This window comes from Mytilus californianus, unplaced genomic scaffold (assembly GCF_021869535.1).
Source record: "Mytilus californianus isolate M0D057914Y unplaced genomic scaffold, xbMytCali1.0.p SCAF_7, whole genome shotgun sequence".
NCBI lineage: Eukaryota > Metazoa > Mollusca > Bivalvia > Mytilida > Mytilidae > Mytilus > Mytilus californianus.
Window position 1 is genome coordinate 98,276,649 of NW_026262723.1, and position 144,179 is coordinate 98,420,827.

The 144,179-nt window shown below is 32.7% G+C and overlaps 1 protein-coding gene and 1 long non-coding RNA gene across 7 annotated transcripts; one reads left to right on the forward strand and one right to left on the reverse strand.

Moving 5' to 3' along the window:
- Window positions 1–12,924: 12,924 nt before the first annotated feature.
- Window positions 12,925–84,567, forward strand: LOC127710079 (transmembrane channel-like protein 7). Of its 6 annotated transcripts, none has more exons than XM_052215818.1 (19): window positions 12,925–13,057; window positions 40,607–40,883; window positions 51,130–51,199; window positions 52,090–52,171; window positions 54,450–54,718; window positions 60,661–60,809; window positions 61,794–61,944; window positions 64,132–64,293; window positions 64,518–64,684; window positions 68,299–68,407; window positions 69,318–69,415; window positions 69,686–69,793; window positions 70,234–70,309; window positions 70,794–70,924; window positions 72,793–72,948; window positions 77,401–77,479; window positions 78,804–78,926; window positions 81,805–81,828; window positions 84,137–84,567. In XM_052215818.1, coding segments are annotated over exons 1-19 (2,517 nt in total). In that variant the 5' UTR covers window positions 12,925–13,056; the 3' UTR covers window positions 84,422–84,567. The 6 variants fall into 6 exon arrangements, with proteins under 6 accessions (XP_052071778.1, XP_052071781.1, XP_052071782.1 ...); XM_052215821.1 differs by lacking the exon at window positions 12,925–13,057 and adding an exon at window positions 20,149–20,229; XM_052215822.1 differs by lacking the exons at window positions 12,925–13,057; window positions 40,607–40,883; window positions 84,137–84,567 and adding exons at window positions 46,322–46,949; window positions 83,016–83,041.
- A 14,725-nt stretch (window positions 84,568–99,292) lies between these two features.
- On the reverse strand, window positions 99,293–108,813 carry LOC127709203 (uncharacterized). Its single transcript, XR_007985546.1, has 3 exons — window positions 108,777–108,813; window positions 102,053–102,128; window positions 99,293–99,610 (listed from the first exon to the last, which is right to left on the reverse strand). It is a non-coding gene; the product is annotated as an uncharacterized LOC127709203 (long non-coding RNA).
- Window positions 108,814–144,179: the final 35,366 nt, after the last annotated feature.

A 144,179-nucleotide genomic window follows, 5' to 3' on the forward strand; every position in this document is an offset into this window, starting at 1 on the left:
TAACAAAGTAATGCTAGACTGTAAAAGAATGGGAACATTTAACCATCAGTATATTATCACGTACAAGTATGAGCAATTGCAGCGTCAATTAAGGATACATTAATTTTAATGAAAAAAGGAGGTAAAACATCAATATTGTTTACTTTTTGGCAAGAATTTCCACCAGATCGATTAGAACATTGGTGCAATGATGGTTCCCGTTCAAAATTGAGTTAACAGACCCTTTCCATCGAACTTAATGAATAAAGGCAACAGTAGTATACCGCTGTTCAAAGTCATAAATCGATTGAGAGAAAACAAATCAGGGTTACAAACCAAAACCGAGGAAACACATCAACCATAAGAGGAAAACAACGGAACAACAGAAACAACCGCCAACATACATAGAAACGAACTATTTGATATCAACTGCCATATTCCTGACTTGTTACAGGACATTTTAAGAAACAATGGTGGGTTGAACCTGGTTTTATGGCTACCCAAACCTTTGAACCGTGTTTATATAAATAAGATATTTAAAATGACCAGCTATGATTAGAAAATTAGTCTCACCATTTCGAGGTAGTTCAGGTAATGGTTCTCAGAATAATCCTACATTTACAAGAAATCCAAAATGGTCACAACAACTTATTGTAGTAAAAGGGTATACATGTGTCATTTTTAAAAACCCATGCACACACACAATGCAATGAGATTCGTACATGTAGGTGAGGTATAAAAAAGTCAAATAAGTGTACAAGAAAGTAGAACAGTTAAACACTTGATGATCACATTTATCAGAAATACAATTTCTAAAAGCAATGCAATGATGATTAAATGAAAATAAGGCAATAATACCCTTTTCTTATGCTATTGATCTGAAAACCAAAAGTATTTACAAAAACCAATTTAATAAAAATCGTATATAAGATATAAGAAATTAAAAAAAAGACAGGATCAACGTAATATATGTACAAAAATTAAAACTTATTTTCATGTACACACATTATTTCAAATAGTTAACATTCGGTCTGATTACGTTTGCATCATTCTACTTTTATCTTCAAAAACCTTAAGCACATAGCAGTTGTGTAATGTAATTACAAGTACATATCTCGGTGTCAGTTTGCCAGATCAAATACAAAATGAGTTACATCAATGTCAACTTACAGCTTCTATAGCTGTACACGTAATTACAACCTTACGTAATGCTTTAGTTCTATAATTGTTTATGTTATTTTATGATTATGCTAATAATTGACAAAAAATACAAAGAATGTTTTTAGAGTATGTTTGTCGTTCTGTACTAACAATTTACAGCAGTGTCAAAATCTCTTCTTTTATTCACCAGTAGAAACTGTGTATTTGTTTTGTCATAAACATGTTGAGTGTCAAAATCTCTTCTTTTATTCACAAGTAGAAACTGCATATTTGTTTTGTCATAAACATGTTGTACGTTTTAATGAAAATATAAAATAACAAAAAACTTTAAATCGCTCAATAACAATTTTGAATTTAATTATTATCTGTGATATTCAATTCTGTCTGTATTTTTGTTTGAATTTTGGTGTCTAATTTAATTGTTAATTTTCTAACAAAACCGTTAAAAGGAAATCGAATTTCAACAAACTGATAATCATTTATTAAATTAACTGTGAATCAAAAGAAAGGAACAAATAAGATAATGAGAGCAATACAAATTCAAACTAAATAGGGGGATTGTGCGTACGTTAAATAGGTTTTGATAGCCAGCCCAGCACATGCTGTGCATTTTCCCATTTATTCAGGCTATTTGGACCATGTGTTGTACTTTTTTGTTTGTCTTTATTTGTACATCTGTTTTATCGAAGTAGTCAGGTGTAAACAATTGATGTGGTATGGTGTGCTGTCCAATATTCTTGGTCATTCCTCAAACTCTTTTCATGTATTATGTAATCTATAGATGAAAAACACTCAACATTAAATAATATTGCGTTCGTTCCCTCTTATCATTTGGTCAATCGCGTGTTGAATCACTAGCTTAAACACATATATTTGTCGAGTGATAAGAAATTTAGTATCAACTTGCAGAATTCATTAATTCAAATACAGTAAATCTAGGAATTCGTTTCTAAAATTTACAAATAACTCTTTAGTTGTGTTAGCACGAACACATAATGCATCGAAACATTTGTCTTTCAGACAGTTTTGTAATTAAGGTTTGGCACGTTGAACAATCAAACATTTCCGAGGTAACATACACATTGCTTTACTGCACTTTCTGTAAACGTGAAAGCGATATCACCCTAAATATCAATTATTCTTTGGAAAATAGAAACTATATTTGACTCTATTTATCAATTTTATGGGTTTGCCGTCTGACTTATTGAATGCGTCAGTATTTTGTTGGTAGAACTGTTACCTTGTTATCAATTTAGATAAAAAGTTAGTGTGGTTCCAGAGTATGAACCCTTTTAAAAAAGTTAATTATTTGTATATATTATGCTTGGTTACCCCATGTCACAAACACCTATTCCAATCACTACAACTTCAGCTTTTATCTCGGATACTGCTATTGCAGAATTTTCCGAACTGTTGACATTTAAAAAAGAGTCATGAAGTAACGCCCCTTTCTAACAGGGAATAAGGTATTGACAATGCACTTGGAAAGCCAACATTTACTCAAATGAAACTTACTAAAGAGTAGATCCTGAACATTTGTTTTATGTTTCTTTGAACTTGGTCTTTCTTCGCTCTACTGAATACATAGACTGCATAATTGATTATAAATGTTCATAAGAAACAGCGCTGAATTGCTGGTCTGTCAAATTAATAGATTACCTTAGCTGTATTTGGCAAAATCTTTCGGAATTTTGGTTCCTCAATGCTCTTCAACTCCTCACGTACATCTTCAATTTATTTTTCTACTGGCCTTGCTGTTTTTTGGAACACGCCGATTCTCCTTAAATATAAACAAGCTTGACAAGAGATATAATTAGAAAGAATATCAACATCATCGATTGATATGCATCAAAGACACATTTCAATTTAATTCACTTGGCAAAAAGTTGTGCAAAACACTTTTCATTAACTAAAACAAATCAAACAGTAAAATGAATGTACTTCATAGTATACAGCATATTCAGACTTCATTCTTGCTTTTAAGGGAATTGGGACCAACAATGTCTCTCATCATCTTTATGTTATACCTATGAAAGTCGGGCAAGTCAGTAATGGCTTTAATGAACATATATGATTTCTAAAGAAAATTTTGAATTTATCATTTCCTTGAATTTTGGTTCCAATGAAGTCGTCAAAAGATTTTGCACGATATAAAAATCAGTTAAAATAAAACATCCAAAAATTTATTTCAACTCTCTTCTTTCATTTCCACCCTATAAAAACTTAGAAATGAATAAGAGAAAGAAAACAAATAAAGAAAAGTACATAATACTGAAAGGGAACTATATTCGTGAAAAACGAAAATCGGGGTCATTAATTGTGGTCTTGGGCCAACTTACTGATTGAGACTTATTACCTGAATTTGTACTTGACAATAGCAACAGGGCAGTTACTACAAGTGTTAAAGGAACAGCTAACCTTAGCGAGAAAAAGACCTTAGCTCACGGTATAAAGTGTGCTATGCGACGTGTCTCGGTATTTTGTACATCCAACATTCATGTATTTATTTTTCATGTTTCTGTTATGGTTTCGGTTGAATAATGTGTTATGTCTTATCGTTTGTTGTCCAAATAATAATAAAATTGCCATTCAATACCATCATTGTCATATTCCCGAATATGACTGTTCTACCGAGAGTGAATTTGCATTGCTATAGTCGCGACGTGTCTCGGTATTTTCTACATCTAACGTTCATGTATTTATTTTTGATGTTTCTGTTATGGTTACAGTTGAATATTGTGTTATGTCTTATCGTTTGTAGTCCAAATAATTATAAAACTGCCTTTCAATACCATCATTGTCATGAAAATTGTTTGGACGAGCATTGTGAAAATAATTGTATAAAGTTCGAGATTGCATGTTAGTTACGTAAGCGCGTCACTGTTTTTGATATCCTGTGGTGTCTGTCGTTGATGGAATATATTCGTTGTTGTTCTGCGGAATGCATGTTGTGTCTATTATATTATTTGTTTGTGTGTTTCTCTGTGATGAATGTTCTTACGTGTGTTTGTGCTGTATTTCTGTCGCGTAGTGTTGTCATTTTAGCGATATTTTTTAACATTGTCATAAAGCGGAAGGTTTGACTAGCCATTTAACCAGTTTCAACCCACCATTTTTTTCTTAAAATGTCCTGTACCAAGTCAGGAATATGGCAGTTGTTATCAAATAATTCGTTTCTATGTATGTTGGCGTTTGTTTTTATTGCACTTCAGTGCATATTTTAATAAATCACTTTATCGATGTAAAGTCGATATTTGTAGTTTATTAACTGCACTGAGTCTGAGAAATTGTGAATAAATCTAAAACAGACAATCAATCTACAAAGACAGAAAGCTCACAGTTTTTTCTGAAAACAAAACTCAGTACTAAATCTGTTGACATGAGAATCACGCAGTCCTATATAATCTAAAATGGGTGGTTGTCACCAGTCAAGAGAAGATTTCCACGCCATGTTCATGGAAGCACAATCTTGTGTAAGGCCTAAAGTGGTTTCATGCAGAAATCAAATAGAGAAAAAAATCTTTTTTTTTAAACATAAAGTATGTTGTCTAAAAAAATCAGCTAAAGTGTATGTCCAACTATTAAATTTTGTTCCTCCAAATCAATAATAATGTTCAGTATTATGATAGACAATATTTACTTTTATTCTTGGTAATATAATTGACTAAATATATAATTAAACTTTAGTCTTTAACTTGCAAATGGCTAACTATAGATAAGAACCGTTTTGGTACAATTATTTCCGAACATTCATGAATAAATCGACAAAGATTAACACACGACATACAAAATTCAATTGACAGTTGACACAAGCTTAAAATAAAGTGTTTTGACACTGAATTGATGAAGTAGAATTTATGGAAATTTTAGATTCTCTTTTACATACACAAGTATTCATCCCATATGTTACAGTTAAATATCGTTCGAGTCTAGACAATTTGGGAATAAATCCAACAGAGGTGATCAAAAATCTACAATCAACAAATTCCCGAAAGGACCAAAGACAATAACAAATAAATAAATATAACTACTTGCGATCTCCTACTTACTTTAGACTTGTGCATTTGAAGAAGCTGGCTGGGTTTAACTAGTTTATTGGTTTTCACGTTTTTAAATCTCCATCAGCGGCAAAAAGACAGGTGCAAATGAAACAATATATCTAAGAATTATCGTAGTTACTGCAAAAGAATAACAAAAAAAACGAACTCAAAGGCAAATTCAAATAGGGAAAGTCCATGAAAACTCACAAAATCAAACGCTATCAATCAACGGAACAAGTGAAAAACAACTGCCAAATTCCTGACTTGGTACAAGCATGTTCCAAATAAAATGGTGGGTTAAACCTGCTTTTAAAGCTAGCTAAACCTCCCACTTGTATGACAGTTGTTTATAGTTCCGTTATATTGACAAAATTTGGTAAGCAACCCTAACAGACATAATAGGTTGATGTGACAGTTATTGGGACCAAGTTGCCAAAACTGTGTAATCTGACAGATAGCTCGTCAAACTCAATCTACTGAATTGGATGTTATATTATACTTTGGTTTTCCTGCTACTGTTTTCCTCTGATGTAATTAGGTCTTTCCACCTTTCTGTGGAAAGACCTATTGATTTTGTTCAGATTATTATTTTTTTTTTCTTCCGCCTAATTTTTTTCTTGCGCTATATTGATGTTTCAAAAGATGTCGCTTAAATATTTTGTATATGATATTGTACAGTTTATACGCTTTTGAAGCTGACCCTGTTTGACCGAACACTTTTCTTTGTAAGAGTTACCTCCCCAAACACTGTTTTTCTTGTTATGAAATCTCCTTCGCAACCGTAAGAGAAAACAACAAATTTATTTTTCCAAAATGCTCGTTATATCCTCAGAATGTTACGTTTAATTTTGACCGAAGAGTTACGAAGACTCCATATGAGAGTTATTCCCCTTATGTATTTAAAATAAGTGACATGTATTTAAAACTTGTAGACCATAAGTGATAGAGGCCTGGGGTGTTTTGATTTAAGGTCCTTGGTCCCTTAAAAGAAAAAAATAGGTCAAGGTCAAAGGTCAAGGTCGTGTTCTTAATTTTGATTTTGGTTTGCTATTACTTATTATCAAAAGCCGTATAAGATATCAACAAAATATTTTTACTAAATTGGTATATGCGACATGTCGTTACACATAAATTTTGGTTGAACGGGTACGTTGACATAAAATGGGAATTTTCTCCACTCTCATATCTAAAACTAGCTGTATGGTGATATAACTCATTAACCATATATAATAGAGACGTCTTTTGATTTGAGGTCCTTACTTTATGACCATGAAAATTAGGTCAAGGTCGAAGGTAAATTTGACGTTGTAGATATTGACCTTTGCTTTAACTTTATATTTGTAAGTGGTAGAGCCATGGGACTTCTTGTATTAGGTTGCAAGTCATATGACCTTGAAAAAGCCAACCAGAAGTGACCTTGTGTGAACTGGATGTAGCTATTTTTTGTACATATTTGATGTAAAAGTATATAGAACCATATATTTTTGGAATCAGTGTCAAGTAAACTATCATATTAAACCGGAAGTGACATTTGTCGATCCGTAAGTAACAAATTATCTCCCTTTTTCAGACAAAAGTGTATAGAATCCATATATTTTTGGAATCAGCGCACAGTCAGCTATCATCTGACACTGGAAATGACATTTTGAACTTGATTTTTATATTGTCATATTAAAATACATGTTTTTTTTTGGTGGAAAAACCTTCAACTGTTTTCTGAACAATTGGTTTTTAATATTGTTATTACAATTCTTCTCGAAAAAAAAGACCACAGGCAAGTTATGTGATCTACTCTGAAAAAAAAAGTTAAATCACAAAAATACTGAACTCCGAGGAAAATTCAATCGGAAAGTCCCTAATCACATGGCAAAATCAAATGACAAAACACATCAAACGAATGGACAACAACTGTCATATTCCTGACTTGGTACAGGCATTTTCAAATGTAGAAAATAGTGGATTAAACCTGGTTTTATAGCGCTAAACATGTCACTTGTACATGTCCAATTGACCTCAAATTTTGCAGTCAGCAGGGTATACAGTGGAGATCACTTCTAACCTCTCATTAGAACTGTCAGAATAATCTGTCATAGAACTGTTCTTAACTGTCCTAGAACAGTTCTACCTAGAACAGTTCTACCCTAGAACTGTTCTAAGTAAAACTGTCAGAATCAGTTCTAGGTAGAATTGATCAAATCAGTTCTAGGTAGAACTGTCAGGATCAGTTCTAGGGTAGAACTGTCTAAAACTGTTCTAGGTAGAACTGTCCAAATCAGTTCTAGTCGTAGAACTGTCAGCAGAACTGCCTAAATCAGTTTTAACCGTAGAACAGTTCTAAATGACGTCACTGCAGTTAGAGAAATGTTAAAACAGTGCTGTGATGAGAATTTTTTAATATATATTATATTCTTTTGATTTATTTATATTTAAGACAAAGAGTTCTTAAAACTGTTCTATAGTTAGAACTGACTAAATCAATTCTAGCCGTAGAACTGACCAAATCAATTCTAATCGTAGAACTGTTCTAGTCGTAGAACTGTTCTAGCCGTAGAACTGTACTAGTCGTAGAACTGACTAAATATTTGGTCAGTTCTAGGTAGAACTGTCTAAAACTGTTCTAGTGTAGAACTGTCAGGATCAGATCTAGGTAGAACTGACCAAATCAGTTCTAGGTTAGAACTGTTCTAGCTAGAACTGTCTAAAAGGTGTCAGGATGACAGTTCTACATACTGTCCTAGAACAGTTCTCCTGACAGATTCTGACAGATTTGATGAGAGAAAACAAATTTCAATGCCGTAAAAATCGCTTTCGAGCTCCGTAAATACCAGTGAACTCCTACAATAAAATGTCTGCTCCTAGATAAAAATACAAATCTGTGTTACAAACTGCTGATGAAAAATGTACATTGTATGAAAATAATCGATAAACGTGTTTTAAAAGTACACAGGATCAATCAAATCAAAAGCATGCACTGCTCGTGAACTCCGATCAAAACATCAATAACCTACAGTGACAAAAGTACGGAAGCCGATAAGGGCCATTCAAAAAAAAAAATGTCGTAATTACGACATAGCATGTCGTAATTTCGACATAACATGTCGTTATAACGACATCGCTATGTCGTAATTTCGACATAACATGTCGTTATTACGACATCACTATGTCGTAATAACGACATCACTATGTCGTAATAACGACATCGCTATATATATATAAGAATATGTATTATGATTGCCAAGAGACTTAATGACACAGAAATTAACAACTATAGGTCATCATAATGCCCTCAATAATGAGAAAAGCCCCCGCATAGTCAGCTATAAAAGAGGGTCGAAAGATACCAGAGGGAGAGTCCCCGACATGACAGCTGTTTAATAATTTAATTCATACGAGTGAAAATAACGGTTTTAATCATGTACAAACAAAGACCGAAAAACGAATATGTAACACAGCAACAAATGACAACCACTGAATTACAGACTCCTGACCGCTATGTGATAATAACGGCAACCTTATAGTTTAACTTTTCACTTTTTGATGCGATAGGCATTTCAAAATGGTTGTCAGTAAAGGCAAAGTTTGTAGCGGAAACAAATTCATCTTTTTTTTTTTTTTGAATAATGAACACTATATGCAATCAAGCTTAATTAAAGTTATTCACTTGCACCTCAGACTTGCACATACTAGAACTTTATTTATAATCAAGTCAAATGAGACCCCGTTGAAAAGTGGAGCAATTCAAGCTCCTTGGAGCCTCTAATTATGTTTGGCATGTACAGATTTGTGTAAATTATGAAGTCCTGCATTTCCATTGCAGGTTCTGAATAAGATGAATTTTAAGCTTTTCCCAATAAAGACTATGTTAAACTTTGGACTCATAGTGCTCAGACCCACGGATCTCTGTACCTTCATTTGTACACACTTGAATCTTAATGTACAGTAACTACTGAGGCTTGATGCAAATTATTACTGCATTGCTATTGTTGGTTCTTAATGAGATTCTTCAAGCGTCCTCCCCATTGAAGCCCTATTAAAACTTAGTACCCCAAGTTCTTTTAACCACTGTTCCCCAGGGCAACTATTCCTACAAACTTAAGGGGAGGGTTAGGATCCCGCTAACATGTTTAACCCCGCCACATTCTTTATGTATGTGTATGTCCCAAGTCTTTAATTTACATATTTGTTTTTCGTTTATTTTTTAATACTGCAAGTTGAACTGTAGATGTATTTTAGCTATGTATGTCGTTGTGTTGCTGTCTTAATACTTATTTTTTATTCATATTAAATGTACAACAAAGGATCTTTCACAATAAGTACGATGTATAGCCATACCATAAAGAAATAGAAAACTTTATTGAAAAACTATTGAACACCTTGAGAAAACGGAGTTATATTACTAATAAATTAAAGTATAAGCGTAACGAACTTCCGTTCATATAACTCATCATAATAATCAAACGGAAATAATTTATGGATTTACAGTGCACATATTACTGCCATTCAAGCTACATAACATGAATTTAGAATAAAGAGATTCAAACATTTGTAGTTTAATAAAATTGAGAATGGAAATCGGGAATGTGTCAAAGAGACAACAACCCGACCAAAGAGCAAAAAACAGACGAAGGTCACCAATGGGTCTTCAACACAGCGAGAAAATCCCGCACCCGTGGGCGGGCTTCTACTGGCCCCTAAACAAAAATGTGTACTAGTTCAGTGAAAATGGACGGCATACTAAACTCCAAAACATATAAATGAACTAAAATTAAAAAAAACATACAAGACTTACAAAGGCCATAGGCTCCTGAATTGGGACAGGCGCAAAAATGCGGCGGGGTTAAACATGTTTTGTGAGATCTCAACCCCCCCCCCCCCCCCCCGTATACCTCTAGCCAATGTAGATTAAACAAACACATAGCAATACTCACAGTAAAACTCAGTTTAAAAGAAGTCCGAGTCCGATGTCAGAATAGGTAACAAAAGAAACTAAGGAAAATGACAATGATACAAAAATTAACGGACTACTAGCAGTTACTGATATGCAAGCTCCAGACCTCAATAAAACTGATTGAAAGATTATGTCTTCATCATATGAAAAGATAAAATGATAATATTAAGACTAGTTTTAAACTAAGGAAGCACAGTTGTAGTAACTCTAGTATTACGCAAAGAATATTTTAACAATCAATTTTAACAATCAATCGGTCATCTCATGAGTTTTATACGCGAGCGGTAGCCCCCCCCCCCCCCCTCCCCTCTTTCCCCAAGAAGCTGAACGACTATAGAAAAAATCTTTGTGAGAAAAAAGAATGATGTATAAAATTATTTGTAAGAACATGTTACAATGCTACACTGGTGCTGCGCCACTGAGTTAATAGCAAATTTGGTTAAAATGAATCTTGTACGGGCTGTGATTTTTAACTTGCATAGTAAATTTTGGTATTTGTAGACTCACTAGAGACTTGATCTACATGAGTAAGATACTATTCTGTTTTGGAGTTTACCAATTCTCTTCATTGATTGGTTAGGTCTCACCTTGCAGAAAAATATCGAGCTTGATAACCAAGTCGTATTCATCGCCTTTGTATTTTTTGTTATCATAAATACCTTGCTTCAAAAAAGTCCTTCTTGTATCTGTTGTATTGAAAATTGTTGGACCTTCCACAGTCTCCGTGATCTAATGGTCTAGTGAAAATTATATTGAGCTTTGATTGTTTGTTGCACTCCATTTATTTGGATTGTATTGTCTAAAGCACACATAACTTTCATAATTCCATGTTGGTATCTACCATTTCAAAACTAACATATTTTAATTGTTGTCCTTTGATCTTTTATTTATCAAAGTCTTAATAAAAATTAGTAGGAATCCCCTCTATATAAAATACTAGCATGCCAAAATTGCAATTGAAATGATAAACTTTAGAGTTATCGGCCATTCACCAGCATTTGTCCAATACAGAGTCGACACCTTGATAGACAAGAATCACAAGTTAGCCTATTGTGGCATACATCAACTTGTGATACCGAATTTAACAGTTTTAATTCGTTCGACACTTTTTTTTACTGAAAATGCTTCGTTCGGTACGCTCGATATTAAAGTTTTAGAAGCAAAACACATAGAAAAAATGTTTGGTGCATCAAAAACAAAGCAAAGCTCTTGTGAAGAGTAGTCTCATTGGCAAGGAGATGTGCTACATGTATGATTGAGACAACTATCAACCAAATAATAAATCACAATGTTGGCTGTCGACAATGAGCAAAAACCCATGTCGTACAGTAAGTTATTAAAATGTTGAGAGGGGATAATCTACTTATACGGGACATTCAAATGATTGTGACATTCAGAAGTAGCTGTTTATTTATATATTCTGCGAAGCCAAAATGTACGCATCTGTGACAATAATTTCCATTTATTTCTGGTGTCAAATTAAAGTAACTTTTCTATTGATTTATTTCATTCAATTAATCATTCAGGACCTGTCTTCTTTCATTTCAGTCATTTTATTCTGAACAGGTGTGTTCTACTTACACGTTTTTTATATTACGTACATTTGTAATTAATAATCCGTTTGTTTTTGTCTATTATCTAATTTCTTTAGCATTCAATTTCTTATTTCAATATTTTTATGACATTTTGTAATTTGTTCGTTTCAAGTTACTAGTAGTTATGTACATGTAATATTACACGTATTAGGGAATTCAAATAAGATCTTAAGTGAAGTTATTTAAGTATTATCGTGTTTCTTTTAAATGTATGATTGATATTATCTTATTGGCAATAATTGTTGACATAAATATAATATTTGGAATTCTAATTCGTTTTATATTAATAAAGACTGTGTACTTTTCCCGAGAACATTAGTTGGCAAGAGTTCCATATAGCACCCCACTGCATATTAAATAAACTCAATAACATATTAGTTTATTCCATGAATTCTCATCTGGAACTTTTTCGTCCAAAGTATTTGATTTCAAGTAATATGTTTTGCTGTAGTAGAAAGATAAAGTATTTATTTTGATTATCATTCAAGTCATTGTCTTTCACTACTCAAGACAAAATTGATGCCAAGTCAGCTTTTATTATAATTTTGTTAAAATGGTACATATTCAACATATTTGCTACAATTCATTGTAATTACAGGGAAACAAATGAAAACACATCTCTGAAACCTAGTTATATTGTCTTAATTTAGGCCGCGTTAAAAAGCAGGATTTGTATGAAATTCACCGATGTACGTTCACAATATTAGTTCTGGATGCCAGTTTGTCTAGTCAGAATTATCTGACAAAACCCTATTTGCAGCTTTTTTCAGGACGGCTAATTATATAAGCAGATCGAAAGAAAGAATTTAAATTAAACAGGCGGATGAAATTGCAGTGAGAATAGATATGCGCAATCACGTAAGGGTATGTGAATTCTACAGAAAAATCGAATAGTATGTTTTGCTATCAAAGAATATTCAAATTTCTTTTCTATTTAGAGAAGTAAATACATTCAAAGTCTATTGAAATCGTGATAGACATATAACGGTATTGTACGTCATCAATTGAATGTCCAGCACAATTCATTACCTTATAATATTAAACCTCACTTGTAATCCGATACATAAACAATTTGATTTTTTATAATGAGGAGTATTTGTGAATGTGTTGGTAATTTTAAATAGCCTGATGTTTAAATGTCTGTATGGCTTTCTCTTATGGCAACAACAGAAAACTTCTAAAATTATCCACGGTCTAATAGCCACTGACCTATTAAGACTTAAGTAATATCCAACTAAAGGTTTTCTTGGCATAAAAGGTTTTAATTCTATGTTATTGGATGTACTTATATTTTATCGAAATAAGAAGACAGAAAGTGTATAAATAATCAAAAAGTGAGTTTTATTTTTATATTTTAACAACTTTTCTACCTAAAATTTCAATAAACTATGACATATCTTTTTTTTCTATTTTAATTCTTATTAATGTGGTTCTTGTTATTGTAGATGTCGATTAAATTTTAATACATGCATTATTGCGCATAATATACATTTGTTGAACATGTTACTGATATCCTTTGATTATTACATGTATAAGTGGAAAAATTTGAACGAAATTCACATAAATATTTAAAGGAAATTAACATAAGTAGGCAAAAACGTTCAAATCTTGATATTTTAACAAATGTCAAGTGGATTCTGTCGTGTGGTATATTTAGACATTTCAAGGACAGATTTAACAAGTTTCGTTTGTATTTAGTCTTATGGAATCTTGTCAATTTTTTCAACTTCTTTTCGACTGAAAGCAAAACATTTACTTACACAAAGTACTACGGAAAAGCATATAGATATTGCTGCTCCGGAAAATTTTGCCTTCCAATCACATGGAAAAAACGCAGTTCTATAAATTGCCGTAAAGAAGTAGGTTCGATAAGGTCCGACTACAATGTATCGATTCAGTACTGCATATTTACATTCCGGCGTTCCTTTATAAGACGCCATGAATAGCATGAATTTTAGTTTTCCACCAAATTCAATGAATATATGCCGATTTGACCAATTATTGTTCTGTTTTGTTTTGTTTTGTTTTGTTTGGGGAAGGGGGACCGGAAACATAAAGAGCATACGTCGACAACAATGACATGTAACCTATAATAGCATGATTTTTGCCACTATACAAACCATATTTAGTTTGTCGGACTATACGATTGTGTTCCTATGCCTTATTTTGGTTGGAATTCAGAAAAGTTTGTCAACTTGTGTAATTTTTTTATCTGTTTAATCATAAATATCAAAGTTTAACATGTAGAGATCGACAAAAATTGTTATATTTCATTTTCAAATTTTAACTGTTCGTCGATACATTTTTTTTTTAACTTTCCAGTTCACAAAATAGAATTATTTAAAAAATAAATAAACTCTTTATCTATTCTTCTACAAGCTTTAATTAAAATTGGATTTATACGCAACAATCATTTCACATTCTTAAAGCCCACCGAAGTTACTTTTAAATTTTCCTTTCAAACCGTCTTTTTATTGTCATGCACATAATGGTTTTGCATTTATATGCAAAATTTTGTACGCTTTCATGTGTTGACTTGCAGTAAGTTTTTTTTTTACACAGTTTCAATAACTTTGTTTAATGCTCTGTGCAGTTTAACTTATTCATCGGTTGTCGATTTTGCAATGAAATAACAGGAATTATACGTCATTAAATATAAAATTTTCCTTTTTTGTTACCTTGACGAAGATACATTAGTACTATAACTTTATCTCATCATAGATGAGGAATATTGTAAGGGAATATCTACTGCACGTTTATCAAAAGATAATCAGGTTCTGCTTACCCTTCCGGAGCACCTGAGATCACCCCCAGTGTTGGTGGTGTTCGTGTTGATCAGTCTTTAGTTTTCTATGTTGTGTTTTGTGCGGTTGTTTGTCATTTGATCTTTTTTCTTTTTTAGCCATGGCGTTGTCAGTTTATGTGTTACTTGTGTTTAAGCTTTTGATTTTGTCATTCAATAAGGGACTTTCCGTTTTGAATTTTCCTTGGAGTTCGATATTTTCGTAATTTTACTTTTTCGTCTCTCTTTTGTAACGTTATAACCAAGGCACACCAAAAGAACATCTCTCAGCCGGAATTTATTTCTTTTTTTCTGATCGATTTAGGTTTTAAAATTTTGTACAGACAAATTCAATTGCTGCAGATCGTCTGTTGACCTATAGGCGTATTTGGAGTAGGTGTGTGTTGTCGTTGGGTTGCTGTTTCACTGACAAATACGCCATATTTCGTTTACTACATATACATCTGATGCAGTAAATGCTCAAATTTCGGATTAAAGACAACAAATGATGCCTCACTTTAATTTTGAAAATAAGATGTCATCATGACTTCAAAAGAACAGTTACTGTAAGATAGTTTAAAATATTTTAACGCTTCAAGTAGTATATATCTACAGTACAATAACATTTTGTACAAATAAAACCGACCTTACAAATATATCACAATAATATCAAGTAAGTGTAGGAAATTAGATTTATTATACCGACATTTTATTGATAATATTTAAATGTTTTGATAAAAATAAGATTTAATAGTATGTTCATGGGGGTTCACTCACATGAATCGAAATTCGTGCATATATTCTATATGAAATACAGAAAATATAAAGTTTTTCTTGCATTGATTTTAATATGAACCGTCTAATGGCATATTTAAAACTGTCTATTCATACTTGATGAAAGCTGATCTTTACTGTTTTTATAATTAAGTGGACAACTTAAACCTCGAATTAGTCAATGCCAAATATGAATCCAAGAGAGGGAAATTATTTGTGACTAAATATTTACTTAACGTCCTGTGGCAATTAAGAGATATGAGTCAAGTATTTTTTCATGGGTCGAGTTTTATATTCAATATCAATATGGATTGTAAAAAAAAAACCATCTTGTACGTGGTAAATTAGGGGTCGACCATTTGATATTCTGGAGGGAGGGGGCGGGGGGGGGGGGGGGGCAGGGGGATTTGTTTTGGATGGGATTTTATTTTTATTTTTGTGGACTATAAGGAAAGATTATTTATTTTTCCTTTTCAGTAAAACATATTGATTATTTATTTTCACAATTATATATTTAAATCAGTCGGGTCCAGGATCAATCCAGTATATTTTATTATAATCCTTTCCATTTTCTATGTACATATATCTAGAGTTATCTTGAATTGTTTTACTCAATGTATGATAATAATTGTTTGTTATGGAATACTTTTTTCAGCATTTATTTTTGTACTTTTAAAGAAATTCATACTTGCTTGTAATTTAAATAGTGTGTGTATTCTGGAAAAGAATCACAGAGCTGAGCCCGTGTTCCTTATTATATAAATGCCTTTGAGGTGTTTCGGTTAAGGTCGTATGGACCTAAGCCTATCCTCATCAGGTATCCCTTTTTTACGTATGGGGATACGACACCTGTTTATACATTCGTTTTCTCTTTCTTTCTTTTTTTTAACAGATATACTGGATTGGTCCTGGACTCGACTGATTTGTAATAATATAATTCGATGAGATGAAACGCATTATGTACCATTTAATCCAAATTAATTATTATCCTCTGGAAGAGAATCTTCTGAATTCAAAACTGCATATATTTCATACGTACAAAAACAATATAGGTTAAAATGGGAAAAGGTATTAAAGTGAGGTAAATGTTTGTGAGACAATATACCTCAAGTAAAATGAAACCCATTTTCAGACATTTCAAAAACATTAATATTTATATATGGTGTAGTATATATATTATTAAAAGATTTAAGAAGTTTTTCCCGAAAAAATATGAAAAAAGACGAATTTTGGTAGAATCTGGTGCCAACTCATACTTTAAAACATGCATTTATAAAATGGTTTAAAAGTTTAAAAGACCAGCCGAGTTATTTATTTTCAATACATTGTAGGTCAGGTTATTTATTTTCAAACTACCATAGAACAAACTATTCATTTTTGTTATTATTAAGGCTGAGTTATTTATTTTCAAAATCCTCCTGCCCCTATCACCCCCCCCCCCCCCCCCCCCCCCAGAATATCAAATGGTCGTCCCCTTATACTATTTTATAAATAATATTAATGATCATATCAGAAACCTGCACTACAAAAGTCAAAAAGTCTGAAAAGACCAGTTTTTGTCTGAATTTGCAAGAATTTTTACTCGACATTCTTAATTTGTCTGAATAATTTTTAAAAATTCTTGACATAGTATGAATTTGTCTAATAAGGTTCTTGATTTTTCTTGACAAGTGTCTTGACAGTATGAACATTGTCTTAAAATTTCTCGACACTTCCTGTATCATCTGATAAGAGTCTGGATTAGTCTCGACCAATTCTTGACTGTCTTAAATTTGTCTCGATCTGTCTTGACATATTCTTGACATTCTTAATAATATCTGAATATGTCTCGACATATTCTTGACATTCTAAATAATGTCTGAATATGTCTCGACACATTCTTGACAGTCTTAAATATGTCTTGACACTATCTCAACAGTATAAATTTCGCCTGAAATGTGAACAGACTTATTCTGCACTGTTTATGACATTCTATTGCTGTTATATACTCCTTTTTATTATGGCTAAACTAAACTTTGAAGAATCAAGGATTAATTTGGTATAGTAAGATACCCTTTTGGTGCAACTAAGTTGGAATACCCTGAATAATCCCCCATGACAATGATGTAGTTTAATTTTGATTTATTTTTATTAAACATTTAAGTAATTGTTTTCACTTGGAATATAAGTCGAAGGTATTGACAAACAGCATTTAGATTTTTGCCGTTCGCAAAACTGCCAGTCAAATTTGCTTTACTAAAATAGGTGTCTTGTATCTCTTTTGGACCCCACAATTCATCTTTTGGGTTTGTGTGGCTAAAAAAAGAGGGGGGGGGGGGCTTTCGTTTAGATCAAAGAATTTGTTCCCATCTTGATTCAAAAACCTTATTCATTTTTTAGAACAACCCAAAAACATTTTTATTCAAATTTGAGTGTTGAATTTAATATTTTTTTTACCAAAAATAAATATTTGTGATAACTCCTTCCTGAAAAGAAAAAAATGTTTAGATCTATATTATGCATGTCTGTTTGAGAACCATTTCATAAGACCGATGATTTCTATAGAAATCATTGATGGGACCCATTATAAATACATTTTTTTTATTATTCCTGGAGTAGATAATAATTTTCTTTTAATCTTTGGGAACTATTCAATTTGTTTTTATGTTAAAATAATTAACTTCATAATTTTGATGAAGAAAATCCATTTCAATTCAATTGTTTTTATCAAAATGATGATTTTCATTTTCATCTATCAACAAACTTTTTAAATTGTAGTGGCATGGTCGGTCAATTGATAAGTTGTATGGCTGATTACAGGTAAAGCAATAACTTCTATTTGACAGTTGCGTGTACTCTGGGGTGTGGAATACCTTAATTTTATGGGGAACATCCTGTCCATGTGTAATACTTAATATATTCCAACAGATGACATTACACAATTTTTTCTTCTGTTAAATGAATGATTTGTATATCATCATAATTTGCTATTTATATAAACCACATTTTGGTATAATAATTATTTACCATATCAACATTGAATATTATGAATGTAGAATGAAATATGTCTACAGTATGATTGGTTTGAATCATTTAATTTATAAGATTTAGGAATCAAAATTTGTAATTATTTAAAAACCCACATTGAAATTGTTTTATGTCAACACACCCACATTTGAATTATTTTATACTTTAGATTTCATAGCCATATTTGCATTTGTAAAAATATTTATATACCCAAATTTTCAATTATTTTACATGCCCAACTTTTATTTTTGTTGTAGAGAAGTGTAACTTGAAACAACAGTATATCATATAAAGAGAAATAAAGATTAAAGTTATATCATGAATATTGGTCATGATTTGTAAAACTCGGAACTGTCAAGTAAATTTAAGACACGATTCAAAATGTTCAGAATATGTCAAGCCATACTGAGAAAAAATAAGAATGTCGAGAATATGTCGAGAAATTTCAAGACAGTATTCAAATGTCTAGAATTTGTCAAGAAATTTTAAGACCATATTCAGGATGTCGAGAATATGTCGAGTAAATTTCATACAAATTTAATATAAATGAGAATTTGTCAAGAAAAATTAAGACACAAGTCATACTTTTGGAGAATGTCGAGTAAAAGTTCATGCAAATTAAGACAAAAACTGGTCTTTTCAGACTTTAAGATTTTTGAAGTGCTGGTTACATTAAATCTAATTGTTTCTTCTAAATAAAATAATGCCCATAAACTCTCGTCATAGAAAATTAAAGGTGACTGGCGACTTTGTTCAGGCACTGTGGGTTGAACCATCCCACTAACTAATATAGTTCACCAATTAGGAGGCAACCAACCTTTCACAAAAGACGAAAAACATGTTTCGTAAACATACTAGGGTTGAGATCTCATAAAACATGTTGAATCTCGCCGCATTTTTGCGCATGTCCCAAGTTAGGAACCTCTAGCCTTTGTTAGTCTTGTGTGTCTTTTTATTTTTGGTTCATTCCTCTGAACAAGTATACATTATCATTTAGGGGTCAGCTGAAGCCCGCCTCCGGGTGCAGAATTTTCTCTCTGCGTTGAAGACCCATTGGTGGCCTTTGGCTGTTTTCTGATCTTTTGTCGGGTTGTTGTCTCTTTGACACATACCCCGTTCCATTTTCTATTCTAGTCGCCAACAAAAGACATGTGTCTAAACCATATGTTAAAGCCCTGGATCGCCAGAGTTATTTACATGTTTAACGCTCTGACGTGTTTAATTACATTTGCGGCATTTATCAGACAAGTCTTGCTTATTACTTTGTGGCTGCATTTGAGTCTTTTACTTTTTATGGATGGGTCAATTAAAGTTAACAATATTATCAGTCGATAGCAAATTAGAAATAAGTGAACTTATAGAAAGACAAAGGCTTATTGTTTAGGGTACAAATTTGCATAAAAAATGTTACCTACATGGACCATATCATTATCATATACGTACCTGATAAACGTACAAGAGCTATTTGATGAGTTTGTCCACAAAAATGTATTTGTTTTGTTTTTATTTTCATTGCAGTTTTATGCAATTTCCAGGTTGGCAGTTAAAAACTAATTAAAAATATTAGATTGATCCAATCTTTGTTTTGAAGCCTCGTGTATTTTTTTTTTTTTTTTTCCTTTCACTTTCATATTATAAAGAAACTATAATTTATTAAATTAATATAGCAACAAAATCATTGACATGTTACACCAGATGACTTTTTACACTATTATTGAACCCTATTAATAATTAACGCTTTATTTACTGGAATAGATTATCATAAAAAAAGTACTAAAATCACTGATGGCTGTGTATTGATATTCATTCAAATAACTTCACGATTTTTACTATGAGAATCATTGAAGGTTGACAGTATTTTGATTCTTTTGTTAATCATAGTTATAGAAATTTCACTCATCAAAAAGTAGTCGTAGTGGAAGTTTAACGGAAATATTTGTCCATGTAAGTTATATTTTTCTTAAAGTTGTATTTCTGTTTCATTATTAGCATGAAATCGTATAGCATCAAACTAATTATGAGAAGCGAAACTACTTTTAAGGGAGTGGGCTGTTATTCCATCGAACAAGAAATTTTCCACGAAACTAAGTTTAAAGTTATTTACATTCATACAAACGAACCGGATTCAGAATGGGGTAATATACTATTGTTATTACTGTTAAAGAGTGAAATATTTTGGGATGTAACCATCTGTTAGCTCGAAAACACAGTTACCGCCGTCCCCCCAGTAACATGTTTTGAGTAATTCCTCTCTTTTGTGTTCTATTTGAACTTTGTGTACATATTCATTATGTCTCTGTTTAGTGTTTTTCATTATATTTGAGTTTTGTGCACACATTCACTCTGTCCCTGTTACGTACTTTCCATAATATTTGAGTTTTGTGCACACATTCACTCTCTCCCTGTTCCTTACTTTCCATAATATTTGAGTTTTGTGCACACATTCATTCTGCCCCTGTTCCGTACTTTCCATAATATTTGAGTTTTGTGCACACATTCATTTTGTCCCTGTTCCGTACTTTCCATAATATTTGAGTTTTGTGCACACATTCATTCTGCCCCTGTTCCGTACTTTCCATAATATTTGAGTTTTGTGCACACAATCATTCTGCCCCCCTGTTCCATACTTTCCATAATATTTGAGTTTTGTGCACACATTCACTCTGCCCCTGTTCCATACTTTCCATAATATTTGAGTTTTGTGCACACATTAACTCTGCCCCTGTTCCTTACTTTCCATAATATTTGAGTTTTGTGCATACATTCATTATGTCTCTGTTCCTTACTTTCCATAATATTTGAGTTTTGTGCACACATTCACTCTGCCCCTGTTCCGTACTTTCCATAATATTTGAGTTTTGTGCACACATTCATTCTGCCCCTGTTCCGTACTTTCCATAATATTTTAGTTTTGTGCACACATTCACTCTGCCCCTGTTCCTTACTTTCCATAATATTTGAGTTTTGTGCACACATTCATTATGTCCCTGTTGTTTTGTGCACACATTCATTCTGCCCCTGTTCCGTACTTTCCATAATATTTGAGTTTTGTGTCCACATTCATTCTGTCCCTGTTCCGTACTTTCCATAATATTTGAGTTTTGTGCCCACATTCATTTTGTCCCTGTTCCGTACTTTCCATAATATTTGAATTTTGTGCCCACATCCATTCTGCCCCTGTTCCGTACTTTCCATAATATTTGAGTTTTGTGCCCACATTCATTCTGCCCCTGTTCCGTACTTTCCATAATATTTGAGTTTTGTGCCCACATTCATTCTGCCCCTGTTCCGTACTTTCCATAATATTTGAGTTTTGTGCCCACATTCATTTTGTCCCTGTTCCGTACTTTCCATAATATTTGAGTTTTGTGCCCACATTCATTCTGCCCCTGTTCTGTACTTTCCATAATATTTGTGTTTTGTGCACACATTCATTCTGCCCCTGTTCCGTACTTTCCATAATATTTGAGTTTTGTGCACACATTCACTCTGCCCATGTTCCATACTTTCCATAATATTTGAGTTTTGTGCATACATTCATTATGTCTCTGTTCCTTACTTTCCATAATATTTGAGTTTTGTGCACACATTCACTCTGCCCCTGTTCCGTACTTTCCATAATATTTGAGTTTTGTGCACACATTCACTCTGCCCCTGTTCCGTACTTTCCATAATATTTGAGTTTTGTGCACACATTCATTCTGTCCCTGTTCCTTACTTTCCATAATATTTGAGTTTTGTGCACACATTCATTCTGTCCCTGTTCCTTACTTTCCATAATATTTGAGTTTTGTGCACACATTCATTCTGCCCCTGTTCCGTACTTTCCATAATATTTGAGTTTTGTGCACTCTGCCCCTGTTCCGTACTTTCCATAATATTTGAGTTTTGTGCCCACATTCATTCTGCCCCTGTTCCGTACGTTCCATAATATTTGAGTTTTGTGCACACATTCATTCTGCCCCTGTTCCGTACTTTCCATAATATTGGAGTTTTGTGCCCACATTCATTCTGCCCCTGTTCCGTACTTTCCATAATATTTGAGTTTTGTGCCCACATTCATTCTGCCCCTGTTCCATACTTTCCATAATATTTGAGTTTTGTGCACACATTCACTCTGCCCCTGTTCCTTACTTTCCATAATATTTGAGTTTTGTGCATACATTCATTCTGCCCCTGTTCCGTACTTTCCATAATATTTGAGTTTTGTGCACACATTCACTCTGCCCCTGTTCCGTACTTTCCATAATATTTGAGTTTTGTGCATACATTCATTCTGTCCCTGTTCCGTACTTTCCATAATATTTGAGATTTGTGCACATATTCACTCTGCCCCTGTTCCGTACTTTCCATAATATTTGAGTTTTGTGCACACATTCACTCTGCCCCTGTTCCGTACTTTCCATAATATTTGAGTTTTGTGCACACATTCACTCTGCCCCTGTTCCGTACTTTCCATAATATTTGAGTTTTGTGCACACATTCACTCTGCCCCTGTTCCGTACTTTCCATAATATTTGAGTTTTGTGCACACATTCACTCTGCCCCTGTTCCGTACTTTCCATAATATTTGAGTTTTGTGCACACATTCATTCTGTCCCTGTTCCGTACTTTCCATAATATTTGAGTTTTGTGCATACATTCATTCTGCCCCTGTTCCGTACTTTCCATAATATTTGAGTTTTGTGCACACATTCACTCTGCCCCTGTTCCGTACTTTCCATAATATTTGAGTTTTGTGCACACATTCACTCTGCCCCTGTTCCGTACTTTCCATAATATTTGAGTTTTGTGCACACATCCATTCTGTCCCTGTTCCGTACTTTCCATAATATTTGAGTTTTGTGCATACATTCATTCTGCCCCTGTTCCGTACTTTCCATAATATTTGAGTTATGTGCACACATTCATTCTGCCCCTGTTCCGTACTTTCCATAATATTTGAGTTTTGTGTCCACATTCATTCTGTCCCTGTTCCGTACTTTCCATAATATTTGAGTTTTGTGCCCACATTCATTTTGTCCCTGTTCCGTACTTTCCATAATATTTGAATTTTGTGCCCACATCCATTCTGCCCCTGTTCCGTACTTTCCATAATATTTGAGTTTTGTGCCCACATTCATTCTGCCCCTGTTCCGTACTTTCCATAATATTTGAGTTTTGTGCCCACATTCATTCTGCCCCTGTTCCGTACTTTCCATAATATTTGAGTTTTGTGCCCACATTCATTTTGTCCCTGTTCCGTACTTTCCATAATATTTGAGTTTTGTGCCCACATTCATTCTGCCCCTGTTCTGTACTTTCCATAATATTTGTGTTTTGTGCACACATTCATTCTGCCCCTGTTCCGTACTTTCCATAATATTTGAGTTTTGTGCACACATTCACTCTGCCCATGTTCCATACTTTCCATAATATTTGAGTTTTGTGCATACATTCATTATGTCTCTGTTCCTTACTTTCCATAATATTTGAGTTTTGTGCACACATTCACTCTGCCCCTGTTCCGTACTTTCCATAATATTTGAGTTTTGTGCACACATTCACTCTGCCCCTGTTCCGTACTTTCCATAATATTTGAGTTTTGTGCACACATCCATTCTGTCCCTGTTCCGTACTTTCCATAATATTTGAGTTTTGTGCATACATTCATTCTGCCCCTGTTCCGTACTTTCCATAATATTTGAGTTATGTGCACACATTCATTCTGCCCCTGTTCCGTACTTTCCATAATATTTGAGTTTTGTGTCCACATTCATTCTGTCCCTGTTCCGTACTTTCCATAATATTTGAGTTTTGTGCCCACATTCATTTTGTCCCTGTTCCGTACTTTCCATAATATTTGAATTTTGTGCCCACATCCATTCTGCCCCTGTTCCGTACTTTCCATAATATTTGAGTTTTGTGCCCACATTCATTCTGCCCCTGTTCCGTACTTTCCATAATATTTGAGTTTTGTGCCCACATTCATTCTGCCCCTGTTCCGTACTTTCCATAATATTTGAGTTTTGTGCCCACATTCATTTTGTCCCTGTTCCGTACTTTCCATAATATTTGAGTTTTGTGCCCACATTCATTCTGCCCCTGTTCTGTACTTTCCATAATATTTGTGTTTTGTGCACACATTCATTCTGCCCCTGTTCCGTACTTTCCATAATATTTGAGTTTTGTGCACACATTCACTCTGCCCATGTTCCATACTTTCCATAATATTTGAGTTTTGTGCATACATTCATTATGTCTCTGTTCCTTACTTTCCATAATATTTGAGTTTTGTGCACACATTCACTCTGCCCCTGTTCCGTACTTTCCATAATATTTGAGTTTTGTGCACACATTCACTCTGCCCCTGTTCCGTACTTTCCATAATATTTGAGTTTTGTGCACACATTCATTCTGTCCCTGTTCCTTACTTTCCATAATATTTGAGTTTTGTGCACACATTCATTCTGTCCCTGTTCCTTACTTTCCATAATATTTGAGTTTTGTGCACACATTCATTCTGCCCCTGTTCCGTACTTTCCATAATATTTGAGTTTTGTGCACTCTGCCCCTGTTCCGTACTTTCCATAATATTTGAGTTTTGTGCCCACATTCATTCTGCCCCTGTTCCGTACGTTCCATAATATTTGAGTTTTGTGCACACATTCATTCTGCCCCTGTTCCGTACTTTCCATAATATTGGAGTTTTGTGCCCACATTCATTCTGCCCCTGTTCCGTACTTTCCATAATATTTGAGTTTTGTGCCCACATTCATTCTGCCCCTGTTCCATACTTTCCATAATATTTGAGTTTTGTGCACACATTCACTCTGCCCCTGTTCCTTACTTTCCATAATATTTGAGTTTTGTGCATACATTCATTCTGCCCCTGTTCCGTACTTTCCATAATATTTGAGTTTTGTGCACACATTCACTCTGCCCCTGTTCCGTACTTTCCATAATATTTGAGTTTTGTGCATACATTCATTCTGTCCCTGTTCCGTACTTTCCATAATATTTGAGATTTGTGCACATATTCACTCTGCCCCTGTTCCGTACTTTCCATAATATTTGAGTTTTGTGCACACATTCACTCTGCCCCTGTTCCGTACTTTCCATAATATTTGAGTTTTGTGCACACATTCACTCTGCCCCTGTTCCGTACTTTCCATAATATTTGAGTTTTGTGCACACATTCACTCTGCCCCTGTTCCGTACTTTCCATAATATTTGAGTTTTGTGCACACATTCACTCTGCCCCTGTTCCGTACTTTCCATAATATTTGAGTTTTGTGCACACATTCATTCTGTCCCTGTTCCGTACTTTCCATAATATTTGAGTTTTGTGCATACATTCATTCTGCCCCTGTTCCGTACTTTCCATAATATTTGAGTTTTGTGCACACATTCACTCTGCCCCTGTTCCGTACTTTCCATAATATTTGAGTTTTGTGCACACATTCACTCTGCCCCTGTTCCGTACTTTCCATAATATTTGAGTTTTGTGCACACATCCATTCTGTCCCTGTTCCGTACTTTCCATAATATTTGAGTTTTGTGCATACATTCATTCTGCCCCTGTTCCGTACTTTCCATAATATTTGAGTTATGTGCACACATTCACTCTGCCCCTGTTCCGTACTTTCCATAATATTTGAGTTATGTGCACACATTCATTCTGTCCCTGTTCCGTACTTTCCATAATATTTGAGTTATGTGCACACATTCATTCTGCCCCTGTTCCGTACTTTCCATAATATTTGAGTTATGTGCACACATTCATTCTGTCCCTGTTCCGTACTTTCCATAATATTTGAGTTATGTGCACACATTCATTCTGCCCCTGTTCCGTACTTTCCATAATATTTGAGTTTTGTGCACACATTCGTTCTGCCCCTGTTCCGTACTTTCCATAATATTTGAGTTATGTGCATACATTCATTCTTTCTGTGTTCCGTGTTTTCCATTATATTTGTATTTTGTGCGGATATGTTTTCCATTATTTAAAATTGCAATAGTCGATATCAGAGTGACAATAGTCGATATCAGAGTGACAATAGTCGATATCAGAGTGCCAATAGTCGATATCAGAGTGCCAATAGTCGATATCAGAGTGCCAATAGTCGATATCAGAGTGCCAATAGTCGATATCAGAGTGCCAATAGGCACAATTTTATTATTAACAGATAAAATAATATGAGCTTGCTTCCAGAAACTACAAGAGATCTTTGATATTATCTGGTACTGAAATTTGTTTTTGTTGTCTGAAATACTGATATTATGTATTGCTTTAAAACCAGGATACAGGTTTATATGCCTTCTATGCATGAAGTCCTTCTTTATAGTCATAAATATCTCGATTACGATCATTGTACTCAGATTCAGAAATCAACCAATCAAAATAATGTAGTTTGTGTTTTGATCACAGAAACATCGTTAGTTTGCTGATGCATCTTAGTGTTTGTTTAGAAAAAATGTTGTCTTAATTTTCACTGCATTGTCTCGTAGTGAAGATATTAGTATGCAACTCATATTGGAAAAGTGTGGTTAAAAGAAATGTTACTGTTTGATGGGTCAATTTCAAGTACTAGAAAACAAAGACTAACACTGGAAAGTCTAGTTCTTTTTAAATTGCCTATACATTGGTTTAAGAAATTATTTTTTTGCCGAAAATGGATTTTTATAAATTGGTTTCAGAAAGTATTTATATGCAGAAAATATGATTTTATACACGTTAAAGATAACGTTTGGAAAGACTTCCATTTGAAACCGTCTCTGTTGGCGGAATAAATTTAGTCATATAATTATGAAGGAGGGTTGAAAGTCTTGTCTATAGTTTTAAGTCACATTTTTAAGTTTCACATCTTTCTATATGATTTAGAAAATTAACACATGAGATATCTAGAACCTTACCATGCTTTAAAATTACAAGAGTTAAGATGAGGCTTTTCTTTTAAAACATGTATAAAATGTTTCTAAGTGGACCCAGAATAGTTAACTATATTGATTATCAAAGAACATTTTTCTATTTCTGATCCAAACCCATATAAATATATTTATAAAATGTCAATTGGGAAAAAAAAAATTTTTTAAGAATCTTTTCATATCTGTCACGTAACTATTCTTTCGGATTGAAAATACATTAAACGGTAAAGATTTTATTGTAAAATTGACAAAGTCAATACGCTTTGTTTATTTAAGATTTATATACATCAATACTAGAAGAATGAATGAGCCCTAAAGGATATAAAACTAATGGACAAAGTCATAAAACCATTTCTGGAAAGATGATATTTAGAAACACAGAAGTATCAATATACTGTTTATCATTATATATACGTTGATAATCGATGAATAGTTTACTTAAATTTCATTAATAATTCATTTCCACGGAAACTTAGAAACGTACAATTTCTCAACGAAATAAGAACAACTTGTACGTTCAGTTTGGGCTACTGAATATTTGACTATGTCTAGGCGCTTTTATAAAACAACTACATCAATTTTACCATGGATAGCACTTCTCAACGGTAAGTTTAGAAGTAGCATCATTTTTTCAAAGATTCTGAATTAATACAGTATTAAAAGTATATTTTATGTTAAGCTGTATGTTTCTCATCGCTGGTAAATGTGCAAGCACAAATATATCAAGATGGTAGCTTTGATCTCAAATTTTCATAGACAGTGGCTGTTATGACACTTTGGAATCAAGTTAACTATATCATAGTTTGTCAAATCATTAGAAATATTTTTAAAATATTCCGGTCTTTGATTTTTCTTTCTATGTGTGATATAATGCGAAAACTTAATTATGTGACCTTTTGGTCATATCTTATAAAAACAATTGTATGTTGCCAAATTTGATGTTTCAATCTCCACGTGTTTTATCATGTGCGGTATTTTTGCAATATGTTTAGTTATTTAAAAGAACAGTTGAAATCCATACGGGTACTTAGTGTTTTCCAGTTTTGTACATTTGTTCATTTATTCGTATACTACCGACCTTATTAGCAGGAAACTCTCCAGTCGTTTGTTAAAAAGATCGAAAAATGTTAAGTCCTATTATTTAATTGAAACCATTTAAAATTACAGTTATGTTTTACTACAATGAGTAAGAGAGTCTACGAATTACCATTTTAATCAGATTAATGTTATATGTAACCTCGCTGATTTTGCTATCCCTTGTATAAAGGGTCAGTGACCACTAAAGTCTACAGTTAAGTAACTGTTAATCACATTGGTCTTGCAAAAAAAAAAAATCTCTCAGTCACACAAACTATGATTCTTACTTAAACCTTCTCCTGGAATCTTATTAAATAGTTTATTGATTTGCAATAGATTTGTGAAAACATTCAAAACTACAAAAAGAACATTGTTGCAAGCACAAGAAACAAGGAGTGGACACCATCAATGAGAAATAAATATATGGCATAACCGAGAAAATAACATCACAGTCAAACCAAATCGTCACTGTTAAAAGAATCTTCATATGAACGAACCCAGCATTAAGCTTTTTCACAGGAAGAAAACAGTGACATAAACAGTTATTTTAAATTAAGGAATATACCTCCTTCATTCAAATCATTGATTCCTTCCCCGGCTTTGGATATAGTTTTTGTCATTTTTAGTTTATAAGCTCTCAATTTTTTTTTTTTTTTTAATGTTTTGGATTTTCAAATATTTTGGACTTGAACATCACTGACGAGAATTGCGCATTTGCTGCAGTAAAATTGGTACCGTTAATGTTATTTTCAGCTGGAATTTTTTCCCAGGAAAAAATGTAAAAATCTTTGATTGAGAAAGATCACCAGATATTGCAAATAGCATAATAATTCCTCATTTTACGATATACTTCTAATAATTGAGTTACATCTACAAGAAGGAACAATTCACAATTTATTCAAATCAATCGATTTTCAGATTTTTAAACTTTCCTTGATCTCATGACAATACTTAGCTTATGAACATAATTAAGGAAAATGGGGGTCTAAACTATCAAAGCGAAAGAATTTGTTAATGCTTTGCCAAAATGAAGTATATATCAAGCTATTAAGAAAATATGATAAAACTACGGATAACGGATATACTTTTCAAGCTACTGATTTTGCAAAATTGTCAGATTTTGTAAAGATTATAATTGGAAAACAACTGTTTTGTGAATAGAAAAAAACCCTGTAATTTAAAATAGGATACAAGAAGATTGCTCTTTAAATTTGCTTTTGAAAGAAAAACAAACTTTTGGTCACCTTACTCGTTTTCTTGCAACATTTCGTACAGAACAAAATAGGTAAATATACTGCACATTCCTTTCAACTATCTGTGTTTTCTCCTTCAATATGTCTTAGCTTAAAATGGAAACAAACAATAAATATTCTGTTTTTGTAAAATCAGTCGTAGTAATAAGATAAAACATATATTTTGTTTTTTATATAAATGAAAGTCTTACAAATGAATTGCATTCCTTTCTCACTATTAGCACATTTCATTAAAAATCTAAACCAATAATTTTCTGCTGTTTTACAATCCAAGATTGCGGAAGAACCCCGATCTACAGTCTACAAAATACTACACAAAAAACCTAAAATAAAACCGGGGGTGTATTCGAAGCTTTGATAGGGCAAGTAGACCCTGTTTCACTTGTTGCACCCGTCGTGTTGTTCATGGAAAGTAACAATTCTGTGATAAGTCGCATTCTGTGATGTCACTCACAATCTAGGAAATATGACGGAATAGTGGCACGAAAATTAGAACATATCCTTGGTCATCTGTGACACAAATATTCCTTTACAGTCCACCAAATCATTAGCGGGCTCGTAAGTTTTTCCAATGGGTGACTTCAACTTTTCCATCGGGAACCCTTGATTCAATACTTTGCTCGTTAGTATCAACCCTTTTACAAGGAAATTACGATAGGAAATGCAATCTCTTGAATATAGTATCAACTCAGAGGTATATATTTCCCATTTTTCTTAATTATAAATATTTTATTTGCGCAAAAAGATACAGACGATCAGACATAAGTATTGAAAACTTATGAAGTCTTCTCGCCATTCACTGTCTCTTTGACACATTCCCCATTTCCATTCTCAATTTTACTTTAAGATATAATAATTACAATCATAATACAAAGCATGTGCAGTTGTACATTTTTGGTACCAAATGTAGCTTTAGATATATATAGAAAAAGAGGCGGCAGTTAAACACAATGTGAGAAAAAACAAAAGAAATAATTTTGTTTCTGTGGACACGGTAATTGTTTGCTTATATTTTGTTTTTATAATACTACGAGGAATCATTTTGATTTTTTTTTAATTTGAAGATTTCTTCAAAGATTTCACTGATTTCAAAATATGTTAGATTTTGGCTACCTTCAATAAACAACGCGAGATTCGTTGTCACTTGAAAATGTTAATCAGTAGCTCGCTCCTTATATCGGTGTATTTATTGCATTCAATGAAGAAATGAAATGTATCCTCACTATGAGGAGCACCACATACACAAGTCAGACTATCACGGTATTATAACTTGATTAATTTGGATTGGTCGTTATTAAGGAATGGATTAATTCATTGTTATTGCTCAGTAGATACACATTTGTACTTTGTATAGTTGGGGGAATTTGATCAGACAAATATTGTGGGACAATTGCATAAGCCTTCATATAGAAATAATTGAAATTCTATTCTGTATCTTCTACTTTGTAAAGGTTCCCAGTCAGTCTTTAAATTTAGATATTTAGTATTTAGTAATGAAAGGGAATCATTCATATAATTCTCACAGTTTTTAGTTGAAGTTTTTCTAATTTGTTTGAAAAGCAAATATCACATTTGTCCCACACTTCACAAGAATAATCAGATATAGGACGAATATAGACCAGGTACATTAATTTTTCTTACTTCTGTCTCTTCATTTTCAGTTTTTAATTTTCTTAAAACTCGATAATGTTTGGTAATATTTTTAGAAATATTTTTTCGTACCACTTTGTGTCCAGAGAAAGAGCTTACACCTTAGTGTTTATGACGCGATGTGTTAGATATTGGTCTTCCACTAAAGAAAAACTTTAACTATGTGTTATCTCAGTATTTGAGCAAATCATTATTTCCGTTTTAACTGGGTCAAAGCACATGATATGTTTTTAGACCTTTATTTTCTTTGGTTACATCTTCTGACATCAGACTCGGACTTCTCTTGAACTGAATTTTAATGTGCGTATTGTTATGCGTTTACTTTTCTACATTGGCTAGAGGTATAGGGGGAGGGTTGAGATCTCATAAACATGTTTAACCCCGCCGCATTTTTGCGCCTGTCCCAAGTCAGGAGCCTCTAGCCTTTGTTAGTCTTGTATTATTTTTAATTTTAGTTTCTTGTGTACAATTTGGAGTTTAGTATGGCGTTCATTTTCACTGAACTAGTATATATATTTGTTTAGGGGCCAGCTGAAGGACGCCTCCGGGTGCGGGAATTTCTCGCTGCATTGAAGACCTGTTGGTGACCTTCTGCTGTTGTCTGTTCTATGGTCGGGTTGTTGTCTCTTTGACACATTCCCCATTTCCATTCTCAATTTTATCTAATACTAAGTTTATTTTAATCATGATTAATTACCAACTCTAAGTCTTCTCTGCTACATGTGGAATAGATAAGCGATGTTTCATCACTAAAAAGTCTAGTCAATGGAAGAAAATTCAAGTTCGCAAATGTCATTTATATACTAGTATGTAGGCGCTGCTGGAAAGTTGACAACTCAAAGCTGAAATCGTCTCTTTTGTCGTGAAGTTAACTTGAGTTCTCAACCAACCTGCATTATGCAGATGTAAGTCAATATATGAGTAAAAATATGGCCGCAACCTGAGTCATGATATTGTGCATTGCTTAAAGTCAATTTTATTTGTACAGAATTTTAATGATGTAAAAACAAAATTAGATACATTGTAATATTGTTATGAACTATAAATGAGTGAATTGATTTTATTCCAAATATATACCAGACGCATTGATTAAACCAAATTATAGAATCATAACCTTTTTCAATAAGTCTTTCAGCAAAAAAAATAAAAAAATAAGGCGACGTCAGCAAATATACATACTTAAAATCGAAAGAATTGCAAAATTATTAAAGCATGCAAATATGAGATGACTCGATCGGAATCTCATTCATTGAATTGCAGTATGTTGGATGTAATCACCCCAAAATTTTTATTTAGTCTGATGTTTTTTATCAACAAAAATTAAATTGAGTTTTTGGTGGAATGCTGGTAAACCAGATAATCTATTGAATTTATTATTAAGTCAAGTGAACCAACACCTTCTTGCGGTACAAAATGGTAGAGTGATCAGTTTTATTAAATTTATAGTCTAAATCTCAAGATTCAATATTAACTAACGTCAGTAAATTTCAAATCGCTATTATTTCAAAAGAGTCGTTATGTAATTCAAAGAATATTTTATCTAGGCTTAGCTCAAAAATCATTTTAATTAGCCAGCTAATAATCAATCTTTTACCATAAAACATGGATTATGTTATTGTTGTCTGCACCATACAATAATTTCATTTTGTTTAGTTTATAACAATTTTATTTGCTCAAAGATACAAAAAGGATCGGACACAAGTTTAACCAACTTATGAAGTCTTCTCCTTTACATAATATTACAATAACAATTATACAGAGCATGCACAGTTCAGTAGATATATATTAAAAGTAATAGTAAAATGAGGCATTTGCACAGTCTGAGAAGAAAAAGGAAAAAAAAGCCTAACACAATTAACAAGGAAAAGGATAGAGAATTCATTTTGACCATATTATGACATTTAAGAATAGTGTTTCGTCTAGAATTTTTTCATTTGGTTATAAGCAATCAAGACCCATTTAATCATCCTTAAATTTATCTGCAAATCTTGTATTCATATCCTCCAGGAGAACAATATGTCAATTGTTAAGCTTTGAAAAGTTAATAGCAGTTTATAGCAGAATAAAACGTGCGGAGGACGAAATCTTTCTGCCTATTTCTTTCTGCAAATCTACAAAGTTTATCGGAGGAACATAATACATGTAAAGATAAAAAAAAACATATACATTACTGTTCAATATAGTAATGATAATTGTTTGTTTAGTGTCCAGTACCAAATATCTTGTATATCTGCATCTCACCTACGGGCCCCTCAAAGTACTGTGCATGCACAATGTTTCTTTAAAGTTTAGAGAGCGTGACACTCCCCATAAACCAGACATGGCTTTGAGACGTTCCTATTCCGGCCGGGTGTTGCTGCGTATTCATACATACCGCCTTGTCAAATGGAAACTCCTTGTAGTATTGGGTAAAGAAGTTCCAAAATTACTATATTTTCATATTCCAGTCAACCTTTGGGGTGTTCCACGTAATAAACTGGATATCTTTATTGTATCCCCACACTTGAATAAAAAGAAATTCAAGGGGAATTTATTGGGGAATATTTTTAAATTTTCATAACTTAATACAAATATGTATCTCAAAAATGCTTTGTTCCTAATAATTGATATTGGCCATGTGACTTTAGCTCCTTTATACGGGGAATGAGTATTCATATTCAAGTTAAAACAAAATTAAGAAGATCTCCCTTTTATATCTTCGAAGATATTGACTTATATTGTCGAGTCTTAGGATTACATGTGTCATGTGTCGAGTCTTAGGATCACATGTGTCATGTGTCGAGTCTTAGGATTACATGTGTCATATGAATAGTTTAAAGTTTAGATATGTATATCAATCAGCTGTAATAATTGTATTGCTAAAGCAGAATAGGAAAGCTTACGAAAGATTTCTTATGTTTAGATAGTCTATAATTGTCATTAATTTGAAAGCCTGCTATCTACTTATTTTATCAAATGAAGATAAAATCTAAGTTTTCGATAAGCCATATTTTATTGGAGGTCTTAATATTTCACGGCTAATAAATTAATAATTTATTGGTATTGTAAAGAAACAATATTTCATAAAATGATATGTTCTATAAATATTTTAAAAACGAGCAGAAACAATACAATGTATGCCTATAATATAATTGGTTTTATAACTCGAAGACGGATCAAATACGTTAATATGTCTTTGTCAATACTTGAACATAAACCTTGATTCAAGAATCCCTCTTGACATGCACTATTCAAATATCCAAAATCTATTGTATATATAAAATCCATTTAAGTTTACGTCACATACCATATACAAAACAACTAATGTCAGTCTATATTTATATTGGTTTTTTTTTATCATTTTCTCGGTGTCTATCTTTGTGATTTCCGCTTTCTTTAATTGGCTTTCCATGTGCTTTTGCTTGTTTCTCCCTATCTATATCATATAAGCTTTCTTAGCATTCCATGCTTACTTCAATGTAGGTTGTGAAATCTAAGACATTGAATAGCATCCTTACCCTGAGAGGATTTCAATGTAGTTTGTGACATCTCAGAAACTACTGTAGGAGAGTATTAAGACGGTGAATCGGGAAGGATCTTGACTTATACAAACAATTGTTATTTGATATGCTTCTTTTTTAAAATTAGGAAGCCTACTTTTAAGCAGCATATTTTGACCAACACCTTTGTCATATTTCGATGAATTAGTAATTTCGCAATTGAAATCTGATAAGGCGAACTTATGGAAAAAAGATCATTAAGATTCGGAATACAACTGTATGAAAAAATAAATGTCTCAATCTTAAATATAATTTTTGATATAACACTTTTTTATCTTCAAGAAAATTTCAAGTTACTAGTAGTACATCGATTTTCGTCAAATGAATTCTTAAAGCACTTCACAAGTGATATATTATAAAAAATATAAACAAACCATGAAAAAGACCTTGACGTTTCAACCAAATTGTCGCCATCGTTAAGAAACTCGCGTTTTCAATTCGTTTGATGTGTTTGAGCTTTTGATTTTGCCATTTGAAAAGGGACTTTCCGTTTTAAATTTTCCTTATTTTACTTTTCACATTTAGTGTGGACCATCAGCTTTTGGATTAAGATTGCAGAGAAGTCAAATTGTATTTTCTTCAATTCAAGTGTATTTGTAGAAGCATTGATTTATTCCTTTGAAAAGAAGATTTCTTAGGAATTGATAACCAAATTGTACATTCATAAATAAATCTTAAAAAATAACTAACAAGTTTAATTATTGATCATTCTTTTTTAAGTTATATGCCAGTTCAGGACTTAAATTGAATACCAAAGTTGAACAGTCGTTTGCTTTTTGAAAACATCTTTCCCCAAAGAATCGTTCCGGATTTTTACATAACTGTTTACAGAAAACGAACATGGTATCGTCATGACTCTAGGAGTTCCAATTCTACCCTTAGACAAAAGAATTTACATATCAGATCCTTTTATCTATTTACACGTACAATATACTTTATTTACACTTCCTTCCTTTGCGGGTGGAAATCGATGGTCATACGAAATACTTTTATCTGTAAATCAATATAGTAGTTAACGAGTCACCTGTACTGTCCAGGATCTACATATCTAACAAGACAATAAAAGTGAATAAAAAAAATGGCAGGATTTAAATTCACATCATGGCTTCTAGATCAAGTTCAGGGTAGGATATTTCTTCTGAATATGTCTTTGATCATTTTTCCTTTTTATTTAAAACTATTGTGTACTCAGCAAGAAGGGTGATACCCTCTGTCAGTCTGAAGATGTTTGTATGTTTAATCTATTCTTTTAATGACAATCACTAAACTGGATTTTATAGACATACTGTTTGCTTAGACAGAGAAATCCCTTGTTTAAATATACATAGTAAAATATAAGAATCTTAGTTTGATAATCCACGAATTTGGTTACTTTAAACGCCGTAAATTTTTATGGACAAATTTTGACCCGACGTAAAACACATTTACCTAATTGTTTATCATATTTGGGAACAACTTGGATAATCATTTGTATTGCATTTTACACACATCCGAGATAATACAATCGTGAAACTCATTTTAAGATAACTAATGTTCATTTACATTTGACCTCAACTCGGTCGGTCCAGGGGCGGATCCAGGGGGCGTAAAGGGCGTACAGCCTCCATTTTGATAACCCCCAAAAAATAAGAAAATATCATGTTTTTCACTATATATATAAATTTTTAATATAAAATCGTCCAAAATGATTTCGACTCGCTACGCTCGGCGCTATATTTTCAATTATTGGGAATAACGCCCCCTTTAAAAGATTCTTGATCCCCCTGCGGTAATCTTAATCACATTTGAGATGACACATGTTCCTTACACCTATCATCAACTCGATCATGTTACTCATACCTAAGATAACACATGTTCCTAACACTTGACATCAACTCGGTCATGTTACTCACACATAAGATAACACATGTTCCTAACACTTGACATCAACTCGGTCATGTTACTCATACCTAAGATAACACATGTTCCTAACATTTCATCAACTCGGTCATGTTACTCAACACCCAAGAAAACACATGTACCTAACACTTGATATCAACTCGGTCATGTTACTCACACCTAAGATAACACATGTTCCTAACACTTGACATCAACTCGGTCATGTTACTCACACCTAAGATAACACATGTTCCTAACACTTGACATCAACTCGGTCATGTTACTCATACCTAAGATAACACATGTTCCTAACACTTGACATCAACTCGGTCATGTTACTCACACCTAAGAAAACACATTTACCTAACACTTGACATCAACACGGTCATGTTACTCAACACTTAGAAAACACATGTTCCTTACACTTATCATCAACTCGGTCATGTTACTCACACCTAAGATAAATTATGTTCCTTACACTTGACATCAACTCGATCATGTTACTCATACCTAAGATAACACATGTTCCTAACACTTGACATCAACTCGATCGGTCACACTCACATCTGAGATAAACTTGATCATGGTATTCGCCAAAGATGAACCAAGTCATGATTGCCACATCTATAAGACAATTCTGTGAGATCACAAACGCATGTTACTTCCAGTTGAGATGATCAAGAAATTTATTCACACCAGAGTTGACTCTGGTCGTATTATTTATTTATGAGATTACCCATCATTTGAAATATTACTTCCACATAATGTAACCCAGATTAATTCTTACGTCAAAGGTCAACCCGGTCATATTACACCTAAGATCACCCTGATTTTGTATGTTTGTCAGTTATTCCAAATATACTGAAAAACAATAAACAAACAACTGAAGTTTATTACAAGGTCATCAGTGAAATAGTGAAACGAACCCACACCATGACAAAAGTCGAAGAAGGTTGTATAAATTCGAGTGTTAACAGTCACATAACGCTTCTTTCGACACAGGGCTCCCGGCTTCGTGGATCTTCGGTGGTATTATTTAGTTTGCATGCTTTATCATGTGACCTTTATTCGAATGTTAGTAACAAACAATAAATGAAGATAAACGAAAAGAACCTGAATTCAACAGTTAAAGCAATTATCTTATGCTTTCGTACATAGTTTTTTTGCCCTTGTTTTTTCCTCACTCCACCCTCAATGCAACAGGGAACCATCACTACTGAATGTAGAAAATGAGTATTCTTGCAATATCATCTAGAACTTGTTCTTGTTCATAAAATAAATATGATATGATTTCCGCGCACACAACACGTGTTTCTGGAAGAATCATCTTTAAATAGGCTCATGACCAAAAGTACAACTTTTCATATATATCAAGGTTTTTAATATTTACATTTTGGGAGACTGTTGTGAAAATTCATTAAAATGTTATAATCCTAATTAAATGAACATTATTTCTTTCCTGGGTTTTATAATAATTTATGAAAGTAACTGTTGTGTGAAATTGATCATAATTTACATGTATGAATTATGGATATGCCTGTCGTGAATGTAGCACATGAATGATCTTGCAGTTAAAATCGGATACATTATAAAAAGATAATATACGCTATACTCTGTTACACGATGAACTATTCAAAGTCATTATCATATATGGAGAAATCATGTCGAATAAAATCAACATGTAGAAGGGACTTAAACCTTTAAAATCATGGTTTTGATTGATTGATTAATTGATGTTACTGTAAGCAGTATCAACGAAAAAGGATGTAGCGTAACAGGAAAGTTGAAATTACGGATCAGAGAGATACTTGTACAACATTGTATCTGCGAATACTTTTTTTATTGAATACGTGTATAGACGGAAGAAGAGGTATTGAACAAAAGACATATGTCTATACAATGTGTCAAGTTCTGAATTGGCCAAGCATATACATTGATTGATTGCTTGATTGAAGATTGCTTAAAGTACAGTGGGAAATATGTCATGCATATTCAGAACGATCCCGAGCTCAGGAAAGTTATGAATTAGTTGCATACAGAGACTATCGAAGATCTGTCCTGAATACAAATTTACTTGCATTACAAAACTATTTACTTGCATTACAAAACTATTTTGTGTATAACAAAAGATCCCCACTGATGACGTCATGTGTATATACATTTGTATAAAGTATAATACAGCATTAAAATAAAATCTCTTTTATTCACTGAAACGTATAGTTCTTCCTCCGTTTGCAGTTCAGTCCACCATCTGGTGTATTTTCGAATAGTTGGGCCTAGTCAGAGTCTGAAGAATATAAACAAATATGTGCCCCTTAGCTATCCTGGCTCTTTCATTCAAAATATGTTTCGTGGCTTATGTATTCAATTGTTACTTAATAATATATGCAGAATGCATATGGAAATTTGTCATACTGGATTAGTATTGTGTTCAGTACGCATACCGCTCGGCAATGGATAATATATAGTATGCATACCACTCAGCAACAGATAATACATAGTACGCATACCGCTCAGTAACGGATAATACCAAGACTCCTACAATGTTACATTTAGCTATAGGCCAAAAACGTGTTTTCTAAAGGGGAATCTTACCTAACAGCCAGTGATCAATTCTAATAAGCCTCATAGTTTACTTTAATTAAAACTTTAAGTAGAAAGAACGGCATAAATCCCGAGCCCTTTGCTTGTTTTTAAATTTTGCCAAATTGTTTGCTTAACGTCAATTTTAAAAACGAACATCACTTTTAAAAACTAAAAGCATACGACTGACAATTGCTTGGATTAAACTGTCAAATGTTCTTTAAGAGAATTACCTCTCACCCTTATAGACGTGTTTACCTTTGAAGTTGATCGATAGTGCTGTTACTGTATATTTTTGTATAAATTATTTATTTAACATTTACATCTCCTTGTTCGTACATTACCATTTATAGTGTGGTATATTCAATATAAATGAAACTACTCTGAATCTTCTGTGTCAGTTTATAACTGGTAGCACAATATATATTGAATGTCTTTAATAAAACAAGTCCTCCTCCATTCATTTCCTGTCCTCCTTTTATGATGAGGGATGAGAAAGTATGACTTTATATTTGATTCTTGGAACAAGCAGCACGCGACTGTTTTGTTATAATTCAAAACAAGTCCATGATAAGGTTTCATCAGTTTTGGTAGTTACGTCATTATAATAAACATACATTCGAAAATTTACGTGGAAATGTATTAAAGCAATAGTCAAAGTATAATAATAGAGCAAAACAAGGAATTGGAAAAATCTTTCAAAACAAAGAAAATACGTACGTCTACATTAAAAAAAACATATTGGGGCTACTTAGTTATATCTCTTTGTTGCTTTCACAAAAAGAATAACAACACACCTTATGTTATTCATAATTAATATAAACACATATCTGTAGAAGAAAAAAACTTACATCTATGGGATAATGATTATATATTTTTGCCTTCGGGTTTATATGATCCGTTCATCCTATTCTGATTCCTCAAAATTCAAGAGTCTATCCTAAATTGAGGTAAATTATATGGCTTTCCAAATACCGTTTCGATTCCTAACATCACTGAAGAGACATTTATTGTATAAATCCGGAAATGGTGTACAAAAACCTTTGCACCTTTTGTTTGCGGTATACCATCTTTTCCGCAAGTTTATTGTTTTCTGTTTAGTATTAAATTTATAATTAAGATCCATTTATTACATCGGTGATCCGTTTATTTGGCATCGCCAATAACAGTCAGCAGGGTTTAAGAACATTTGTTGCTCGACCTGTTAGTCAAATGCGTTTTGTTAAAATACACTTTTTCACTTTTTTGGTCTTTTGGAAAATGTTGTTTGTGCTGTATTTAGACCCCTCTAACAAGAAATTTGTTTTGCATGCACACGTATAAAAATTGCGGTTTTTATCCAACGCAATCATAGGTTTGAACGTTGTTTTCAATTTAGACTTGTTTGTATGTATATATATGTACATTCTATTTTGTATCTCTTTATGTTTTCAGTGGAATCCAGAAACAGAAACAAGGACCAAGTCTCGGCAATTGTCGGTATGTTACCAAGCAAACAACATTTACATTCAAATCTTGGTTTGTCTAAATCAAGAAAAACAATAGCAAAGCGACGACAAAAAAACAGGGTCCATCCAGAGGAAAATCTTGACGAAGAACTTGGTGAATTCGGAATAAATCAGAAATACATCGAAAATGAAGAGGAACAATGGAAAGCATTAGTTACAATAAAATCTTTGCCATGTTCAATGGCAACAAAGAGAACAATAAAGTAAGTTATGTGAAGAGTTTTGTCTCGGTGTACCTGTATGATGTATCGTAAATAGGCAGGCTTATTGTAAATTATATTTTCAAAGTTTTGAATGTTAAATACTGTATTATACATTTATATGGAACCTCAATGTCTATACTAGCATGACTGCTTTCAGATGTTAAATACTTGATTATACATTTAAATGGAACCACAATGTCTATACTTGCACGACTGCTTTTGGATGTTATATACTTGATTATACATTTATATAGAACCACAATGTCTATACTTGCATGACTGCTTACTTGATTATACATTTATATAGAACCACAATGTCTATACTTGCATGACTGCTTTCAGATGTTAAAAAGTAAAAAGTATCTTTAACAAACTACAGCGGCTTCTATCAGGAAAACATGATTGATTGATTGTGTCTTGCTTGCTTTAAGTACAATATCATATAGTTCATACATGTCAGGACGAGAACAAGTAAACAATGAAAACAGTAGGAATCGACCGGGAAGAAGGGGGGATTCGGAATGCCACTCGAAAATGAGGTTACACTAGATAGGGACAGAAATTTATGATGAAATGACAATATATTGCTTTTCTTACGGGAAACTAAGGAAAGGGGAAAAACTGATGTCAATGTTGAAAAATTAACATTCCTACACCTAAATAAATTAAGTGTTCTTTATTTTATTATTTTCTTTTGTTTCATTTATTTTTTATATTCTTTTTGTCATAGAAAATTGTTAGAGGTATGGTTTAACTACCTTGCATTGTTTTATGTGGGAAAAAATTTCGGCAAAAGAGACTTGTATATTCTCTAAAATCTATGTACTCGATATAAGTAGTACACGAGTATCCACGATGATATACCACACAGAGTAGCAGAAAAGGAAAAAAGAAATATCTTACCTTGACAAAAACATAGTTTAGTTTAGTAATTCTGTAAAGTTTCATATAAAAATGGTCCTCTAAATCTGGTCGCGAAAATGTCTCTTGTAGTAGTAATAGTCCCTTATTTTCAGTTGTGCAATTTATTAATATCAAACTAATTTGTTGTGTAAAGAAACGAATAAAGCTATTTGATTTGTGTTCCTTTTGGTGGATAAAAATAAACGTCAAGTGATTGGTATTCCGATAGGTACATACTATGCCCCTCTAATTGCAGATGTGTTCATTATCGCAGCTCGTGGCTAACATCAATATAGACCCAACGAAACGCTACAATGTAGGTGATATTTTTCATAATATTACCTGCCGAAATTTAAACGACATATTCTTCCGTTGTAGTCCAGTTTTACATAGAATACCTATGAAATTTACCAACCTGATTTATAATTTCTCAAGGAAGTCTTCATATCAAAATGTATGATAAATGGGACAACTACAAGTGTTTTATACTTATTTAGCTGTGTTTCTGTTGTTTGTTATTCTAATGTAAATGAATTATGTCTCTTCTGTACGGATATATATTGTGCGTATTGCTAGTACACTGATTGAGAGGTTTTTGTTGAGGGGTCATGTACTCGCAAAACGATAATGTCGGAGTATTCCTTTTTCTTTTTGAAGTGAATGGGAGGGGCTTGGTATATCGTTTTTTTTTTCTATTTATAATAGCAAATATTTAGTACTTTCTGTTGAATCCATTCACAGTTCAGACTTAGGGATACTATATATAGCTTGACAGATGGTATGGACGATCATAAACGAAGGCCTGTTAACATCTAGATTGCTTTCTTGTTTATATATATGAATTTATGGTTGCTGTTAAATTGACGCTCACCGTTCGTGTGTTCAGATAAAGTCCGTTTGAAATTTGCAATTTGCATTTTGTTTTTACGACATTATTTGAACTAGTAGTTCTATAGAAGGAATACATTTTGAAAAGCAATAAGCTAAAAGCAAGTCTTGAAAAAAGGGAATCCGCAACTAATATTTGAAAAAAAGATGAATACGTTATCTTATTTTCCAATCAACTGCCTTCATACAAAATCGGCTTTATCATTTAATATATTTATTGATCAGTCAACGTAACCGGATAGATTATAATCAATTGCCTTATGCCTTTATTCTTAATAATTAATTGAAAACGTCGGCATTGTCTTTTACATAATAAGCCTAGATAATATAGTTAATGGATACACAATAACAGGATAATAGATCATCCGAACAGTGTGATCAAATATGGCTTTTGAGTACAGCAGACTCAAGACCTGTCCTGAGTTTTTGTTCGTATGGCTATGAGTGGTGTATAAATTCTGGCTTGAAACCTTACATCCAAGACATGTACTTGTAGAGTGTCTAGCTATTCGTAGGTAAAAACCTGACAAATGGGTCTTGTGTTGACTTCTTAACGGCAATATTTCCTAGTAACCCTTGTGTTTTCCATTGACAATAGATACTGTCATTGTCCGCTTCTTGACCTCCTGTTCTTTCTGTGCATTCTCCACTGGATTTACCTCAACAATTCAATCTTTATTATCCATACCACTTACTCGTGTAGTCAACAGTGTATACAGCTATTATCAGTGACATGTCAAAACAATTTGTTCATTGTTTTCCTCATAATTAATCTATTTTTCAATGACACATACATGATTGAGTGTTTTGAAGTAGTGACTATTGTAATAACGGCACACCAGGCTCTTTCTAACTTATCAGACGAACTTTGAAATACCATCCCCATCCCATGTATGTGCATAGAAGGAGAAGTGAAGCATAGCAACCCAATTACACAAATAACCAAGAAAGTATGGCGATTTGTAGTACTGGTATTATGATTTAAAGAAAAATGAGGGCTAAATGAGATAATTGCCTTACAACACCAGTTAACAAAAAAATAAACAAACAAAACAATACTTTTGGAGATCTTGAAGAAACTGAAGTCAATAATATCTGGGACTAATAGTATTGGTTCCAGATAATATTCATATTGAACTATCATTTTTATCTGCCAAATTTCGCATTCATGTTAGGCACCTTAATTAGGCGTTGCCAGTTTATTTTCGACTTATGAGTTTAAATGTCCCTTTGGTATCTTTCGCCTCCGTTTTAGATCTTCTAGTTTTCCTTTATTGACGATTCTATTGCATATCCGTTTACTTGTTCGTCGTTAGCTATTATAGTTTGTTCAGTATATCTCTTTTATCAATCAATTGTTAGATGCATGAAAGCTTACATTGTACTCCGCATTTGAAATGTGTCTATACATTTATGGAAACCAGCTGTTGAAATATCGTACTCCAAATTGAGCCAATTCTCTGAGACACGTGTCATGCACACTGACATCGCTTTAGCATATTTATTTTAATTGCGTTTGAGGGGCGTACTTGTCAACATGTCGATTTTGAAGTAATTTTACGCGTAAAAATACACGAAATAGGTTTGTGATGGAGGAAGAATAGAAAGTTAAGAATTCAGTATACAATCTGAAGTTATTTTTTTTACACAATCTGCATTGCCCAGCGTAGCATTTTTAAAGTAGTAAATCCATTTTTATATTTATTCCTTTGACTCGGGGTTAGATTAATTGTTAAATTCGTCAATGGACAGTACACATTGCATGTATTGACGAAACTTCATTAACAAATCTGGCACGTAAACATTAAACTATCATTTGGGTTAGGCAACGACCATTAGTAATTTCGAATTTTAAACCATCCTGCCCACCTCACCCCTCCCCGAGGTCTCACGAACACTCACACACACACAAACAGTCGATGCCTAATGCAGAATTTCGGATCTGCGTGTTCTTGCTATCATACAAATTTTAAGAAAGCATGGGGCCACAGAGTCATATTTTCTGATATCTTGTACAGTAAAATCCCTATCAGTAACCGGCTTGGGGATTTGAACATTTATGGTCATTCCACTTTGCATATTATTAGCTCTAAATAAATAAGATCAGAAAATAGAAAAGAAACATTGTACCTTTTTTTCTTGCTAATTAACAAAGGAGGTAATTTATAGTTCAACTTGTTACATATCCCTATAAAATCAGTATTGAGTATTTAAATTTATCAAAGATTTTTTATATTATAATAAATGATTGAATTTTAATGAAAAGTCTTACCTGTTAAATTCAGTAAAAATGTTCTGATCAAGATGGTGGAATACTCCGGCCCATGTTACCTTATATAAAACCCGTTTCGAGCATTTCTTACATGTCAAAACTTATTTCTAATAAATACATTTCAAAAATTGGAGTCATTCAATTTAAGAAGTATCTTTCAAACAATTTCTTCTTATTACGGGCTTGGTGGGGATTGGGGACGGGGCGTCATTAAATCATGAAGTTCCTTCATATGGAAGAAATATTCTGTAATATTGTTTCCTCTGGAACAAATATTACAGTATTTTTTCCTTACGGAAAATCGATTATAGAATGTTTGTTCCAACAGGAACAGATTTTATTGAGTTGTTTATAATAAAGTTGCCAGTAGAACTTCTGTTAGGCGGAACAAATATAAGTTTAAGTTGGGAACGGCCTAATTGCCTCTATGTTTAGAATTCTTTATACAGATGAGATCTATGATTGGTAAATCAGTACTAATTTAATTTATTCGGCGTTTTACTTCAATTTTTTCACAACTTGAAAATCCACATTGTATATGTCGCTGAATGGCAAGCAAGCATCAAGTTATCAATTAATAGTATGTTGTCGGTGTATATAATCATAATTAAAAAAAATATAAAAGACTCCATTTGATTGATTGCTAGATATGGAGCTTACGTCCAGCGGCATATACATATTCAGAAAATTACATGTTAATGACATATGACAACCTTGCTTTGTATAAGGCTGACACAGCGAGTCGGACATTTAAAGGGTTTACTTTTTTCAAAAGGTAATAATAGTCCAAATGAAGACTAAGAAGACAGGACACATAAATTCTGACTTCAAGTCGATACCATTGAAGTTGTTCTGTTGATTTGAAACAAAGTGGTTTATAACACAATTTGAAGAGTAATTCTTCTCACCAATTTTATTTAAAAATTAAACTTTTGAAAATGTCTGTGACCAACCATTCATTCGTCCTTCTTTGTAGAACACGAACTTTTGGAATTGTCTGTGAACAACCATTCATCCGTCTTTCTTTGTAAGATATGAAACATCTTATTGTTATACCTACTTGCTGTTCTTTGTTTTCTGACAAAACGTTTGGTTAGTTTAAAAATATTTTATTGTTCAGAAACTAAACAAACGAATGAATGAGACATAAGTTTTACAACTTTGTAAAGTCTTCTCCAGTTTGGTTGATAAATCTTTCATGCGTTTTTATATACAAGCTTTAATTGTAAATTATCAATCATTCGTTTCTGTGTCGGAAGTATTATTGACATTAAGAAGAGGATACTATGGCATTTATTTTTTTAATGCGCATACTCTTAAATATTAACTACGGTATCAAATGACCCAGAAGATTTAAAATGTACACGAAATATTGTGCATTTTATATTTATTTTAAATCTGCAAGGGGGAATACGTGATTTGGCAAAAAGTAGAATTAAAGAACTGTTAGTTTGTTTTATAAATACGTGATTTTGGTATATAGTGCGATCAAATTAAATGTTACTGTTTGTTTTTATAGTAAATAGTGGTTTTAAATCAGCAAATTAAATTAAACTTCATTGTTGCAAATCGACAGACCATTCAATCGTATGGACTAATTGTCTTTATTTATAACGCATTCATTTGATTATAAAACGGTGAACTATTCAGGGTGACAGGTAGAATTGCCGATTAAACAGTCTGTGCGTGGAGTTTTAATATTTCACTTGTCTTGATATAAACAAAATGTGGTCACCAAAAGGTGCTACAAGGAATCGTGTATCACCAATTCAGAATGGACATACCCGTTATGATAGCGATGTTAAATCGGCAAAATCTTCAAGTGGTATACAAATTGACATTGAGAAAAATGGCAAAATTCCGTCATCTTCGTCGAATGAATTAACAAAACTTATACGACGAAGAAAATACGACAAATTACACGTATCTAAAGCTGGACATTTGATGTTGAATAGATCAGAAATACATGGAATTAGGATACCGCCTCTTTCAATACGATTAAAGTAAGTTGACACGAAGGATTTACATAAAATGTTTCTAAAAGTCAACATAAACACGATTGTTACATGTATTTTAAGGTTATAACAACTGTAATATAATGACGATAACAATAATAATGATAATTTAAGTTTTTATTATGAATACTTTCCAATTCTCATAATCCCATGCATGCTAAACTTTATCTGTGTATACCGAAATAAAGGGACCTATTTCTGTCGTTTGATTGCAATTTATTATTGTTCTACCTTAAAATGCTTTGAATTGATCTAAATTTTTGATTGCTCTATACAGAGACATATGTCTCTGCTCTATATGATGACAACATTCAGAACGTGTTTTGTTCCAAGCCTAAATATCATTAGACATTTCCAAAATCTATGAATACAGTGTTCGTAAAAAAGTTTTTTTTGTCATTATCTGCCATTTGTATTATATTTTATTTAGAAAGAAAAAGTTTAAAGAGTCCATTTTGGTTAACTGTTCGCCAATGAACACGCATGTATTATTTTCTATTAAAGAATTAAGATTTCAACAGTCTCAGACAAAGGCGACTGTAAACGGTTCTGGTTTATTTAGTGTGGTCGTTTTTATATGATTCTTTGTATTTATTTGCCTTCCTGACGTTAAATTTCAAACTACAAGAACAACGATTTTTCATGAAATACGTGGAAAGCTTGACTGGAACAACAGCAATCTCACAAAAAATCCGAGGTGTACTCAAGTTACATTGAACGCAGAAATATATTGTTGACGACATATATAATGACTAGCTCAGTTCAAAGCGAATTAATCTACCGGATACATTTTGTAAGATCTTGTACGTAACGGTTAACTGTTTCAATATTTTTTGTCGTCTTTTTTTCTATCTATTTTCATCCGTTTATATCAGATACCAACACGTTTCAATATGTTTAATCTGGATTACACCTTTCAACTATGACATAATTGACAAAATAGTGTTTTATAATACAGATAACAGCGGTTTTTATACTTAAATCCCAACTTGCATAATTTCTATACAGTATAAGCACATTACATTTACAATTTACACATAACTGGTTTATTGTATTATGCACTGATGATTCAAAAATGTATCCGATTACTTTTCCTGGAAAGGTATTTTTATGATGAAATTATTTAGCTAGTAACCAGTTTATGAAAAATATTAAAACATTTTAAGAAAAAAAAAAGCTTTTGTATAAGCCTTTTAGTAAAATCGCAAACATTAACTTTAACCGGCGAAATATCAAACTTAAATAGTTCATTTCGTATTACCATTTCCGACGATAAGTTGCTTTTCCAAGAGGGCGAGAGTTTTAACATAACAATTGAAGGGTGTTGGATGAGAAGGTTTGGAGAAAAAGAAAAAAAAAACGGGGTGATGAATCCAAGGGGACAATCCAAAAACCACAAATCCAATACAAAAGTAAAACACCACGACCGAAGATAAAAACGATGAAAAAGCAAACAACAATCCACAAAGCACTACACAGAAAACTTGATCAATACGAGTCCCGATAACAACCCGTGGTGAACTCAGGTAGTCCGAAAGGGTAAACCGGTCCTACTCCAATAGTTATATTGTCGTGTTACTCGTTGCAAGTAAAAGCCGATGTTGTAGTGTGGTGTGGGATAACAGTAGCAAAACAATAGTTAGAATAATTTTTGATAGAATCAGTTCAGTATGAAGCTGCAAGGATAATAACTGGTCTGCGAAAAGGCACACGTCAAAACAATAAATAGGATTCTAACAAAACAAGCGCAAAAACAGAAACTTTGCATTACATATTAAACCTAGCATTAACTTTGATGTTAATTATGCCCTTAGGCATTCCAGATTTTTTAATTTTGCACTTAAACAAAAAAAGTTTCTTCCCAATTACACTGAACTTGTGGAATAGTTTAGACCAAGATTCCAGCACATTCCAAACATTTCATTGCAGCTAAATGATGATGTGCCAATTCATATGCTCAGTTTTTGGTTGCATCTATTGACATCAATATAATGCACTGACAGCTTCGTAATTAAGCTATTAATCTCAAAGATCACCTGTCTCAGTCAAACTTATCTGACAGGTCCAAGTGTTAGTGGCGATGCAATGGAGGATGATTTCCACGAAAATTATGTTTGTCCCTTCTTCATGAGACAACGGATACAGCTTTTCCGTCACCTCAGTAAATTTCAAGCTATTTTAGATATCCATACATTTGATTGGTTCACTTGCTTTAAAAGATAATGAAAATGTAGAAATTTCAGTAGTAGATAAAATCTATATAATACGGTACAAGAAGATTCTCATAGATTTGATTAATTTCATGTTTAATATAAGCAGCGTAAAGCAAATTTGCAAGTCCACTTCATTTGAACTTTGGTGGATAGTTGTCTCATAGGCAATCATACCACATCTCCTTATTTTTATATTTATAAGGACAGAAATCATTCAACCATTTCCATCTTGTTTGTCCTTTTTTGAAATATTTATGTAGTTGTGTATAAGTCATTACTAAACATAAATTTTCCTCCCTTTATCTGTCATGCTATCTCAAATGTGTTCTTCTTTCATCCTTGTCCTGTGAATAGAGATAAAAAAAATCACCTAAACAAGACGGCATAGTAATCTTTCATTCCACCGGGGCAAAGAAGTGTTTATTTATTTCATATATTTTATGGTAAATTGAGACTTTAATTTTACTTTAATGATACGTGTATATTATGGATTCAAAAGAGTGTAAGAATCGAGCTTGAGTGGAAAATTAATAATCATCTGTATAATTGCTACGAAAACGTTTTGTATTTAGCTCTTATTTACCTGAACAAAAGTGTTGGTTAGAAATTCGAGATGCCTTTCAAACGATTCCATCGATTTTGGACCGCCAAGTTTCTTTAAATTTCCGTTTAAGACAAACAGTATATTTATTCCATTATCGTTTTTCTCGTCAACTTCTTCAATTTTTCTATAAAGGTCTGTCGATAAATGCAGTTATTGATAGTGCTGTGAATTTCAGGCAATTTTTACTGTTTCTATGACGTATTAAAAAATCTAAATAGATATACAAAACGCAATATTTTATTTACCTATATTATATTTATCTTTATGTAACCCAATCTTTAAGTGTTCTAGGTTCTAACTGTTGCTCTGTTTCCTGTTTTAAGCAACATAATTGTATCGTGGCTAATGCCAAAACATGGCAGTACTAGTAACACAAACTTTAAATGTCTTATAATTCACAAAACCGAAAAATTGCCGAAAATTGTGAATGATTTTTTGTCATTTTGGTTGCCATTGAAAGCAGAACCACTAGCTGAAATGGTATTAATCACTGTTAAGCGGGATTCTCTATGCAAGTAATGTAGGACTGAAAATTACAAACTGTCAAAATAGGCAATCGTTATACCATTACATCTAAATCACTCAAAAGAAATTAAGATTATTCAAACCCTGTAAATATAAAGTTCGACCATCCTAATTAGGAGAAACAGTATCTGTATTAAAAATTTGAAGGCATCAATAAGTGATCGGTCGAAATCTTCACATACAACATTACTCTTTGTTTCATCTCAATCATTATGGAACTGACAGGGAACACCGCTCAATCATACTATTTAAAATCAACCACACACATGCACTTTCGCACATGAGTTCAGTCCATCAATTGTGGAATTGACGCCCTTAATTTTGTGGCGTTATCCAACTAAAATGAATGTACAGCAATGTTGTATTAGAATGGAGTTTTATACACGGAAAGAAATTATCAATGATCAAACAACACGATACTCAAGAAAGTCCCCATCCACAAACATATAAACGAGACCAATAAAATAGAGATAGTAAAAATTGTAGGACCTAAGATAATACTCCTTTCGGTCAATGCCTGACAGAATTATCTGGCTATTTAAAAATTCAAACCACAACGTTTGGACCAACTTATGAATGCAGGGCCATGGTCGTAATAAAAACTGCATCATGCTTGATGCGTGCTGCAGACGACAGCTAAAACCTTTTCATATAGAAGCAAAGTCAAGTGATTTCGATTGTCCTTAAAGTCTGTGCATTTCACAAACATTTATACCAGCAACGTGCTTGTCTCACTTCCTTCCCGAGATTGTTTTCCCTTTCATATTAAATTACGATTCTGTATCTTTTTTAAATGAAAACTAACATTTTAATATCTATTTTATAGAAACAAACTGTTTGAGAAGCCTGTAAAACCAGTGAAAGGGTGTGATGCATGGAAATATCACCAGAAACAGGTAGGGAAAAAGATTGATGGCAAACAGATACAAGATGTTATGAAAAAAATTACCAAATAAACATTGACATCAAAATATTGAAAATAGTCATGTCAGTATTCACATATGATGATCACTATCGTGGAAACAGTTCAGTGTTTTTGCCCTTTTTGTTTCGTGTGTTTTCTAAATTTTTAGCGCAGTACTTATATCTCGAATTTACATATCGTACAAAATGAAAACTGTATATAATGTTGTTTATCTTATTCAAGTGTTTATAATGATAAAAAAAACCATTATGATATGGTTTTAATTGTATTATCACAGCACGTGAGAAATACGGTAAATTATGTGTTATTTATAATGGTATTTTAGGTTATCAACACACGTTCTCCTTATAAACTGTTCATCTATGTCACTATTTAACTATAGAATACACAATCACCTGCAATTAGTATGGTATATAGCTTTAGTCATTGTCTTTCTGTGAGTAAATATTATTAATAATTATTGAAAAGATATTTCTTTGCAAGATGCATAATTTTCCTAAATGAAAAATTCATATGGATAGAAAATAACAGATAAAAGGTAATACAATTCCAAGATAGTTCCAAAATTGAAAAATTCATATGAGGTGGTTATTACTGTGGTTACATTAAATACTCTTTCTTGTTACGTCATAAATCAATTAAAAGTCGTCAATTTGAATTTTTGAGATTTGATTTCGGTCTTTAAGTTTTGTTTCCGAAAATATTTTACATGGTATGCATTTGCTTCATTTTTTTCTGTATTTATAATTACCAGGACTGGACTTTTATTTATTTATTATTTAAAAGACACGGAATAACCTTTCTAATGGAAAACTCGAAATTTATTTTATGCTTTTTGTCTATCATTTAATTTGTTTTCAGAACTGGAGAAAATTTAAAATAAGTTTAAAGGAAACTGGGTATAAACTAGAACTATGGAGATCGTGGTTCAAGAGAATAGAAGGTAATATAGCTACAATCCAGTTAGACCTTCTTCGTTTATCAACAAACGCGACTTTAGAGTTGATGATACTTGTTACGAGTTACACGACAGTTGCTAATTGTAGAACAAGAACTGCTTACCCTTCCGGAGTACCTGAGTTCTATTATAATCTTGCGTTGGGGTTCGTGTTGATCAGTCTTTAGTTCTTTGTATATTGTATAAATGGGTTGTCAGTCCTTCGACATAGGATTCTTAGTGCCCCTATGGTATGTGCCAATTTTGTTAACTCGCCTTTTCTACAAGATACTGGTGTGTATTTTTAACATTCAAACTCATCAAAATCTTAATTCTGTGACCTTTGAAAAAATCGTGTTTTTTGCTTTAGATTCTGTACAATTTGATTTTCCTTTCAGTACAGCTGTTTCGGTACTTTAGAAGTGGCTACTTCCGTCTCATTAAGATCGAATGACTATCGGGATTCACTTACTTCTGCCTCATTACGATCTAATATAATAATAAGGATGTGGTATGATTGCCAATGAGATAACTATCCACCAAAGTTTAAATGAAGTGAATGTAAGCAATTATAGTGACTACTAGTATCACGATTCGCTTAGAAAACATTCCACCTATACCGTTCGTAAATAAGACATCATTTGGTCATTTGATTATTGGTCCTGCATAAGCTATACAATTGAGTTCCAAATTTTCAAAAAAGACTCCCAGAATGAGATAAACAATCACAATCTCATGCAAAATCTCATCAAAGTTACATGGCTTGTAATTTGCTACGCCAGGCGCCCGTTGTAAAACCTCATCAAAGATACCAGGCTTATGAATTGGTACGCCAATGTTAACAACTAACAATGATATCAACTAAGGCATTATCTTTACGAGCCTTAAAATATGGCAAGGTGCTTGCTGCTCTCGAGGGGTTGGAATATCCTTTCCCTCATGATACCACGACGTGCTCTCAGTGTTGTTGGACATACAATTACCATTGTAAAGATATCAACAAAAGATGGAAGTGAGCACTAACTCAGTGTCTTGAAATACCGATAACAGTAACACCGTGTATTATTTGAAAACATTTTTGGTACATGTAGTGCCCGTAGTGTAAGTTATACACTGGAACTAACAATGACTAGAATACCCCTATAACTAGGGGTTGGTGGTGGTGATTCATTTGGTTTTTGGAAAAAACGAAGTTATACTGTTATTTCATTTATGGCTTTTTGACACATTGGATCGCATTGACACCACTACTACACTCCTTTATTTTTTTCTGAAAAAGACGTCAACATTCTCGAGCCTTCATGTTAAAATATTCTTTTCGTGATCAATTTTAATTTTTCTCAAAATGAAATATAACGTTCATTGATTCATAGCGGCTAAACAAAAAAAAAAGAGAGAAGAAATTGTATTAAGAGAGTATACTTGAAGAAAATGTAAATTTGTTTAAATCATTCTGTCCTTATTCTTGACTGATAAAAACACGCGATATATTGCAGATCGTGACTAGGTATTTGAACACTTATATTCAGTATATAATATTTGTATTTACTAGCTGTTACTTAGAACTGAGTCAATTCGATCACTCATGCGATCAAAATAAAATATGAAACTTTTTTTTTAAAGATTTTTAAAAGAAAACAAAGAAAACTACACCCAATACGTATCACGCATCGACTGGTAGATTTAAACTTTTCCCCATATCAAAATGCAATCTGTGGGGGAATTTTATTACCACAATATTACCATTATTGAACAGATTTTCATGACACGAACTACTATATAAAATATATGTTTATTGTGTAAATTTAAAGGTCTAATAAATGACCTAGATGTTGTTTATCAATAACATTATTTGACTAGATTGTATTTAATTTAAAACTGTTTGAATGTTAAAATAAACGGTTGTATGTTTCCAATTTTTGCGTCCATCCGTCCGCTGCGCCGTCCTGTTTCGGGGGAGAATTTGTTAATGAAGTTGATCACATCAACTTGAAACGTAGAACTCATGTTCATTATAATGTAAGCTTTTAAAAAGAATGTCAAATTAAGGGTGGTTTTTATTTCTCAGACTAAATGAACATTGAAATTTGATAGTGCGATGTCTATGGACACATATTCTTGTTTCTTTTCTTTTTTTCTCCTGAAAGTTAAATATAAACGTTCTTAACCAATTTCCGTGCACTGTAACCGAGCCAATATTTTCTTAAGATAAAACATACATCGTGCACATGGGTTACTTTGAAGACAAAACCCAACACTAAATATAAATGTATTGTTTTTTCAGGTCACCAAGGAACAGGAGTGCTGTCATACTTTGTGTTTTTGAAATGGATGTTCTTTTTGAACATTTACTTGTTTTTGATAATGTTTTGGTTTGTGGTGTTTCCTCCAGTTGTATTCGACAAAGAAAGTACTTACACTACTGATGTAACAGGTACCAGTGTATCTGGTGTTTCTACTACTAATACCGACCAATGTTCGACAAACTATGATAACAGCTTAAATCATTCAACAAGTGGAGCTAGTGTTATCCAGGATTTCATTCAAGGAACTGTAAGTTTTATTTTATACTGGTTTATGATTAATCGACGATTACTCATCGAGAAATGGTCGTCATCGTTCTAATACCAGGTCTATATAAGAACAATTACACCCAATTTACAATAACCTTGACAAATCTCACTACTAGCCTTGTTAATAGTCTGCTCGACTGTCTTCTCTACTACTTGATTGTCTATTATTGTCCTTTGTATCCCAATGAATTTTTTAGAAAACTATTTAGTAACGCTTCGAATACCGGGAAATTAGTTTGTTTGGTGTATAAAGCTCATCAATTACTTGATTAATCTTTGTTGCCTTATCTTGTTTGCTAATGGATCACATGTAACTCTGAAAGGCATGTTTGTTTCGGATTGATTTTTTTCGTTTAAATTGTTTCACATTTTGTCATGTCGGGGCCTTTTATAACTGACTACAGGGTATCGGGTTTGCTAATAATGTTGAAGGCCGATTACCTATAGTTGCTGTAATCACCTTTATTTCGACTCTGTGTGTTAGGGGACGACCACTTGATATTCTGAGGAGGGGTGCAGAATTGTGAAATTAAATAGTCTGGCCTGGTTAGGATTTAAAAATAAATAACCTCGCCCAAACAAAATAAAAATGCATATTTTACCCAACACAATGCAGTAAATAAAGGTGTACAAAAGTAAAAAGTAATGTTTGCACGTCAAAACCGTACAAAGTTGAACATTAATTTCCCTCAGAAAAAAATCCACCTTCCCCTAAAAATAGAAACTGGTTGTCCCCTTAGTTTTCTCATTGGCAATCATACCACTTCTCCTTATTTTATATATGTCTTTCAAAGAAACAATGCAACAAATTGAAATATATAAATATACCATAATCGAAAGAACAAAATTTATTCTGATCCATGAAAGATACTACATTAAGTGCACTTTATAAAAAAGGACGACAATGGCGAATGACGGACGTGTACTGGTAGATAATAAACTATATAATGGTAATTTTACATTATTTTCTATATGACCTTGGCATAAAGATACTAGTATACAGACGTTCATAATGGACGAACATATTCTTTTTATCGATATGGAGTTTTCATCTAGTAGGGGAAAAAGCTATAGAGGTACACAAATATGCTTCCAATGCCACCCCCACGGAAAACCTCCTTCATGCATGGGCCATTTGGAATTGAATATTTCAATATTTTAGGTGGACCTTCAAATGTATTTCATCTCGTTGACTTTTTTCTAATGCTTTACATGATCTAGATTGATTTGGAAAATATTGCTTACGTCCCGGGGACACTGTTGTCATGAATAATTGTGGCTTTCACCACAGTAGATTCGCCGAAAATACCCTTATATTTATTTTTGGGACACCGTCATAAAGATTTATCATATCAACCTCTACATATCACACAGACTTCAATACATGTGAAGTATGTTTTAAAGTAATGAGACTATGTGCATAGTCATATGAATTACGCACGTGAATTGACTGAGATGGCTATATGTAACGGTCTAGAAGAAGTTACAGCATCGAAGTCTATTTCTATATTTCGTGGATGTGGTTATTTGTAAAAGGACTTGCTATACTTAGTATATTATACATATCCTTATAATCAATTTCAATTAAATTTGTACATGTGATTCTTTTGTGAAATGTAAAATTTTTTAGGGGGAGGGCGATGGTACAGAGATCTATTGAAAGTATAATAGGGAAAAGGAACTTCATATGATTGCTTTTTTATAAATCTGACATACGGTGAATACTACTATGCCCCAACCAGTTAGATAAAATAAAATTTAGTCAGAGGCTATTTATAATTTGTACGACTTTGCCCCCAGCAGAGCTATAGAAAAACAGTACATTAACGGGTGTTACACGGACACTTTTTAGATGATACACGGACACTTTTTAGTTGTTACACGGACACTTTTTATGAATAGAATCACTCGTGCATGATCAGTGAGTTCATGGGCACTTTAAATTTCAATTAGATTTGAACTTTTTGTTTCACCGACATATTTCCTGTCTTTTTAATTAAAAATATTTACGTTAGCATCAATAACTATATTTTTTTTCAAACAATTCCAGTAACTATTCATATTAGTACACTAAGGGGTTGACCATTTAACTTCAAAAGGCCGGTTATGGTTTTTTCCTAAAAAAACACATTTTGATCCCCAATTTTATGAGAAAAAATATATAATGGTCAAGCAGATGACACTGAAAATAATGTTCTGGCTCCTGATTTTCCGAATACTGTATATAATAGTGCTGATTTCGAAAAAAAAAAAAATATTTGGGCGATAGCGTTGATAAACTAAATAATTTTCTTACTCAGAAAAGAACACACCCCCTTTTGAAGCTAAATGGTCGGTCCGTAAATGTATTTTTTTTTTTCAATATATGGACATGAATAGTATTCTGGACAATGCTGAAAGAAATGCTGGTACCAACGTTTATATTTCAATAAAAAGACAGGAATTATATATATATAAAAATCAAATCTAATCAAAAGATAAAATCCCTATCAACTCACCAATGCACGATTGATCCTATAAATAAAAAGTGTCCGTGTAATACATGTTCAAATATGCAGCAAATCGTAAAGAAAATCATTCAACTTATGTCATCAATTTTGGACGGTAAGCTCTGATTGGATCATATAGTGATCAACACTATCAGAGACATATAAAAACCTATAAGCATGAACATTTTTTTTTTTAATCCAAAACATATGCCTATATATATATATTATAATAACAAGACATGGACATGGCACATCCTGCATTTTTCAACAAAAAAAGGATGAAGCCTGTTTATTTTAAATTTATTTTAACCCCCCCCCCCCTAATAAAATCAAATGGTAGCTTGCTTACCTCTGAAATCTTTTTTATACATTACTTACTTGCGAAGTTGCATTTCAAAAAGTCTCAAATGTGTATAACATTCACCTTTAACTTGAAATGGTTCTTTTTATAAAGTTATTAGATTCTTGAATTTTTGAGAAAAAAATCTCGGCTGAAGGGAAGTGAGAAAAAAATTGAGTTTAAACTGTAACTTACATTAACTGGTATATGGCCATTTAAGTTTCTAATATCTTTAGTTTTGCTACCTCTTCTAAATGCAAAATGTACTTCTTCCTTCTTGAAACGTCGTACAAGTCAGATACAAAACAAAGGTAACAAAAAACAGGCCGGAAACAACCTGCCGTATAGTTTGTCTGCACTTGTAGTCAGGTCAAGGTCCTCGGCTATCGCCTCGGACCTTGACCTGACTACTCGTGCAGAAAAACTATCCGGCAACGGTTGTTACCGGCCTGTTTCTTTGTTACCTTTGTATTGTATCTAATACATAACAATGACTTATTAACTCATTGACGAGTTTATACGGCCAAGCCAACTAATTATCTGGTATTCGAAGCGTTACTAAATAGTTTTCTAAAGAATTCATTGGGATACAAAGGACAATAATAGACAATCAAGTGGTAGAGAAGACAGTCGAGCAGACTATTAACAAGGCTAGTAGTGAGATTTGTTAAGGTTATTGTAAATTAGGTGTAAATAATTCATTCGTCTATAGGTTCAGAAAAGGTATACATGTGCAAAAATTTAAATGTCAATGGTAGATAATACACTAAGACAATAAGTGTCGACTTACATGCCCTGGGGACCCCTTTTCAAGTTTTACAAGAATTTTCTACTTAAAAAATTAAATTATATCCTTCACACCCATCGATTACTGAGTGCTTCCGTACTGGCGAGATATTAATTGGAGATCGATACTTATGAAATTTTCCGCTGCCGTTAGAGGTAAAACATTTTCAATTCTAAGGATATCCATCCGATCTACATTTGTATCGTAATTGGTTTAATGTGTCCCTTTGGTGTAATATGGAGTTATTGCTCTTCATTGCTTTACCATTATTAGATTTTATAAAATTTATAGAGAGAAATAATTTTCACAGATGCACCGAATTTACTTCAGTATTTTTTTTATTTTGTTTAACGACTACTGGTAGACCCCTGGATCAACGTGTTAGCTATTGTATTTAATCTAGTTAAAGTCATCTTTAATATTGTTGTTTGAAAAAAAATCAGAAATTGTTCAGTGGGAAGGTTATGCTCCAGATTCTTTTGTCGGTTTTGGCGTCCTGTTTTTGGTGTTATTTTGTTAGCTGCTATGTTTGGATCTTCAACCTACACTTTGTTGCACAAATGACGTGAAATAAATTGTTGAAATGGTATCTTCTGATTTTGCGTTATAAACAGTATTAGGTGAAGTAGAGTCATTTTCGAAAAGTCTGTTCTTTGAGATTTCATATTCTGGACGTTTGATGAATTTCAAATTCCTAAAGTTGGTTCGGATCCGAAATTCTGATATAATTTTACAACTTTTGATGCAGATTATCTATTTAAAATTTGAATAGGAAGGACATTACACATGAACACCAAAATAAATTCTGGTACTGTTGATAGTAAAAGGTACATATTTATCTTTCAAGTCATTTGGTTCAAGATTTTCTTCAATGAAAAATCTTACAAAATAGTGTTTATATTGTATCAAAAAACTGTCATCAACAGCAATGAGTAGGACTAAATAATAGTTTTACTATAAAGAAAGTTTTCAAAGTGGGGATAAATCTTTCGAGTGTAGTCGGAATATCAAATTAAACTACATCACACCAACCACCGGTTTTGACCATGCGAATGACCAAAGTGGAGAGTCACCATACTGGCCTCTTTATTGCAACACATATTAATTTTTCCTCTTAGAATGTTACGTTAGGTATAAGATATCGTGTTTCTGTTATTTTCTGTAATTAGAATTTTAACCTTTCTTAGGATAATTTGTGCATTTTGTTTGTTTTGTACATGCATATGTGTTTGAATCGGGTTTAATGAGTAGAGAATGATGACAAACAATGAATTAATGGATGATAATTGGGGGATAAAGAATAAATGCCCCCAAAAAAATTAATAGAGAAGAAATGATAGCAAAAAATCTTGGTTTAGAGAGCTTCTAAAATACAAGCAATAACCTGAAGAACAGAACAAAAATAATTGGTTATAGTAAAGGCTACATGGATATTCACGCATTCGGATAACACTTTAAGAGATCACCCCCGGATTTATGTGGGTTTCGAGTTGCTCAGTCTTTAGTTTTCTATGTTGTGTTTTGTGAAAAGTTGTTTGTGTTTTGGTCTTTTTCTTTTTTTTTGCCATGGCGTTGTCAGTTATTTTAGACTTATGAGTTCAAATGCCCCTTTGGCATCTTTCGCCTCTCTGTAACATAAACTGACCAAACATATCTCGTCAACAGAGCCTTTTATAGTATTAGTCATGAATAAAACAGAATAACCGGTGTGAGAATATGTAAAGGTTATTAATTGGGCTGGTTACGCGAAACATACAGAAGTCCTCGTTTTATTTTTGAACAAATAAATAAATTCAATTTGGTTTAATCAGAACCAAGTCAATATTTATTTTAATGTAATCAATATCTTCACATGTGATGTCTTTACGGAGAATATTCGATTATGTTCTGAGTTAACCCAAGCTAAACGTTTTTCCAAGATCACATTAATTATTTAACATAAAGTTGCTATACATATTTACATTTTGTCAGTTAAAAAGCAACTATCAAGTGAATACTTATGTAAAATACATCCTAAAGTTACTTAATGAAAATTGCTCATATCTATTCAACAAATTTTAAATTTGTTACATGTTGGTTTTAAAATATAATGAATTTAATTTCAGGTGTTCGATAATATCATAACTATACATAATACGTTGTTCCTTGTATCAATATTCTATATGCCCCAATAAAAAAAAATGTAACTATCAAAAGATATATATTTGCATTGTACTTGTTGAAAGATGTATTTACACAATGACCTAAAGGAGTGATACCGGTTCCTCTGTGTCTATAGTTACAATTATTTCTTTATTGTTTTGCAGGGATGGATGGAGAACACGGCTCTCTTTTATGGATGGTACCCTGCAAAAGAGATCAATATTACATCTTCTAACGAATATTTAATGCCATTTGCCTATTTTATGGCAGTACTTGGTGTTTTATTCTTCAGTCTTGTAAGAATGGCAAGATTGTAAGTTATTTAAGTATACTTTTGTAATTATGAATTAATTAATATAAACTCATATAACATGGCTGCAGCTTCTACATGTACTGTAGAGTAACTTGTAAAAAATAAGTTGTTAAAATAAAATAATACATAAAAAGGTGAACATGAATCACCATATCTACTGGAGCTGGACAGTGCACCTGACCACTTAAACCACCAAATTAAGTGAAAGTGAATAAATTAGAATTGTCAATTTTTAAACTTTCAAAAGCGGGAGATCACCGCATGAAGAAAAATTCTAGAAGGAGATTGTCGTAGATTTTCATAAAATTTGGTCTCAAAATTTGAAGTTAAACTTTAATTACTATTTCAATTTTTTGATAGTCAACATCTAAATTGCCACATTATGAATAGATTTCTTGTAAATAGCTTAACACAACAAGCCATGTAACTTTGGCACTTTAAATTGTGCAAACAAACATGTTTTACACGTTTGTTGCTGTATGATATCATATTTGTTTTTTGTTCATTGTTTTGTACATAAATCAGGCCGTTAGTTTTCTCGTTTGAATTGTCTTACATTTGTTATTTCGGGGCCTTTTATACTGACTATGCGATATGGGTTTTGCTCATTGTTGAAGGCCGTATGGTGACCTATAGTTGTAAACTTCTATGTGATTTGGTCTCTGGTGGAGAGTTGTTTCATTGGCAATCATACCACATCTTATTTTTATATTTGACAGTAATTTGTTAATTCTTATAAAAAATGAAAAAAATAATTCTTTCATGCCATGCTCTATGCTCTTTTTAACATGAGTAGGCATTATATTTGTCAATATCTTTATACAAATATTATTTTAGCTCAAGCGTGATAGGAAATTGTGTAGGGGAATTTGCCATGATAATAATTGATAGAATTTTACAACTGTTACACCAACAAATGAATGTTTATTGCATTGTACAATGATTGCAATTTCAGTAGTAATAACAATCTAAATCTTTTTTCAGTACAATTAAAAGTTTTAAGGAAAACTTAGATCAAAATAATCAGAATGATAAAGTAGACTATTGTAACAAGATATTTGGAGGATGGGATTTTGCTTTGGATGACGAGAATACCGGTCATGGCAAGAAAAACAGTATTTACAAGGATATTGTTGTAAGTAGTTGTAATGTTGCATTTTCCTGAAAGACGCCTTAACAATTGTGTTCCAAGTGGTTCATAGGTTTACCTTTCAAAAGAGCTTGGAAAAAACGAAAATTTATGAAAAATGTAACGTTAAACCAAAACCCAGCAGTCATATGCTACTTAGTACGTTGTAATTAAAAGTGGGGTAAAAGGATAAGGCTTGGATGTTCTCAAGCAAATTATTGTATAAAATAAAACATGAAAAGACCAAGCCTTAAACGCTGTTCTTTGTCCTTAAAGGTTTTCACCTTAAGAACCCTAATCTTAATAGAACAATATTCAGATAGTCCCTAAATTGCTCAAAGATGAAACTTCATCACATCATAAAATGTTTTAACAATGACAAGTATGAACACAATAACAGGATCTGATAAAGTTGTATATGCAAAATAAAGTATAATTACGAATTTCTTTAAATATTTATGCGTAAACATATATCTTGCTAGTGCATACAATAATTGACATATGAGCTGCGTCGGATAGAAATCGACCTTATGCAAATGTATATCAATAAATCTGTTAACCTAATTCGGGTTGAAAAATCTCTACGGTTGTACGGTTGTATAAAGTCTATAACTGTTTGAAAATTGAGTTGTTATAAGAATCCTACAAAACAGATCAAAATTATTTTTTTTTATTTTGTATTTGAATGTTCAAAAATCAATCAAAGTCTTATACATGTACACGTATACGTGCACTTGCATAATGTCGATTTCTATCCGGCGCAGCTCATATGATAGAGTCGGACAAAACATAAAAAGAAAAATCTATTGGACAAAGCATTGAAAAGATAATATAGTGTAACATAAACTTTATATTATATAAGAATACTTTATAATATCCTATATATATATATATATACGTCTAAATATGTGACAACTTTACGACAGACGTTCTCCATCGGATAAACAGTGGTTATACAGGGATAACACCATAATTTATATATACTTCGTCTCAAATTAAGTCCAAAAATGTTAGATCTGCAAATTTGCGTTAGCAAAGTTTTGTTCTTCCCTCAGCGGGATTCGAACCCTTGCATCTGAGACATCGTGGCAACACCGCCTGCACTTTGTCAAGCGCCATAGACCTCTCGACCAACTAGGCTCTATAAAAATATAGATTTCGTTAGTCGAGTAATGCCCTTCCTCGTCGGCTTTATCAAGGGTTGTAACACAGTACATGATGTATAGTGGCAAGTAGATGGTATACCTTGCAGATCAGCTGTTTTTTGTCTGTCGTAAAGGATGAAAATGTTACTTACCATGATATAACGGCCATCAAGGTAAGTAAAATTATCATCCTAGTTGGTCGAGTGGCCTAGGGCGCTGGACACAGTGCCGGCGGTGTTGCCACGATGTCTCAGATGCAGGGATTCGAATCACGCTGAGGGAAGAACAAAAATTTTCTAATATTGTTAGGCTAAATTTGAGACGAAAATATAAAAGTTTGTTGTAATATTCCAAACAAGTCACATTATTTAAAAAAACGGAAAAGATGAAAATGCACTATAAAATAATTAATATATATATATATATATATATACAGTATATTTTCTTCTTTCATGTAGTTTAACTTATTCATAATTTTACACAAGTTGTAGCAGGAACTGAAGGGATTAATGATGCAAATAAAACTAAATTTCCACAAGCAGATACATATTATCGGATGGTACATAGATTTATAATTAAATTACATCGATGATTCATTAGATCCCTTAATTTCAAGTGGCAGACAGCACTCACAAGGCTTTCCAAAACTGTATTCTATTTTCCAATAAACGCAACATTTATGACTACACGTGCTCTCCATGACAACTTTACAAAAAATAACAGGAAAAATAAAAGAAAACTTTATTTAACTCGTTATTTCATTGTTATATTATAAAAATGAAATTATAAAAATTGGAAAAAAATTTTTTTTTTATTTAAACTGTTTTAAAACTGTTGATCTTGCAAACATAGTTAGTATGAAGCACGGAATACAAAAGGTACTTCGGTCTACGCTTTTACACCCCAATAAAATTACAAAAAGAAGCATGTTATTAGATAAAGCACATTATATGCATCAAAAGTACGATTGTTTGGGGGCAAAACTCAAGGCGTACCTTAGATATGCTACTGATATTTGATATTCAAATTTTCATTTTATAATTACTAGGCTAACCTTGCTCATCAGAAGTACGTTTTAACCAGATCAGAATGGACATCGGGTCAGAAATGTAAGACCTACACAATCAGGGTGTTGGTTAACATCTTTATTCTGGCTATACTTGGTGGAGCAGGATACTTGATCTACTATGTCAACAAATGGGCAACTGATGTAAGTAAAACAATGTGAAAAACAGTCTTTTATATTTATGTAAATTTTTTTTATGATTTCCTAACTACTTTTTATAATAAAATATCTTTGAATAATGATTTATTGCAATGATTTTTTATTTTTTTATTTTAATAAGTAACTTATTGAGAAAAATTAACATGAACAAATCTACAGTGGTATGACTAAGTAAACTTGTTTTAATTATTTTTAAATTCTATAAACAGTACCTTGCTACCGAAGCGTCAAGTGGGAGTGTAGTGATACTTCTTGTAGAATTTTTGCCATCACTGACAATTACTCTCCTGAATGTAATAATACCATTGTTGTTCGAAGTACTGGTCAAAGCTGAGGATTACACAGAGGAGTTTGTCATCAAAATTACATTAGTAAGGTAAATACTGCTGTGTAATTGTAAATGTTGTTGAATTTAAACTAAAAACTATCTGACATAATTTGATACCTTTTGTAAAGTGCACAATTCAAAATATTTGAGGTATAGATGAGATCTAAGTTTGCTTATCTATGATGATGAGTGATATTTATCAATTATGGACTTTTGAGGAGGTCAATACGTTATATATGGACCTGTTCAGATTATAATGACAGAGAACGAAGTCCGAGTGTCAATATAATCTAACAGGTCCATATATAACGTATTGACTGAGTGAAAGTCCTTAATTTATATATTACATATGTAAATAATGTATTAGGAAAATGGCGTTCAATGTTCTTTCTTGTATTTTTAAATTGTATTTTGCAAGAATTTAAACATGTTATTGAAAATATCAATATTCTTTGAACAACTTCATAGCTTGTTGCGTTAGCTTTCTTGTATTCTTAGTGTCTACGTTTAACATAAAAATTCTTGTGATAAACTTGCAAATTTTCTTTTCATCTGCTGCTGCGCCTCCATGGTTGTTATGTGTGACGTCATGATGTCATTAATCTAAATTTAGCAAGATTTTTCATATTGACCGTCAATATACATATAAATAGAAACATAGCGTCAATAGACTTAAAAAATGAAACAAGGCTTCGGATACATAAAATAACATTTGAAACACGTGATCGTAATATCCAATGAAAACAGGAGAATGCTTCACCATATGTAATATTACAAAATGTTTCATTTATAACATCTAATCAGGTTTAAATCTTTAAGTTTTCCATATTAATAATTTCCTACACAAATAACAATAATAACCAAAATTACCATTTTGCTTTTTTATAATAAATAATTGTTGCAACAATCATTCTTGTATTTTCCTATCAATATAATAATATGGAAATGTAGTATGTATGATAGCCACTGAAACACTATGTATAGTCACCGTGCGGCCTTCAAAGATGAACAAAACTAATACCATTGTGTAATATTTAAACGGCCTTGGTATGACAAATACATTTATACATCTAAAAATAAAACGCATTTATAACCAATACAAAAACATATTTAAAAAAAAAAATCCCGTACTCTTTAGGTAAATTCAAAAAGGGGAATTCCATAAAACCTGGAAAAAAAACCGCTCGACTATATCAACCAAAAGAACGAATGGAAAAACAACTGTCATATTCCTGACTTGGTTCATGCTCTTTCCGAAGAAAATGGAGGGTTATACCTAGTTGTATAGCTTGCTAAACCTCCCACTTGTATGACAATTGTGTATAGTTTCCTTATATTGGCAAAATTGTGTGAGCAAGACATAATTGGTGAACGAAATTATAATTCGGATTCAGCAGTCAAAATTGTGTAAACAAACATCATAGATATACGAAACAACTGACTTTAAAAAAAATCCAGGCAAACGTACAATTATATATAGCAATGACGCCAACATAAACGTTTAAATAGTTCACAGAACAGTAAAGTAAAACATAATGACATATACACACTTTAAGTAAAATATAAATACAAGGGTATAAAAAATAAAAATTACACTATAAAAACTTTATATGTCCGAATCGTAGCTGTGGACCCACAAGCATCAGGAACGACCAAACCAGTTTGGATGCTCAAATACCGAGCAATGACAAGAGTCATATAAAGACAAAGTGAAAATTGCAACGTAAATAAAATGATATACAACATCAGCACCTAGATTTTATCACTCAAGACCATAATGTGTTATTTTAGAAGTTGACACTGAATATTTATTTGGTCTTGGTACCTTCCGATGAACTTTTTGGAAAAAGGGACGAGACGTTCTTTGACAAAACCCTGGCTCATATATTTTTGCTCAGACAACAATGACGTTTTACAAAGTCTGAGTAGCATCTGCAAGCTTTTGAATATCTTCTGAGTTGAGAAATGGATACTCCATACTTTTGTTTTGTTGCCATTTAAAAGACTTAACAATTGCAGAATATTTCTTCCTTAAAAATGATTACGAATCTTCATACTATTATAAGTTTAAAAACTTAATTCATACAAAGACGAGACACAATGATAACAATATAGATAAAAAAAAACGTAATTCTTATTAAAACGGTTAGGACTTTTCGGTGTTTAAAAGCTCTAAAACTTCGTATTTGATTCGGCATTCCAACTGTTTTTTATTCGAGTGGTTCTGATGATACATAAAAATAAGAGGATGTGGAATGATTCCCAACGAGACAACTCTCAATCGAAGACCAAATGACGTGGAAGTTAACAACTACAGGTCATCATTCGGCTTCAACAATGAGAAAAACTCATACCGCATGGCAAGCTATGGAAGGCCCCAAAATGACAAATGTAAAACAATTCAAATGAATAAACTAACGGAATAATTTATGTACAAGACGAAAAACACAAATATTATATTCAGCAACTAACGAGAACTACTGAATTACAAGCTCCTGACTTGGTCACCAGGCCTTCATGAGTCTTTTGTAGACGAAACGTACGTATGGCGTACAAAATTGTAAATAGATATAAGAAGATGTGGTATGAGTGCCAATGAGACAACCCTCCATCCACGTCAAAATTTATTAAAGTAAACCATTATAGGTCAAAGTACGGTCTTCAACACGGAGCCTTGGCTCACACCGAACAGCAAGCTATAAAGGGCCCCAAAAATTACTAGTGTAAAACCATTCCAACGGGAAAACCAACGGTCTAATCTATATAAAAAAACGAGAAACGAGAAGCCTTGTTTCTTGGATGAGTTTTAAGTTAACCCCAGAAAACCTTTCCAATGTCATCATGACGTGTTACTTATTTAGGCGTTTTTGGATAACTAAAAAGGTGCACAACCCCAAGACAACATATGTGCATTTTTTTGTCGATCGTGAAAATAATTGTGTCATTTATTAAATGGATATCACTTTCGCGAAAATCTTTTATTAAAATTTTTGCAAGATTTGATAACCATACAACCTGACAAAACATTCTATAAATGAGTTAGGCTGAAAAAGACACTAACAGTTTGAGGTGTTTATGTACAGTGTAACTGCATATAGAAATAGCCTTACACTATAGCTGTACACATCTATGTCATTTGGTCTCTTGATGAGAGTTGTCTCATTAGCAATCATACCACATCTTTTTATTTTTATATTAATCAAATATCATATGCTGTGGATTCATTAATTTCCGTTGGTATCAATTTTCGTGGTTGAATAAAAACAGTTTTTTCGAGTGTACTCGAAAATTTTGTGATTTCCCATTTACTTCAACGAAATTAACTAAACACATATTTTCGTCGAGTATGTAAATTGGTTGATTCACCCTTACCTTCAAAATTCATGAAAATTTGAAAATTGGTATTCCAATAATATAAATGAATCCACGATATCTCAAAAGACCTGCGAGCACATTTGTTTACAAAAATTGTCGGAAGCAGCAAGTTTTATTTTGTTGGTGTATCTTCCTTCACAGTCAATAGTCTTTTGTTAAAACCATCACATTCATTGTTTCTTAATAAAAAAAAATAAAAAGCCACCCTTTCCGAAATTCATTGATTATAAGTTTTATGATTTTTTTAATTACATTAAATTTTGTTTGTCATTCTTTTTGTTTTACAGAACTGTGTTCCTTAAATTGGCATCACTTACAGTTTTGATGATTTCCTTGTATATCCAAATAAGCTGTTCAACGAAGACAGCAGACTGTAATGTTTGTTCAACAATTATTGTAAGTATTTATTTACACTTCATTCCCCATTTAGTATGAATAAAAAAATACAAATATGGTGTATGTTCAAACATCCAAATGTACTAGTATGTCAAGTAAAATTTAGACATTTATATGTATAGGTTATACAGTGTACATGATTATGTACGCGGGTCTGGCTTGCAAAAACTTTAAACCTGGTATCTATGGGGAGTTAATATATAACCTAACAATCATTCTTTGTCAAAAAATAAATCTATGAAAGTATATATTTCTCGAAAAAGAAATGTGTTTGGTAAATTAAAGTTTCTTTTAACCGAAGATTTTGTAAATGATATATTTAAATCGAATGCACATTCTGGAATAAAATTAAAACCCTGAGGCTTTAGATTTGATATTTACTATGGTGTAAATGAAAATCACACTTAATAAATTTCGTGCATCACTTTTCTGGATTCACCTCCATCAGAAACGCTCAAACCGAAACATTTGAAAGCCAAAGATGTAAAATAAAACGTGGCCACATTCGTAGCTATACGATCAAAATGGACCTAAAAGAACAACACAATTCATCTTATGTCACTCTTACCTGGGGGAGTTGTAACCTTAGTTTCAAAATAGTTTCTTAATTTATCAACATTGAATTTTAATTTCTAGAAATGCATGTTTTAAATTATGTCAGTATCGAAGCATTGGCTACTGAGCTGATGATACACTCGGGCACTAGCAGTCCACAAACAGAGATCAAAATACCTTTGAAAACTGAGTACCTACATTTTGTAGTTTATTGAAATTACATAAAAAAAACACCCAAAAAACAACTGTAACACAAACAAAACAACAGTGAATTTCATTAACAAGTATATAGACACCATTCATACTGTTGATGATGAATAACAACTTGTTTTATCATGTACCTGTGTTTTTTCAGTGTTGGGAAACATATGTTGGCCAAACATTGTATAAGTTGGTAGTGCTAGATTTCTTAGTGCACATCCTTGTTATATTCTGCTATGAACTACCACGCAAGTAAGTTTATCACCACACATGCAGATCAACTGAATTTTGAAAACAGTATGATTAACGTTTTTAATTGGCAATGGAAACTTTGTATTTTTTTATTATTTTGTTTTTTAACTGTCATGAGCAAAACCAGTGTCAAACCTTCAAATTGTTCGTTCTTTTCTTTTTCATTTCCTAATAAATATACCCTCTTCACAATTCACAGATATAACTTTACAAGTCGCACGTGTCTCTTGTTTTCTAAATCTGGATAATGTTGTTTTTATATATTTTAAGGCTGTGTACCACTAAATGTTCTTGCGGTATTTGTGCCAAAGTTGGCCCTGCTGAATTCGATATTGCCAAAAGTGTACTTGACTTAGTGTATACACAAGCACTCTGTTGGTAGGTTATTCTCAAATAAGTATGGATAAAGAAGTTTAATGAAGTCTTTCTATCTTGAGTATTAAGAAATCAAATGTGACAGACAATGATACTATCGTTAAATTGTTGTTTTGGAAAAGGTATAAAGTAGTATTCTATAAAAGTTAAATATCAAGTGCCATTTATCATTTGCAAGTTTGCAAATGAATGGCATTGCACGAACTCAAAACTATTTGCTTTTTTTGATATTATTGACTGCATTTACTGGAAGCTAGTTCCAAGCCAAAAACAACTATAAAAAAATCATGAATCCAAGACAAAACATTACTTTTGTTTTATTTCAGAATGGAATTCTGCTGCCAATATTTATTTTGTAATCTTATTTGAAGTCATTTGTTTATATGCGTTCATATTTAATCAATGTTTTATTTTATTTTATTTTGACATTGTTGCTTTTTTAGGATTGGGTTCTTATATTGTCCACTGCTCCCTGCATTAGCTGTTATATCTACTTTTACCCAATTTTACCTCAAATTGGTATGTACTTTTATATATGATTACACTTATTACTTGTTTTAAATTATTTAACTGAACTAGTATGATAAAATGAAGTTGCATAACTGGAAAGAGTGAAATGATTGCCAAAGCTGAATAACACTGTGTCATTGAAAATAATATTTTATGGTTTTGGTGCGTCAGAAGCGCTCTTCTGTACAAGTAAAATAGGACTTTTAAAAGAATAGCCAAATCATCCTAGGTCAGCTTTGCCAGAGGAATTTGGAACCCTAGTGTTATATTTATTTCAAAATTGTCAACGGATAATTTAAGAAAGGTATGTTTTAAATCGTGTCTGTACTTGTCAAGTCATTTTCACAAATCTTGTAACATTTTCAACCACTCAGAAGATATGCTCTTAAATAAAGGACAGAATTTCAGATAAAACAAATTGCTAACAGGAATCTCACCAAAACATTTGAATCTATTATCATCATGTGATGTATTGTTTTTTTTCTGTTTTCAGTTATCTGCTTTATATACAACAGTTCCACCAGAAAAGCCATATAAAGCATCAAAATCTAACAATTTCTTCATGATTGTGCTAATGATCACCTTTTTCTTATGCTGTTTTCCAGTAGGTTATTCTATGGTCAAGTGAGTACATTTCTTTCTATAATCTGTCACTTTATTATTGTTTTTTTTTCTATTTTAATCGTCCTGTCACATTAATCCCTATTTTCTTAAGAAGAGAAAAAAAACTTCCGAAGATAACTAATTTAGAGTAAACCAAACAAAATAACCAAATTTTGATGTCTTTGTATATGACCCATGCTTTACCTGTTTTCATGCAAAATATGCAGATATAACAGAATGCTAATGCACCGAACACAATTTAAGTTATATTTATATGAAGTCTCTCCTTCAATCTACATTTTACTCTGACGAGGCGTTAAGCAGATATTTATCTTTCAATCCGTAAAACAGAGTAGCTAACCATAAATTTTATCGTAATTGCTACAAAAAAATGTAATATCAAAAATCGAAAAAATAAGATAGCTGATTATATGTTTGACGCATTTATGAAAAAAAGTTTGACGTTGATTTGAAATATTCTATTACAATAGCATTCTATTTTCAATGTGTTCATTACTTTATAAAGGTATGTGAATGGCCTGGTTGGAAAGTTTTAAACTATTAGCCAGATATCTTGAATAAGTTTTCGAACCACTGGGCCGATGTCACTGCTAGTGGAAGTTTCCTCTCAGAGGGTATCACTAGCCCAGTAGTCCACACTTCTATCTTGACATGAAATATCATTGATACGTTCAATTTCTGTACATTTTCTGTTGATAAAATGTTGAACTATTCGAAACACTAAGGTTTTTCTACCCCGGACGTAGAAAGCCCAAGTCATATTTGGCGCATCTGTTCGGAACTTTTGGTTTCCAATGTTCTTCAACTGCGTACTTGATTTGGCCTTCTAAGTGTTTTTATTCGAGTACCACTAACGAGTCGTAAGATTCACCAAAGACGATAGGCTTATAATTGTGTACGTCTGGTATATTTTGTTCGAAATAAGTATATATAAAAATAAGGAGATGTGGTATGATTGCCAATGAGACAACTATCAACCAAAGTTCAAATGAAGTGGATGTAAGCAATTATAGGCAACCGTACGGCCTTCAACAATGAGAAAAACCCATAACGTATGGTCGGCTATAAAAGTCCTCGACATGAAAAATATGAAATAATTGAAAAAACTAACGGCCTGATTTATAACAAAACAGTACGAAAAACAAATATGACAGACATGAATCAACAACAACAACTGAACTACAGGCTCCTGTCTGTATAAGTGAAATGACACATAAACAAGTAGAACATTAGACACAGTGAAACATCCTATTTAACATACCCTTAACATTTGATAGTGTCTGTACTAAGTCAGCACAATGACGTTAAAACTCATATCAAAGATATGCAAAGCGTCAGATAATCCTTTGAAGGTAGTTTTTAAAATTTTCTTAAATTATTTTGAATAATCTTATAGAATACATGCACTTCAAGATTGAAGGTTGTTTTTAAGAATTTCCTAAATTATCTTATAGAATACATACACTTAAAGATTGAAGGTAGATTTTAAGAATTTCTAAAATCATCTTATATAGAATACATACTCTAAAAAAATGAAGGTAGTTTTTAAGAATTTCTTAAATCATCTTAAATTATTTTATAGAATACATACACTTAAAGATTGAATGTAGTTTTAAAGAATTTCTTAAATTATCTTTAAACTATCTTATAGAATACATACACTTAAAGATTGGATGTATTTTTTAAAGAATTTCTTACATTATTTTATAGAATAAACTTACAGATTAATACAAATGTATTCCATATTCACATAGTCTCACACAAGATTTTTTAGTGTTGTTTTTTTGCATTGAGTTTTAAAAGACTGATAAAGTATTTGTTGTTATTGTTGCTCTTTTGTATATTACTATTATTTCTATAAATTACAGGATCGAGCCATCAAAAGGATGTGGGCCTTTCAGAATCTACAGTGATATGAGTGTTTCAGTTGACACCACAATAAGTAACTTCCCAGATAGATTGAAGACAGCTATTGAAATTCTTACATCTACATCAATGATCGTGTCTGTGTTGACAATCCTATGGTGAGTTAAGCTTAAAATTTATTTCTCTAATTCTTACCTGATTTATCCTTTTCCTGACCTGTTAATTATTTTTATTTAATCAAAGGATGGTTCGTTTGATCTCAGTTCTTCATTGGTCAAAATTCTACTATGACGTCAAATGTTTTTGCTTTTCTCTGAATTTCCTATTGTGACGTGAAAAAAGGCGACAATGCTTGATGACGTCACATAGAAAAACACATCTTTTGGAAGATCCTTTGAAAAAAAGGATAAAGGTTGTCTGTATAGTGTCTAAAAATCATTAGAGATACAGATTCCACCACCAAATCTCGTGCAAAACGATATTTATTCACTCACGACAGTTAAATTTTCAAATTTAAAACGCGAGGCTCGTGGATAAATATCGTATCACACTGGATAAAGTGGTATAATCTTTATATATCACATTATAAGTTGCGTTTAATTGACAGAATATAACACTTAACTTATCAGAATAAATGTATGTACCTCAAATAATAGAACTTTTGGTATGGTAAGTCAGTTATTATCCATAGTCAATAACTCTTATACGATTTTTACAAATACTTGAATGTGATTGATCCGTTATAACTTTTTTCCTAGGTTTTGATTTGTCTTCTTGATTGGTTTATAAATTTTGAACTTCAGTAAACTACTTTTGCATAAATTATCACTTAGATAGATCATGAAACTACTTTCATCACCAATTTTAACACTAGCCGATTTCACTGTGAGACATTAATCATGAATGACATCCTGTGTTGACAAGAAAGTTACATTTTTAAAAAGATTTTATCTATTGTACCAGTTCTTTCCTAATGCGACGGCCTCCCAAACAGGTTATACACACTAAAACATAGTTCCCAGCGATTCTCTTGTCTCAGTACATATGCACATATAAACTGTAAAAAAATTGGGTTATATTTTTAGAGAAGTTCATTCAAGTAGTGATGTCTTTAGTTTTGTCAATTTGCTGACTAGTTTGATCATATTGACAAGATTACTTATTAACTTCAGTCTTACACAATTAAGCATATACTTTACTACACAAATCAAAAGAGAGGCGGTAGATACCCAAGTGATATTCAAACTCATAAGTCGAGAACAAACTGACAACGCCATGGCAAAAACATGAAAAAAAGTTAAACAACATAGAAAAACTAATAAATGGACAAAAACGAAACCCAACAAAAAATCTGGGGATGATCTTGGGGGCTTCGGAAGGATTAGCAGATCCTGTTCCACACGTGATACCCGTCGTTTAACGCATATAAATTACGTTCATAATTCTTGACCTCAATAGTCATGACAATGAATACACAATAGTTATCAAAGGTACCAGGCTTATAATTTGATACGCCAGACGCGCGTTTCGTCTACATAAGACTCATCAGTGACGCTCAGATCAAAATCGTTAGAAAGCCAAACAATTATAAAGTTGGAAGAGCATAATGTATATTGTTTGATGTTCGATTCAAGAGTCTATCCTAAATTGAGGTAAATTGTATGGCTTTCCAAATACCGTTTCGATTCCTAACATCACTGAAGAGACATTAATTGTCGAAATCCGGATATGGTGTACAAAAACCTTTGTACCTTTTGTTTGCGGTATACCGTCTTTTCCACAAGTTATTGTTTTCTGTTTAGTATTAAATTTATAATAAAGATTCATTTATTACATCGGTAATCCGTTTATTTGGCAATCCGTTTATTTGGCAATCGCCAATGGCAGTCAGCAGGGTTTAAGAACATTTGTTGTTCGACCTGTTAGTCAAATGCGTTTTGTTAAAATATACTTTTTCACTTTTTTGGTCTTTTTGAAAATGTTGTTTTTGCTGTATTTAGACCCCTCTAACAAGAAATTTGTTTTGCATGCACACGTATAAAATTGCGGTTTGTATCCAACGCAATCATAGGTTTGAACGTTGTTTTCAATTTAGACTTGTTAGATGTTCGATATATATATATATATACATATATTTGATAATTAACCTATTACTTTTGATCTCATATTCAATGCTTGTTTTGGAAATATGAAGATATAAATTGAAAAAAAGTACGCTACATCCTCCTTTGACAGTCCTCTTTCCATCTATATCAAATGATTAATGGCATGTTAACAGAAGACGCACAAAAAAATAGTTAACCTTCACAAATTGAAACATAAAAGGAATATGCTTAAAAATGAAAAGTGCCCACATTTTTTGACAATAGAATAAAAACTTTATACATGTAATAAGTTATGGAAAAATTCCTGTATGCCACCCTTCAACTTTTCATGTTATTTGTTGCATAATTGTTTTCAAAATCAATAAGAAATCCCCAGGGAGGAAACATAGTAAAGTGCCCGCAAACACCCTTTTCGGGTAAATTTTGATAGACAAAAGATGTTAGTCTTAAGTCTTTCTAACTATATGTTCCATGTCCATCAATGATCTTGGATAAACTTAATGTAATTTAGAAGAATCATTATTAGGTAACTTCTTCTGTTTCTAAAAGATGAGAACGTAAAACTTGAATCAGGTAAACATTATCTGATTAAATATGAAATTGCAATTTAAACGAAGTTGATGTGTAAATTAAGGGACCCACTATTATTGACTCACATTTAGCTTATTTTATCCACTGAAGACATGCTTATGCTCCTAAAGAAGCGCAGTCAATGTAATTGTCTGTAATAGTGCTATATCAATGGTGTTTTTTTTTATGTCCCCACATACCAAAGTATATTTTGAAGTATTTAAACTACCCTTTAGACTTTTATTCAGTTTTTAGTTAATTCACCCAGGGTACACTTCAACTGAACTACTGTTTTATTTACAATATGATGGAAATTAAAAATAGAATGAAAAAGAACACTTCATATGAAAATATTAACAGTGGAACTGAACTTCACAAAGATACTGATTTAAGACGAATCACCTATTTCTTTCGTAATATTTCAAACTTATGTTAAAGCAGCCCATTCATAGATTCATTGCTTCCGTTAATCAACAATATTTTTAAAAAATCGTGTATTTGCGGGTAATGCTTACTGTTTGAATAATTGCAAATTTTATTTATTTGAGAAAAAAAGATGACATTAATATAAAATTGAAAATATATAAATAATTAATTGAAATCTGGAACAATCAGTTACTATTAATTATAAAATTGAAAATATAAATAATTAATTGAAATCTGAAACAATCAGTTACTATTAATAATAATTATTTAAATTTGATAAATATTTTATAAGCCCTATTATTTTCATTATATAAATTTTCACTTTTATGACGTACAATTTATTTCAAGTATGATGATATTGCTTTAATACCAATACACTATTTTTGTCGAAGTTTTATCTCACAAATTTATAATGTTAATAATATATTTTCTTTAATTCAATTCCCATATTTATAGATTTATTCATATATGTTGACATTTTGAATCTCAAAGTAAAACTTTAAACATAACACACAGGCATTGTGATGAAACATAAATTTTCTACAACAGTATCATTCCACGTGAAATAAATGTTACGCGATATTGGTGAAATTTGCATCATGAAGAAGTAGATAGCTTGAAAAATATTTATCAAAGAACAATAATAAAATATGTATATCATTGGAAAATAATAAATTGTTAAATATATCTACCAACTATTCATATTTGCAATACATATAATATCAATTACTTCTACAAATAGATAAGTATTTGCGATTTGATATAACATAACTTTTTGCACGGTGTACACAATGTGTGAAGTTGTGTTGATTTAAAAGGCGGGCGGAGCTAACAATTCTAGCATGAGTTGTTTCCTTACAAAAGGGTTGTTTTCATAAACATTTATACAGGTTATTTGCATACAAATTGATAATATTTGACGGAATCAGTTGATTTATTTTTCTGCCAATAAAAGATCGCCATTTTTTCATTTAGCCCCTATTGTAAATATTTATGATATACAATATTTCACATTCTTGGTTGCGGAGTACGAAGTGAGATTAATTTTTTCCGTAATTCGGCAAACCCCGAAAAGCTATTCGTGGTGCGGCTCCTCAACGTAAAATATCCTGTTTTTCACACTATATGTTCTTTGAAAATTCATTTCTTTGCATACAATAAATAACTCAATAGATTTACACCTTTATTCTATGTTACTCTGCTCTTCAAATCAGCACAAATGGTTTCAGTCAGTCACTTTTTAAAAACTGAAACATGTCCAATGCCACTGCATAGGTATTTTTTTGTTTACATTTAATGTTTGAGTACCACAATTTGAGTCGCATTAGGGATATTAACTCATATCCTTTATACTGTTTAGCGTTTGACGCAAGATACAAGTTACGTATGTTGCAGATTTCAAATGGAGATGAAGACCACTGATAAAAAAGTGTCTCAACCTTTTTCGTCCATTCAATGTCCATTTTCTGAGCATTAATGAAATCTGGTTGTTATTTTTTATTCCTGCAGTTTGACGATCTATTACCTGTATGTGAGAGGCAAAGCCCATAATGAAAGAGCAGAAGTAATGAAAGAACAACTTGTTATGGTAAGTGTCATCCTACTTACTGAAATCGAACAGCAGGTGTCGAATAAATTCCCAACTGATGATTAGTACTGTTTAATGGTCGAGTCCAAATTATTTTGCGAAATTCATATTTTTTAAATCAGTTTTTAGTCTAGTGTTCGAGATAATGACTATCTGTTCAATCGGTTCACCTTGTGAATTAAACAGACAGTCAATCACTGGCATTGAAAGACTTTTTTTACACTGCATTTTCTTCATTCTAACAATATTTCAAATTAAACGGGGCTTATATTTTCACAAGCTACTTAGTTGTCAGTTTGAAGACATGATTTCAAACTGAAATTGTTGTCATGAAAGGCCTTTCGACTTTGCCCGAGGGAAATATGATTTTTCGAGGGTGAGCAAATCTTCATATTTCACGAAGCCAAGGGAAATGAATGTTTTATTCCACTGCCTATGCTTTGTTTACTACCTGAACATAAAATATTAGTTTGCATACATTTTTTTTTCTTATCCGCTTGTTTTTATAACTAAACACGACATACACATTGATAACGTCGCACGATGTAATCCCGACATTTCAGAGGGGAATATGATCCTCAGAAGGGAATATGAAGATTTGTTCAATGACACGTGGGATAGTCTCCACCAATCAAATATTGATTAAACTATCAATATGTATAAACAGTGGAATAATATACATTTATTTCCTATGCCTGAGGGAGATATGAAGATTTATTCACCCAAGAATATTCATATTTCACGAGAGCCCTGCCCGAGGGAAATATGATTTTTCGAGGGTGAGCAAATCTTCATATCTCCTGAGGCAAAGGGAAATGAATATTTTATTCCACTGCCTATGATTTGTTTACTATCAATACATTAATTATTATTTTCTTATCCGCTTGTTTTATAAGTTAAACTAAACATGACATACACATTGATAAACTGTACGGATCAAAAGTTCATTTTTAGTCTTTTTGTTTTATCGTCTGAAATAAATTTGAACATGATAATGATTTTTGCTATCACTATTTTAAGAAGAATAAGAAGTTCAAAACGTTATGTACATTAACCGCGCGTAACGTCGCACGATGTAGTCCCGACATTTCAGAGGGGAATATGATACTCAGAGGGGAATATGAAAATTTGTTCAATGACACGTGGGATAGCCTCAACCAATCAAATATTGATTAAACTATCAATATGTATAAACACTGGAATAAAAAGAAATAATTGTACTATATGAAAACAATTATTCTACCACTCTTTAATTAGGAAAATCTCTGTGTAATATATCTTTCTCCTTATTTAGGTTCTTCATTTTATGTTTTTTATGAAATAGGAAGGTAAAGATAAACAGTTTTTGCTTGCAAAAATGTATGATATAACTGGTGAAACAAGACAAAAACCACCTAAACAAAACCCGCCTCCACCAACAGTTAAGACAGTGAATGAAGAAGAAGATGTAAGTACTATGTAAACTTAACTTTGTGTCATTGTATTCATTTCTTTGTGACTTATTCTCATTTCTAATGATAACGATAATCACTAGTCATGTACCCTTAACATAAGGACTCAGAACAGGGAAGACAATAAGGTGTACCAAAGGGTTCGTATTGTTTATGTGATTTGGTGAGATAGCTGACTAATGTTTCTGGTTGCACTTTGCTTACCTAATGATCAGATTTAAAACAATAAATTAAAAACATGCTTCATTTCACTTAATATCTATTGCTCTTAATACCATCATATATTTATAGTCTGTGTTCCAATTAAGGCATGATGCACAAATCGTCAATATTCATTAGATGATAGTACAAGAACATCAATTGTTTTTGTTTTTTACTGAACAAAAAATCAGTTTAAGAATAGGCAGAGGATACCAAGGGGGCAATCAAAAGTCATAAGTCGAAGATAAACCGACATCATGACAAACAAACAACAGTCTACAAAACACAACAGAGAAAACTAAAGACTGAACAACACGAACGCCATAAAAATAACGTGGGTGATCACAGGGGCTCCTGTGAATGAAATGGTACAGCTGTTTCTGTATCACAAAACGGAAGTGTCAAATTACAAAAATGTACGATTTTAGAAGATCACTATACATTGATATTACCTATATCTTGGTGATCAAATGGTAGGGCATGAAAATATTTTTTTCCGGATGAATTTTTAAATATTTCATATATTGTGTATCGTGTTTTATTCGACTGGCATGCACTTTATTGTGATTGCTATAATATCTTACCAACACTCTGACATTAACAAAATATCGAAATTTTATCAGATACATGTGAATAGTGTTGTCATCAACGAAGATGAAGAGCAAAATAAGAATACTCTTACACATAATGATATTAATCGGCATCATGCTAATTTGAACGATGAAAACGAATGTAAACAATGGGAAAATAATGCAAGTTGTTATCCAAATCAACACATTAGTCCAAATAGATCAAGAAATGATCTCAAATCTGCCTCTTATGTACACATTGATGAACCAGTATCTAAGAGTGGAACATCATCATCTGCTGAATTACAATTACCAGGATCCCTAATTGATAATCTAGATTGGTAGTTAGAATGGTATGAAATCATATAGCTGTCTCCTGTGTTGTATTTGTATTGTATTTGTCTCCAAGTATTACTCCAAGTTCTCTTGCATGTTGAATATAAATGTAATAAGTGTTGGTATCTTGGTCGTTGGTGTTGTAATAATTAAATATTCTATAGGAAATATCGAAAAGTACTTTTGTCTGTTGTGAGTTGAGCTTATTTTCAATTTTTTTATACTACCAGTGTTTTGATAATTGTTGCCTTTTTCTTTAACTATTATCAAAGCAACGAGCGTATTTTTGGGGCCAGTTTAAGAAAGTGTTTAATGTGTAATGATTTAAGTTTCAATTCCATGCAATTGTACACTAAAAGTAATGCATTATTTCATTAGCTTTGGAAATATGTTAATACTTCATATTTTTCAAAAAAAATGATTGTATACCTATCGTTTTGTTTGGCATAGACAGCATTATTTAATTGTATTTCTCTTTTAGATCTGTATTATTCAAGTGCACTTAAATACTCTAGAACACAAAGTAGTATACGCAACATAAAATTTGAATATTACAAAAAAAAGTTTTATTTTTATATTCGCCTTGTCGTTATTTCTTCAACATGTCTTTTTCATTTAATATTGATTTACTTTTTATGTCGAGCTGTCTAATGTTGTTAGTAATGTCATATTGTTCAACATATTTATTAGTAATATGTATTAATAAACTGAAATGTTTGACATACGTCTGTGAGAGACAGTCTTCTAAAATCAAAACAAACAGTTCTGATGAGTTAAGCCCTTTACATCGGATTTTTAGAGTTTGTTCCAACGTTATTCTGTTACATCAATTTCATTGTTGAGGAGAGGGTTGAGCCATCACAAACACGTTTAACATCGCCGCATTCTGTATGTACATGTCCAAAAACAGGAGCCTGTAATTCGGTGATTGTCGTTGGTTGCTGTCTGTCATATCCGTTTTTTTCTCTTATTAATTTTATTAAATCAGACCGTGGCTTTCTCGTTTGAATTGTTTTGTCATGTTGGGATCTTTTATAGCTTTCTATACTGTACGGATTATTTTCCTTTGATAAAGACCGTACCGTGATCACTATGCTTACATCTATGTCATTTGGTCTCTGGTGGATAGTAATCACACTGGGTATCATACCACATCTCCTTATTTTATATAGAAATGACATATAGAGATCAACATACAATTGTATAATACAAACAGTCTGGATATATTGTGAAAATGATCGGCAGAGACTGTCAAAACACAAAGTTCTTGAAATACAAAACCAAAATAAATAAAACTAGTATGTAACTGAAGACAACTACTGAGTTCGGACAAGTAAAGTTACTTATTGCATAGTGTTTTACTTTTTTATTGAGCACTCCTCTCTTCGCCTTTTTATCCCAATCAGTAAAGATATATATAAAAGAACGTATTACGAAAAAAGTTCAGACATGTATACAACTCGGTATTGCAAACTAAAACAAAACGGTAGTACAATTCAATCAATACTTAATATTACCTTACGAAAAAAAAGTTTGTGATTTTAGCAAGAAAACTGATATAAAAATAAGGTACTGAGCAAATCATTATTTTTTTTTATCTAAAGTCTGTCAATAAAAAGTATCAGTGATTGTTAAAAATGTATTAAATTTCAGTTGGTTCAATACAGTACTCAGCTATAAATCAATTTCAATATTAATCAGTAAATTTTACACTTTATCTTTATTTATTTTACTTTGGAATTATTACCTCACCCATTCCCTGTTTTAGTATAATGAAGAATTTTTAGCGAAGGTAGGATAGCTTTTTATCACAAATCTTGACATAGTAATAACAACCCTGCACTTCACTATATAACCTTGCATGTCCTTTTTTATTTCATTAATACCAATAAAAATTATTACTCGAATAAATGACGTCACAAGAATCAATGTTAATGCCATATCATTTGTTGTCCCACTGTAAGCTTTTAGGTCTTCTCAAAAACGACTTTGCGAATTAGACTATTTGAGCATTCTTGTTCAGAAATCTGTCCTGTGACTTTCTTTGATGTTATATTTTTCTTTGAAACTATGAATTAAAATCTTTTAAAAAACAACAAAGATAACTATAAGGTTCTCCATAAAAAAAAAATCGGTATTTATTTTGAGTTGGTTTCATAGGAGACATTGTGTTACTACTACCATCTACTGTCCCATTGATTTCTGTATAAAATTTAATTTCTACCATCTTTTGGAAATTATAATATATATATATATATTCATAGGAAACATGTTTGGAAGTTTTTTCATGGAATCTGGTCGACTGCACCGGGAATTAGAACCTTGGGGCATTCTTGTTCAGCAATCTGTGCAGTGACTTTCTTTAATTTCATATTTCTTCCTTGATATTATGATTTGAAATCGTTTCAATTTTAAAAAGAAAGATAACTGGTTCGACTTATGAGTTTGAATGTCCCTTTGGTATCTTTCGCCTCTCTTCTCTATAAAGAATGGTTGTTAAGTTTGTGGTGTGTTTGTAGGAAACATTGTGTTACTGCTAGTAGCCTACCATTTACTATCCCATTGGTCCTGTAAAATATCATATTTTTACATTCTTTCGGAAACAACATATTCACAGGAGTAATGTTTGGAAGTTTATACATGAAACGTTCTCGGTTCCTCCCGGTAAGATAAAAACTATGCAACCAGAAAAAATTCTTCAGTCTGATTTTGGTCTCATAAAACCTTAAAATACTTCTGTTATGTTTCTAAAATTTCATGGAAAAAGTTGATATTATCCATCCATGTATGATTAAATGATATCCATAAATAGCTGAGTGGTTAGGTGCAAGAAATAAAATATAGCAAAATACCTATTATGTCGTTAATCATAAGCTACGTAAGCGATTTCTTTCTAGCATATGGATACTAATTAATCTAAACGTAATTCTACTTAATTACAATAAATAGACTAGACTTAACTTTATATTATATTGGTAGGTTGAAACGCTTTGGAGTTGATTGAGGTTTGTTTAACGCTTTTTGTGTTGTGCATTGTTTTTGAAAATGTACGGCTTTGCTTTCTTGTTCTCTAAATATTACCTCAATATTAAGTCACACACATGGCATAGTTGTCACTCTGTATACTTTTTCTTATTATCACTTTAATCACAGTAAATAAGCATCTTGATAAGAAATAATTACTAATATTTTGCACTTGTGGTAACAGAATAATATTTGAAATTCAGGTACATGAAACAGTTCATTAATTGAGATTTTTTTTTAATTTATTTTTTATATTGACTTTTACGATTATTTGTTGTTCTTAAATGTTTTTAAAAGTTTTAAGATTAACTATGAACTCACTTGTAGATATTTTTACAGTTTATGCATAATTTGCCTTCTTTTAACAATATTTAAGAAACAATTAAGCACATGCCTTTGCTTTTATACATTTAATTTAATGAGTGGCTAGAGTTATCTATACACAACCCAAAGGTATTTTAGAATAGAATGGAAATTTGTTTTATATAAATATCCATTATATGTGTATCTAACTTGTTAAAGATGTAAAACATATGAAAAATGACCTGATATTGCGCATTTTCATTTTCTAAAATTATGTTAAATATATTTGATTTCCTTCCACGCAACAAATACCGTAGGCAAGTGTTTTACTATCCCTATATAGCAATAGATCCGTGCGTTGTTAGAAAAAAATCATTCTTTATTCAAAAATCATGTTTTGCTTGTAAGTTGTATGATTGATTCATTATTGTATGCTATTTCATTTGATTTAAATTCGAACTGCAATTATTTCTATAATTTATATTTAACATTTTTCAGTTAAACTTTCATATTAAATTTTTTCCCATTTAAGAAACATGGATAACTTAATTACAGATTCATTGGGCTACATTACAAGCAGTAATAATTTCCGATTGTAGTTCTGAATGTATTGTTTAAACGGTAATCAGAGGAACTTAATAGTGTTCGTTCTGAGATTGATACTAACTTTAAATATAACTGTTATTTATTTATTTATTTTTTTAAAAACCAGTTAACTGAATTTGTTTTTCAATGTAACAATTAAATAGTTATATAATGTTATTTTTTTTCAGACAAAACATTTCATACAGGATGATGTACCCCCACCGCCAGCATATGAAGAAAAACTAACTGAAGACAAACAACCAACTCCTCCACCTCCTCAGGTAGAGGATGATTGGGATGAGACCCCTATTGTATTAGCAGTCACCTCACCCCAAACACAACCAACGCATAATCGTCCTAAATCTTCGTCTCCAGACCTCTTTGAAAAGAAGAAAAGAAAAACAAAAAAATCAAAGGTTACTCCTAGAGTCGAAAAGAATGAACAACCTTCAAATATGCCTTTTGACTTTTAATAATTGACTTTTGACAATGAAAAGCATGTCTGTGATACATTTATCTTGATGAACCGTCCTGATATGAATATAATGATATATCATATATCCGTCCTCATTTCTATGTAAATGCATGTTATAAAAAGAATATAAAAACATTTGATGTTCTTATAGTGTTGAATGAGTTTTATTGATCATTCTGTAAATGTGATTTTTATTGCAGATTAATGTATCTCATACTTGATTTACGCTTTTTTATCCCTTATTTTTCTTTTTTTCGTCGGTTATCTTAATCTATACAATACGTATGATGATATTGTTTAAATTGAAATCTTCCTATTTAGCATTTTTCTATCTACTAATTATATTTTCCATTTGATATTACTATCCTACAAGTTCTAAAGATAGTATTTCAGTGCTTTGGTACAGTCACCATGCGGCACACTTTTAAAAATTCAGTTTTTAAGTCTATTAGATATACTAGAATGAAAGCTACATATTCAAGGAAAAATGTTCATTTTGGTAGTTCCCATTCACAGTTATCTTATAATGGATTCGGCCTCTTGCACAGTCCATGTCGTCTATAACCTAAATAGAAAACTAAACCTTTATCTTACATTTGATTATTATCCATTCTTTTCAGTAAGTGAACGATGCAAACCTTGTAATTTTTTTTTTTATATGTTATTACTATTTGATTGAACTACTAAGTATTTTAAAACTAAGTTTAGCGAATTTGGAGAATAATTCTTTTCAACCATTAAAAATAGTTGTCACTATTTATTGTGGATCAAATGTGATAATTGTATTTTTTAATCATATTGGTTTTAAACTGGAACAGCATTAAACAATTAATAGGCTCATCTTTTTTTATTTTTCTACATAATGAAAACAATGTTCATGTAAATAGTATAGGTTATATTTCTATAAGTCTCGATTGCGTCTCTACGGCAGCATGTCTGAAGCTATCATTTTTAATAATCCCATTAATCATCACTATTAGGATAGAAAATCGTTGTGAAAAATTCATCTTTTCAGGTCTCTTATAAATTTAACTGATTGCAGTTTCAGTTAGCTAAAACAAGGAACTGTGAAATGAAGTTAATTAAGAATAAGCTTACATCAAGTTATGTTAATTTCTGTTATGAACTAAATGCATAAAACATGTTTTTGAAGTTAAATATATGTATATATATTTCAAAAATCGATGTTTTTTTACAATTCGTGTCATTAAATTACCCGGATACATTTTTTGTAATTATAAGGAACTTTACATTACCAGGTTATCATGACATCGATTTAGTTTCATTCATCAACAATTTGAATGCCTTACTATTTCACTCGCAATATTTTTATTAGAATTTTATAACTTTTTCTTTTTATATATTATATGGGGTACACAAATGTCTAGAGACACAGGTTGGTGTGCGTTATTATCATTATTGATTGACATTTAAAACAAAACAGAAAATCTAGTGACACATGATCCGTACGACTTCTATGAATATGCAAGATCAGAGTGTTCATTACAGCATGGAAGTATTATATTGACAGGAACTCCAACAAACCGATTTCAAACGTTTATAGTGCGATGCCGCAAAATCGTTAAGTATCTGTTAATTAACTTGACATCTTTCAATTAGTCGTATCGATGCATGGGTTCAACAACGTTTTCGGGATACTCGTAATTACGGAATTTACCGAAGTAACCGGATGTATACATAAATGTCAAGGATATGACATTTAACGACCATGCCAATATTTGGCAGTTGACAGTTTTTTACTAGGTTTTCTATGTTAATAAACTATCGTCACTTACAAATATTTCACTAATCAGTATGGACGTGCACGATTTTGATGATGAAGAATTTGAAAAAATTATCGGTGAAGACATTGAAGAGTTTTATTGCTTTTGTAAATCTGAAACTTGTTCAATAGAAAAGATAAAGGCTGTACGGTGACCTATAGTTGTAAACTTCTATGTCATTTGGTCTCTGGTGGAGAGTAGTCTCATTGGCAATCATATCACATCTTCGAATTTTTATATTGAATTCTAATAAATTTCTTGTGTAAGGAAACACATCATGAGTTGCAATCTGCATGTGTAATTGAGGTTTACTGCTAACTTTGACAAATATCTTGTCGCATTAGTTACTGAAAGTCCGATGTCAAATATTTCATGCATTTCAACAAAAACAAAATATTATAAATTTCTAAACAAACGCTGCAAGATGTTTCAGATATGTTAAGCCTTTACAAATACATTTAATTCTAAACTGGTTAATTCTAATGATAAAATTTTAGGAATATACTGCTTAGGACCCAGCATTATGATAGTTCTTTAAATGCATCGAAATATTTAAAATTAAGCCATTATTTCCCAAAACAAGTCCGTCAGACGTCAGAGCAATCTCGGACTAGGTTGAAGGTTGTTTTAAACTTTTGAATTTATTCAAAAGGTGTACATGTAATCGGTGTTATAACCTTATACATGCTATATGAAGAGGCCATCACGTGCGTATAATTATCCACCTCTCTTAGTGTTTAAAACATTTTCTATAAATATGTTAAATTACATTTTACGATATTTTACGATAGAGAAAACCATTTTTTGTGTTACACTCGATTAAAGTTTTCAATCTTTAACTTAAAATTTGAGTTATCCGGCACCATCCGGCACACTACACGCGCATCACATTATTTTCTGCAAACACTCTACTTCAGAGTCATGTAATTTTCATAACCGGATATTTCCCGATTTCCTAGTTCCAGTGATAAAAACATATCAAACAAAAATAAAAATAATATTACCTTTTTTCCGAATACAATTAACTTTCTTTTGTCATTCTGTTAAATATGGACCGATTTTTTAGATTGTTTCAGCTGTAGTCTTTAATTATTGAACAGAAACAGGTGTCGTTATTCATGTAGCGATTCGCAATTAGCCACGGGAGTTTCCGTGTTAATTTACATTGGTAGGTAGATAAGACCTTCGATAACAGATCACGTGATAAGATCAGTTTCTGTAAACTATACAGGCGAAGGCGGCATCGCAGATACCCCACAAAGAAGTTATCACGTACTTGAAAAACTGAGTCGGAACCTTTTATTTTCCTAAAGAAATCAGTGGGATGCGAATGTGCTAATTTTTCGTTGGAGTTCCTGTCAATATAATACTTCCATGATTACAGTAACTTGGCCATTTGTTTTGTTGTTTTATACAACTGCTATTTTAATATAAATCTATTCAATGTAAGCGAGATGAGATGTAAACTGATCTACATCATGTGCTTCCGTCATCAATGATATTGCTTATAAAGGAATATTTACAAGTAAACTGTTGTTAGATTTTCTGTTTTGACTTTGTCTTATGTTCTCTGTGCTGCTGTATCTTTTCTTGAGTGTGCTGTAGTATGACACTTGATATCTTCACAGAGTAATAATTAATGAGCTGGTCTCATGAGATGCAAATATTTATATATTTTATCGTCATATATGACATGACTTTTGGTTATTTTCTTAATATTGTTGACAATAAATTTGTCTGTTCATCTAGATGTTGTTTTCTTTTCTGCGACGAATGTTTCAATAATGTCGCTTAGGCGAGCTTTGTATCCCTTCGGTGGTCATAGACAAGCGTAACAGGATACCAAAGTTAATTTATATGCACCATATCATGACGCATTTTCACCAAACATTATAATTTTATAAATGAATAGGTATCGAAAACAGAAGAGCAATACATTCGCAATAGCACATAAAGCACTTCAAAACCATCTTCAGAACACATATACAACTTGAAAGTAAGCCTTAAATATAATCTGCTTTGAAAATAGAAAATTATTTAGTGTATATCACGCCAATATAAAATTATACGAATGCGGGGTAGTGATGAGGGCTAGTGTTAAACAATTACAAGATTCCGCAAGCAATAGTACAAAAACTCAACATAGAAAACTTAAGACTGAGCAACACGAACCCCACCAAAGACTAGGGGTGATCTTAGGTGCTCCTTAAGGTTAAGCGTGTTGCTCATGTTAGTGCAAACCCGGTGAAAAGTTCCGATTCGGTAGGTCACATTCGGGGAAAAGGTGACAAAGAATAGTAAATTGTTCAACACTTAAATTGTTCACGTCCTAGAACAAAACTGCGAAAATTATTGATAAAAAAAACACAGAATCATTGGACGAATAATATAAAACGTCTTTTGGTCCCTAAAAATAAAAAGGCCACATGTTTCAAGAGGGCAAATAAAAACATGAATCGAACAATATCGTGACAAAAAGAGAACAGTTACATGAATTTAATTTTACTATTGGTATATCGAAAAATCGGGAAAAAGTGCCAAATGCATGGATTTTGGTACAATCAATTCCTGCTGTCAAACAAAATTGACCTATTGAATTTTATGTTACAAAAGTCAGAACGCACGACACGTGTCTCTACAATAATCCTCGTTTTACAGATCTATATTCATGTCTGTGCTTATCCTAAAGGCTGTGTGTGCCCTTTCACAATACCAATTGCTGAAATATTTTTCAAATTGCAGTTTGAATTCATCTCTACAAATTGATCAACTGGTAAAACAGTTTATCTTATAGCTATTGAAAGGTTGTTAGTATGAAGCAAGTGCAGTGTAATAAAAAGAAATAGAGATAAATTCAAACTGCAATTTTGGTAATGGTACTGGGAAAGGGTAAAGCCTTTAGGATAAGCATAGATAAAAATAGATGTGGTATGATTGGCAAAGAGACAAATATACGCTTAGGACCAAATGACGAGCATGTAAACATCTATAGATCACCATTCAGCACTTGTAGTTTCCGGTAGTTACCTGTTTTACCTTTTGTAAATACCTCTTCTATCAGGAGAACCTGGAATTCTTCCAGTAGTTGTTTTGTATCTTATGTTACACTATAGTACACTATTTAACAAGTCTGTTTTCTTCCACCTCAATACCTCTATTAATTTTGGTTTATTAGTTAAAAAAACCAAATTTATTTTATAGTAAGAAAACCAGGACGGGTTCAAGCAGAAAGATTTTGAAAGCAGTGAAACTATGCACCTTACAATCATCATGATTTTATCAGATTATAATACGAATACTAAAAATAAAGGCATAGGTACTTTGATTCAGTCGCAGACCTGCGCCCGCGGGTTTGTTCTAGTTGAGTTTAAAAACGCAGACCTATTATTAAAAATGATATATATCAACATAATTATAAACGATAGTAATCTTACTTCTTATTGGATGGTGAAATAATAACCGCAGAACAATGATTAAAGCAATTTGTAAGAACAACTCTTTGGATTCCTTACAACCATACATGACCTTCAAGCCGGTTTAAATGCTAGACAACGTTAAAAGCCATTTTATTTTTGTGGTAGCCAGTTTCAATTTGTGCAGGAAGCCGGAGAGAATTACATACCTTCGACAGGAAAACACTCTATCTTAGTCAATTAATCGCGGAAACAAAGGTTGAGATATTTGACAAAACATTCTTCATCAACAGCAACACATTTAATTGTCATGACAAAAGTTGAAGGTTCGTTTATCCTAAATAACTATTTAAAATAAGCAGAAATTCTTAACCAGCACTTTGGGTAGTAAAACAGTTTAGCTGTCCACTGTGTTACATTAGTGACAAGCATATTAAACAATAAAAATATCATCAAAGGTACAGATTTTGATTCAGTTCAACCTTGAATTATAATTTAAAGCACCTCTTCTGTGCTCCAAGACATTTTCATACATATATTCTTTGCGACTAAAATTTGAAGCCTATTCAAATCAAACATAGGATAGAAAAACAGTTTTGCTGTTCATAGTGGAGCCTTTCTGACAAACATATTGATAAGTAAAACAACTTCATAGTTATAGTTTGAGCTTCAACCTGTATTATATTTCAACTGTTAAACTGGGTAGTAAAACAGTTTTTCTGTCCACACAGTAACCTTGGTTACGTACATATTCAATTACAATATACAACATCACAGATATAGTTTCAGCTTGATCTTATATTATACTTCAACCAATACATTTAATAATAAAACAGTTTTTCAGTCCACATAGTAACCGTTGTGACTTACATATTAATAAAAAAAAACATCACAGATATAGGTTTAATTTGGCGCTGTATAATATTTCAACCATTCAATTGGATAGTTAAAACAGTTTTGCACCTCTTATGTGGCATACCGAATTATACTTATCAACGGGTTTGTACTAACATGAGCAACACGACGGGTGCCACATGTGGAGCAGGATCTGCTTACCCTTCCGGAGATCACCCCCAGTTTTTGGTGGGGTAATTATTGCTCAGTCTTTAGTTTTCTATGTTATGTTTTGTGTACTGTTGTTTGTCTGTTTGTCTTTTTTCTTTTTTAGCCATGGCGTTGTCAGTTTATTTTCGACTTATGAGTTTGAATGTCCCTTTGGTATCCTTCGCCTCTCTTTTGCTGTCCTCAGAGTAACCTTTGTGACAGAGATACTAATAATAAAAACAACTGCATAGGTATTGTTTCACCTTGACCCTGTATTATATTTCAATCATTAAATTGGATATTAAAAACATATTTGCTGTCCATTGTAAATTATAAAAACAACTTCATAGATACAGATTCAGCAAAATTTTGTACTATAACCATTTCAACTGCGCACTGTGGCAAACTCATACACAACTTCTGCACAACTAAAATTGACAGATGATCTAAGCATATGCATTGGATGGTCAAAACAGTTTTGCTGTTCACTGTGTAACCTCAGTGACAAATTTATTAAATGATAACCAAACAACCTGAGATTCAGCTCAACTTGATATTATTATTGATTGCATTTCTTCTGTGCACTCGATCATCCCTACACAAAATAGACAGACTATCCAAGCCAATATTTTAGATCGTAAAAACAGTTTTGCTGTCCATAATTTAACATAACTAGAGGTAGGACCAACAAGTAACAAGTTAAACTAGCATCAATATAGTAAAGACTGATTTGCTGTCCCCCCTGAATCTATATATAATATCTTCCAAAAGAGGAAGTCTACTTAGAGAGAAGATTACACCACATAAATATACATCCAGCCTAACAGTTGAAAAACATAAAGCACGTCAGAAAATCAGAGACCAAGTTGAACTTTTTTGTCTATCCATCCAAAACAGAATTAATCAAGGAACAAAAACCACTACTCAGTACACACTTGATACAGCTAAAGCAGCCCAGAAAATAATTTACGCTACTGATTAGCTGGACGTACAGGCTGGGTTAGAAAAAAAAGCGACACTTGTAATGAGATTTACACCTGCCGCTTTCTTGATGTTTCATAAACAAACCCATACATATTACGAACATTCAACAAAGTTAACTGCTATCATTTCAAAAGAGACAAAGACAATCTTATTGTAGAAGAATCACCCAGTATTAAACCAATCACTAGCACCGAAATTGGTAGTAGACAAGTTTATAGGATAAATATGTACAGAAAAGTCTTCTCTGTAGAAACAAATGGTAGAGAAATATGTAACTTTTTTTAGAAAATATCAACATGAAATTATAATAACACTCCCATCAACAACCTCTCTGAATAAAATGAATTCAGTACTACAAGAATCATGTTCATTTGTAACTCATTTCTGACTACACAAATTACTAGTTACCCTTTGCAAATAGATAGGACTTCAACACATGAACCTGTAATCGTTAATGTATCTAACAGAGTAGATAGTGGTTTTCATTCAACAATTTTCAACCGATAAATCAGCATAAGAACGGATAGAAATGATAAAGCAACAATAACTCTAGATTGCCCAGCTTGATCATCATGCTAAGAAAACATAGACAACTATGAATTTATCATCTGTGTCATTTGTGACGAAAGATTTCACTTTCAGTGTCAAAATGTTACATCAGTTTTGTACAAATCTATGAGTATTGACATTTAAGAACAATTTCAATGTATACAATGTAACCTGTCTGTGAAAGATCTATCCACTTGTGAAATTGAATCAAGTATTCTTAGTATCGAACGATATCCTAATTCCCTAGAATCTCCAGATACTATAGTAAAATTGCTACAGTTGACCAAGAACCCAATTGATTTTCATCCAAATCTGGCACACTTGATTAAATATCTGATTTCAATTTACAAGATTGCATAAGGTCAACACGCCTATTATCCAACAATCCACAAACATAGGATTTCATGAAAATAATAAAGCTCAGACTCTCAGACTCTCAGAACCAAAATGTACAATTAGACATTAATACTTCTAAATAAACTAAGCAAGCTGGACTAAAGGAACAAATCAAGAACGTAAAACAAGAAGACAACACGTCTAAACTAGCAATAGCTGAAGCGTGTTTGAAAAAAAACACAATATTGGATAATAACAACACAACTAGAAATTTAAAACTAACTTTTTAAAATGGCTAAAATCAGACTGGAACCGCCAATCATTATTCTCAGCCAAATGTATCAAACAATAATAACACTTATTCCAGTTGGCACTGTTCACTACTACATAAAAGAGTTAAAAAACTAGAACAAGACCAAGAAATAACAAAGTTGAGACTACAACAATTGAAAGAATCAAATTTTGTCTCTCTTTTATCCAAAGCTCCTGAAAAAATGGCACAACCTCAACATATGTTTCATGTTTCAACCATCGCAAAGCCAATGCATTCAATAAGTTGCATTCCATCCAGAATTTCAGCATACTGTACCACCCTGTCTGCCATTTAAAATATTTAGAAAACAGATAAACAGCAAAGATTGAGATCTCAACAACATAAAAATCCAATCTGCCTCATAAATGTGTACCATCCCTCGAAAGATACATATAAGAGACATCAACTTTAGACACTAAAAGAGACATTTTACTAAAATATCAAAAAACCCACACAATTGTGATTACAGGCGACTTTAATGCTTCCTTTGATAGACAATATAAGGACGCCAAAGATGAACTATTGAAAAAGAATGTGTAAAGAAAATCAAGTAGAATTGCCACCTAATTACTCAACTGATCACACCTATATAAAGGTAGAATATAAATAGATTTATTGAACAGTGGTATACTACTGTTGCCTTTATCTATCATCAAAGAGACTTAAAATCACAGATTGACTACATTTTGATGAAAATCTAGAGAATAGTCAAAAGTAAAAACACCTCAGACTATGTTCCTGTGCCCTCTGACCTCTATATAAAATAAAGATAGAGTAAAAAAAACATAATGAAAACATTCAAACAATGATTAACTGAGAACACCTCAACGAAAATTATAAAAAAGTATCTGCAGAAATGAAAGGTCACAAATATTTGAGCATGAGAACACCTTATAGAATCGAACATGCTACAAATCAATTAATTTGTGGACTAAATAGAGCAGTAGATCAATGCTATCAACGAAGAAAATCGATTTGAAGCAAAAGAAAAAGATAAGCTGGTCACCTAAATGAGCCCAAACAGTTAGCAAATCAAATAAGGTTTTCTACCTTTGAAATAAAGTGGTTCATCTCCCTTTTAAGAGAGAGGCTATCGATACCAAAGGGACATTCAAACTCACAAACCGAATACAAACTGACAACGCCATGGCAAAAAAAAAGAAAAAGATAAACAACAGTACACAAAACACAACATAAAATAACATATAACATATGAAGAATTGATACTTAACGAATAGTCAGATCAATTTAAAGCCAAAAAAATGCTTAAAAAAGCTTCCAATATCGAGAAAGATTTATTAATTAATAAAAGCTCAAAGATCCTCATTATCCCAGTTCGCTTATATCCTGCATACAGAGAAAAAGGAAACTTCGGTCCCTGAGGATATATATAATCTCTTTAAGTGTCATTTTTCAAAGCTAGCTAAAACCAATTCAAATTCTACTTACAATGAGGAGGAACATGACAATCTTGTCAAGCTAGATGTGGAAAGAATTATATACATATGTGGAAAAATAAAGAAACAACCATCTTTTGTTACCTATTTTGACATCGGACTCGGACTTCTTTTAAACTGAGTTTTACTGTGCGTATTGCTATGTGTTTCTTTATTCTACATTGGCTAGAGGTATAGGGGGAGGGTTGAGATCTCACAAAACATGTTTAACCCCGCCGCATTTTTGCGCCTGTCCCAAGTCAGTAGCCTGTGGCCTTTGTTAGTCTAGTATGTTTTTTTAATTTTAGTTCATTCATATGTTTTGGAGTTTAGTGTGACGTCCATTTTCACTGAACAAGCACACAATTTTATTTAGGGGCCAGCTGTGGACCAATTCCGGGTGCGGGATTTTCTCGCTGCATAGAAGACCCATTGGTGGCCTTTGGCTGTTGTCTGCTCTTTGGTCGGGTTGTTGTCTCTTTGCCATATTCCCCATTTCCATTCTCAATTTTATTCAACTAGTTATTTTAAGTGAAATTTCAAAACCCTTTTCTTTATTAAAAAGATAGAAATCCAAAGATGCGGATTGTTTAACTTCAGAACACCTCATTTACGGTGGATCAAAATTAGCAGACATAACCTTATTCAATATTATAATTTTACACAAAACATGTTCCTGGTGCTTTAAAAATGGTCTTCCTACCCCAGTCCACAAATAGGACAAAGACCCAACAGTACCATCGCATTACATGGCAATTACTGCTCTCTCTATCATATGCAATATATTGGAACTTTGTATTAGAACAAGGACCGAATGCATTAAAAGAATACTTGAATCTGGAGTACTCATAGGAACTTATAAAACACAAAGTGTTGTTTCCTGTTTTGATTAAACAAAGTCGGAAGAATGTAAGTTAAGTATGGAAGGCCCTGTCGATTACAAACATTTCCAAGTTACTTGAAAAAGACAATGTAACGTGAGAAGTATTCCCCACAGTAAAACAAAACAGATCTTGGCCGACAATCAGATCAATTATAATCATGTCAATAAATCAGAAGGGATGTACTGAAATTGTTAGTCGATTGTAGAACAAATACTCGCATACCTATATCTCACTTGGTTTGAAAAGAAAGTATATGCAAAGATTGGCTTTATGCATTGCACTTCAAGAAAGCTGAACTACTGTGTTAAAAAAGAAAGAAGAAGAAAACTTACTTTAATCAACTAAAATAGTCTCTACAAACTATGCAAAAGTATATGTGTTATCGGTCATGAGAAACGGTAACAACATATGTTTTCTCAATTTTAGAATAATAAAAAGTTTTAATTTTCTTGTCAGATCGATGTGTACAGTGTAAACACAAGTTCTCTCTCTTTATACTTCTATGTTTGTTTTAGTATAACATATGAAGCTTAATTTTAACGAGGTTATTTATTTTTTAGATAAACACATATATTTTAATGCGGTAACCCTAGGCCTGCAAATAGGGTGGATATCCCATAAGAGAAGAATAAGAATTAGGATTATTAACTTAAAGGCGAATTTTCTGGAATATTTATACCTCTCTCTCTCTCTCTTGGTTGATATATTCCAATCTCTGAGACAAAGTTACCTTGGACGAATTATTTAATGCTTTTTAGTTTTTTTAGATCCGTTGTAGTCATATAGCTTCTTCTGTTTATACGTATTTATACAGCCCTGAAATTCAAATAGTTAGGATTGAGCATTCCCGATGAAGGTAAATCCACGAAAGAGCATCTGATGCACGTTTATCATATATTATTTTCATGTATAGTTTTATATAGATGAATGATTTCCAAAATTTGTTTATTTTGGTACATATCATTTCAGAGATTATGCACTTGACAAGGGATGCATAGATACATTTTCTCCAATACTAGTATACACCTGGTCAGTATAATTTGTGATGTAGCTCTTTTCCGCCTTTTTAAACCAGTAAGATCGGAACCTTTACATGATGAAAAGAAAAAATTACTTCCAGTTCAGTTTTCAAATAAAGGAATTGATGCAATCAACATTAGCAACGTACTTCATCATAAGGAGGTAACATATAAAATTCCACTTTATTTTCAAAATCAGTCTGTCCATATTGTATCCTACAATTACACCAAAACCTTTGCACCTAAAGTATTTATCTATAATTAAGCATTACAGGGCCTTGTTTTAGAAGAATACCTATAAAAATCTCTGACATGTGACTGTTCCCACCCGCCTTTTATTTACAGTTCCTCTTGCCATGTTATTACTGGGGATCTAAACCTAATTGAACATGAACATCTCCGAAAGGTGATATCTCAAGGTACTACTTAGTTCAGAGAACCCCAACACATCAATTGGAACCATCACTTCAAAATAATTATGGATTTCATTAAGGACTACGCCAGAGCATGGGGTAAACGAGAAGAAGTTGAACTAGACACTTTGTCAGAATGGGTCAAAACAATCAGATCTCTGATAAAACGTCGAATTCATAAGTTGAAAAACTGTGTGAATGATCGACCAAAGTCCGTTTTCAGAGACATGTGAAATGTCTATCATCTCTTCACGATAAATATGTGTTGTTCCTGCGGACAAAGCTTCAAATAATATTGTCTTTGTATGTAAATCGTACTGCTACGAGTGTCTTGTAAAAGAATTAGGAATTAATGAGCACATATCATTTGACAAGGATGAGATTTTGGCCAATCATAAGTACTTCATGGCTTCAATAAACATTACATTGAACAGCAAATATAAGGACTTACCTTGTTTGTATTGGATACCTAAGCGTCACAAAATTCCGTACAAACAACGCTACATTGCCGGCTCATCTGCATGTTCTACAAAGGCATTGTCAATTACATTGACAAAAATTCTGTCCACAGTGAAAGAGGGTCTTTAGAAATACTGTAACACTATTTATTCGCGTAGTGGTATTTACCATATTTGGATTCTAATAAAACTCTAAAGAACTTCTGGATAATTTTAAATCTCGATCTTTCTCTGAAAATATTCTATCAATACTTTTGATTTTTCAATCCTGTTTACCACCATCCCCCATGTGAAATTGAAAAATCGTCTAAAAGAAGCAATTCACAATGCTTTTCAATATAAAAATTGTAGCATACGCTATACATTTATTACTTTGATATACCATACTTCACATTTTGTTAATAGTGAACAAAAAGGTAAAACATGCTACACAGAGGAACAAGTGATCAGTATGCTTGAGTTTCTTATTGACAACATATTTGATGAATTTGGAGGTAGTCTTTTTCAATAAATTGTCGGCATTCCTATGGAAACGAACTGTGCGCCTCTTCTTGCCGACCTCTTCTTAATTTCATATGAGTCGGAGTTCCTTCAGACACTTGTCAAAAACAAGAAGATCAAAGAAGCCAGATCATTTAATTTAACATTCAGATATATTGATGATAGTCTTTCCATTAACAATCCAAACTTTTTTTGATTGCGTTCCATTAATATATCCTCCAGAACTAGAAATTAAAGAAACAACAGACACGGCTTCCTCCGCATCATTTTTAGACTTACACCTCGAATTTGACATAAGCGGTCATCTCAGTACCAGAATCTATGACAAACGAGACGATTTTAATTTTGAAATTATCAATTTCCCCCACCTTAGTAGCAATATACAAACTTCACCTGCATATACATTTCCCAACTCATTCGGTATTCAAAAGCTTGCAGCTACTACTCAGACTTTATCAAACGTCACCAGTGTCTGAGCAGAAAGTTGATGAACCAGGGTTATGTCAAAGAACGTCTCGTCCTTTTTCTAAAATAAAATCATCGGAAGATACCAAGACCAAAAGCATCAAACGTTTGAGAGAACAAAATAAAAGGCCCCTTTATCTGTCTCGTATATGTAAATGTTAATATCAATTTCAAGATTGATTTAGGAGTAACTGTGATTAAAATGGTACTGATCATACTTTTAGTAAACACCTGAACGGGGAAATAAACTTTGCAATATCTTTTATATCCTTTTAAGTTTCCAAATTATTTCTGTTTAAAAGTTAAAACTGGAAGTGGAAAATTTTGTATTACATCTTTTATGTTTGTTTATTTGCTTTCCTACGTGCACAAGACACGAGCTCATTAAATAACGATCATTAGGTAATTATAGACCCCAACAAAATGTAAAATGATCGAGAGCATACAAACCGAAAGGGCATAAATAGCACAGACAAAACCAAAACAGTAAAAGATATTAAAATTATATCATGAATTAAAAATTAAAATCAAATCAAAATATCATTAGTCTAGATCGGATCTGTTCTAATCAAAGCTTCAAAGCAGTTTGAAAGGTTCATGTTTTGGCTAAGGTTCTTCTGACACAAAAACCAACAAACAAGACAAAATCTCTTTCTAGAGTTCATGCGATTCCTTCAATTTCTGTTTTTTAACCTGATTTGTATCTTACTTGATTTATGAGATTTGAACATCAGTTAACTACTGTTGTGTATTTTGAAAAGATTTGAATATTTTTTTGTATTCTTGCATTTCATTTTTTCGTATGTGCTTTGTCTGTATGCCATTTTGTTGTTGTTTTACTTTGTTTGTTTTTATATTGATTAAGAGTATAACACAATGTTGACTGTTGAACCCCTATTTTTGACATTTTTACTTATAATGGCTGTTTGTTTTGTTCACACATTGTTGTCAATTTAAAAGAATTTTATGCGACTGTCATACAAGTGAGAGGTTTAGCTAGCTTTAAAACCAGGTTTAATCCACCATTTTCTACATAAGGAAATGCCTGTACCAAGTCAGGAATATGACAGTTGTTTTCCTTTCGTTTGATGTGTTTGGTGCTTTTGATTTTGCCAGGATGTGGCAGGATTGCCAATGATACAAATATCAACCAGAGACCAAATGAAGTGGAAGTAAGTAAATACAGAGAGACATCAAACAACAAAAAGATCCTGAACAAAACTTATCATTAGAAAGCTACAGATGTTATATAATGAAAATTGGTGAGCTATATACTTTGGATTATTTTATGTTGAAAGTAATAATAATAAAAGTTAACAATTTGAACAATATTCATAAGAGAAAGAAGGAAATTATTGAAGCTAAAAAATTCTATTCGGAAATTTAATCCTGATAAGTCACAATTAACTCAACACTTATGAACAATTAGTACAACAACATTTGTAGTTTCCAACGCACGTTGCATCATTTCCGCTGCATCCGTTTCTGATACATTCGCCAACACATGGTGGTCTATTAAATCCACAGTCGTTTTGTGGAAAACACTTACGTGGTGCATTACCTACAGCCGCATCTAACTTTGGCATACCTTTTAAAAAAATAATTATGCTGTTAAATGAGAGAGCAATAATAACACCTACATAAACAAACTGTCTAACTTACACATTTAAACATCGACAAACTGCTATTGCCTTTATTAACATACATATAAATACCCGCACACACAAACACAAAAACACATTCCCACACACACACATATGTATATATATATATATATATATATATATATATATATATAATATAAACACATAAAAAGTGTACAAAACAACACCAATATTAAAAAAAGGAGATATTAGATGTAATTATCTATAAATATTTCAGATAACAGATATCCTTCATCAGTATGATTATGATTTAAAATGAATTATATCGATCTAGTCTGATTTAACTATAACAATCTTGAAATTTATACAATTAAAACCGAACACAACAACGCTTGTACAATTCTAAAATTTCAAAAATGACGTAGGTTAGTTATTTACAACAGAGACTGTATAGATATGCTACTAACAAAATTAGTAATGTGCGATATGAGCTGGTACATTTCTAAAATTTCACAGGTGACGAAAGTTAAGATATTAAAACAAAGACTGCGTAGAAATACATTCCCAATAAACAATACTGACCGATTTGAGCTGGTATAATACTCAAATTTCAAATTTGACGACGGTAAAGTGATTATAACAGAGGCTGCGTATTTACACATCTCAAATAAATAACAGTTTAATAATGATTAAAATTTTTTTTTTAAAAGGGTTAAGTAATTGAACGTGGCTGCGTACTTATATATCTCAAATGAATAGCACCCTGCGATTTAAACTGATATAATTCAAGAATTTTAGAGTTGACAAAGGTTAAGGAATAGCAACAGAGATTCGTAGAAATATGAAATATAACCCAAATGAAAAGCACTGCGCGAATTAGAACTACACCTTTTCATTGATCCCATTTGGTGCCAAAGTTTTTAATTTTCTCATCCAAAATCTTTCCCGAGCGAGTCTATCCTCCCTAGAACAAGAAGTGTTGTGGTCTATGATTGTAATGGTCAGTCGATTGAGATCTGCCTTAGTGTGGCCAGGGGATCTCAAATGTCGACTGAGAGGAAGGTCTGGCTTGCATTCATAGTCATTACGATGGCCGTTCATACGTTTGTGAAATGGCTGTTCTGACTCGCCAACATACTGTTTACCACACTTACACTGTAGAAGATACACAGTAATTAACAGTTACAAAATATGGTGTATTCCGTACCAGTGACTGTTAAAAGCATGGTATTCAGTATTTGCTTGCAAGTCAGACATCGTTTGTTTCCGCATCCCTTGTGAGAGCCCACAGACGAAGAGCCTGATTCAGAAGATAAATCAGCTCTCTCCAGCAAGTCTTTAAGGTTTTTGGGCCTACGGAAAGCCAGGAGAGGTGGCTCTGGAAAGATTTTGGATAGTTTAGGATGTTTTTTTATTTCTTTCAAGTTTTAGCGGATAAGGTGTGATAACTTATCAGATTTGGGATGGTAAGTCAGAACAAACGGCACTCTTTTGTTGACCTTCTTGTCTTTATATTGTAATTCATCTCGGCTGATGTTGTTAGCACGAGGGAAACCAAAAAGGTCAACAAAAGAGTGCCGTTTGTGCTGACTTACCATCCAAAATTTATCAGGACAGGGAAATAAACTTTGCAATATCTTTTATAACCTTTTAAGTTTCCAAATTATTTCTGTTTAAAAGTTGAAACTGGAAGTGGAAAATTTTGTTTTACATCTTTTATGTTTGTTTATTTCCTTTTCTACGTTAAGAAGGCACGAGCTCCTTGAATAACGATCTTAGGTAATCTGTAGACCCCAACAAAATACAAAATGATTTAGAGCATGCAAACCGAAAGGGCATAAATAGCACAGACAGAACCAAATCAGTAAAAGATATTAAAATTATATCATGAATTCAAAATAAAAATAAACCCAAAATATCATTCGTCTAGCTCAGATTTTTTCAAATCAAAGCTTCAAAACAGTTTAAAAGCTTTGTGTTTTGGTTAAGGTTCTCCTGACACAAAAACCAACAAACAAGACAAAATCTCCTTCTAGAGTTCATGTGATTCCTTCAATTTTTGTGTTTTAGTCTGATTTGTATCTTTCTTGAACATCGGTGAACGACTGCTGCTTTTAAGTTGTGTATTTTGAAAAGATTCGATTAATTCGCCTTTTCAGAATCTAAAGGACTATAGGTAATTTAATTGTTCGTACACCAAAATGAAAATAACGTTACGTCATTGGTCGAACTTCCATTGTTTAGTACGTTTTAAACCAATCACAATGTTTTGGTGTACGCTTTTTGAAATATTACCCAGAATACATTAGATTCTGAAACGGCGAAGATCTATATCTCTTTCTTGTAAATATCGAGAAAATATTCTGGATTTTACTTGACCCTTGTTAACTGATTTGTTCTACCATTATGATATGGAAAATACTTACAAACAAGACAAAATGCAAGAAGAAAAACAAATGTGTACGACCTCATTTCTCTCCTCATATGTTGATATCCAGTAATCTGTAACAATACAAAATACATTATATAATATTATAAAACGTTTTGTATGTGAATTGTTTAAGCAAAGTTTTAAAATTTGTTTTGACAGTAAACGTAGCAAAACAATTAAAACCTTTAATATTGCAATTGCAACAAAAATATAGAGATATGGAGATGTTGTATGAATGTCAATGAAACAACTATTCACAAAAGACCAAATGTCAAGGATGTAAACAGATAAGAATCATATTCGTAACTCAAAAAAGTTTACAAATGAGTATATTCGATGTATGGTGAAACAAAATAGGCAGTCTGCTAATGAGGACCTTTCTATGCACATACAAGTTATTTTTTTGTAATGCTGGTCATGTTTACAAATCATACGTTTAACATTTCTTCTATTGATTCAGTGATAACAGCCAAACTGCAATAACAATAATAGACAAAAAGTCACAACTTTAAGTCAGGTTGTCAAATTTTCAAAGTTGATATTTCTTGTCATGCTGATTATTTTTGCAATTAACACTGTAAACCTATCTTACATTTGTATACAGTTTTAAAGATACTAGCAAAATACTTCGAAAATGAGAAAAATGTATATTTTAGGAGCAATAACTCTAAAACATGTTACTTCATTTTTCGGAAATGGGGTACCAAGTCAGGAATATGACAGTTGTTGTCCATTCGTTTGATGTGTTTGTGCTTTTGATTCTGCCACTTGATTAAGGACTTTCCGTTTTGAATTTTCCTCGGAGTTCAGTATCTTTGTGATTTAACTTTTTTTTTTTACTTGCCCTGCTGATCCTTTTTGCAATCTACACTTTAACCTAGCTCTTGTGTTCTTAAAAATAACGGTCAAAAACTGTAAAAAATGGTAAAAACTGACATTCCAGGGCAATAACTCCATATAGGGTTTTCCGATTGTTCTAAGTTTTCTCTCTCAGGTAGATTGAACTTGACATGCTGATTATTTTTGCTTTACATTTTTAAAACTCATATAGTTATTGACACAGTAGCAGCAAAGAAGTGCAGAAAATTAAAACAGAAAACACAATAAACATTATGAACACTTTGTTTACCAAAAAAGACAATATATATAACTCCGTTTAAAGGAAAGTTATCAGTTTCCAACTTACACGCAAAAAACACATCAAATTGTAAATAACTACAATTGAGATAGAGTGACCCCTGTGTTCTATATTTAGCCACGGCGGCCATGTTAATTGATAAACCATGACGAGAATCACAAATTTATTTAGCCACGACGACCATATTAATTGATAAACCATGACGAGAATCACAAACTTCATAGAAGACGTCCTATAAATGATGCAGAAAAACTTTGGTTTCAATCCACTGAGCGGTTTTATATTATTTGTATTTGCGTTTCTCTGTTATGAATGTTCTTGCGTGTGTTTGTGCTGTATTTCTGTCACGTAGTGTTTTAGCGATATTTTTTTAACATTGTCATAAAGCGGGAAGTTTGGCATGCCATGAAACCAGGTTCAACCCACCATTTTTTCCTAAAGATGTCCTGTACCAAGTCAGGAATATGGCAGTTATTATCGAATAGTTCGTTTCTTTGTGTGTTGGCGTTTGTTTTTGTTGCACTTCGGTGTTCCTGTTGTTCCTTTGTTTTCCTCTTATTCTTATTCTTATTCCACCTTTTTTTCTTAAAATGTCCTGTACCAAGTCAGGAAAATGGCCATTGTTACATTATAGTTCGTTTCTGTGTGTTACATTTTAATGTTGTGTTTTTGTTGTGTCATTGTTTTCCTCTTATATTTGATGCGTTTCCCTCAGTTTTAGTTTGTAACCCGGATTTGTTTTTATCTATATCGATTTATGAGTTTCGAACAGCGGTATACTACTGTTGCCTTTATTTATAGTTCATGTGTTTCCCTCGGTTTTTGGTTTGTAACCCGGATTTGTTTTCTCTCAATCGATTTATGACTTTTGAACACCGGTATACTACTGTTGCCTTTATTTAAGGTGAGAAGACGGACGACGGACGAACGGACGGACGACGTACTCAAAATGACGGCAAAAGCTCACATGGACCTAATGGCCATAAAGCTCAACAAAAACAATATTATGCATTCATGCATAAAATCCTGAATCACCAAGGGAAGAAGATATTACAGCAATTAGGATTACCTTGAATCAAGGATATTAGCAATCAAATAGCAACTTATTTTATGTTGACCTTATATTCTACTTTCAACATATAAATACCGTTCGTCCGTTCGTCTGTACGTCTTTCCATTCATCCGTTCTCCTTCCGGTCTTTTAAGTGCTTCAACACGTAAAATTCTTGTCAGATTTTTGTTTTATCTATATCGAAGTTTATTTTCAAAGGAAATATACCCTGAAAATAATGTTTATATGAAAAATCGATTTGTATAAGCGCTCTCACGCCTACAATTTCTTTTGGGATTTTATTATGAAATGTATACCCAAGAAATAGATCAGCAATAAGGTCTTGGACGATAATGGAACGGAGTCTACTTTTTTACCTGAAATGGAAATATTGACGTTATTACACTTGTGCACGCTTTAATACGTCAATTAACAATGCCCTATTGAAGATTTCTTTCGTAAAGATTTTTCAAACAAATTTATAAACAGAACAGGAAGATACGATTTTAGATGGCTTCTTAAAATATAAAAATACCTTTACATTTTAGAAGATGTAACATTAGCGACTGATGTTGATTTGAAAATTAAAAACTGCAATCCATATTTACGACTAATACAATTTAAGTTTGCGTTTCGTTTAACTCCAATCTTAATCTTTAGCATACAATCCGTCCTAAATTATGTCTTTTCTAACCTGTGTCGGTCCGTTTGGAGTTCATGCATTTCCTCAATTTTGTTAATTGAATTGACACGATTTGAACTTCCACTGTTACTACTTATTTTACATATCTAAGCTGATACCATATACCAGATCATGTTCCTTTTATAGTAATATAAGTAAAACAGTATACTTTTCATTTAAAAACTTCAGAAAAGTAGGTAAAAATATATCAATTCAAAAATTAAAATCAGATAATGTTTTATCGTTACTTTGTTTCAGTTTGTTTCAATTTCTAAACTTTTCAACCAAATATCGACACATTTGCACTCATACCACATCTTCTTATATCTACAAAAACGCTGTAATGCATCTGCATTTTCTTATACTTTTATCGTCTATCTAACATTAATATCCGTCATGTTCTAGAATTCAATAGTTGCTATTGAATGTGACTGTCGAATTTAATATCAAAAAATGAAAACAACACGTTACAAATTTATTGCGTCCAAAGCCCTTTTCTTGATTTACCTTCGTCAGGAACGCTCAAAGCGAATATTTGAAAAAAGCCGGAACAGTTGAAGAGCTATATAATCAAAAATTACCTAAAATAATAGCCAAATCCTTCATAAGCTATTACTGGAGTCAGATACAATGTGCAGGTGATAAAAAAACAATGCATGTTTAAAGTGAAAAACAATTCTAAGTGAGCATCGTTGAAGTTTAAAAATAACAAAGCATGTACCTATGATTGCAATGTTATTTTTGCTTATTTATACGACCGTGCATGCAAATGGTATAGCCTCTTGCTATAGTTAATTTGAAGGATACATAAGTGATTAAGTTAATGAAGACTGTCTGGCCAAATGTATCTATATATAAAAAAAGGAGATGTGGTATGATTGCCAATGAGACAAATATCCACCAGAGACCAAATGAAGAGGATGTAAGCAATTATAGGCAACCAAACGGCCTTCAACAATGAAAAAACCCATACCGTATAGGCGGCTATAAAAGGCCCGACATGAAAAATATAAAACAATTCAATTGAGAAAACTAACGGCCTAATTTATAACAAAACAATTTACGAAAAACAAATATGACAGACATGAACTAATGACAACCACTGAACTACAGGCTCCTGACTTGGGACAGGCACATCAAGAATGTGGCGGAGTTAAACATGTTTGTGAGCGGTCAATCCTTCCCCTAACTTAGGACAGTGGTGTTACAGCACAACATAAAAACAAACTATAAAAATCAGTTCAAAAAGGCCGTTACTCATCAGATCGATACAAAGCAGAAAAACATCTTATAAAAGCACAGATCGGGCGTGTCAGGGTAATTATACATCCCTACACACAAAAAAAGACTCAAAGTACAGATCTGAGAGTACTCGCAGTTACACACGGCTAGTACAAAGCTTATGATGTATCATTAAAGGAATACCACAGTTGTTATCTATCTTTAAGATGATTTGTTATCAATGGATACATATCTACATGGCATTCACATCTGTTCCAATATGCCCCTTTAGGAAATAGTGTGATACATGACTGCAGAAGTCCATTCGCTCTAAGTTTAACTTATCATTCAAAAATAAATTATGTTCATTTCATATTCTTGTTAGCTTAAGGCTATTTCTGGTTTTCCAAACAAAACAAAAAAAAACACCTGCGAGTATGCAATTTTTATCACATTAAAAATCAGCAAAATGGGGAGTGAATGTATGTTTTCTGTTGCTAATGCTAACATTTTTTTTTAAACATCCAAAATATGAATAATTCAAATTTATCTTTCGCATTTGTAAGCCTTTTTGGATGTTTCCATTAATCATCATTAGCTCAGTGCTCATTATTACAGTCACAAAGGGCCGCATCCTTTAACGCGAGAAGCTCTTTTCCTTCTTACTTGTTGATTTTTTCCATTGTAACACATACATTTCGTTGCAAGTTTTTACGATGCATATGACTGATGGAATATGAAATACTTAGTAATTTGCTTTAAAAAGTGAGAAGAGATACCATAATTCCAATATTAAAATAACAAAACCATTGCCACAAAGAAAATAATATGACGAAAACAAAAACCAACAAAAACAAAACATTACAGAGAAAACTAATGATTCCGCAACATAAACATTAAACGTAAACTCAGGTGTTCTTGAAGGGTAGGCAGGTACTGGTGCACCCATCATGCTACCAAATTCATGTCCACCAAATTGACTCATGCTTTCAAATTAGATTTAGAACATATAAAACGTATATTATGTGTATATAAGTCACACAGGAAAGAATAATCAATACATGAAATCGTCAAAAAAATTCAACATTTTGGGACCGGCTGCTATCTAATTACCAATCGACACGACCTTCAAAGATTGCTAATTTGCATGTCAACCTTGTATTAACATGATACATACATATAATCAGGAAAATCAAATAAATGGCGTGCGCAATAGTATAGTGTTGATTTTTTGTTTTATTTCATATCAGAGACAAATAACATAATCGGTTTTCCTTAAACCTGTCACTGTATTTCAATTGCTGTCGTTTGTTGCTTTCTTTTATACTTGTTTTTCGTTTATTTATTTGTACATTACTTAGGCCTTTGGTTTTCTCGTTTGAATTGTTTTACATTTTCTATAGCTTACTAAACGGTATGTTCTTTCTCATTGTCGAAAGGCCGTACGGTGACATATGTTGCTTATATTTACGTCATTTTAACTCTAGTGGATAGTTTTCTAATAAGCAATCAAACAACATCTTTTTACCTTAATTTAAGAATGTATTTGTGACACTTTCTAAAATGCTTTTCTAGATTTACTTTCATAAGGAACGCTCAAAGCCAAATACTAGTATTTGATAGCTAGTGATTTTCAAATATGTAGAAACGATGTGAGCTTTATTACAATAAAGGACCCTAAAAGCAAAATTCATCTAAGGTCAACTATGCCCGAGGGAGCTGGTACCTTAGTTTCTTGATAATTTCTTAATCTATCAACGGGAAATTTATAAAAATATGCCATTAGCCATGTCAGTACCGAATCACCCACTACGAAGCTGATGATAAATTCTGGGACTAACAGTCCACCAGCAGTGGTATCGACCCAGTGCTTGTAAAAAAGTAATTCTTTATAAAGTTCCTTTACTTAAAGCGTTTTTTTCTGGATTTACCGTCATCAGGAACGTTCATGGCCCCAAATAAAAATAAGCCAGGGAGGTCAGAAGCCATATTACCAGTATTTATGAGAAATTTTACAAAAATGTGTTTTGAATAATGTCAGTACCAAAGCACTGTCTACGGATCATGAGAAGATGATACCATTGGGGATTAACAGTCCATAAGTAGTGATATTGATATATAGTGCTATTAAAAGAAAATAACGCTTTAGAAATTTCGTACATCCGAAGATTTTGTTTCACGTATTTAAATTAAGAACGTTTCAAAGATATTCATAAGTAAAATCATCTTCTTACAATGGTATTCGCATGTAACCTACATAAATACTGTACATACAAACTTTGTACTCTAGGTGGGATTTTTCAAAAAAAGAATCGACTAAGTTTTTATCGAGTTTGCACCTTTCCAACATATGGACTACTGTTTAAATAAAGAGACTTGTTAACTGTAAGAGGAGTTAGACAAACAATCCCTGTATCCTTTCTGGAAAATTTTCAACAAAAGTTTCGTTTTATGAAAATTTATACAATAGAACAAATAATAGATATATTATTAAACTATAAAATTCAAACCTTGCAATTCTGAGACTAATAAATATTTTCGAATCCAAAACGTTAAAAAATTAGTATATCGAATGTAAGTTTCACACAAAAAAACCAAAAAAACATGCTTAATTAAACGATACAGACCTTCTGAAAGCTGTCTTTATAACTGTTCAAGTTTTGATTATTTTCTATCTTATATACCATTTTAAAAAGAATATAATAACTCAAAAAATACAGCCGCCAATTATATAACAACACCTGGTACAAAATTATGCCCAAAAGGATTTTGTTTGACATTTTTCGCAAGGGGCTCTTTTTCAAAAAAAATTACAATGAATCAAATTTTTTCTAAAACCTATGTAAGCCGAATAGATGTAACATTTGTGAATTATGGATTTTTCCAAACGAGGCTATTAGCAGGCATATTGCAACTGAAATTGCATCCTGATTTTTTATGCTGCTTTCTATATGAAAACCGTGAGGTAAACATCGATGAAACATCAATCCAACACGACACAAAAGTCTTTTTATCGGTTTTTAAAGATAACATCATCATTTAATCAAAGATACAAAATGCTTTCAATATATGTCTCATATACGATCAACTCATTTCTGAAAAATAGGCATGGTTTGTGTGAAATATATGAATTCAGCTTCTTTTGTTGGTGAAAGATAAAAACGATAAACAATGAATTTGGAATGAGATAGCCACAGTATGAATATTTTCACAGACAAGATAAGGAAAGATGAACGTACAAACCGCCAAACTCTTATTTGCTGCAAGCCTGGGCTTCACTGGTAGGCAATGAAAGCTACAATCCTCTACGTTCATTGCGAAATAGTTAGATCTTATGGATACGTAGCAAATATTCCCCCCAAGAACTCTTGGGTTATCATTAGCAGCTTATTATTTATAAAATTCAAAGAAAACACTCCGAGTCCCGAACTGGGACCAATTTAGGAACCGGTCTCTCTGATACATTCAAAGAAGACCCAATCTAATCTCTGTAGGAACACAGGAGAAGAGAACCCCAAATATAAGATAGCGTACAATGTGGGTACATGTTCCATTTTCATCCTGCCATATCCTACCAAAAGAGTGGGGTATACCAAAGAATTTCACCCCAAACCCATCTTAAACCTTAAAGTACCTGATCGAGATTCACTTGTTTATTCAATTTATAATAGCTTTTAATTACTGAGAAAAAATTACTGGTTCTCCGGGTATCATGAACCTTTCAAATGCTCCTTTTAAATTGTTTAAATATACATCATAATCCAGCTTTGCAAAGTGTGTCCCATCATATCTATATAAATTGCTTTCTTTGGCACGTATATTACAGGGCCTTATCGCGTATCCAACAATGTTCAGGACTAAGTTCCTGACACAATGATTCACTCGCTTACAAGCCCTTTCAACATCTTTTCCACAATTAGCATTGTGCCAGTACCGTCTCATCCTACCATTTTATTTCTAAAGCTGGATATAATGCATGTAACTAAAGCAAGTTCCATTCTGTTTCACTGAATAGTTTCTTTGATATCAATACACCAAAATCATTTGAGCCAAGCTGAAAACAAGGAAACTCGGGTGGAATGGTTAGGTAACCTTTGTTTGAAGAAATTTATCGCAATTGGGACCCGGAAGTCAGATTTTTTTTATTTTGACCTTTTTAATCCTTCTAAATTTTCCCCGATTAAAAAGGATTTCGTACCATCTGTTAAATTTTGGATCGTGTGTTGATAACTTATTCCTGACATGTATGTTAGGACGGTAGAGGCTGACATACCTCTTAGAGAAAAAAAGGCGATGTTAAATTTTAAATCGCTAAGTCGGGCTGGCCAAATATCTTGTAATTTATATGATGCGCGATCGGGCTGGCGAAAAGATTTAAAAGATTCGACTGTCGTATTGTATGTTTTCCAGGTTTTTTGTATCATAGAAGAGTTTAGAAGGTGATTTAATTCGCTTTCTGCAGTATCCAAAGATGGTCTGGAATTGATGTATTGTACTGATCTGCTTCGGGGCAAAGGTTTCTGAACCGCTGAAAATCACAACGGGATAACGAATCAGCTATGACATTTACTTTACCGGGAATTTTTTTCTGCTTGCTGCTTGTTAGACGATATTATATTTCAACGTGGAAAAAACTAGATTTTTGATTAGGGACATAGGTCTATTCGATTTTGAAGATTTTTGTTTACGATTGTTACCACTGCCTGATTATCCACATAGACAAGGGTTTGTTTGCAACCCCACCCCCTATCTGCAGTGATACAAAAACTGGGAAAAGTTCTAAACAAGTGTCGTTTAAGAAATCATTTTCGATCCAATTTTTTGGCCAACAGTTTTGTGCCCATGTCCCCTGAAAGTGAATACCAAGGCATTTGTGTTGTCCACCGGTGGTGTCTGTTAACAGTTTAAGTGTATCGTTTGAAGTCTCAAAACTATCAATCATTACTGTGGCTCCATTAAAATGGTATAAAAAAGAGATCCAAACTTTAACGTCTTCACGCATGTTGCATGACACCCGTACCCTGTGGTGTGCATTTGTTTATATCACAAGTAGATGAATTAATCGTCGACAGAAAGCCCTTCCAGGGGCTATAACTTGGCAAACAAAGTTAAACAACCCTTACAGGGACAAACAGGGACTGCAACTGACGCAAAGTTACTTTCTTTGAGTGTAGAAATTGGTCAGTTTTTTCCCATGGAGCCTCATTTCCATATTTAAGGTATCAAATTCGTTCCCTAAAAAGATTAAATTTTCTGTAAATTGGAAAGTTTTGTCTTAGGCAAATGTGGTAAACAACGATTATAGTTAAACTTACCATCAAAAACGAAACCCAACTGATAAAAATCAGAAGAAGAAACCCTTAGCAAACGGAAAGCACTCTTAATGTCCGACTTGGACAACTTTCCGGCAACTCCTATATTTTGAATTAACCTCACGGCGTCGTCATTACTCGAGTACTGTATTGAGCAAACTTTCTCATCTATAAAGTTATTCACAGAGTTATGTCGGAGATGTGAAAGATTATGAATCAAATTAAAATCTCCGTTCTTCTTTTCGGCCAAAAATATAGGTGAAATTCGTAGAGTTAGCAATGGGGATAATTGAAAGGACTGGCAATTTTACCCATACCGATCTCTTTATTCATTTTTTTCTCTGACAAGAGTTGCATGTATAGTCACACTTTTTGAATTGTTTGCTTGAACAGGTAACTGTTGACTGGAATATTGCAATTTGAAACCAAATTGAAGACCATTTACTAGTTCTTTTGCTGTTGATTTTGACGGATAAAATTTTAAAGATTTTTCTACATTATTTACACAAATAGGGGAATACATGTATCCCAATGATTATAACTGGTAATCCTCACCACTTTTTGCAAGTCCCAATAGGGTGGTTTCCAGAGCACCTGAAACATTTATGTTCAAATTTACATGCTGCCCCATAAGTACACCTGCCGTAGTGGTAACCATTTCATGGTGCCGAGAATCTTTTGACAGGTTAAGTATTGTAGACATGCTGAATACCTTTTGACCCCCATCAGAATGATTAGTATCAACAATGTCTAAAATGTGCAGATCTCTGGGGAGTAGAGACGTACAGTACCCACAATTCCATGTCAGTTTCTGCCCAAGACGATCGTGGACATCTAGCCTTGCGAAGGTTGTATTGTTCATCATATGTGACCCAGCATAAACCATACCCTCTAGTGGAAGTAACTCGAACATTATGCATGTCCTTGAGGAGTTCTTGTCCTTTATTATGCCATTTTTTCTAGCATAACATCCATAAAGAAAATAAAAGCAGATGTCCATACATGTAAACTTGTAATGGTGCTCTGTTTTTTTGGAGTAATGGTAAATTGACCCCCTTTACTGAAAGATCCCAATCTAAATGAGTCTGTAGCTAAATCGTTCGCAGACTTAAGTAAAACGTGTAAACCAAGATATTCTCCGGCCCAATTTATTTCTTTAATTTTGCCGGGAAATGGGCACGGTTGAAATGTTTACTCTTTTTACACACTTTTTTCTGACGGCTTTGTTTGGGATTTCCTCCGCTTATTATTATCGTTTACTGATGGTTTATACTTCCCTTATGGTTTTCAGTGTCGTCTAGTTGGTTTCATTATACCTGCAGGAAGGATTACGACTGATTGGAATTTTTGTGAAATATGTGAACTAAAGCAATCTATCCTAATATGACAAGCTTCGTTATATTAGGAAATAAACCTCTATATCTTCCAAACATCGAGATTTTTACTTTTTTGCTTTTGTTTTTGTTTTTGTTTTTGTTTTTTTTTTTGTGTTTGGTTAATATGTTGTTGTTGTTAATAAAGGTTGAAAAAGATTTTATGATTATGCTATACAAGAACATTTTCACTGATTAAATCATTGCCTTATTTTAACTGCAGACTTCATTTACTACTAATCTCATAAAACAACTGTAGGCCCAAATGTGGTTCTATGAATCATAAACAAATAACTCCCTTTAGTAATCACACAGATGTTATATTTCTATCAGCATTTCTATTATTAATGAATATTTATCTACAATATATGTGGCCTTTCCATGTGTTTCAAATTGCCTCTTCGAGTCATTTTATGTTAATAGTTTTGTGTTATTTGAATAATGACTGCAGAAAACGCACAAAGACCACGAATAAGCACTTTTACTTATCACACAAAAAAAATGCGTTAACGCTTATTTTGTATCATCAATAAAGAAGTCAGGCAAAGATAAAAAGCCAGACAAATTTCCGACCAGTTTGTCTCTGTTTCAATATAATATTAAAATTCCTCTAGTTTACAAGAAAAAAAGGCCTATAAAAAGTGAAAATTCTAACGTGTGACGAGGGTCCAGAACAACTGGTGTCCCATCTCCTACCCACCCCACCCACCACCACTCCATCCCCATTCCCATCCCGTGTTTGGTATTTGCTTTCTTTATGTTTTTTTTGTACCTTTAGTATTTTCCCCCTTTTTTCAAATCAATAATGGTAAAAATATAAAGATAAGAAGATGTGATATGTTTGTCAATGAGATAACTCTCCACCAGATACCAAATGACGTAGAAGTTAGCAACTGCATGTCACTGTAAGATTATATAATATTTTTTTATCTTGACATATTATTTGCAAATATATTTCAGAATAGCCTTTAAATACTAGTTGCTAAGTCTTCTTTGGCATATTTCAATTGTTACATTTACCATTTTCCTAAATTGTTGGCGCAAATAAAATGTTTTGTTTTTGCGCAAATGAAATATGTTTTGAGGCGCAAGTGAACGATTTTTTTTTTTTTGCGCAAATGAAATGCAAATTGGCAAAAATGCTAAGCACTGCTGCCATCAACAACAAATTTTCATATTAGATTAAAGCATCAAGATATAACCAAAGGACATGCCCTGAAGAAGTTTCTGGTATAGGAATGGGAAAAGATGTTGCGTAATTCTAGGTTTTTTGCAGATTTCAACCCTCCTATTTCATAGTTAGATCAGTGGAGCAACAAAAGGTACATAAAGGAAAATATAAAAGGTAAGGATATAACAGATAATAAAGACGCAAGAACAAAAATTAATTGTCGATACATTATCAAATAATGCTCGCTTTTACTGAAAGCAAGCTTAAAGTTCGGCCTGCTGATATGAAGTCCACACTCAAACATCAGTTGCAGTACGTCAAACATTTCAGTAGATTTCAGACAGCACCGTAGTAAGTCTTACTGGAAGACACGCTCATGTGCAATGCCGATAACAAAAATGTATATAATTGCAAGCAGAAAAGATCTATATTAGTCTTGGTTGAAACTATAAAGGAGTGTATTCATGATCATCCCAAAAAGTACCACTCATTGATAGAACCAAAACAGTATAACTATAGCTTTAATCAATAAGTCTATTAAGCAAAAACGATAAATTTGAAGGACACTTAATAACCATTTTATAAATGTACATGACTGCTGTTTATAACAATTTTATAGTAATATTTGCTAATTTCAAGCTGTCGGTTTGCTATTGACGAACATCGCAGAAGGCAGAAGTTGTACTGTGCCGACATAACGTAGTTACTATAACAAAGCTATATTTTGCATGTAGACAATAATATAGATAATGCATATTTTGTGGATAGATATATGTCGTTTCTCATTGACCTATGTCCATTTTCATTATTGATAGAGTATAAAATTTATGTTAAGTTTCCACTTATTATTATTTTTCTTTTCTGGAAGCGGATCGGTATATAGACAATTATATTATGTTTGTTGGTGATTTGATAGGAGCCTAGTTTAGTTTGGCATCTGACATTGAACATTCAGTCTGGCAAAATTCAAAATATATTGGGTTAGATTTTGAGATAGAACAATTTCAGTTGCTTGGTTATTGCAAGCAATAAATCAACTATGTTTAGACTACAATCTTTGTAAGATGTATATTTTTCATGATTCATGAGTGTAGGTTAATATATTTAAATTTATATGAAACGAGTTTCTTGTAATTATAATGCTAAGTAAAGCACTAAAATAATGTATGCATATATACTAGACTAAGTCTTTCATTTAATCGACAAAATGTATTTCATTCAGTGATGGTTGATCGAAACGTTTTGGTATCTGACTTTCGTGTTTTGTTGCCGAAGTGTACCAATCGTGACCTTGATAAACAATCAACACAAAGCATGGAACACGTGGAAAACAAGTGAGTTGATAGAGCGATGTTAATATTTTTTCCCATTAGTTTCCATTTGTTAATCAAACTTGTAATAACAGATGCTGATTGATTTGGTGCATCAATTTTTCTTTCGAAATCGATTAACAGTATCTACCTCCAAGTGCACATTAATTTGTTTACTTTTCCTTCATCGCGATTTTCCCTTGCACTTGCGCTATGCGGTTGTCAACGTTCTAACGAGATGTCTCGTAGTTAAGATCAAGGATTTTCTTTTACAATAAAATCCATGTACAATTGTTTTATAGTAAAACTTAGCCATTCAAGTATTCAACAAATTCAGCATTTTTTTTTTATTTGAAGCACCATATGACTACACTGATTAACTTCATCAAAACATTTATCTGGTGTTAAGATGTCTAAAGGAGAAACTATGCGTCCTCTCAAAAATTATAATACCCTTTTCCATGTATCTTTCTTAAATGAGAAAAAACACAATGCTTTTGATTGATTGTTGGTTGCTTAACATCCAGTGACAAATATATCATGTATGTTCAGGACGAGAACAAATTAACAATAGATACAATATGTAGGTCCTGTAATAGGGGTCGTCCGGGATAAAGCTCGGGAAATTGGAACGTCCACTGGAAAAAGAGAGTATACTGGATAGGGACAGAAATTTGGCCTTGCAACACTTCACCTACAAGCCCCTCAACGAGCGTGGCACTCTCTCTATACTTCGTCGCAGGCGAGACAAAAATGATAATAAGAAAAAGTATCCATACAACATAAAACAAATAACAATAATAGATAGAAAAAATATTGTAAAGAAGAACTATTTATTTACAATTTGATATTGGTTAGACACATTACAGACAACAGCAACTTATGTTTGCATTGCACATGGCACCTTCTGAAATGCAGCCTCTTCGACGACATTCCGCAACACACGGAGGTCTAATGTTTCTGCAGTCGAAATATAGAAAGCATGTAGTTTCTTCGCTGGCATTTGATTCGGGTATACCTTTTTCTTTTATATAGATGGAATAAAATGAATAAGTATTTAAAAGAATAACTTACACTGCATATAAGTATAATTTTTATGCTAAAAATCTACAAGGTGTTACGCACAAATATGTTCTCATAGTTCATTGTTTCGTCGAATGATTTAGCTTAAAATGACTCAGTTAGAGGTACAATTTCTTGAATTCGACTTATAATTACCTATAATTGTCAAAACAATTCCTTACTCAAGATCTTAAAAATGAAGCTAATATAGATAGAGAGTTACAGAGATGTATATTTCATTAATGGAGTTTGGCATCGAAGAAACATCCACTGGGTATTATAGTACTGGCATGAATTAATTATGAATGTGTGTAAATTGACAGGTCTTATGTTATATAACTTTTCTTAAACGGGGGTTGCAAATGCTACGCCGACGATTTTGGTTGTTCTTGTGACTGTTCTAGTGTTTAGGCTTAACAAAAAGGTTTATTTTTAATTTTTACGCAGATGTTGTTTACCGAGCCAGGAAATTAAGATACGATCCGGGTAAACTTATCGATCCTTTAAATAAACTTATTATATAAGGTTACCAATTCAACACTGTAATTATATCTTTGAATATTTTTTTTTTTTGTTTTTTGGTATCAATATTGATTTTGTTATCAGTAAATCAAAATCAAACTAAATATTATTTATATATACATATGCGCATTCATGGCTTTACAATCTGTCGATACCTGTATCTTGGCATTGCAAAAGTTCATGTTTTTTCTCTGACTGTTAATGATGTCTACACACTAAATCCATTGGATTTTGGATGTGTACTGATTGATATTTTAGTCTTAGATGCATGATTTTTTTTTGTTAATTGTTATTGGCTTTGAACTAGCTGTCAGTAACTGCGAGTACTCTCAGATCTGTACTTAGTGTTTTTTTGTTGCGGGGATGTATAGTACTCTGCCACAACCACTCTGTGTTTTTGTTAGATGTATTTCTATTCGTATCCATCTGATGAATTAAGCCTTTTTCAACTGATTTTTATAGTGTCTTCTTATGTTGTACTGTTACACCACTGTCCGAGGTTAGGGGACGGTTGGGTGTCCGCTAATATGTTTAACCCCGCCACATTCTGTATGTGTCTGTCCCAAGTCAGGAGCCTGTAATTCAGTGATTGTATCATATTTGTTTTGAGTTCATTATTTTGTACATAAATTAGGTCGTTAGTTTTCTCAATTGAATTGTTTTACGTTTGTCATTTCGGGGCCTTTTATAACTGACTATTCAGTATGGGTTTTTCACATTGTTAAAGGCCGTATGGTGACCTATAGTTATTAATTTTTGTGTCATTTGGTTTCCTGTGGGGAGTTGTCTCATTGGAAATCATACCACATCTTCTTATTTTTATATGTATAAGGCTTTGGTATCGAGCGAATCTGATAAAGGTCATTTAAGAAACACTTATTGGAATTCTTTACCAAATATGTATCTTTTTACATTGTACACTGTTTATTTCGGCAAATTTATCTTATTGTTTAATTCACAAGCTAATACATTGTTTACGCCGACGTCGCCGGAAACAGTACGCCTAAGTCTCGTTTTTTCGACTATCATTTCAAATATCATTATTCCTGGTATAAACAGACTAATATGGAGTGAACATGCAGAAATGGCATGAAATCAAATCCGAGATACGGGCACCTGGTGATTCGATAGAGTACAGGAACAGTGGATATATCTCAACAATTGCCGAATTTTGTTAAATTGTAGGTTTTTTATCTGAACTGATTTGAATCATTGTCTGTATTAAAAATTTCCCTCTGTCAACACAAGGATATAAATATATATTGATAAATACTTGGTGTGAGCAAAAAAAAGAACTGACGCTGTGCTGTCTGGTTTTCTTCTTTCCGGTCATAATAACCTGTATGGGCGGGACTGATCGGTGATGACGGATGAATGAATACACAGTCGTCTATGATCTCATTTACATAAAAGACAGGTATTTGGAAAGTGTCAAATTCTCTTCACTTACAAGTATTAAAAGCAACATTTCGCCACTGTTTTTTATATCCTGTGATGTTTTTCGTTGATTGAATATGTTTACGCTGTTGTTCTGTGGTTTGCATGTTGTGTCGACTATTATATTATTTGTTTGTGCGTTTCTCTGTTATGAATATTCTTGCATGTGTTTGTGCTGTATTTCTGCCACGTACTGTTTTAGCGATATGTTTTAACATTGTCATAAAGCGGGAGGTTTGGCATGCCATGAAACGAGGTTCAACCCACCATTTTTTCTTAAAACGTCCTGTACCAAGTCAGGAATATGGCAGTTGTCATAAAATAGTTCATTTCTATGTGTGTTGGCGTTTGATTTTGTTGCACTTCGGTGTTCCTGTTGTTCCTTTGTTTTCCTCTTATAGTTGATGTGTTTCCCTCGGTTTTGGTTTGTAACCAGGATTTGTTTTCTCTCAATCGATTTATGACTTTTGAACACCGGTATACTACTGTTGCCTTTTTTCAGGACGTGATCTGTTGTAAGCCAAAATGTATTACCCTATATATAATGTCCTCTCAATTTACAATGAATGTCATTTCTTCGGATCAAACATAATTTCAGAACCTACCAAATTCATAAGTTATTACAAATTTAATCTATAAAATATTCTTGTTTTGCATTATTTTGATATTTAAATGTTACCCGTAAATGTTGAAGATTTTGTTTATTATTTAATCCCAGCTTTTTTAAACAGATTTTGTAACTCGATAATATTAAGACAACTTACAAACATAACAAAGTGCAACCAGAAGAACGAATGCATACAGCTTCATTTCCTCTGTTTTGTTCGTGTCAATATTATTGTATTTGTTAGAATAGAAATTAGAATTAATCAAACATATTAAAATTAAAACCGATAAAAGTACCTGAAAGATTTATTTGAAACAATACATCAATTCTATCCTACTTATAGAAAAGAATAAATTGTACTTAAGTAACTTGGGTGTCTTACGCCATCTTGGATTGTAAAATAGCAGAAAACAATCGGTCTAGATAGTTGATAAAATATGCAAATTCAGTTGTTAGACGTTTTATTTAAATGAAGAAAATTATGTGTTCTGTCTTATTATTACAACTGCTTCCACAGATACAGAATATCTTTTAAACTTAGCAACATAAGTGAAGGTAACTCAGATAATCTAACTGTCATAAATTAATTTTATATATGCGTGTTTCCTTTTATAAATTGATTTAATATATGCATGTTAAACTTGTATATATTTTTAATTTTATCTAAATATCAGCTAAAAATAAGTACACAGAATGTAACTTGATGTTAGCAAAATATGATAGATAAGCATAGTAATTACAAAAATGTCGTTTCCATATGTATCAAAAGTGACATATATAGAACTATATAACATTGTACCCTGGTTACTAACTTTAGCAAATAAATATAACTCAACTTTGAATAACGTTATGTGTTAAAAAGAACAAAAAATCGCCAAAAAGACCTCTCTTGGAGGCAACAAATAATTCTTACTATTTTCTTGATCATAATTACTTCCTACAAGGATAAACGTTTCATTAAACATAAGTAGAAATATGTATGCAGATGTTTATGTCAATATTGATATTTGATTCGGTAGTTGAACATTACTTTTGGCATTCATTTGAATGTTTATTTTTTTGTGCTGGAGGATTACGGGCGACGAGAAGCGAAAAACAAAGTTGGTTCCATAGAAGTGTGAATTTCACCAACAATAATGTTTTTGATAATAATGTTGTTTTTTGTTTGTTTTTTTTTTTCTTTATGTTTTTACAAGTTAGAGCTCCTGTTATCAAACGAGTTATATTTTGGCTTTCCAAACGTTTGGTTCCGAGCGTACTAAAACTGATGCTTATTCCAGGAAAATATGTTGTGTGCACAACAGTCGGTATTAGATAGGACAGACATTTTTTGATACAGCAGTCGGTATTGAATAATACAGACATTTTGTGTCCACAGCAGTCGGTATTGGATAGGACAGACATTTTGTGTCCATAGCAGTCGGTATTGGATAGGACAGACATTTTGTTTCTACCACAGTCGGTATTGGACAGGACAGACATTTTCTGTACACAGCAATCGGTATTAGAAAGGACAGACATTTTGCAGTCTTTATCTACGGATCCCTCAAAGAATTGTTGAAAGAGAATTAACGTACAAAGAGCGTGATAATCTCTATAAAAAATATACCGGATTTAACGTCCCTTATATCGTATCAACTGGGAGATATATACTACTAATGCGGGCGCTGATGGAATGTTGTTGCATAGAAAAGGACTTGTGAGTTTTTGGAATGGGTCGTGCTGCTGAATCATAGTCATTTCGTACCATAACCACTTCGTACCACCCTTTTCGTACCATCACAAAAACCATTTCGTGCCATAACCATTTCGTACCATGACCATTTCGTACCATATGGAAGATTATAATGTATACCATTTCGTACCAAATGGAAGATTATAATGTTTATCATTTCGTAACATATGGGAGAATATAATTAATACCATTTCGTACCATATGGAAGATTGTAATGTTTACCGTTTTGTACCATTGTATGCTATTTTTATAGGTATTCATAATTCAGTACTGAAGGTAAGTTTTCCTTACATACAAGTAACATATAAAGTTTTATTAATATAAAATATTACTGATGTTTATTTTTTTATACAATCATCTTAAATAGTGGGTATTGTTTGATAGATAAATGATATAGATTCAATTTTCATATGATACGAAATGATACAGTATTTTTTTCCCATATGGTACGAAATGGTAAAGCATTTTTTCCATATGGTACGGAATGACAAATCTTTTTTTCCATATAGTGCGAAATGGTTTCTTATGGTACGAAATAGTTTATGTTCATTGTACGAAATGGCAAATTCTTGGTACGAAATGGTAATTTTGGGTAATGGTTCAATATGGTTATGGTACGAAATGACTTGATACCGTGCTGCTCATTCTTTGGTTTTTATGCTGTGTTCTGTTTACTATTGTTTGTCTTTTGGTCTTTTTTTGTATGGCGGTGTCCACCAAAGGTCAAAGAAAGAGCATACCAAAGTCTAGTCCGGCCGAAAGTGGAGTATGCAACGCCTATTTGGAACCCACAACTGAAAAACCAGATCTAAGAGATAGAGCAGGTATAGCGGAATTTTGTCAGATCTGCAAAGAACCAACCATACAACCCACAAAATAATCAGAGTAACATCAATGATTCCAAACCTCAACTTCAACAAACTGGAACAAAGGAGAACCATAGGAGATGCCACCCTTATGTACAATGTAGTCCACCAAATAATAGCTATACCAGTACTCTTAATTTCAAAATCAGCTACTGTTATAAGAACTAGAAACAGCTGCAGTTGGATATTCCTGCCATACCACTGCAGAATCCACATATATCACCCTTATGTACAAAGTAGTCCACCAAATAATAGCTATTCCAGTACTCTACATTTCAATTCCAGCTACTTTAATAAGAACTAGAAACAGCTGCAGTTGGACATTCCTGACATACCACTGCAGAATCCAAATATACCACCCTTATGTACAAAGAAGTCCCCTAAATAATAGCTATACCAGTACTCTACTTTTCAATTCCAGCTACTGTAATAAGAACTAGAAACAGCTGCAGTTAGACATTCCCGCCATACCACTGCAGAATCCACATATAACACCCTTATGTAAAAGTAATCCACCAAATAATAGCTATATCAGTACTTTACATTTCAATACCAGCTACTGTAATAAGAACAAGAAACAGCTGTAGCTGGACATTCCTGCCATACCACTGCAGAATCCACATATACCAACATTCATTTTTCCCTAGAACAGTTACCGGCTGGAACACCGTCAGAATCGGTTGTGCTCGCACCATCACTGGAGGCCTTCAAATCACCCCTCCAGGAGAACCAACCAAGAAGAACCATCAACTAGTGAGCTTAAACTTTTGTAAAGTGAATATACTTTTTTTTATTTTTAATCACCGTAGCTTCAATTTTTTTCTCTTTGATTATTTGTGCAAATCACATACACACAGGTCCTCGTTGTCCAATATGGATTTTGACGAGTAATGAAGTTGCAGTTGAAGTTGTCAGTTAATTTTCTACCTTTGAGTTTGAATGTACCATTGGTATCTTTCTCCTCCCTTTTATACAACAGAACAGAGACTAAACGTGCACAAATCTGTGACTACATTTTCACTATTTTCCAACGTTTTATAACCCATCTCTGCAAAGATTGAAACAATTGGAAAGCTGAAATTATTGTTTTGTCGAAAAATTTTGTTCAGCAAGACCAAAATATAACTTTATTTCTGTACCCAGTCACCCTTTGGGATGACTATTTTTTTGGTAATTCCATTTCTCTTTATTATGTATCAGATACAAATGTGACGGGAATAAACTTCGTGTACATCATCAGCAACAGCATCGTATAAATCTTACACGATTACACTTATATATGGATAACAGTAAGACAATACCAAGGAGCAATTAATAATCATACGTGGAAATAAATTGTTGCTCACATTAATTGAAAAAGGCAAGGATTTGTTCTCTACAAAATGTCCATACTAATTAAAGATAAAGTTAAAGAATACAACAAAAAATATTTCTTCTTAAAACCAATACTTTACCTTATGAAAATTGTCTCGATTGAATTCAAAACACAAAATCAGTTTTCATCTCGTGAGTTTTGTTTAAATCTGTTCCGCCGTAACGGACATGTTCGGGTGAGAAATTTTATATGCCTGCGGGTCCAAATCGTATGCAAGACTAATAATTGTTTTTATATTCTAAATCTAAATCAAATTATTTCATAACTAGTGGATTTGATTGTAAATAGACGACTGTCTTACTCCGAGCTGCTGTCCATATTTTACATTAAGCGGATAGTTGGCATTTGATCAGTTTAGTGCAAAGTGATCATTCATTCATCTACGTTTGTTCGTTAAACCGTCCGCAACTTGTATCAGGAAATCTTTTCAATAATTCTTCTTTTTTAATTTCAGTGTGTACCTTTATTTCATTTTTCGTCATAATAAATAAGCTAAAACAATGACTTTCTATTCTTCAAATTTAGATAGAAAGAAAATGCAACTAAATAAATAGGAAATAAAGTAAAACTAAAATTTCTAAGAATCATACATATGTCATTTGCTATCCAACTAATAAGGTGAATGAACCGACCATTCTTGACATTGGACTTACATACCATGTGTTAGAAAAAGGCATCTTGGAACTTTCATTTTACATATCCTACAAGTTTTGACACAGATCAGTGTGCATTGTAATTGTTAAATTTGAGTTATTATGTTTGACAGCGGTATCATTACGTATAGTTTATGTATTTGGTTGTGCCCCTTTTGATAATTTTTTGGGGTTATTTCTTTGTCTTTCACATATAGTTCTATATTAAACTGTGTTCAACGGTGACGGTCATCTTGGCTTATCAGATAAGATGCAAAAGCTCAAAATTGGCGTTGTGCAGAGTTCGACATCAGTTTGTTTGTTTAAAACAACTTGCCCTTTTTGCAAGTGACCATCATAATTATAATACTAGTCTTAAAGAGACAACAACAACTTGCTGAAATTTTGTACTTGCTTATAAAATTTCTATACTGCCATTTACAGACATAAAATGATGTACATCAGCTTTCTGTTTTTCTGCCGTAAAACGTCCCTAAAGTAAGCTGTCGTGTCAACTGTTTCGGTACTTATACATCCCTCAGATTTCAAATGTTTGGCATTGAGCGTTCCTGATGAAGGTAAATCCAGAAAAGCGCTTCGGACGCATGAAATTATTAAACGTGTTGTTTTCAATTTTTTACATCACTGGGTCGATACCTCTGCTGGTGGACTATCAGTCCCCGAGGGTATCATCAGCTCAGTAGTCAGTACTTCGGTACTGACATGATTTATAACAAACTTTTCTAAAATTGTCCATTTATAATTTTTTAATTTATAAAGAAACTAAGGTTTCAACTCCCTCAGGCAAAGTTGACCTTAGATGAATTTGGCTATTTGTTTTAGGTATTTTTGTCATATAGCTCTTCAACTGTTTCGGTACTTATACATCCCTCAGATTTCAAATGTTTGGCATTGAGCGTTCCTGATGAAGGTAAATCCAGAAAAGCGCTTCGGACGCATGAAATTATTAAACGTGTTGTTTTCAATTTTTTATAACAGATCAGCTCAAGGTTGTTATTTAGGAACATTCAATGATCTCTATCCGAAGAAAATGCTGGCAATAAAACTATTTTCCAAGGCCCATGTGTTTTATCTGGGATATACAATGTATACTGATGCGTCTCTTGTAAATTTTTACCCACAGAAACCCTTTCCTTAAATAAAATAATGGTGAACTTTGAGAAAGCTCATCAATTAAATTGTGTTCAGTGGTGGTGGCCACCTTGAATTTTTATTGGCAACAAAAACTCAAAATTAGTTTAAGGCTATCTATATATGGATCATTTTTACAATATTTGAAATAGAAATGCAAAGAAATTCCAAGATATATGCAATTTCATGTAATCAGAATTCATTTAGACCCTTTGCATCTAATAACAAACTTCAGATCCACAACAAAACATAATTTTGTGAAGTACCTACCAATACAAAAATTTCTGCCGATTTTGGTTTTAGATAATAATCAAAATTTAAGGTTTGTCTGGAAATGTTTATTGCCTAGACTCCCAATGGCCTGGTTAAAATTGAATAATAAAAAAAAAATTCTTCAAAATAATGTAACATTTATTCTAAAGAAATGGTAAATTTATTTGTTCAGGATGATTGATTTCTAGGAGAAAAAAGAAATATGAAACATAAGAATTTAATATCATGACTCTAGTATTTGATAGTATTTGACTGAATTTGAAATAAAAAAAAAAGTAATGCAAAATCCATTTTGTTTAAAAAAGTTCGTTTTGTTGGGGAAAATATAAATAATGAACCTTAAAGGAAAATTTGTTGAAAATATGAGCATGAAGTTTTTACTTCATGAAATATACATAGAGCAGTGGTGTTAGTACCACAAATTTAGATTTAACAAATAAGTTAAACAACGTAACCTTATTTTAGAAGTCAGCTAGGCCTTGTGAGCTTCGTCCCTTTGCATAATAATGACCATTTGTACTTTGGACTCTTCAGTAGGCAGTACAGATGGTTAAAAATGTTTCACATATCCTACCATAATTATTACCAATATTAAATATTAAACATTGTAAGTCTGTTATTTGTCTCAACTGGTCATAGGCAATTGTTGAGATTTGTGTAAAGTTTTATATTTCAGAGGAAAGAAGACCTGGATGCTTCATACCTTGTATGCAGATGCCTTATGTTACGAAATTTCCGTCTGTCATATAACTATTTTCCATGACAGCATTTTCATGGTTTAGCGACTGCTTGAAAAAAAATGTTTATTGTTTTTTTGGTCATGTGAAATATTTGGTAAATGACATCCTTGCAAGGTCTCAATATCCGTTAGACAGCCATTCAGCATGAGAGTTCACCTGACCTCAACCTCATTTCATGGAATAGCGATCAAGGTTATGTTATCTTTATTAAGTCCATATCTCAGATACTATGACCGATAGGTCAACTGGGGTCTTTGTGGACGAGTGGTCTTAAGTAGTCGAACTACTGTATCACTAGCCTGTCAACACTTAAGTTATTAGCTTGAATCTCGTACGTGAAAGGTGCGCTCGACTCCAATCCTAATTGACTAAGATTGTCAGTTTTCCTACCGAAGGTCTGTGGTTCTCTTCGGGAACTCCGGCTTTTTCCAACGGACCACCACAAAATAGCATAATAGAGCTGAAAGTGGCGTTAAACACCCATCAATTAATCAATAGGTCAACTGTAATTGATGTATTGAATGTATGTTAGGTGTACATGTCTGTCTGGCAGGTTTCATCTGACTTTGACCTCATCTGTATGGTTCATTAGTCAATGTTAAATGTTCACGGCTTTGTCCATTTATAAGATATAATAAGCAATAGGTCAACTATATTTGGTGCATGTAATGATAGTATGGTTAACATGGCGGCTGTCTTGCAGGATTCATTTGACCTTGCCCTCATTTTCATGGTTTATTGGTCAATGTCATGTTTTCATGGTTTAGTGTGTTTTTCTGATGCTATAAGCAATTAGTCAACTATATTTGGTGTATGGAATGATTGTCAGGTGTACATGTCTGTCTGGTAGAGTTCATCTAACTATGACCTCATTCAAATTTATCATTGATAATGTCAAGTTTTATGTGATACTTGTAGTAAAACCTTCATATTACTCTGACGTTTCAGTCTCGTTGAAATCTCGTTCTGGAATTATTTCCAAAACATGTGATACAAGTGGAAAATATGAATTAATTTAAAAAATATCATAATCAAACTTAACTTTGTGAAAAAATTGTGTATTTACAATAACTAGTTTTTGAGTAATAAAATTTCAAATTTTATAACCAATCAAGTCAGTCTCATTAGCCAAAATGTTGAGAAAATGGGTGAGGGGTACAAGAAATGATTTTACCAGAAACATGTACCTCCCATATCAAAATTTTCTTTTCAAATTTCTTAGATATGTATTTTTTCAATCATTTATAACAAAGAAGTTAAAATAATATGCTTTTTGTTCTAAAAAAAGAGAAAAATCACAAATTTACAAAATTGACAGGATAGTAAATTTGACACGAAAAAGCAACATATATAAAATTTTCTTATATTAACACCTACCTATAGTTTTTTTTAACTTAAATTTATTCAGATTGGTCCACTTCAACTTTAGTGAAAGTATGAAAAAAAGTTTAATTGTGAAACTGTGATTTGTTTCATGATAATAGCCGTAAAATGGGTAAAAATTTATAAAAAATGGGAAAATCATCAAAATTGGGTACTTTCAAATGGCCCTAGCAAAAAAAGAAGTGCACCACCATATGATTTTTTCTTCACCAATTATTTTTTTACCGTCATATAAACCCAAAAATCAGGTTAAGAATAAAAGTTTAATTCTAGAAATATTTGGCTCCTCAGAGGTGTACATCCTTAATCTATACAATCTTGTTACTGATATTTACAATGCAAACGTAGCTAGGTGTAAGAATATAGAAATCACAGCTTGATGATTGTGGACGATCAAATATGCGAAACACTAAATATTTTGCTGGTAGCAACTGGTTGTATAATACTGTTAAATTAAGATTTACTGACCAGTTTAGATAGCCATGTTATGCTATATACTCTACAGAACTCTCCAAAAGCTCCAAACTAGAGATTATTCAAAAACAGTCTAAATTTTGAAACTTACTTCAGTCTTCTAGATGACAAAAATATTGAGATATAAAGATTTGGAACTTTGAACACACAAATTCCTATTGTAATTGGTAGATAGGCAAAATATTCAGAGGGAAACCCGTATATTTGTTCTTTATGTAATGCCGGTGGTATTGGCGACGAGTTTCATTATATTTTGAAATGTTGGGCAATATTCAGCCTCTTGCACAGTCCATGTCGTTTATAACATAAATTGAATATTAGACCTTTATATAAATAAGAAGATGTGGTATGGGTGCCAATGAGACAACTCTCCATCCAAGTCACAATGTAAATAAAGTTAACAATTATAGGTCAAAGTACGGCCTTCAACACGGAGCCTTGGTTAACACCTAACAGCAAGCTATAAACGGCCCTAAAATAGCTAGTGTAAAACAATTCAAACAGGAAAACCAACAGTCTAATCTATATAAAAACTAGAAACGAGAAACACCTATGAACAGACACCAACAAACGACAACCACTGAACAACAGGCTCCTGACTTAGGACAGGTGCATAAAAATGCAGCGGTTTAAACGTTTTAACAGGCGCCAACCTTTACCCTAACCTGAGACAGTAGTGTAACATGACTACATAAAAAGGCACACTAAAATATCATTTGAAATGGCTTACTCGATCAAAAGACATTTAAACAAAAACAAGTAAACACACATTGAACGAGTAAGTTCGATCTATGACACAATATCAATACAATATTACAACGTAGGTGCCTATATAACGTAGACGTTACAGGTAGTAATAAATAAAGATGTAGGCTGGGACAAAATTGCGTTTTTAATAAAACAACGTAATCATGCATCAGAGACTAAAATCAATTAAAACACATCCCAGGGATTTAGTGTTTTAACGCCATGGACAGCCAAAGAAGACACAACTAGTACAATGCCAAAATAAAAGTATCGACAGGCAGTAGGATCGTTAGAATTTAACCTTATGATAGATATGTATCATGTTATATATAGATAAAGCACTCTCTAAATAGAAAATTGACGTGGATGTGTACTTATACATCCCGAAAACCATTCGAAAAGAATACACATTTAGTTATGTTTTAATTTGTTGATGACAAAATCCATGTAAGTGATTTCCGCGCTTTTAGTTCAATATTAACTTAAAATTTAGGATGTGAAATACTGTTTTTAATAAGTTTTCTACAGGTACAGCCAAATTTACTAATCAAATCTTTGTATCTTTGAAAGAATTTAGTAAATATATTAAGTAATTTATGGTAACAAAATCCCTGACTTAATAATTTACAAGTGATGCATTGATTACGTTCGTTAAAATCTTTGACATCACTTCACACACGGGCGTAACGAACGGGTTGGGATATATAAACACCGTATGATGGTGCCAAAGGAATATCGCCGTCTAAAAAAGGAAAATTAACCATAGGGAATGAAAACTCGTCTCTTTTGTCGTAAATTTTAGTATGAAGTTACCCTTTAGAAATTGAAATGTCTAAATCTAGAAAAGAACAACTACTGCTGTTTATGTTAGATTTATTCATAGTTAGTTCCTTTGGGTAAATTTCGGTAGTATATTTAGAGAACTCTGGATTTTTTAACGAAAAAATATCATCAAGATAACGGTAGGTATTGTTGAATGTGTCAATCAAATGTAACAACGTGTCTTTACTGAGTTTGGCCATAAACTTTGATTCATAGCAATACAGGAATAAATCTGCTATTAAAGGGGCGCAATTCGTACCCATAGAAATACCTACTACCTGTCGATACACTTTATCGCCGAAATGTACATATATGTTGTCCAGGAGAAAATTTAAAGCTTCAATCATATCTTCACATTTCCTGTAAGTGTATCTAGAATACTTTCCTTTTTCGTTATAGAAAAGGGCTTTAAACGAGTTACAGCAAATACATTTGCAATTAGATTTTTCAAAGGACCATTTAATTCAATATGATACCTTTTTCTTAATAAGATTGTGTGGAAGTGTAGTGTAGAGAGTAGAAAAATCATAACTGTCAACAGAATTAAAAGGACCACCAAAAGCAACAGTTTTGTCTAAAACTTCTACAAAATTTTTAACACTCCAAAAATAATTAATACCATTATTTTCTTAAACTTCATTACAAAAGTTAATTATAAGTTCTTTGATAGTAGTAAGGGAGGTAGTTAGAAGCACTGACAGATTAGTAGTAGAACACTTACTAAGTGCGAAGATGAAACGAAATTTAAATGGTTGTTTGTGTAATTTTGGTGACCAGTTCATAGTCGGGACTTTCAAATGTTCGGAAGAGGCTTTAAGATGGGCAGTGCCAGTGATATGCTTGTATACAATTTGACTCTCTGTGGACCGTACGGACCTGAGTGTAGAAGAATTGATAATTTTGTTCTGGAGAATTTCCGTGTAGTATATGCGTCACACCACCACTACAATATTGGCTGCGTTGTCTGCCGGTACGAACACAAACCGATTTGGGAGTACTTGGAGTTTAGCCTACATTTGATAATATTATTAATTCTTGTCAGTAAGTAAACGAGGCAAATCTTATAATTTTCATTTGATTTGTTATTACTATTTAATTAAACTTTAAGTTTAGCAAGTTTTGAGAATAATTTTTTTCCACTGTTTAAAATAGTTGTCACTATTTATTGTGAGGATAATGTGATGTTTACATTTTCTAATCATATAGGTTTTTTAAACTGGAACAGCATTAAACATTATTAAGCTCATCATTTTTATCTTTTTACATAAAGAAAAAAGGTTCATGTTAACAGTATAGCATTTTGTTCCATTGTATGTAAATATAGATAGCGAAATCAACATTTCATTGGTTGAGACGATTTCGTGTGACATTGGACAAAACTTAATATCCCCCCCCCCTCCCCCGAGTATCATATTCCCCTCTAAAGATCGGGACTAACTCGTGTGGCGTTATCTGCGGTTAATGTACATACAGTTTTGAACATTTTTTTTCTTTGAATAGTCATGATTGTGTTCAAAATTATTTCAGATGTAACACCAATTCAGTGAAAAACTTGTCACACTAGAGTACATAATTAACTTGTGATAGGTATTGTTTGTCAATGTTTATGTCGTGTTTATTTCTGAAATCAAGCAGATAAGAAACACTGTATGATGATTAAGATTTATGTTCAGAAAGTAAAAAAAAAGTATAGGCAGGTGAATAAAACATTCATTTTCCTTGGCTTAGGGAGATATGCAGACTTGTTCACATTCGAAAAGTCATATATCACTTGGGCGATGCCCTCGGTAAATATTAACTCTTGGGTGGACAAATCTTCATAACTCCCTCAGCATGAAAATGAATGTATCATATTTCTATAGTTTTCGTTAGTGTCTCTACGGAAGCATTTCTGAAGCTATCTTGCCAATTAATCTTATTAAACATCTTTATTAGAATAGACAATCGTTGTGAAAAATTTATGTTTTCATGTTTCTAATGAATTAAACAGATTGCAGTTTCATTTGGCTTAAGCAAAGGACTGTGAAATGAAGTTTATAAAAAATAAGCATACATCAAGTCATCATGTTATGTTAGTTTCAGTTATGAATTAAATGCATAAAACATGTTTGTAAAGTTAGATATTATGTGTTTAAAAAAAATGATGTCTTTTGCAATTCGCGACATTAAATTACTACTTATACTATTTGAATAAAATAGATTTCCTTACCAGGTTATCATTACATCGATGTATGTCCCTTCATTAACAATTTGAATGTCTTACTACTTCACTCGCAATGTTTTCATAGGAATGTTATAACGTTTGTTTTTTTATATATTATGTGGAGTACACAAATGTCTTGAGAAACAGATGAAGGTGTGTTCTTATCATCATTATATAACATACAAAACAAAACCGAAAATCTAATGACACATAATGTGTACGACTGCTGGTTATTAATAAATTTATACAATACTATTTAATTTAAGCGAGATGGGTGTAAACTGATTTACATAGTTTGTGTCAATGATATTGCTTAAAGGAATATTTACAAGTAAACTATTGTTAGATTTTCTGTTTTGACTTTGTCATATGTTCTCTAAGCAGCTGTATGAGTGTGCTGTATTACATCTTCACAGAGTGGTCTCATGAGATGCAAATATCTATATATTTTATCGTCATATATCACGAGACTTTTGGTTTTAATCTTAATATTGTTGACAATACATTTATCTGTTTATCTAGATGTTGTTGTCTTTTCTGCGACGAATGTTTCAATAATGTTGCTTATGCAAGCTTTCATATTCCCTTGGTTGTCGTTATACAAATGTAACAGGACACCAAAATTATACAATCGCAATAGCCCATAAGGCACATCAAAAACACCTTCAGAACACACGTGCAACTGGGAAGAATGCGTTTTATATAATCTCCTCTGAAAATAGAAATTGATTAGGTGTAAATCACGACAGTATAAAATGATTCGAATCAAGATTCCGAAATTACTTTAAACGCATCAAACGCGTATCCTTCACCAATCGTTGTCAAACCCAATTTTATGTTTTATCGCAATAATCCATAAACATTTAAAAACGTACACCAAAACTATCTATAATACTTATGTTAACCGGTAAGACAACCCTTTATTTATGACCGTGAACTGGGTCGGGCAAAATAGTCATAAGTTAAAGGTGAGTTTTCATCATTATTGTTGCTGGGAAAATAATGAAGACAATTTTGAAATATTGACATTAATAGGAAAAAAACGATGTGAAACATTATAACTTAAATGAAGCTATTATGAAAAAATGTAGGATAAAAAAGTTTTGCAGATTGGAAAAATTAAACATTGAAAAAAAGGTATATGCCAATTTATACAGATACGGCTTATAGTATGTAATCATCATGTTCTTATTATTTATTTTTTTTGAATAACAAAACAATTATACACAATAAAGTACATTGATAAAACGTCAATTTGTCAGTAAAATCGATATCGATAGTTAGTTTTTAATATGAAGTCGAAGATAAGTCATGTCTTCAACAGCTGAAAGTACAGAGAGAAAAAAAAGTGGCATTAATCTCAACAGTATCACGTAAAGCTATTTCAACTACAAACTCTCGTATATGCTATTTAGGACTAATGGAATAAATAAAGAACGTGTTTACATATCTCAGTTGATACGTTATGCTCGTGCATGTTAACACTATACAGACTTCATATACAGGAGTGTGCTCCTTACGCAGAAACTGCTCCAATAGAGTTATAAGGAGGAAAATTTAAAAAAGACACTCCGTAAAATTTATGGACACCATCACTAATTGGTTGATCAATATGATGTGTCTGTGTCTAAACTAACTAACGGCATTTTTACTACGTCTTAGGTTGTGGTTTACCATCTACGTCGTCTGAAGTACCGAACGTGACCTATTCCCGAATATGACTGTTTCCCGAGTGTGAATTTACATTGCTATTAGACCTGTCTCGGTATTTAAACATCCAGCATTCATGTATTTAGTTATGATGTTTCTTTTGTAAGTCTGGCATGATATTGTGTTATGTCTTATCGTTTGTGGTTTGAATTCTATTTTTATTTTCTATATGTATGTAAAAGTTAAGATAATTAATCAGCTAGTTCATTTATATGACTTTTAGTTTAAAGCAACAATATATGCACAGGATTTATTTGTTTTTACAAAGTTTTGATTTAGAAGAAAAACCGACATGGTTAGAAAATACAAATAAGTACACCATTACTAACACAATAATTCTATATTAATATGCTTATAATAGTTAGAAAATACAGAAAATAACACCATTACAAACTTTATCCCAATTGTATATTCTATTTTTAGAAATTTACCTGTGACGTCACTTTTTGTGGCGTTGATATTTTCGTGTGACGCACGGTTCATAATTCTATTGTGGTGTACTGGTGTACTGTCGTTAATCAATGGGAGGTGTCCGTTGTTATTCTGTGGTTTACATGTTGTATCGTACTATTATATTATTTATTTATATATTTCTCTGTCCTGAGTGTTTTTGCGTTTATTTGTACTGTATTTCTGTCACGTAATGTTGTCATTTTAGCGGTATTTTCAACATTGCCATATAAGCGGAAGGTTTGACTAGCCATAAAACCAGGTTCAACCCACCATTTTTTTCTTAAAATGTCCTGTACCAAATTAGTTTGTAAAAGGAAAAGGAAGCTTCGGTCACTAGGATATATATAATCTCTTCAAGGGTCATTTTTCAAAGCTAGCTAAAACCAATTCAAATTCTACTTACAATGAGGAACATGACAATCTTGTCAAGCTGGATGTGGAAATAATTGTATATATACGTGAGAAAATAAAGAAACAACCATTCAACTAGTTATTTTAAGTGAAATTTCAAAACTCTTTTCTTTATTAAAAAGAAAGAAATCCAAAGATGCGGATGGTTTAACTTCAGAACACCTTATTTACGGTGGATCAGAATTAGCACACATGACAACATTACTCAATATTATAATTTTACACATAATATGTTGCTGGTGCTTTTAGAATGGTCTTCCTACCCCAGTCCACAAAAAAGGAAAGACCCAACAGTACCATCGCATTACATGGCAATTACTGCTCTCTCTACCATATGCAATATATTGGAACTTCGTATTAGAACAAGGACCGAATGCATTAAAAGAATACTTAAATCTGGAGTACTCACAGGAACTTATAAAACACAAAGTGTTGTTTCCTATTTCGATAAAACAAAGTCGGAAGAATGTAAGTTAAGTATGGAAGGCCCTGTCGATTAGAAACATTTCCAAGTTACTTAAAAAAGACAATGTAACGTGAGAAGTATTCCCGACAGTAAAATAAAACAGATCATGGCGGACAACCAGATCATTTATAATCAAGTCAATAAATCAGAAATGATATACTGAAATTGTTAGTCGCTTGTAGCACCTATACTCGCATACCTATATCTCACTTGGTTTGAATAGAAAGCATATGCAAAGATTGGCTTTATGCATTGCACTTCAAGAGAGCTGAACTACTGTGTTAAAAAAGAAAGAAGAAGAAAACTTCCTTAATTAACTCAAATAGTCTCTACAAACTATGCAATAGTCTATGTGTTATTGGTCATTAGAAACGGTACCAACATATGTTTTCTCCATTTTAGAATAATAAAAAGTTTAAATTTTCATGTCAGATCGATGTGTACAGTGTAAACACAAGTTCTCTCTCTTTTTACTTCTATGTTTGTTTTAGTTTAAAATATATAGCTTAATTTTAACGAGGTTAATTTTTTTTAAATAAACACATATATGTTTAATGCGGTAACCCTAGACCTGCAAATAGGGTGGATATACCTATAGATGATAGTTAGGCAATGTGTATAAAGACAACTGTTCAGCCATTACATTTTATATACAACTAACGTATTTCCGCCCAAGGCGACGTCACTGACAATACGACGTCGACAATGGACAAGTACAATAGTACGGACGTTATGTTCCCGCGACAATCTCAACATACTGGGGCCGCGAAAAGTAAAAAATATCACAATTTTCTAAATAATCTCAATTATCCATTGATCAATCGTTTCACTGATAAATTACTGTCCATCAATAAATAATAATACTTTGAAATTGTCTCTCGCGTTGTGTTTATCTTTGAAATACTGAGTACATGAAATCATTTAAAACGGAAATTACATTTAGCAATTAAATTCAATTAATGTCACTCATGAAATAAGAATAAAATTCAACTTTGCACTAAAACGCGTAATTGTCTATCAATTACATCACTAATGGTCGTCTTTCACATCATTGGTGTATCCACTTCCGTATGGTCTCACGGGCTTTAAGACTTGCTTTTCGTCTCGGTCTGTTCTCCATATTTTCCTGCTGATCATCTATTGGAACGTTAGAATTGTTTGTCATCGTTTGTGTAACTTCTAATGGATATAGTTTTGCGATCGGTCTAGTTGTTTCCCCATTGTTGGTCCTTATTCGTGCAGATCTTACAAGTCCGTCGTTACCTCTCGCCAGTTCGGTTACGATCCCAATTTTCCAGTTTATACGCGGAGATTCGTTGTGAATTTGCACGATGTCTCCTGTATTTATTAATTGTTCATTTTTTCCGGTAGTCCTATGAAATTCACGTAACGACGTAAGGTATTCGGATTTCCATCTTTTCCAGAAATGTTGAATCAATTGCGTTTGTCTTTGTACACTTTTATTAAGATCGTAATGTCCCATGTAAGTCGGGTCGGTGATGTTATCGATTTCTGGTTGTGGGTACGGTAATGTTGAAATGCGCCTTCCGTATAGTAGATGAGACGGTGTTAAAGCTTCACAGTCTTTGATATCGGACGATGGATAAGTAAGCGGTCTGTCGTTTAAGATAGTTTCTATTTCCGCAACAATTGTTTGTAATGTTTCCATGTTAACTTGCGATCGTCCAAGCACTTTTTTCAAACTTGTCTTCGTAAGAGCAATCAAGCGCTCCCAGAATCCACCATACCATGGTGCACGTTTCGGTATGAATCTCCACTCTACACCGTGTGTTGATAAAGTATCTTTTACTATATCCGATTCACATAATCTTTTTATTTCCTCAGATCCTGCAATGAATGTAGATGCATTGTCAGATACTAGAATTTTAGGCAGAGATTTACGGCTAACAAAGCGTCGAAATGCCTGAATAAATGAATGTTCGCTCATGTTTGGAACTACTTCGAGATGAACTGCTCTAGTCGATGCGCACGTAAATAAACATATATACGCTTTCTTTAAAGTTCCTTCTTGATCCCTTACGTATAAAGCGCCTGTATAATCGACCCCTGTGACGGTAAATGGCGAGGCTTCCTGTACTCTTATTTTCGGAAGCGGTGGCGGGTCCGGTTTGCTGTAAGATTTTCCCATAACTTTGCGGCAAGTTACACACTTATTCAATAACTTCTTAATAAATTGTCGAAGTGTCGGTACCCAATACGATTGTCGTACAAAAGTTAGCGTAGCATTAAGTCCAGAATGGAGTGAACGTTCGTGTGCGTCTATCACAATCAGTTTGGTAAGTGGATGATTCGCAGGTATAAGGTACGGAAATTTGGTATTCTCTGAAATCGGTGCATTGTGAATTCTTCCATTGCATCTCACAAGACCATCGTCATCTATGAAGAGTCCTAATTGTCTTATTCTTGGAAATTTCATTGTGTTTTTATTTCGTGTGTCCTTTAAACTTTTTATTTCGGCTGAATATGAAGATTCTTGGCAATCTAATATCCATGAACGCACCGCGGTATTTATATCATATGTCGACAAAATTCCACCTTTTCTCCGATGTTTGGTATATAGGCAGTTAGATATGAACCGCTGAACGTAAGCGGTTACTCGAATCAATTTCCTGAAAGTCCCATATTTCGAAATGTCTATAACGTTACTAATACCATAGTGATCAGTATGAACTTCATTGTTTAGAAATTCCTCTTCGTCGTTTTCTCCTGTAATTGTCATTACCATTTTACTTGTGGGAGTTATTTCTGGCCATTTTGTGCGATCCGTTAACCAATTTGGTCCTTTTTTCCAAATGACACTATCGATGTATTGATCGGCGTTAATTCCTCGTGTTAAGAGATCGGCTGGATTGCATTCTGTTGGACAATATCTCCATTCATGTTGATTTGTAGATTCCGTTATTTCTCTCACTCGATTCGCAATAAATCGTTTTAACGGTTTCGATGATTTTAACCAGTGCAATACTATGCAGCTATCCGACCAGAAAACCACGTTTTTACATTCGAAAGTCGATTGTACATGTGACGCTAGTCTAGTTCCAATAACCGCGGCCATAAGTTCTAGTTGCGGTAATGTTAGGTTTTTCACTGGCGCTACTCTGCTTTTTGCCATCATTAACGCAGTTTCGGTTCCGTTGTTCAGATATGCGGTCGCTCCATACGCCTTTGGACTGGCATCGCAAAATACGTGTAGTTCAAGTTGTTCCGAAGTAGAATTACCGGAGAAATAATATCTCGGAAAGACGATTTGTGTCGCTTTCTCTAAGTCGCTTGCTACATTAATCCAAGTAGCCTTAAAGTTTTCCGGAACTTGTTCATCCCAATCCAGTCCACTTTTCCATAGATCCTGTATTAGTGTCTTTGCTCTTATTGTTACCGGGCTGATTATTCCAAGTGGATCGTATATTTTCGACGAATGTTTCAAAATCTCCCTTTTTGTTACAATGTCTCGTATTGGAATATCACATTTCTGGTACATCAGATCATCGGATTTGCTATTCCATAACATACCAAGTACTTTTGTGTTTATGTCCATATCTAGTACATTTTCCGTCTTGGCTAGCTTGCGTATATTCTGACTGTTTGACGTCCACGATCGTAGGTTGAATCCGGCGTCTTTCATCATTGTTCTCGCTTCCTTATAATACGTATCAGCCTCATCCTCGTTCTGTAAACTTGTCAGAATGTTGTCCACGTACAAGTCTCTTTCCATCAATGTAGCTGTTTTACTGTTGTAACGTTGTAAATGTTTCAGTATTGTGGCGTTTAGTATAAACGGTGAACAAGTCGCTCCAAAAAAGACGGATTTGAACCTGTAAGTCTGTAAATAACTTGTTGGGTCGGATGGGTTACTTAGCCACAAGAAACGTGTAGCGTCTCGGTCATCCTCGTTTAATCCTACATGTAAAAAGGCTTTCTCAATATCCGTTGTTATGGCGACAGGGTTGGCTCTAAATCTCATCAGAATTTTTGTCAGGTCGTTTAGCTTCGGCGGTGTATCCAAGAGGCAGTCATTCAAGCTTTGCGAATTAGGCGACTGGCGACAACTGCAGTCGTAAACAATTCTGATAGGCGTAGTGCTTGATTCCTTCTGTACTGGATGATGAGGAATGTAGTGTAGTTTTTCTGAAGTTTCTGCTGTTTCATCCACCTTCTCTATGAATCCCCTACGTTCCTGTTCTTGTATGATGTTCCCGTACTTCTTTAACATATCTGGGTTTTGAGTAAGTCTTTTAATGACGTTTTCTGTCCTTCTCTTCGTGACTGCTAAATTTGTAGGCAATTCATCATGATCCTGTTTCCATGGTAACCTAGCGAAATATTTATTTTCTCGGAACTCAATTGATCTGTCCTGATAGGCTTTAATATATGCATCACCGTCTTCGTCTACCTCCTTACTATTTATTCCTATTGATTCTAAATTCCAAAATCTCTCTAGATTGTATTCTTCAACTTTGTGTGATATTAGAACATTAAACATGCTAGTTTTCGACGTGTTAGTTTTCTTACCGTATGTAGGTCCCGAAAGCAAATATCCGATCTTGGATTTCACGGCGGTCGGACCGTTTCCCCGTACTATATGGTCTTCTACAATGTCCCAATAGTGATCTGCGCCTACTAACAACGATATTTCGAATGAATCTTGCTGTGTCATCGTGTGCGCTAACTTTAAACCACGCAAATAACCATTTTGTGTATCAATATTACGTATGTGATTCTGTAGAGGCATGGCTATCATCGGTACTATCAGTACTTTGATTGGCAATACGTGTCCTGCATCGGTTTTCAGATAGATTGTTGTCTTTTCTAGGTGTCTCGCGTTTTTCTCTTCACCTCCAAATGCCGATAAATGTATTATCTCTGTTCCCTCTATCTGTAAGTTGAGTTTATTCGCTAAGTTCTGCGTTAAAAACGATCTTTGCGCTCCTTCGTCAAAAAGAATGTTTGTCTCGGTGTAGAGCTGATTCGACCCTACTTGTGCTACGGCGGTTTTCAAAAGTACATTTGAACGCGATTCTGTCGATTGTGAATACAAAATGGTAGTATCTTGTTCCGTTGTATGACTATCATTTACGAGGTGAACGTTTGTCGAATTTGAAGATAGTGGGTTTTGCGGGTTGCTGCTCTGATTATCTTTCGCGCGGAAATTCGTATGTGCTGAGTTACTACCCCCGTTTCTATGGCTTACCTCATGGACTGGTTTTATGCTATTTGTTAGACGTACATTACACAAGCTTGTATGGTGTTTCTTATTACAATGTCTACATGTGTGTTTAGATTTACATTCGTTTAGTCTGTGTTTACCAAGGCAATTAAAGCATAACTTATCACGTTTTACTATGTTCATACGGGATTCTGTGTCGGTTATTTTACTGCAATGGGTAGGTGCGTGTATTTCGTAACAGAAAACGCAAGGTCTAGTCTCAATATTCTTGTAAGATTTGGACTTCGGCGATTTCGCTCCGGCAAAGAAAGACGATGTTGTGGGCAAATTGTGTGTTGACTCTATCTCTTGTCCTGCGTCCATTATATCTATCTCGTCTAATATGCTTTTACGGAGGTCCCGTAATACCCAAGTTTTTGTTCTGTGTTCTCGCGCGAGATGTTTTCTGACTTCCCCGGGTAATTTGTTCATAATAATGGGAACAAGTAACGTGCCGTATGTTTCCTGTGTTTGACCCAAAGCTTCTAATCCCCTGACGTAACCTTCCATTTTATCGTAAAAACTTCGTAAGCTTGTTAACTGATTTCTAGGCGAAGGAATTTCTAATAATGCCTGCATGTATGCATTTATGATTTTATCTTGTTGACCGAACCTCTCTTTTAACAAATTTACGGCTTCATCGTAGTTTACATTTGTTAGTGCGAAACCTGCTATTGATCCTAGTGCTTCATGTTCTAGCTGTGCTTTCAAGTAATTAAATTTTTGTACATTTGTAAGTGACAGATTAAGATGTACGGCCGACTCATATGAGTCCCAGAAAGTTTGCCATTCTAAAATGTTGCCTGAGAAGGTTGGAAGCGAAAGTTTTGGTAGGCGGTGACTCTGATTACTAGTTGACGAAAATGTACTTTGTTGCGTGTTAAATGTGTGACTGGCTTGTACAGACGGGTTTTCAAAGGACTGTGCGTTGTGTGGGTTGGTTATGTTGTGCGTTGGAACAAACGGTATAGTTTCTGGATTTAACGTGTGAGTTGTAGTATGTGATTCAATATGACGGGACTGCGGGGTTTGGACATTTTGTATGAACTTACGTATGTGTCGAATCTTCGTTTCCATAGTCACTGAATATTCATCTGAATCAATAATCTCATTTTCCACATCTTCCGGTTCTGTTAACTTAAGAATTTGTTCATTTAAGTCCTCAAACAATGTTTGTTTTTGCACAAGTTTTCCGAGCGTTGCAATGACTTCTTCTTCATCGAAATTCGTATTCTCCTTTGCTTCATCTAATCTGCGGAATAGTCTGGCAACAGCGCTTCTGTTCCCAGATCGAACTGATTTCAATTTTTCGAGATTCATTGGTCACGGTACCATAAATATAGATGATATTTAGGCAATGTGTATAAAGACAACTGTTCAGCCATTACATTTTATATACAACTAACGTATTTCCGCCCAAGGCGACGTCACTGACAATACGACGTCGACAATGGACAAGTACAATAGTACGGACGTTATGTTCCCGCGACAATCTCAACATAACCATAAAAGAAGAATAAGAATTAGGATTATTAACTTAAAGGCGAATTTTCTGAAATATTTATACACCTCTCTCTCTCTCTCTCTCTCTCTCTCTCTCTCTCTCTTGGTTGATATATATTCCAATCCCTGAGACAAAGTTACCTTGGTCCGTTGTAGTCATATAGCTTCTTCTGTTTATACGTATTTCTACAGCCCTGACATTCAAATAGTTAGGATTGAGCATTCCCGATGAAAGTAAATCCACGAAAGAGATTCTGATGTTTATCATATATTATTTTCATGTATATTTTTATATAATTGAATGATTTCCAAAATTTGTTTATTTTGGTACATATCATTTCAGAGATTATGCACTTGACAAGGGATGATGCATAGATACATTTTCTCCAATATACACCTGGTCAGTATAGTTTGTGATGTAGCTCTTTTTCGTCTTTTTAAACTAGTAAGATAGGAACCTTTACATGATGAAAAGAGAAAATTACTTCCAGTTCAGTTTTCAAATAAAGGAATTGATGCAATCAACATTAGCAATGCTCTTCATCATTAGGAGGTAACATATAAAAATCCACTATTTTCAAAATCAGTCTGTCCATGTTGTATCCTTCAATATCACCAAAACCATTGCACCTGAAGTATTTATCTATAATCAAGCATATTAGGGCCTTGCTTTAGAAGAATACCTAAAAAACACTCTGACATGTGACTGTTCCCACCTGCCTTATATTTTCAGCTCCTCTGGCCATGTATATTACTGTGGATCTAAACATAATTGAACATGAACATCTCCGAAAGGTGATATCTCATGGTCCTAAGTTCAGAGAACACCAACACATCAATTGGAACCATAACTTCAAAATAATTATGGATTCCATTGAGGACTACGCCAGAACATGGGCTAAACGAGAAGAAGTTGAACTAGACATTTCGTCAGAATGGGTCAAAACAATCAGATCTCTGATAAAACGTCGAATTCATAAATTGAAAAACTGTGTGAATGATCGACCAAAGTCCGTTTTCAGAGACAAAGAAGCTGTGAAATATCTATCATCTCTTCACGATAAATATGTGTTGTTCCTGCGCACAAATAATATTGTCTTTGTATGTAAATCGTACTATTACGAGTGTCTTGTAAAATAATTAAGAAGTAATATGCACATATCATTTGACAAGGATGGATTTTGGCCAATCATAAGTCCTTCATGGCATCAATGAACATAACATTGAACAGCAAATCTGAGGACTAACCTTGTTTGTATTGGATATCTAAGCTTCACAAAATTCCGTACAAACAACGCTACATTGCCGGCGCATCTGCATGTTCTACAAAGGAATTGTCCATTACATTGACAAAAATTCTGTCCACAGTGAAAGAGGGTCTTCAAAAATACTGTAAAACTGTTTACTCGCGTAGTGGTATTTACCATATGTGGATTCAAAAAAACTCTACAGAACTTCTGGAAAATTTTAAATCTCGATCTTTCTCTGAAATAATTCTATCAATACTTTTGATTTTTCAACCCTGTATACCACCATTCCCCATGTGAAATTGAAAAATCGTCTAAAGGAAATAATCCACAATGATTTTCAATATAAGAATTGTAGCATACGCTATACATTTATTACTTTGGGATACCATACGTCATATTTTGCTAATAGTGAACAAAAAGGTAAAACATGCTACACAGAAGAACAAGTGATCAGTATGCTGGAGTTTCTTATTGACAACATATTTGTTGAAATTGGAGGTAGTCTTTTTCAACAAATTGTCGGCATTCCTATGGTAACGAACTGTGCACCTCTCTTTGCTGACCTCTTCTTATTTTCATATGAGTCGGAGTTCCTTCAGACACTTGTCAAAAACAAGAAGATCAAAGAAGCCAAATCATTTAATTTCACATTTAGATATATTGATGTTGTTCTTTCCATTAACAATCCAAACTTTTCTGATTGCGTTCCAATTATATATCCTCCAGAACTAGAAATTAAAGAAACAACAGACACGGCTTCATCCGCATCATTTTTAGACTTACACCTCGAATTTGACATAAGCGGTCATCTCAGTACCAGAATCTATGACAAAAGAGACGATTTTAATTTTGAAATTATTAATTTCCCCCACCTTAGTAGCAATATACCAACTTCACCTGCATATGGGATATACATTTCCCAACTCTTTCCGTATTCAAGAACTTGCAGCTACTACTCAGACTTTATAAAACGTCACCAGAAAGTTGATGAACCAGGGTTATGTCAAAGAACGTCTCGTCCTTTTTCTAAAAAAAAATTCATCGGAAGATACCAAGACGAAAAGCATCAAACGTTTGAGACAGAAAAATCAAAGGCCCCGTTATATTTCTCGTATATGTTAATGTTAATATCAATTTCAAGATTGATTTAGGAATTACTGTGATTAAAATGATACTGATCATGCTTTTAGTAAACACCTGAACAATATCTTTCATAACCTTTTAAGTTTCCAAATCATTTCTGTTTAAACGTTGAATCTGGAAGTGGAAAAGTTTGTATTACATCTTTTATGTTTGTTTATTTCCTTTTCTATGCGCACAAGGCATGAGCTCCTTGAATAACGATCATTAGGTAATCTCTAGACCACAACAAAATGTAAAATGATTGAGAGCATACAAACCGAAAGGGCATAAACAGCACAGACAAAATAAACAGCACAGACAAAATAAACAGTAAAAGATATTAGAATTATATCATGAATTGAAAATTAAAATCAAATCAAAATATCATTAGTCTAGATCGGATCTGTTCAAATCAAAGGTTCATGTTTTGGCTAAGGTTCTCCTGACACAAAAACCAACAAACAAGACAAAATCTTCTTCTGGAGTTCATGCAATTCCTTCAATTCTGTTTTTAACCTGATTTGTATCTTACTTGATTTATGAGATTTGAACATCAGTTAACTTGTGTGTTGATTTTGACAATTGTTAAGGGACTTTCCGTTTTGAATTTTCCTTGGAGTTCGGTATTTTTATTGTTTTACTTTTTTCATATTGTACTGACTAATCTGTATTTCTAAATACCATCGTTTCTACTG

Bases quoted from the DNA above. Each gene is read 5' to 3' on its own strand.
- LOC127710079 (XM_052215818.1), top strand. The intron at 52,172-54,449 runs GTAATATAGCTA...TTGTTTTTTCAG, and splicing joins GTGGTTCAAGAGAATAGAAG to GTCACCAAGGAACAGGAGTG. The intron at 81,829-84,136 runs GTAGGATAGCTT...ATTTTTTTTCAG, and splicing joins ATGAAGAATTTTTAGCGAAG to ACAAAACATTTCATACAGGA.